Raw genomic sequence first — 144,179 nt, forward strand, 5'->3', positions numbered from 1 at the left:
AAAGAAAAAGGAGGCATTTGTCAGGGCTAAAAGGCTGGGATCAGACGAAACCTGAGTGGAATATAAGGAAAGTAGGAAGGAACTTAAGCAAGGAGTCAGGAGGGCTAGAAGGGGGTCACGAAAAGTCATTGGCAAATAGGGTTAAAGAAAATCCCAAGGCTTTTTACACGTACATAAAAAGCAAGAGGGTAGCCAGGGAAAGGGTTGGCCCACTGAAGGATAGGCAAGGGAATCTATGTGTGCAGCCAGAGGAAATGGGCGAGGTACTAAATGAATACTTTGCATCAGTATTCACCAAAGAGAAGAAATTGGTAGATGTTGAGTCTGGAGAAGGGTGTGTAGATAGCCTGGGTAACATTGTGATCCAAAAAGACGAGGTGTTGGGTGTCTTAAAAAATATTAAGGTAGATAAGTCCCCAGGGCCTGATGGGATCTACCCCAGAATACTGAAGTAGGCTGGAGAGGAAATTGCTGAGGCCTTGACAGAAATCTTTGGATCCTCACTGTCTTCAGGGGATGTCCCGGAGAACTGGAGAATAGCCAATGTTGTTCCTCTGTTTAAGAAGGGTAGCAAGGATAATCCAGGGAACTACAGGCCGATGAGCCTTATTTCAGTGGTAGCGAAATAACTGGAGATAATTCTTCGAGACAGGATCTACTCCCATTTGGAAGCAAATGGACGTATTAGTGAGAGGCAGCATGGTTTTGTGAAGGGAGGTCGTGTCTCACTAACTTGATAGAGTTTTTCGAGGAGGTCACTAAGATGATTGATGCAGGTAGGGCAGTGGATGTTGTCTATATGGACTACAGTAAGGCCTTTGACAAGGTCCCTCATGGTAGACTAGTACAAAAGGTGAAGTCACACGGGATCAGGGGTGAGCTGGAAAGGTGGATACAGAACTGGCTAGGCCATAGAAGGCAGAGAGTAGCAATGGAAGGATGCTTTTCTAATTGGAGGGCTGTGACCAGTGGTGTTCCACAGGGATCAGTGCTGGGACATTTGCTCTTTGTAGTATATATAAATGATTTGGAGGAATATGTAACTGGTCTGATTAGTAAGTTTGCAGACGACACAAAGGTTGGTGGAATTGCGGATAGCGATGAGGACTTTCAGAGGATACAGCAGGATTTAGATTGTTTGGAGAATTGGGCGGAGAGATGGTAAATGGAGTTTAATCCGGACAAATGTGAGGTAATGCATTTTGGAAGGTCTAATGCAGGTAGGGAATATACAGTGAATGGTAGAACCCTCAAGAGTATTGAAAGTCAAAGAGATCTAGGAGTACAGGTCCACAGGTCATTGAAAGGGGCAACACAGGTGGAGAAGGTAGTCAAGAAGGCATACGGCATGCTTGCCTTCATTGGCCGGGGCATTGAGTATAAGAATTGGCAAGTCATGTTGCAGCTGTATAGAACCTTAGTTAGGCCACACTTGGAATATAGTGTTCAATTCTGTTCGCCACACTACCAGAAGGATGTGGAGGCTTTATGAGGGTGCAGAAGAGATTTACCAGAATGTTGCCTGGTTATGGAGGGCATTCGCTATGAGGAGCGGTTGAATAAACTCGGTTTGTTCTCACTGGAACGAAGGAGGTTGAGGAGAGACCTGATAGAGGTCTACAAAATTATGAGGGGCATAGACAGAGTGGACAGTCAGAGGCTTTTCCCCAGGGTAGAGGGGTCAATTACTAGGGGGCATAGGTTTAAGGTGAGAGGGGCAAGGTTTAGAGTAGATGTACGAGGCAAGTTTTTTACGCAGAGGGTAGTGGGTACCTGGAAGTCGCTACCGGAGGAGGTGGTGGAAGCAGGGACGATAGTGACATTTAAGGGGCATCTTGAAAAATACAGGAATAGGATGGGAATAAAGGGATACGGACCCAGGAAGTATAGAAGATTGTAGTTTAGTCGGGCAGCATGTCGGCACTGGCTTGGAGGGCCGAAGGTCCTGTTCCTGTGCTGTACATTTCTTTGTTCTAGCCACTCCCTCATCCCTGTCCCATAGTGCCTTCAAGGCAGTCAATTCTCCTCTAAGAACGTGGAGGGTTAGACCTCCCCGTTTTAATTGTTTTTTTGTATATTCAGTTATGGCCTGTGACACTCTCTCGCTGAAAGGCATGTCGCCCAGTAGGGCCGTGTCCAACCTCTATGCGGGCATTGGGCCCTGCCCGTCTCCAACCTCAGATCCATGTAATGTGGAGTGTGGTTAGAGATTACAATCGTAGAGTATTCCGCCATGACCAGCCCTGGAAGCACCGATTTCCCCGCCACAAATAAGCTGACCCTCGAGTATACATTATGTACTGGGGAGAAGGAGGAGAACTCCTTTTCTCCTGGCTGGGTGAACATCCAAGGTTCCACCATCTGCTCCATAAAACAACCGAGTTCGAGGTCTTCCCTGTTTTGGGGTTCGACATGTCTGCCTGTGGGTCCTGTGCACAGTTAAAGTCCCTCCCCCCCCCCCACACTCCCCCTCCCCCCCCCCCTCCCCCCGCCACCCCCCCACCCACCCACCACCACCACCACCATGATCCATCAGTGCGTCGCTATGTCTCGGGATTTCTGCCGTGGTCTTTTCGATGAATTTCGTTTTGTTCCAGTTGGGCGGCGTACACGCTAACTAGTACTACCGCTGCCCCATCCAGGGCCCCGCTGACCGTGACGTACTGTCCTCCTGGGTTCGTGACCGTCTTCATCACCCAAACATCGTCCTCTTGCTGATCATTATTGCCGCACCCCCTGGCCCTCGTCCCATGGCCGGAATGGTAGGTCTGTCCAACCCAACCCTTCCTTACCCACAGTCGGTCCTTCTCTCTCAGGTGTGTCTCTTGGAGGAACACTATGCCAGTTTTCATGTTTCTTAGGTGGGTGAAGACTCTGGATCTTTTCACTGGGCCGTTAAGCCCCCGGCCATTACAGGTGAATCTTGCGCTCCACCACTTTGCGCGCTGATCAGTTGTCCGACTGTCCCCGTTCCTGGCCCATTCCACTCCTGCTGTCTGCTCGGCCCCTGGACTGGACTTTTCAGGGCATTTGTCACTCTTTTTCTTTCTTCCCGCGTCTTACTGTAGAGTTTTCTGGCGAGTTTTCACTAAAAAGTGCCTGTTTTGCAGGTCCACGGGAGAACAGCGACTGCTCAGCACATCGTCGTCACCAGAAGGCCCGGCCAATTGTTTTTGTTTTGGGCGTGTCCACAGAGTGTGCCATTGTACGCAGTTTTCTTTGTTATGACACAGCATTAATGGCGTTAGCTACCTTTCCCATTTTCGCGCTCTTTTTCTTTGCCACGAACTCGGCATATTCGCTTGATGCCTATTCGCTGACCTTACACAAATTAATAGCTTCTTCAATCGATAAATCCGGTCGTCTTAGCACTTTCCCGCGCAAACGTTCATCATTTATCCAGAAAACGACCTGATCACGCAGCATCGAATCAGAGGCTGAGGAAAAATTACAGGACTGCGCTCGCAACTTGCGAGCTGTGATGAAGCAATCTACTGACTCTCCTCTTAACTGCAGTCTTTTCGGAAGCGCAGTACCCTTCAAGCATATTCACCTGACACACTCGGTGAGTTTTCCATCTAGGTTCACCACTGGTAACAATATTAAAATGTTATCTCCACAGGCAAAACTACGAACTTTGGATTTCTTGTCCGCTACCCGTTTCATCACATTTTGTGCAACTTTTAAATGCTGTCCAGCCAATTCACCTGCTCTGTTTAATCGTTCCCTAAAATTTGACACGTAATCCAATAATGTAATTTCCGATTTCTCACTCGCCAATTTTTCCTTAATCAATTTCAGTGCTCCTCTTACCTCATGACCAAAAATTAGGTCAAAAGGACCGAATTTGGTTGACTCATGAGGTGCATCCCTCATTGCAAACAGTCCGAATAGAATTACTTTATCCCAATTCGCTGGATCATCTTGACAATTCACCCTCAACATTGTCTTTAATGCCTGGTGCCACCTTTCTAACGCTCCCTGCGATTATGGATGGTGCGCAGTTGATTTAACTTATTTGATTCCTAAGCTATCCATAACTTCTTTGAATAACCTTGAAGTAAAATTTGATCCTTGATCCGATTGTGTTTCTGTGGGTAGTCCATATCTAGTAAAGAATTTAAGTAACCCCTCCACAATCCTTTTAGCTGTAATATTACGTACTGGAATGGCCTCTGGAAACCTAGAAGACACACCCATGAGAGTCAAATGATATTGATTCCCACTTTTCGTTTTAGGAAGCGGTCCTACACAATCAATTAGGAGCCTTGTGAAATGTTCCTCAAATGCTGGAATGGGTATTAAGCGCGCTGGTTTTATACTGCTTAAGGTTTCCCTATCACTTGACATGTGTGACCTGATTGACAAAATGGAACTACATCTTTATGCAGTCCAGGCCAATAAAATATTTCTGGATTTTAGTTTGAGTTTTCCTTATTCCCAAATGACCTCCCATTGGTACTTCATGTGCAACTCGCAACACCTGCTTTCTATACCCCACTGGCAATACTGCTTGATGAACCTCTGCCCATTTTACATCCGCTTGCATACGTAGAGGCTAGTTTAGCACAGTGGGCTAAACAGCTAGCTTATTATTGCAAAACAAGGCCAGCAGCACGGGTTCAATTCCCGTACCAGTCTCCCCGAACAGGCGCCGAAATGTGGCGACTAGGGGCCATTTACTGAATTGCACTGTTTATGCAGTCTGGTTACGGTGCGGCACTGTTTACATGAATTCTGTTTAGTGCAAGGCACCGTTTACAAAGACTGCTTACAGTAGGGCACTGTTAATGTAGAGCTCTGTTTATGAAATTAAAAAATGAAAATCGCTTATTGTCAGAAGTAGGCTTCAAATGAAATTACTGCGAAAAGCCCCTAATCGCCTGTTCGAGAAGGCTGGTACAGGAATTGAATCGCGCTGCTGGCCTGCCTTGGTCTGCTTTCAAAGCCAGCGATTTAGCCCTGTGCTATAGACTGTTTACTATGTACCACAGTTTACATAGAGAGCTTACTGAAGGGCACTGTTTATCTAGAAGGCTTACTGTATGGCACGGTTTATACAGGCTATTTACTCTCTTTACATAGACTCTTTTGCGACACTCTTTCCATAGACTCTGTTTACTGAAAGGCACATTTTATCTCGACTGTTTACTGTCGGGCACTAATCTCACAGACTGTTTTCTGTCGGACACTGTTTACATACACTAATAACTTGAGGGCACTGTTATAGACGGTTTATTGTATGACACTGTTTATAAAGACTCTGTTTATTGCAAGGCACTGTTAACATAAACTGCTTATTGTCGGGCACTGTTTACATAGACAGTTTAATGTAGGACACTGTGTACATCGTCTGTTTACTGTAGGGCACTGTTTACGCAGACTGTTTGCAACAGGGCACTTTTTATATAGACTGTTTACGTAGGGTGCTGTTTATATAGACTTTGCTTCCTGTAAGGCACTGTTGCCATAGACTGTTTACTGTCGGGCACAGTTTCGATAGGCTGTTTGCAGTAGAGTACTGCTTACATGGACTCGGATTTCTGTATGTAGGGAACTCTTCACACAGACCCTGTTTACTGTCGGGCACTGTTTAAATAGACTGTTTACTCCAGGACACTGTTTATATAGACTGTTTACTGGAGTACAGTGGTTACAGAGACCGTTTACTGTAGGGCACTGCTGACAGAGACTGTTAACTGTAGGGCACTGTTTATATAGACTGTTTACTGTCGGGCACTGTTTATATAGACTGTTTACTGTATGGCACTGTTTACACAGACTCTGTTTACTGCAAGGCACAGTTTACATCGACTACTTACTGTAGGTCACTGTTTATATAGACTGTTTTGTGCAGGACACTGGTTCCATAGACTGTTTAACGTCGGATACTGTTTACATAGACTGTTTACTGTAGGGCACTCTTTATGTAGACTGTTTACTGTATGGCACTGTTTACATAGACTCTGTTTACTGCAAAGCATTGTTACAAAGACTACTTACTGTAGGACACTGTATATATAGACCGTTTACTGTCGGCCACTTTTTCCATAGACTGTTTAATGTAGGGCACTGTTTATATAGACAGTTTACTGAACGGCACTGTTTACAAAGACAGCTTACCGTAGGGCACTGTTACTGATGGCACTGTTTATATAGACTGTTTACTGTCGGGCACTGTCTATTTAGACTGTTTACTGTAGGACAGTGGTTACATAGACTGTTTACTGTAGGGTACTGTTTACATAGACTAGTCACTGTGGGGAAGTTTGCATTGACTTTTCAGCGTAGGGCACTGTTCATAGAGACTGTTTACTCTTGGTCACAATTTACAGAATCAGGTTTCTATAGTGCAATGTTTACATAGACTGTTTACTGCAGGGCACTGTTTCTAGACTGTTTACTGTCGGGCACTGTTTATATAGACTGTTTACTGTATGGCACTGTTTCTAGACTGTTTACTGTCGGGCACTGTTTATATAGACTGTTTACTGTATGGCACTGTTTCTAGACTGTTTACTGTCGGGCACTGTTTATATAGACTGTTTACTGTATGGCACTGTTTACATAGACTATGTTTACTGCAAGGCTCTGTTTCCATAGACTACTTACTGTAGGACAGTTTATATAGACTGTTTACTGTCGATTCGACAACTGTTTCCATAGACTGTTTACTGTATGGCACTGTTTATATAGACTGCTTACTGTAGACCACTGTTTACATAGACTGTTCACTGTAGGGCACTGTTTATATAGACTGTTTACTGTAGGGTACTGTTTACATAGACTGTTTACTGCCGGGCACTGCTTAGATCGTAAGAAGTCTTACAACACCAGGTTAAAGTCCAACAGGTTTGTTTCAAACACTAGCTTTCGGAGGTGTGGAAGGAGCAGTACTCCTCAAGCTAGTGTTTGAAACACACCTGTTGGACTTGAACCTGGTGTTGTAAGACTTCTTACTGTGCTCACCCCAGTCCAACGCCGGCATCTCCACATCACTGTTTAGATAGACTGTTGACTGTAGAGTACTGTTTACATAGACTGGGTTTACTGTATGTAGAGCACTCTTTATACAGACTCTGTTCACTGTAGGGCATTAATTACATAGACTGTTTACTGTAGGGCACTGTTTACATAACTGTTTGCACCAGGGCACTGTTTATATTGACTGTTTACTGTAGGGTGCTGTTTGGATAGACTTTGTTTACAGTCGTGCACTGTTAGCACATACTCTATTACTTTAGGGCACTGTTTACATAGACTGTTTACTGTGGGAAACTGTTTACATAGACTTTTCAGCGTAGGGCATTGTTTATGTAGAGTGTTTACTGTTGGGCACAGTTTACAGAGACTGTTTTCTGTAGTACAATGTATACATAGCCTGTTTACTGTAGGCCACTTTTTACATAGACTGTTTACTCTATGGCACTGTTCATATAGACTGTTTACTGCATGGCACTGTTTATAGAGGCTGTTTACTGTGCGGCACTGTTTACATAGACTCTGTTTACTGCACGGCACTGTTTACGAAGGCTGCTTACACTAGGGCACTGTTACTGTAGTGCACTGTGTATATAGACTGTTTAATGTAGGGCATTGTTTATATAGACTGTTTACTGTAGGACACTAATTACATCGACTGTTTTCTGTAGGACACTGTTTACATATACTAATAAATTTAGTGCACTGTTGATAGAGACTGTTTACTGTATGGCACTGTTTATATAGACTATGTTTACTGCAAGGCACTGTTTACATGGACTGCTTACTGTAGGGCACTGTTGACATATACTCTGCTTACTTAAGGGCACTGTTTACATAGACTGTTTACAGTAGGGCATGGTTTACATTGACTGTTTTCAGCAGGGCACTGTTTACATAGACTGTTTACTGGAGGGCACTGTTTATATAGTCTGTTTCCTGTAGGCCACTGTTTACATAGCCTGTTTACTGTAGCGCACTATTTATATAGACTGTTTACTGAATTACACAGTTTATGCAGTCTGGTTACGGTGCAGTACTGTTTAAATAAACTCTGTTTACTGCAAGGCACCGTTTACAAAGACTGCTTACAGTAGGGCACTGTTAATTTAAGGCTCTGTTTATGAAATTAAAAAACGAAAATCGCTTATTGTCAGACGTAGGCTTCAAATGAAGTTACTGCGATAAGACCCTAGTCGCCGCATTTCAGCGCCTGTTCGAGAAGGCTGGTAGAGAAATTGAACCGCGCTGCTGGCCTGCTTGGTCTGCTTTCAAAGCCAGCAATGTATCCCTGTGCTCTCGACTTTTTACTGCCTGCCACTGTTTACATAGACAGCTGACTGAAGGGCACTGTTTATCTGGAAGGCTTACTGCGTGGCACTGTTTATGCAGGCTATTTACTGTGCGACATTCTTTATATAGACTCTGTTTACTGAAAGGCACTGTTTATATCGACTGTTTACTGTCGGGCACTAATCTATAGACTGTTTTCTGTAGGACACTGTTTACATACACTAATAACTTGAGGGCACTGTTATACACTGTTTAGTGTATGACACTGTTTATAAAGACTCTGTTTGTTGTAAGGCACTGTTAACATAAACTGCTTACTGTCGGGAACTGTTTACATAGACAGTTTAATGTAGGGCACTGTGTACATCGTCTGTTTACTGTAGGGCACTGTTTACAAAGACTGTTTGCTGCAGGGCACTGTTTATATAGACTGTTTACTGTAGGGCACTAATTTCATAGACTGTTTTCTGTAGGACACTGTTTACATACATTAATAACTTGAGGGCACTGTTATAGACTGTTTACTGTATGGCACTGTTTATAAAGACTCTGTTTATTGCAAGGCACTGTTAACATAGACTGCTTACTGTCGGGCACTGTAAATAGACAGTTTAATGTAGGGCCCTGTGTACATCGTCTGTTTACTGTAGGGCACTGTTTACACAGGCTGTTTGCAGCAGGGCACTGTTTATATAGACTGTTTACTGGAGGGTGCTGTTTATATATACCTTGTTTACTGTAAGGCACTGTTGCCATAGACTGTTTACTTTCGGGCTCAGTTTTGATAGACTGTTTACTGTGGAGTACTGCTTACATAGACTCGGTTTACTGTATGTAGGGCACTCTTCACACAGACCATGTTTACTGCAGGATACTGTTTATATAGACTGTTTACTGTAGTACAGTGGTTACATAGACTGTTTACTGTTGGGCACTGTTTACAAAGACTGCTTTCTGTAGTACAATGTTTACATAGACTGTTTGCTGTAGGACACTTTTTATATAGACTGTTTACTGTCGGGCAGTGTTTATCTGGACTGTTTACTGTAGGCCACTGTTTACATAGAATGTTTACTGTCGGGCACTGTTTCTATGGACTGTTTACTGTAGACCGCTGTTTACATAGGCTGTTGACTGTAGCACACTGTTTATCTAAACTGTTCACAGCATGGAAATGTTTATACAGGCTGTTTACTGTGCGGCACTGTTTACATAGACTCTGTTTACTGCAAGGCACTATTTACAAAGACTGCTTACAGTCGGGCACTGTTACTGTAGGTCACTCTTTACGTAGACTGATTACTGCAGGGCACTGTTTAAAAAGACTGTTTTCTGTAGGACACTGTTTACGTGCACTATTAACTTTAGGGCACTGGTGATAGAGACTGTTTACTGAATGGTACAATTTATATAGATTATGTTTACTGCAAGGCACTGTTTACATAGACTGCTTACTGTATGGCACTGTTTATATACACTGTTTACTGTAGGGTACTGTTTACATAGACTGTTTACTGTAGGGCACTGTTTACGTAGACTGTTTACAGTAGGGTACTGTTACACTGACTGTTTACAGCATCCACCGTTTACATAGACGGTTTACTGTAGGGCACTGTTTATATAGACTGTTTTCTTTAGTGCACTCTTTACAGAGACTGTTACTGCACAGCACTGTTTACACAGACTGCTTGCAGCAGGGCACTGTTTATATAGAATGTTTACTGTAGAGTACTTTTGATGTAGATTCGGTTTACTGTATGTAGGGCACTCTTCACATAGGCTCAGTTTACCGTAGGGCACTGTTAACGTAGACTTTGTTTACTGCAGGGCACTGTTTACATAGACTGTTAACTGTCGGGCACTGTTTGGACAGACTGTTTACTGTAGAGTACGATTTACATAGACTCGGTTTACTGTAGGGCACTGTTAACGTAGACTTTGTTTACTGTAGGGCACTGTTTACAAAGACTGTTAACTGTCGGGCACCGTTTGGACAGGCAGTTTACTGTAGAGTGCGGTTTACATTGACGCGGTTTACTGTGTAGGGCACACTTCACAGAGACTCTGTTTACTGTAGAGCGCTGTTTTCATAGACTGTTTAGTGTAGGGCGCTGTGTACATAGACTGTTTGCTGTGGGAAAATGTTTACACAGACTGTTCAGCGTAGGGCACTGTTTATATAGACTGTTTACTGTAGAACACTGTTTACAGAGACTGTTTTCTGTAGTACAGTGTTTACGTAGACTGTTTCCTGTCGGGCACTGTTTATATCGACTTTTTCCTGTAGGGCACTGTTTATAAAGACTGTTTACTGTCAGGCACTGTTTATATAGACTGTTTACAGTCGGGCAATGTTTATACAGACTGTTTACTGTCGGCCACTGTTTGCACAGAGTGTTTACTGTAGGGCACTGTTTATATAGACTGTTTACTGCCAGGCACTGTTTATACAGGCTGTTTACTGTGCGGCACTGTTTACATAGACTCTGTTTACTGCCAGGCACTGTTTATACAGGCTGTTTACTGTGCGGCACTGTTTACATAGACTCTGTTCACTGCAAGGCTCTGGTTACATCGACTATTTACTGTAGGTCACTGTTTATATAGACTGTTTACTGCAAGGCACTGTTTACATAGACTATATTACTGCAAGGCACTGTGTAGACTGTTTACTGTGGGAAACTGTTTACAGTGACTGTTTGCTGTCGGCCACGGTTTCCATTGACTGTGTACTGTAGTGCATTGTTTATATAGACTGTATGCTGCAAGGCACTGTTTACAAAGACTGCTTAAAGTCAGGGTCTGTTACTGTAGGGCACTGTTTATATATACTGTTTACTGTAGGGTACTGTTTATATAGACTGCTTACTGCATGGCACTGTTTATGCTGGCTATTTACTGTGCGGCACTGTTTACATAGACTCTGTTTATTGAAAGCCACTGTTTATATAGACTGTTTATTGTAGGGCACTAATCTCACGGACTGTTTTCTGTAGGACACTGTTTACAGACATTAATAACTTTAGGGCACTGTTGATATATGCTGTTTACTGTATGGCACTGTTTATAAAGACTGTATATTGCTAGGCACTGTTAACATAGACTGCTTACTGTCGGCACTGTTTACATGGACAGTTTACTGTAGGGCACTGTGTACATCGTCTATTTACTGTAGGGCACTGTTTATACAGATTGTTTGCAGCAGGGCACTGTTTATGTAGATTGTTTACTGTAGGGTGCACTTTATATAGACTTTGTTTACTGTAGGGCACTGTTGCCATAGACTGTTTACTGTCGGGCACAGTTTAGATAAACTCTTTCCTGTAGCGTACTGCTTACGTCGACTCGGTTTACTGTTTGTAGGGCACTCTTCACACAGACCCTGTTTTCTGTCATGCAATATTTACATAGACTGTTTACTGCAGGACGCTGTTTTCATCGACCGTTTACTGTAGGGCACAGTTTATATTGACTGTTTACTGTCGGGCACTGTTTATATAGTCTGTTTACTGCAGGACAGTGGTCACATTGACTGTTTACTGTAGGGCACAGTTTACATAGACCATTTACTGTGCAGAACTGTTCACACAGACTGTTCAGCGTAGGGCACTGTTAATAGAGACTGTTGACTGTAGGGCACTGTTTACAGAGACTGTTTTGGGTAGGACACTGTTTCCTTCGACTGTTTTCTGTAGGGCATTGTTTACATAGACTGTTTAATGTCGGGCACTGTTTATATAGACTGTTTACTGTCGGGCACTGATAAAAAGACTGCTTAATGTAGGGCACTGTTTTTATAGACGCTGTTTACTGCAAGGCACTGTTACATAGACTGTTTGCAGCAGGGCACTGTTTATATAAACTGTTTACTGGAGAGTACTGTTTACATAGACTCGGTTTACTGTATGTAGTGCACTCTTCACATAGACTCACTTTACTGAAGGGCACTGTTAACATAGACTTTGTTTACTGTAGGGCACATGTTAGGTAGACTGTTTACTGCCGGGCAATGTTTAGATAGACTGTTTACTGTAGAGTACGGTTGACATAACTCGGTTTACTGTATGTCGGGCACACTTCACATAGACTCTGTTTACTGTAGAGCACTGTTTTCATAGACTGTTTACTGTAGGGCACTGTGTACATAGACTGTTTATTGTTCTATGACTAGCTGCATCCAACTAATTTATATCACCATATAATGAATTATAATTCCTTTCAACATTCATAATCCTTTGTAATGCTATCCAATATTTTGTTAACTTTCCCAGCAATTATAATGTTTTAGAACACTTTATACTTATTAATCCTTTATGATATCTGTGAAGATGATATGATTACAATGTTACCCATTCACAAAATTAGAATCACAAAATAATGCAGTGCAGAAGTGACCGTTCGACCCATCGCGCCTGCACCAACGCATGAAAAACACCTTGTGCACCATATAGTTTCCACTGGAGCCAAAGCTGTTGCTTGTTCGGGTGAATAGAACCACGAAGAATGATGTGAATGTAACCATGCCACCGGAGAACAAGGACCTCTGTAAATAAGCGCGTGTTCACATACATAAACTTGGAGAGAATTTTGCAGTTCAGATTCCAGCCTACATTTGCTCAGTCATGGGATGTTCACTCTTTCTTCTAATCGAGCGAATTCACCGTCCCATTGTGAAATTAGTTAACGTGCAGTTTAACCTTTATTTCATGTGTTGATGATGTTATAAAACGTTTTTTACTGTCCTGGTGTTTTTGGCAATATTTATATCGCTTCATTATTTCCTCAAATCTCTGCTCTGTTCTCTCGGCTCAAAGAGATTCACTTTATGTCTCCAACTCTGATGTTGGACTGGATTATTATTATTTGCGCTGAATATGTTGAACATATGTCTCTGGCTCAGCAAATATAATCGGAGATACAGGGGACTGATCAAGTTTCATGTTGATGACCAAAACAGTTCAGAAACATTCACTCACGATTGTGCTATCACCGATTGATGGTGAAGCGTTTCAATCATTCCCCAGTAACGAAGTTCAGTTGATCTGGCAGATCAATCTATTAATGGGTTATCTGTACAATAAAATCATGTTGTCTATGTGTAGCTGATAGAGCTCAATGTGACTGAAACAGGCGGATAACCAAATAATGAATACAGCATATGCAAAAGCTAATTCGGGCTGCAAATTGATGCCAGCTACCTGTATCATAATCCATTCAATCCCCTCACATCGCCTCATTCCCGAAACCCTGTAATGTACTTTCGATCATCAAGATCCCTTTTCTAAATATGAGTGCTTTCAACTTCCACAACACATTGTCACTGAGAGTAGTGGTTATTGCCACTCGCAGAATAAAGTAAAGATATTCCTCATATGTCCCTGCCACTCTTGGCGAAGTAAAAAGCTATATCATCTCACCTTTGTACCAGCAACGGTAGCAGCATGTTCTGTTGTTTACTTTATACAATGCTGCAATAATCGTGCCTCCCTCTCTGACGACTTCCCACAATCATTTCCCTTCAAGCGAAACAACCTAAATTTCTCCAAACAAACCTTGTAGCTGCAAATGTATCATTACTTTACCTATTCTTGCAGACCTCGTCTCCACCCTTTCAAAGGACCATATATTCGTCCTACTTTGCGCTCACCAGATCTGGATGCGACACAAGGTGTGGAGCAAGGTGAGTTTTTAGCAGCTTCCACATAACGTTCCCATTTTTAAAAATACAACAGAGTTCCAAATATTTTCTAGTTAATCACAGATTACATACGCGGTTCTCATTATTTGGACATGATACTCAATCGACATTCGTTCCATGGACTCCTTTTCGTCCTGTGCCTGCCTGTCGGCATCTTTTCTCGTCATCTGTGGTCATTTTTAAGCATTTCCTTTCCATTTGCTTGTCCAAGTCAGTTTGTAACTGAATGGTATCATTCAACAGGGAGCTGTGGAATTTGCCTTAATTTGTTGAAGCGGTTCCCTGGTCAGAAGGAGCTGACTCATTTTCTATTTTCCTCTATAATAACAAGAGGGACTTCCCTCATCGCCAAATCTTTTTTTGTTATGTACATTTAGATTACCTAAATATTTTTATTTCTAATTAAGGGACACTTCAGCGTGGCTCATCCACCTAACCTACACATCTTTGGGTTGTGGGGGTGAACCCCAAGCATATAGGGGGAGAATTTGCAAACTCCACGCGGACAATGACCGAGGGTGGGGATTCGAACCCAGGTTCTTTGCGCCGCAGTCCCAGTGCGATTCACTGCGCCACATGCTGCCATAAAATCGCCAAACTTAACTGTATCCAATACTTCGGTAAAGGCCTTTACTCATACTCTTCACAGCGATCGCCAGGGTGAGAGGCAGATGGACAAAATGAGAGACGGCATGAGAGGTTAATGGCAGGGAAAACAGAGAGAGATGAAGATATCAAGACGGAACTAAAAGGACAAAGAGAAGAATGCAAACCATGCACATTGAAGACGGCAGAGGAATGTAGAGATAAACACGTAGAGAGATAGCGTGAGTGCGGAATGCAGGCAAGTCACTCAGAGATTGATAGTAGAGCTGGAAAGAGTTACAAAGTTATGAGGTGGTGGTCAGACCGCAAAGGAAAATAGGAATGAGTAACGCGAGGGAGGAACGTGTCGTGTTAGACAAATAGGAGAAGAATAGAACGAAGACAGCTACAGAAATAAGACACACTGACTGAATTTAGCTCCAGTCAGAAGCTCAATTTGAATATTCTAAAGAAAAGCAGAGTATAGTTGTGTTAATTTATTTGACCGACATCAGACCACAGCCCAGATCAATGGTGGGCACGTTTGAATACGAAGCTCGAGACCATCCAAGACAAAAGTAGCGCACTTGTTTGGAATGCCTTCCACAAGCATTCATTCCCTCTGCCACCTATACACAGTGGCAGCTGTGTACCATCTATAAGATGCACTGCAGAGAATCACCGAAGCTCCTTCCGCAGCACCTTCCAAACTACTGACGTCTACTACCTACAAGGACAAGGGGAACAGACACCCGGGAACACCACCAACTGCACGTTCCCCTCGTTCCTCCATTCATGATGGCCTACTGAAGATCTCATTGGAATTACTCTCATCATCAAAGATAGTTCCCCTTCGACACATTTCCCATATACCTCGTTCGCCACACCTGCTGTCACGGCAGTGTTTATCTCAGGTCTCAAAGTTGCTGCTTGAGCTGAAGTCTGACCTGTAGTATTCTCCACTTCTGTTCCCATTTCAGAATACACTTTCTGATCTCCAACAAGTCCCATGGACTTTTCCAACAACTTCCAATATGCTGAACAGACGTGTCCCACCTTACAGCAATGGGAACACCTCAGCTTTCGAGTCTAATTTCCACCCTAATTACCTTTCAGCCTGGTCTGAGGATGCGATCTCAGAGCGTTGCCAGCTGTCCATTCCTTACCTTGGCGTCCTGCCTTGCTTTAATTGTCTCCCCTCCTTCCCTTTCAAAGGGGTGACGGAACAAAGATTTAAATTTATGGATCAGCTTATTGTCAGCCATCATTGCTGGCTGTCGGGTGGCCATAACCCTTTTGTCTTCAAGATGGATTCTGATCAGAGAAGGGCATGAATCATAGATTATTCCAAGTGAATGATTTCTGTCAGAGGCCCATAGGCAGTTTGATCCCCCAATTCTCCTTTCCACCTATTACAATTGCTCTGCTTAACACTTTCACAGGGAACATATGTCAGTCCCACTTATTTCCAGAAATTCAGAAACTTTTGGCGATTTGCGTCCGTGAGCAATCAGTGTGACCCGAGATCACCTGTTGTCCACTTTCAGTGGTGGCTATGAGCTGAGCGGTCTCACAGAAGGGGGCTCTCGTTTATAAACTTTCGTTAAGACTCTTTAACCGCAACAGCCGTGAACCAAAAGGACAGAAATTTAGCAACCCCGCCGCCTCTCCTCCCCCCCACCCCGCCACCGCATGAACCACAGGGCCAAACAACATGCCGAGGAACATGCAACCCGGCCGGAAAAGCAGGAAAACTGAGGAGAGCGATCCCTCAGCTTTGGAGAAGGGATGACCCCGTTGCGACACGGAGCAGAGACGGATGACCTCACGGAATTTCCAGTGCAGACACAGGCAGATGTAACATGCTGAGTTTCATTCCCTCCGAGTTCCAGAAGCACAGGGCGGCAATGCAGGTAGACGTCATGGCAGGCGTGGGGGCGGCAGTGGAGGCCGCGATGACCCCATGAAGGAGGCTTGAGGCACAAGAGGTAACCACACGAGGCCTCAAGAAAGTCGCCACACATCAGGGGGATCGGATTGCGGATCTGTAAACCGAGGTGGCGAGGCTGGCCAGGTCTTAGATAGGGCTGAGGGGAAATGGCGATGACGAGGAAAACAGCTCAAGTCGGCAAAAGCTGCAGATCGTGGGACTTCCAGAGGGATCGGAGGGAGGATCCCAGTCGAATAGGGAGCAGCGATGCTCCGGAAGCTGGTGAGCGTGGAACATTTCGCCAAAGCCGCGGAGGTAGACCTCGCTCACATGTAGCTCCGGCAATGGCCCAAGCGCCAGGATAAGGAGCGGATCCAGGGGATGGCGATAAGCAGGAAAGGATGCAAATGAGAAGGACAATCCATTTGCCTGTACGTGGACATTGGAGCAGACCTGGCCAAGCGCTGGGCAGAATTTAACAGCTCCGAACCCTGACTGTATAACAGCAAGGTGCAGTTTGGCATGCTCTTCCCCACGAGCTATGGGTCAGCTAGCAGGTAAAGGACCACTATTTCGCCAACGCGGAGGAGGCCACCAAGTTCTTGCAGAAAAGTGAACATAGAAACAGCAGTAGAAGGGATTGATTATAGCGTGGCATTTAGGGACTAACGAGGGATAGAGGTGAGCACATGAGGGAGTGAGGAGGGCGGGAACCGGGAGAGACGTTAACGGTGTTAAATGCCGATGTCACAAAATGCAGATTCGTAGACACCGGATGGAAAGATTTGCTCCTTGTCAAGAAATTGCCTGCTCGTGTTTCGAGGCTGTTACTGTGGGAGAAGATTGCATAGGCTGGCGCTCTGAACTCTAGAAAAGAACAGGCTGGTGAGCGAACTGACAGAGCTGTTGAAAATTCTGAGAGAGGCTTCAGCGGAAATAGAGTAAAACAACAATTCCACTTGAGGGGGAGAGAAATGACTGAGAGTCCATCAATATCATAGAGATTATCATACATCCAATCGGCGGAGCTCAGGTGCAAGGTTTTTGAACAGAGTATGGAGTGATTGTTGACCGAGCTCCCAAAGGAAAAGATCCTGGTGAATAACTGTTGCATTTCAGTGGGGAAGCTGGATGAGCACATGGTGGAATGTACAGAATGTATATGTTGATGGGTCGAGACAAAGAGGAGGTGGAAGGAGTTACCAGTAGAACTTGAAATTACCGTACTCCCCAGGACCAGAGATGCAAATCTGACTCGAAGAGACAGGCGGGGAGATGCAATCGAATTCTGGCGATTTTTAGTTTGGTATATTTTTGTTGAATTCCGAACAAGGTAATGTGTTGCGGGTGAATGAAACACAACCAACACTCTGAATTATGGGCATTTCTCTGGACCCAGGCATGTAACAGCAATGATGTCGTTGGATTTAGCACCATTGACGTTTAATGCAGTTTGTGGAGTCTGCTCCCTACACCACATTTTCAGCAGCGATAACCGCGAGTTGAGGATCTTGCCCTTTCAAGGCAGAGCAGTGTGGTAGTACCTTTACTAAGTACCTATCAGGTACCCAACAGGACGCCCTCATCCAAGATGTGCACCTCGTTCAATTTTCCAGTGCGCAACTTTTAAACACTGCACGTAACTTCCGCAACATGAGCAGTTTCACAATGCTTTGCGAGTACAGAGTTCCCCAGCGCCTAATCGGTGTCAATCCCAGAGTACCAATGAACTGGTTAATGTCCAGTACGCTGCAGCAGCTGTTTCCCGGATCAGACCTCTTCATTCCTCATTCAGAACTGTCCAATTGCAGGAGGTGGGTCATTGATATCGTCATTCGTGTAGGAAATCACTCCTATACCATGAGTATTTAATATTGGTATGAAATGTTAAATCGGAAAGCCTTGCCTGCCCTTCTGGGCTGTAAAGAAAGAACATGTTCTCTCTGAGCGGAAGAGTGGAGTGCGTCTGTCAGTGGTGTTAGCGTGGGGGAGGGAGGCATTCGCCCCCGTGTATCAGGATCAATGATTGGCCCTGAACATATAATAAAAAACATAACCTTGGCCATTGACACATGGTTGATTGTGAGCTCTTGCTCAGCAGCGTTCCCCACATAGCAACATCCACTATACTCCCATTAGTCCTGAAGTGTGTCACTTTCTCTTTTTGTCCTGGTATTCATTCATTTGTATCTTGTCACTAGATTACTCCCGGTGCAAGCAGGGACGGTGCACGTCCATGCAAGTAGAAGGGAAATGCTGCCAAACCAGCCTTGTGATTGTGCACATTTAGGTAGTTCAAAGTCAGAGATCCTGAAGAGCCGGAGCCTGGGACAAAACAACCTGAGACACAATAACTGTGAGAGACAAAATCATTCACCATTCTTTTGTTAGTCTCGGCATTTGATTCAAATTAGATTCATTAATGCGGGAATGGGCTATTTTATAGTTTACTCTTGCACCCCATCCTTCATTGGGAATACTGTCTCTTCCTGATACAACAGAACCACTGGTGAATGATTTTGTCTCTCACAGTTATTGTGTTTCAGGTAGTTTTGTTCCAGCATCCGGCAATTCACTCTCTGGCTGAACTACCTAAAAGGTGCACAATCACAAGGCTTGGTTGGCAGCATGTCCGATCTGCTTGAATGAACGGCAGCACCGGGAATAATTTAATGACAGAAGACACGGCTTGGTATGGATACATCGACTCTCTGCTCTCTGATCATTGCAGGTGTCCAGGACAGTGATTCTGTCATATATTTATGAAAGGAAGGAGCTCTGAGGGATGTCCTTGGTAGGTGGAAATGGCTCCAATTGGCTCTGCACGGCAAAAACTTGCGATTCCTTCTTTAATAATCAGGAGTCTAGGTACAACTGTGATCGAACCGAAACTCCCCATCCCAAGAAGCTTTCCAGTCACCTCCCTCATTATTACACCAAAGGCTGAATTGCCAGGATTGTTTCTGTGCTTGGTGAGGAGTTTGGAATCCAATTCCTTTGCTATCCGCTGGAATGTTTACAGGGCGGGATACGGAGGGTCACACCACTTTTATTGAATTACCTTTGTGTCATCGCTTTATAAGTACGAGTCCATGTGTCCACGTGTACTTATATGACCAAGATATCTCATACACCTTACTCTTTCTATCTTTATGTTTCTGAATTGTCAACCCTATCAGTATTTAGAATACACGTGACTGGCGGGAGATAGTGGGATAAGGATGGAATCTGAGTGTCCTCGGGCTGGCTTGGATAACGTGGCCAAATGGCCTCCTTCTGTACCGTGACTTTTCGATGATTTAAGACGTTATTTTGACTTTCCAATGATGAAAATGAAACCAATTTCCATTTGCCACGTTCTCCCTCGATTCTACTTTGAACGTGTGACCACTCTTCAGAAGTCGCGCCAATTGAATTCTCTTCAGGTTTGTATAAGCACTACTTTTGTATATGAATGACCTACATACGTGTGACGCTGTGTATCTTAATGATCAACCGGCAGAGTTTGAAGTGTGTTTCAAGAGTCCGGGAACATATGTAGACCAGAAGCTAAGCTTCACAGAGAACAGCGGCAGCATATTTAAAAATTGCTTTTAATTAGAAACTAAAAGTGTTTGAAATGAATCATAATGCTTCAGAGAAGGTATAAAAAGTTCGGGCAGATATTATTTGAACGGTTAACATGGCAGTCTGGTATGGTTACCTCAGTGTGAACAGCAACGGTAAGCTCGCGAGAATTGTCAACACTTCGGGTAAAACCGTTGGTCGACAGCAGACACAACTCAATAATTTGTTTCACAAAGTAGCTCAGAGGAATGTTCAGACCATCACCGGTAGACCCTCTCACTCTTTGAGACGATGCTTTATAATATTGCGTGGGACAATCGGCTCCAGAGGTATTTTGTTCCCAGTACCATGAACACTCAATAACATAATTATAATTTAACTTGCTGTTTTTCATATATATTTAGTGAATTGTGTTCTGCGTGTGTGGTATGGATGCATGACATATATTCGCAAAAGTATGAATGGTGGCATACAAGCAATATTTACTCTTTTGAACTGTTTTTACTGCTAAACTGGATGTGAAACCAAATACAATTGTACACTTTTGCATGGGAAATTAAACGCGATTATTATTATTCCTCCAAATCATTCGCAATATCGCAACGCCATTTCCAGCAAGCAACTGGCCATTTGTCCCCTCTAATCCTGCCGCACTATCTAAATTCACATTAACAATTAGAATGCTGTTACGTGTTAATTTCAATCACCAAGATATTGGTTGGGAAATTTCTGGGAGATTGATATTGAAAAGAGTTTCTTGTATTCGGGAGATGTCTAAGTTGTGACTCAGTGTAACAAAATATCTGTTCATCCGGAGTAATCAGAATGGAGATATCAATTGGAATATCCAGACAGAACACGACAAAAGTGCATCGAGATGGAATCCAGCCATCGCGGTAAGATGATGGACTGAATTCCTACCAATTAGCTCAGAACTCGTCCTGACATAACGAGGAAATCTACCACTTGTAGAGAGAATAGTTCCAAATGCGCCCCTTCTTTCTAAACATACTCTACATCTTCCATCTCTGACATGTTGGTTTCAATCAATACTTCCTGGGTCAAGGAAAGATGGAATCATGGGAAATTTCATACATCACTCTCCACATCTGTCTCTGACTGTTCAGGGCCTGTTTACACCATCTGGCTCAACAGTGTGTTCACGAAGTTAAACTTCCGTACCGGCTGAGGCTGTTCATGAAGGCCCCGCCTCCTGGCCCATTGCCGCTCGCATGAGGTGCTGCGATCCTCAGGTTACCTCGCCACCAGTCAGCTCTCCCACTCAAAGGGGAAAGCAGCCTGTGGTCATCTGGGGCTATTGTTACTTTGATCACTTTCCCCAATTCACATCTTAACCCGTCAAACGCATCTGAATCCTAAATTGATATTTTCAACAGAAATCGCAGATCTTTTTTTTTATTTTAGTGTTTAAGGCGGGAACAGGAAGTTCGACCCGCGGACTTCTGGGAAGTCCCTCACCAATATATTCTGGTGGAGAGGAAACCCGAGACACTACACGTGTAGTGTCTACCACCCGCCCTCCTCCTCTAACCTAATAATAAAACCCATTGGTGTGAGGTAAGTGCCATATTTTATTATTATTATTTTTTTTAGTAGAAAGTTAGAGAGATGGCAGGGAAGGGAGTGCAATGTTCCTCCTGCAGGATGTTTGAGGTGAGGGATGCCGTTAGTGTCCCTGCTGATTTTACCTGCAGGAAGTGCTGCCATCTCCAGCTCCTCCAAGACCGAGTTAGGGAACTGGAGCTGGAGTTGGAAGAACTTCGGATCATTCGGGAGGCAGAGGGGGTCATCGATAGCAGCTTTAGGGAATTAGTTACACCAAAGATTGGAGATAGATGGGTAACTGTAAGAGGGACTGGGAAGAAGCAATCAGTGCAGGGATCCCCTGCGGTCGTCCCCTGAGAAACAAGTATACCGCTTTGGATACTTGTGGGGGGGGGGGGACTTACCAGGGGTAAGCCATGAGGTACGGGCCTCTGGCACGGAGTCTGTCCCTGTTGCTCAGAAGGGAAGGGGGGAGAGGAGCAGAGCATTAGTAATTGGGGACACGATAGTCAGGGGCACAGATAGGAGATTTTGTGGGAGCGTGAGAGACTCACGTTTGGTATGTTGCCTCCCAGGTGCAAGAGTACGTGATGTGTCGGATCGTGTTTTCCAGGTACTTAAGGGGGAGGGGGAGCAGCCCCAAGTCGTGGTCCACATTGGCAACGACATAGGTAGGAAAGGGGACAAGGATGTCAGGCAGGCTTTCAGGGAGCTAGGATGGAAGCTCATAACTAGAACAAACAGAGTTGTTATCTCTGGGTTGTTGCCCGTGCCACGTGATAGTGAGATGCGGAATAGGGAGAGAGAGCAATTAAACACGTGGCTCCAGGGATGGTGCAGGCGGGAGGGATTCAGATTTCTGGATAACTGGGGCTCTTTCTGGGGAAGGTGGGACCTCTACAGACAGGATGGTCTACATCTGAACCTGAGGGGCACAAATATCCTGGGGGGGGGGAGATTTGTTAGTGCTCTTTGGGGGGGGGGGGGGGGTGTTTAAACTAATGCAGCAGGGGCATGGGAACCTGGATTGTAGTTTTAGGGTAAGGGAGAATGAGAGTATAGAGGTCAGGAGCACAGATTTGACGTCGCAGGAGGGGGCCAGTGTTCAAGTAGGTGGTTTGAAGTGTGTCTACTTCAATGCCAGGAGTATACGAAATAAGGTAGGGGAACTGGCAGCATGGGTTGGTACCTGGGACTTCGATGTTGTGGCCATTTCGGAGACATGGATAGAGCAGGGACAGGACTGGATGTTGCAGGTTCCGGGGTTTAGGTGTTTTAGTAAGCTCAGAGAAGGAGGCAAAAGAGGGGGAGGTGTGACGCTGCTAGTCAAGAGCAGTATTACGGTGGCGGAGAGGATGCTAGATGGGGACTCATGTTCCGAGGTAGTATGGGCTGAGGTTAGAAACAGGAAAGGAGAGGTCACCCTGTTGGGAGTTTTCTATAGGCCTCCAAATAGTTCCAGGGATGTAGAGGGAAGGATGGCGAGGATTATCCTGGATAACAGCGAAAGTAACAGGGTAGTTATTATGGGAGACTTTAACTTTCCAAATATTGACTGGAAAAGATATAGTTCGAGTACATTAGATGGGTCGTTTTTTGTACAGTGTGCGCAGGAGGGTTTCCTGACACTATATGTTGACAGGCCAACAAGAGGCGATTTGGTTTTGGGTAATGAACCAGGCCAGGTGTTGGATTTGGAGGTAGGAGAGCACTTTGGGGACAGTGACCACAATTCGGTGACGTTTACGTTAATGATGGAAAGGGATAAGTATACACCGCAGGGCAAGTGTTATAGCTGGAAGAAGGGCAATTATGATGCCATTAGACGTGACTTGCGGGGGTTGGGGTGGGATAAGGTGGAGAAGTAGGCTGCAAGTGTTGGGCACACTGGATAAGTGGAGCTTGTTCAAGGATCAGCTTCTGCGTGTTCTTGATAAGTATGTACCGGTCAGGCAGGGAGGAAGGCGTAGAGCGAGGGAACCGTGGTTTACAAAAGAAGTGGAATCTCTTGTTAAGAGGAAGAAGGAGGCCTATGTGAAGATGAGGTGTGAAGTTTCAGTTGGGGCGAGGGATAGTTACAAGGTGGCGAGGAAGGATCTTGAGAGAGCTAAGACGAGCACGGAGGGGACATGAGAAGTATTTGGAAGGTAGGATCAAGGAAAACCCAAAAGCTTTCTATAGGTATGTCAGGAATAAGCAAATGACTAGGGAAAGTGTAGGACCAGTCAAGGACAGGGATGGGAAGTTGTGTGTGGAGTCTGAAGAGATAGGCGAGATACTAAATGATTATTTTTCGTCCGTATTCACTCAGGAAAAAGAATATGTTGTTTAGGAGAATGCTGAGACCCAGGCTATTAGAATAGATGGCATTGAGGTACGTAGGGAAGAGGTGTTGGCAATTCTGGACAGGCTGAAAATAGATAAGTCCCCGGGGCCTGATGGGATTTATCCTAGGATTCTCTGGGAGGCCAGGGAAGAGATTGCTGGACCTTTGGCTTTGATTTTTATGGCATCATTGTCTACAGGAATAGTGCCAGAGGACTGGTGGATAGCAAATGTGGTCCCTTTGTTCAAAAAGGGGAGTAGAGACAACCCCGGCAACTATAGACCGGTGAGCCTCACGTCTGTTGTGGGTAAAGTCTTGGAGGGGATTATAAGAGACAAGATTTATAATCATCTAGATAGGAATAATTTGATCAGGGATAGTCAGCATGGCTTTGTGAAGGGTAGGTCATGCCTCACAAACCTACATTCAATTATTTGTCAATTATTGGTCTTATTGCAAATCGTTTAATGGTCGATCAATTTATTTATATTTACTTATCGACATTTGAAATGAAATGTCGCTGGAACTATCCAATCATCAGAGAGTTTTCACTGTGACTAGACTTTGCTCTACAATTCTGCCATACCTTAGCGACATGGTTACAGCGGATTATCACAAATGATTCTCAACACTGTATCCTCTACACTGAACAAAGGAGTCAGTGTTTGGCGCAATGCACGGGGAGAGTTTAGCTGCTTTATAGAAGTCTCCTTGGCTCTATGTTTATTTCCATTAAGTTTCGGGTTGTTCGGCATATCCTGTCTCCTCCCGGATTCATCAAGGAAAAGCCATCCAGGTTCTCATCTGCCACCTGCCTTCTTTTTTGATCTCTTCTCCAAAGCGGCCAAGTCCAGGGAGGCATAGAGAGGTCCGCACTGGGACTGGGAAATATATGAAGCATTGACATTCAAAAATAGTTAACATAGATGTCAAATTATACCGAAATGAAATCGACTTCAATGAAGTGACAAAACGAGGCAACTAAGAAGGATACCATTCGGCCCATTCAATCCGTACTGGCTCCATGAAAGGGCTAGTCAGTTAGCACAACCTCAGTTTAACATTCCCCATATCTTCAACAATTCTCCTCCCTTCAACCATTTCACAGCTTCCCTTTTGAAAACCACTGTTGAATCTTCTTCCAGTGCCCTCTATATCTATCTGCGAGGGTGCTGCTAAATGTGTATCTGCAATAATTGTCTGGACAAATGATCTGTGATAGAGTTGTGAAATTGGAAAGCAAATTAAAGCAGGCATGGTCAATGTATAACCAGACAACTGCGGCGATGAACCTGTTACTTTTATTCGATATATTTATTGTAAAAGAGCGAACCTGATGATCATGTTTCCCCGTGTGTTATCTATAGGGTCCGGCAGATAAATCCATATCCAGACAGAAACACAGACACAATAAAGAGACTTGCACCGAAGAATCGCAGAGAAGAGGGTGGGAGGAAACATCAAGAGTCCATTAAGACCATGCTGTCAGTGCCTAAATAAAATAACTTGAACGATAAAGCACGCTGGTCATTCTTATCACAATGCCCATCTCCCGATCCGTTGTTTTAAACATTCCAACACTTTAAGTGAAGATCCAGGTGCTTATTAAATGTTTCTGACTCAACCTCCAAATCAGGTAGCACGACCCACACTGATCTTATTTTGCGCATTTCACGGCTATGCAAGACCCTGCTCGTTTGACAGCAACTTTTCAAAATACTCGTCAAAGCTTTCAATGAAGGTATTCTGCAGCCCATTCGGAATCAATAGTGTTCCAAGAACATCCATTTAATAACGGCGCAGCTAATGTATTTTATTTGGATGTTTGTTGAGGGAATTGATGTCAACACTGGATACTGAGAGCTTCCTGCTCCCGAGTCCCAACACAACCCCCTCGCTCCTCCACTCCTGCCCCCACAGAGGAATATGTCCTGATTTTAGTTAAAGCGACGAGTGTGATTTGAAACAAATGAATGTGTTCTAGAATGTGCTCTGCCAACCACGTGAAACATCTAGCGTGGGATGGGTTGCACATTATTCCAAAAATCAGCAAATATCTGGGCAGCTTGACAGCATATTAATTGCACTTACCCGTAACGCACCGTCATGTAATCTTTGTGTCTGTGTTTGGCGGAGTTCGCCTAGGTATTAAAGAATACAATATGAATTTAAATATTATTTCTTCCGGCGAATAGATATTCAGCTGGAGATAGGCGAAGACAATGACGAATCAATGCGACAATGGCCCTAATTGTCAATGGGAATCAATCCAAAAGCTTCACACATAAGCCTGTGTTCCCCCAATGGATCAACAGCCCCTCAATGCATCACTTCTCAGATAAAACGGCAATGGAGTCCAATTTGCCAATGGCTGGACAATCCCTGTCTAGTGTCCACTGCCCATCTGGTATATTTGCGGCAGATTTAATAATCCACAATTGGCCGTTTTCTGGCACCAACAGGAATGAGATGATTGAAGAATATTCTGATGGCGGTCAGTCCACTTATCAATCGGTGAATTCCCGCCATTTGATATTTAATCTGTACCAGTGTTTCAATGGAACTTACCCATTTGTCGCTCTTTCCGCCCCTTTCTTTGTGTTGTCTCGCTCAAACTGAAACTGAACAAGGACAAGAAGTATTAATGAAGTGTTAGGTCATCCAAATCCTGGCCAGGTCCCAGAAATAGCTGAGAAAACAATTAATTGTACAGCAGTTTTAGATTCATCTTCAAATATCGAACAGAATGTGAACATGAAACATTGAAGTCAGAGTCGGGTTTGAACTGGACTTCACACAATACTAAACACAAAGAGAGTGTCCGTGATGCAGTTTGCAAATGTCTCAGTCACTTACTTTTCATTTTGTCTTTTGTTGTCCCATTTTCCTGAAAGAAGGAACTATAATTAGCAAAATAAAATCAGGAGAAGATAATAACATTGGATACGCAATCATGGCAATGTCCCTCATGAACCGGATTCCTCACCTGATCTGCCGCCTTTACAAATCCAAATGGAAAGTAGAATCAACAAGAGAACCAGAACCGCCAGGACAGCGATGAAAGCGGGAAGGGCCCAACGGCACCATCCTGCAGAGAGAACACAATTAAAATCTGCTTCTCTGTCTCATCCTTATCTCCTGGCATTCTCAGTTGGGAACGGAACTCAGTTAAAAAATCGGAACCTGAACCTTGGGAGCGAAGGGGGAAAGTAAACCCCGGGAAACTGATAGCAACACATGAAATGGAATCAAATAATTTACAGTGCAGAAGGAGGCCATTCGGCCCATCGAGTTTGCATCGGCCCTTGGAAAGAGCACCCTTCAGCCTATCCCTTTAACCCAGTTACCCCACCTAACCTTTTTGGACACGATGGACAATTTAGCATGGTCAATCCACCTAACCTGCACATCTTTGGACTGTTTGGAGGAAACCGGAGCACCCGGAGGAAACCCACGCAGGCAAGTCGAGAGCATGCAGACTCCGTACAGGCAGTGACCCACCAGGGAACCGAAACTGGGACCCTGGAGCTGTGAAGCAACAGTGTTAAACACTGTGCTACCGTGCCGCCCTTTGATTTCGCTCTGTTGAAGTGTTTTGAAAAAGTAACAATGTTAAAGGTGTTAGAAATATCTCCGAATAAGAAAATGGCTAGAGTATTCGAGTGCATAACGTTAGGCCATGGACATCAACTATCTGGCAGGCCTGTCAGTGTTGTTCCACACTCACAGTGCATCAGTTTGTATGATGCAAACAGCACCTGATGTCATAGTGGAAAAACTGAGCCATTGAATGATGCTGCCCTTTGTCCTCGTGTCAACTCTGAAAGTTCTCTCCAAATTGGGTCAATCTCCCTCAGCGTTCCCTCATAGACCTGTACATTGCTCCCCATTAAACATTTCTGCAGATCCCCTTTTGAAAGTAACTAGTAAATATGATTTTGCTGCGTGTTCCAGATTTCATGAACTTTCAGTGTAAATCACACTCTCCAAAGATCCGCAGATTTTGCTGATTATCTTCAATCTGTGTCCCCTTGATTTCTCACCTCCTGCCATTGTACGCTGTTCCTATTAGTTGCTCCATCGAAGCTTTCTGGTTTTGATCGCCGCCTCGATCATTTCTCTTCTTAACCTTCTCTTCCGTAAGGACAGGAGTCCAAGTTTCTCCAGTCTCTCCACATTAACTGAAGTGGCCAGTTCCCAACAAATCTCCGCGGCTCTCTCGGTAGACTTGTGACTTCCACCCCTAAAAAGCTGTGTGCAGCTGATCACAATACTGCGAACGTGACCAGCCAATGCTTTCTGGCGCATCAACACATCGCCCTTGCTTTTAAACTCGATTCCTCAATTTAAAAATTCAATGATTACGGATGTCTTCCAGCATTGATTTATCTTCCCATTTCCATCTCCAAACATTACTCAATCAGAGAATAATTGCAGCACAGAAGGAGGCCATTCAGCCCACCAACTCTCTGCTATCTCTCGTCAGCAACAACCCGCTTTATTCCGCTCGTCTGCAATTCCTCTTCCCCCTGCCCATTCTTCCATTTCTCACCATTCTCCAATTCCCTTTCGAACGCCACGATTGAACTGCTTCAACCAGACTCTCAGGCAGTGTGTTCCAATGATGAACATTCGGTGTACAGAAGGGTTCTCCAACATGTTGCAGTTCATTCCTTTCCCAATCACAGCACATTTGTAGCGCCTGGCCCTCCATCCTTCGGTCACGGGGTACTGATTTTCACTCTGTACTCAGCCCATATCCCTCCTGATCTGTAAACGCCACTATCAAATATCTGCTCAAACTTCTCTTCTCCGCTGAGAACAGCATCAATGTCTATCGGTAATGCACGGGAATTAATTTTCCCGCCCTTGATACCATTGCCTTGAATCTTTTCTGCACTGTCTCTAACACATTCTCCAGACAGTCTGGTGCCCAGATAGGACGTAATACTTCAGTTGATGCTGAACCAGAGTTTTGTTAATGTTCATCACAGCTCCCTTCTTGTTCTACTTTCTGCCCTATTGCTAATGTCAAGGGCTTTGCATGCATTAGTAATCGCACTGCCTATGTCAATGGTTTGTGACAATACAGCTCCGATTCCCTGCCCAAGTAAAACCTGTGCGATATACGTGGAATAATTTCTGAAAATGACATTTCTGTGAAGTGCTAGACCCAGAGATTAATGTTCTACAAGATTGTAGGTCTCAGGAAGCAGCATTCAACCAATAAAACAGATGTTCACGGATGATGGGTTCTGGAAAATGAGATTCAGAGAAAATAAATGAATGTCTCATAAAACAAGTCATTTTTAGACAACAATTTCCACTTTTGTCTGGTTTCTGTTTGTAAAGCCCATCCAGCATAGAACTGATCACAAGTCCATTCCAAAGTCTACTCCGTAAACAGGATGGTTGAAGCAGATTCAATAACTTCGAAAAGGGAAACCAGATTCTAGTTTAATGGGAAAATGTGACAGAGCTATCTGGATAAAGATGGGAGAGCCTTTGCTTTTATTTAACAGGCTTCAGGGTCTTATCCTCCAGCTAATCATTCTTATTGATTATAACTTGAATTCAAACCATCATTGTGAAGATCGCCAACTCACCTTTCCTTGTCTCTGCTGATTTGGGGAACGACACGCTCGTTGTCCATGTTTTGATTGGAGACCCCAGTTGAACAATACAAGTACAGACAGCGCCAGTAGTCCAGATTTCCATCGACACCATGATCTGACTGGTGATGCTGTAGGTCCCGTCCTCCGCCATTGTACCGGGATCGCTCGATCCTTCGGTTACCAGGCCGGAAATATTCCAGAAAATAGCAATCCGGTTAGAAGAAAGTCCACTGACCAAACACACCAAGGGGACGGTTTCACTCGAATTCTCCTCACCCTGTGGCACAAATATCAGCACCGCCGTCTTGTTGGTGGAACTGTCTGGACACAGATTGAGACATATTCAACGATTGATTCACACAAAATGATAATACTGTGCATGATCAGAATTCATTTCAATTGTTCTCTTACCTCCAACCAATAATGTAGCTGCTTTCTGGAGCGGTGTATAGCTATCCATATCAGCACAGTAGTAGGAACCCGAGTCATTCGCCTGAACATCGCGGATTTCCAGAATAAGTACTTTTTTGCTGCTGCCTTTTTTAGAAAAGAACTTACAATTCGCCCCGTCACAGGATGAAATGTCGATTTGTATCGGGGCTTCACCCACTCCTTGTTTATACCAGCCGTAGCTAGACACCAATTCCACTTCGTAAATGCAATGACAGGTTATTTCCACCATCTGCCCGACTTCAGCGGTCATTGGGAAGGGCTTCTGAGACAAAGAGGTCTCGGAGTCTGTAACCAGACAGATTATTGTCACGTTATCAGTGATTATTGAGAGATTGGAAACATCCGCTTTGAAACGCTTCAGCTATAATTAGAGAACAATCTCTTTGTAGTTTTACAGAGTTTTTGGTGTGATTTATTCTTCATTTTATTTCTGTTTCGGTTTATAGTAGGAAGCAGTAAACACAGTGACACTATCTGATGAAATCCCTTCACCTGATCACTGGATCACATTTTTATCTCAGGAAACAATCATTCTCGCATTTTACTGAACGAAGGTAATTCCGGTTAAATTTCCCACCGCCGTTTACTCACCGTAACTCCGCAGCACCAGGAAAATGAGTATCAGGGGGAAATGTTCCTTTGCCATCTTGAGCCGGAGCATGCTCCCCGTCTTCGCTCTCACTCGCTTGTTACTGTGGCCGGAGTGACCGCGGACTGACCGGAGCTCAGGGCCAGATCCGCTGGAAACGATGACGATCTGTGCTCGGGAAAGTATGACACCATTCTGTGAGCAGTGTCTTGGTGAATGTGACGTTCATTTGCGCTGCCGTCACCGCCTGGGTGTCACAGCTGACAAGGAACAGAAGAGCTCACAACAATCTGATTGGCTGTAGTTCAGAGGGCGGGGCGGAATAATAACTGCAGGGATCTATGCTGAATATAGCAGTTAGTAATTCACTCACGTTGATCCATCCCAGATTGTCATTTGGGATGATGTTCCTGATCCAACTTATAAGACATCTACCAGGTCGTCCCTCAGCCTTGTCTTCGCCAGTTCAACAATTTCGAGCCTGTTCCCTATTTCTAGTTATTAATGACATTTCGGACCAGCTCTCTTGAAAATCGTGTCTGCTCCATTGCCAATATCCTTTTTGTAATTTGCGGGGGGAGGGGGTGGGGGGCAGAAATTCGCAATTAGTACAAGTTTTCCAAACAAGGACCCATAGATAAAAACAATTCAACAGAATTAGAATCATTTTCCTCTGTAGCCTTCTATGTATTTTTCTCGTGAATATCACCAACAAGATCATGCAAATGGGCGTTGCTTTGGAATTATTCACAGATCAAATAAACCAATCTTTTGAGTAGCAACAGGGACAGACCAAAACTCTGGGCCTCTCTTCAACTGGGTTGGATTTCGATTCTGAGCCGCATTCACTCTCGAACATTCTGCTGTTGAGTGAGTGGCTTCTCTTTAAAATAAAATTTCGAGCAGAAACGACTTGCATTCCGTCTTCCCAAAGGGTTAAGTTAAAAGCATTTCCCCTCTGGGTAAAATTGTAGACAACATTATTAAACGGTGAACAGGGAAGATACTCGAGTAAATTTAGCCTGCATGCCATCTGTTCGTAAAGTCGCGAATAAAGGTTTGTGGTGATCGACATTCCCAATGCAGTGCCCCACATTTTCCGAAAGATATGCCTCAGGAATATTCGGAAAACATTATCAGTGGAAATTCAGTTCATGCCGGGCAGAGAACATGTCTTAGAAGCTGCAGTGCGGAAATAAATTAGTGGAGAGAAATTAAGAGTGAAAGTTGTACCATGTATTTCTTTCTAAATACAAAGATTTGCATTTATCTTCTGATGAAAGCAAGAGGTCACCAATTTATATCCGTTCGTTCATAGGATGCGATCCTCGCTGGTCAGGGCGGAATTAATTGTCCATCCCTAACTGTCTCTACATTATGAGAGGAATAGATAGGGTGGAAACTCAGAGTCCTTCTCCAAGGGTGGACTTGTCAATGACAAGGGGCCACAGGTTCAAGGTGAGAGGAGTTTTGTTTAATGGCGATGTGCGGAGTAGGTTTATCATGCAGAGAGCGGTGGGTGCCTGGAACTCGCGGCGAGAGGATGTGGTGAAATCAGGCACATTAACACAATTTAAGAGACATCTGGATGGATAGATGAAGAAGGGGAAATAGAGGGATACGAGTAAGGGCAGCAGTTTTTTTAGTTCGGGCATCATGGTCAGAACGGTGGAGGGCCGAAGGGCCTGTTTCGATTATGTATTTGTCATTGTTCTTTTATAAGGGGATGAGGGGCAGTTTGTTCGCCTCTGTAGTCCATGGCGTGTCGGCACACCAACCTTTGGCTTGTTTCTCCAGGCGCTTGACCAGGAACAGTAAAGGAATGGCGATAAAGTCCCAAGCCAGTGTGCGGTTAGGAAGACAATTGGTGTCTTGTTCCCATCTCCCTTCCTGTGTTGCCCTGTTCTCTGTGTCGATATTACACAGTGCGATCCCAGCGAGACGCTGATGAAGGCATTGTGCACTTGTGAATAAAGTTGGGAATCAGTTAATTTTATTGAAATCCCGGTAAGGGCAGAGAAATAGGAAATCGGTATAACATTAATAAACACACTGCTAATGAACATGATTGTACACCAGCCTGTTCTCTGTTTAGTTGAATCAACTCTGGGCGGTAACCCCGCATTCTGTCTGCAGTTTAACATTGAGTACCAGTGTGTGACCTCTGAAGGCAGTTCTGTGGGTGAAGCGCCTCAACTGTAAAAACAGGAAAACCACAGAGCGCTTTTGGCTCGAACATATTTTCCATCTCAAGCAGAGAGTGGTCACAATCTCGGGTACTGATATCTAGACTTCAACGCGCTTTGGGCAGCCCCACATGGGCTGTGGGCGAGGTATTTTTAACGCTCAAAGCAAACAGCTGCAGTCACCACCAATGCGCCTCGTTGCTGCCAGACCCGCTCTCTGCTGTAAGTTCTACTCCCCCGCTCCTTCGCCATGCAAGGTCAAGCATTTCTGCAGAAAAGGTCAAATCTGAGTACAGCTAATTTCGTAACTCATGCTGCCAGTGATTCCTGCCACCAGACAACAACAGGAATGTATTTCTCTCTTGTCTCCCACCTTCCATTCCTCACCATTCTGCTGAAGGTTCCGTGACCTGGGTTCCTGAGGAGTCTTGCAGAGAATTTTCAGCACGGATTTTCCGGCTTTGAGTTCAGAATTGGGTCATGTTTCCTCTGAGATATTCCCATGAAGAATCATTTGACCCAGCAGCAGTTACTAATTGTTTTCTCTCTGTCAGGATTGTACATTTTCATCCATTGCCGGAACTGCCTGGATGATCCGGCCTAGAATATTCATCCTCATTTGGATTTGGAATTCATATTGTGGCTGATCGGGTGAATATTGATGATTAACACCGAAATTTTACTGAACGTATGTTTAATGTTCATTGTTTAAAGTACTAATTGCGTTTATTATTTGAGAAACCCGAATTGACAGACCCCACAGTGACAAGCCTGTAAGTAAAGTGTTTTTAAAGCTCATCACTGACATCAGTATGTAAATAGTCCAACTCGGGAAGGGGCCATACTGGACCTGGTATTGGGGAATGATCCCGGCCAGGTGCTTGAAGTTTCAGTCGGTGATTATATTGGGAATAGCGATCACAATTCCGTAAGTTTTAGAATACTCCTGGACAAAGACGAGAGTGGTCCTAAAGGAAGAGTGCTAAATTGGGGAAAGGCCAAGTATAACCAAATTCGGCAGGAGCTCGGGAATGTAGACTGGGAGCAGCTGTTTAAGGGTAAATCCACACTTGAAATTTGGGATTCTTTTAAGGAAAGGTTGATCAGAGTGCAGGACAGAAGTGTCCCTGTGAAACTGAGGGATAGAAATGGCAAGATTAGGGAACCATGGATGACGGGTGGAATTGTGAGACTAGCTAAGATGAAAAAGGAAGCAGACATACGATCTAGTCAACTTAAAACTGATGAAGTTTTGGAGGATATCGGGAAAGTAGGATAAATCTCAAACGCCCAATAAAGAGGGCTAATAGGGGTCATGGAATATCTTTGGCTAACAGTGTTAAGGAAAATCCCAAAGCCTTTTATTCGTATATAAGGAGCAAGAGGGTAACTCGGGAAAGGATTGGCCGACTCAAAGACAAAAGAGGGAGTTTATGCGTGGAGTCAGAGGAAATGGGTGAGATTCTTAATGGAACGAGATTCTCACTGGAACGAAGGAGGTTGAGGGGAGACCTGATAGAGGTATACAAAATTATGAGGGGCATAGACAGAGTGGATAGTCAGGGGCTTTTCCCCAGGGTAGAGGGGTCAATTACTAGGGGGCATAGGTTTAAGGTGAGAGGGGCAAGGTTTAGAGTCGATGTACGAGGCAAGTTTTTTACGCAGAGGGTAGTGGGTGCCTGGAACTCGCTACCGGAGGAGGTGGTGGAAGCAGGGACGACAGTGACATTTAAGGGGCATCTTGACAAATACATGAATAGGATGGGAATAGAGGGATACGGACCCAGGAAGTGTAGAAGATTGTAGTTTAGTCGGGCAGCATGGTCGGCACGGGCTTGGAGGGCCGAAGGGCCTGTTTCTGTGCTGTACATTTCTTTGTTCTTTGTTCTTGTTCTTTGAGTACTTTGCATCGGTATTCATCAAGGAGAGGAACATGACGGATGTTGAGGTTAGGGATGGATGTCGGCATAAGGAAGGGGAAGTTTTGGGTATTCTAAAAGGCATTAAGGTGGACAAGTCCCCATATCCGGATGGGATCTATCCCAGGTTGCTGAGGAAATCGAGGGACGAAATAGCTGGCGCCTTACTAGATATCTTTGCAGCATCCTTGAGCACGGGTGAGGTCCCGGAGGACTGGAGAATTGCTAAAATTGTCCCTTTGTTTAAGAAGGGTAGCAGGGATAATCAAGGGAATTATAGACATGTGAGCTTGACGTCAGTGGTAGGCAAACTGTTGGAGAATATACTGAGGGATAGGATCTATTCACACTTGGAAGAAAATAGACGTACCAGTGATAGTCAGCATAGTTTTGTGCAGGGAAGGTCTTGTCTTTGAAACCTAATAGAATTATTTGAGGAAGTGACAAAGTTAATTGATGAGGGAAGGGCTGTCGTATACATGGACTTCAATAAGGCGTTTGATAAAGTTTCCCATGGCAGGTTGATGGAAAAAGTGAAGTCGCATGGGGTTCAGGGTGTACAAGCTAGATGGATAAAGAACTGGCTGGGCAACAGGAGACAGAGAGTAGTGGTGGAAGGGAGTTTCTCAAAATGGAGAAAGGTGATTAGTGTGTAAAATTAAAACACATTGGATTGGGGTTAGTGTATTCAGATGCAGAGAAAACTGGGTTGCAAACTGGACACAAGAGTAGGAATTAACGGGTCTTTTTCCAAATGGCAGGCGGTGACTAGTGGTGTACCACAGGGGTCAGTGCTAGGACCCAGCTATTCACAATATATAGTAATGATTTTAATGAGGATGCGGAGATTCTTCATTGTGATTTGGACACGTTGAGTAAGTGGGCAAATGAATGACACATGTAGTATAATTTGGAGACTTGCGAGATTATGCACCTTGGTAGCAAAAACAAGAAGGAAGACTATTATCCGAATGGTGACAAACTAGGAGAGGGGAACGAGTAACGAGACCTGGGTGTCCTCATGCACATGTCACTGAAGATAAGCATGCAGGTGCAGCAAGCGGTAAAGAAGGCAAATGGTAGGTTGGTCTTCATTGCGAGAGGATTTGAATACATGAGCAGGGGTGTCCTAGTGCAATTATACAGGGCCTTGGTGAGGCCACACCTGGAATATCAGTTTTGGTCTCCTTATCTGAGGAAGGTAGTTTAGCTATACAGGGAGCACAGCGAAGATCTACCAGACTGATTCCTGGCATGGTAAGTATGGCATAAGAGGAGAGATTGAATCGGTTAGGATTGTATTCTCTGGAGTTCAGAAGAAAGAGGAGGGGGATCTCATAGAACCTAATTAAATTCTAACTTTGCTGGCTTGCCCCGGCGTTAGGCAAATTTATACTCTTTTTATGAACACTTTTTCTTTTGCTCCAGAATAATCGAGCAGATGCAGGAGAAATCGACGTGCATTTTCAATGTTTTATAATATTCGTATTTAGTTTATATGAATATGTTTAAATTGTATATAAAGCTACAGCAAGATATATTTTGTAAACTTTAGTTTGGCATCACAGAAAGTGAAATATATTTTTTTAGCGTTTGTTTGCCATGACGATGTTCATTCCATTAAAGGAATTTTAATGAATAGAATTGGTATGGAGTGCATTTAATGTTGAGCGATCATTCGGAAGAAAGTATAATTCTCCACCTAAGATGTGCATGTCATTGGTAGTGGTTCTCTGAGGCCTTGCGTGGCTTCTGAGCCCGATCGTAGAGCCACATCTCCGACAGCATACCTAGCAGATGTTTTCAGAAGGTGCAATCGGTCTTTGGGTTCCAGATCGCGGCCATTGTTTTCTCAAGCTCTGTTTCGGAGCCTCCTGTTGCCGTCATGTTTCTTCAAAGAGTTGTGTCAGGATTCTGACATCCTACGCACATGGGTGACTAAGCGGAGTTTGTTCCGGATGATCATGCCTCGATACTGGTGCTCTTGACTCCTTTCAGTACAATCGTGTCAGCACACCTGTCCTCACAGCTGCTTCGGTGCAAAAGTACATTTGGATTTTGTAAGGTATATTTAGTTGAGCAGTTTAAGCGTCTCTGGGATGTATTGTTGATCATTATAAGCCTTAGTTATTAGTACAAAGCTTGAGCAGAGGTAAATTTGCAAATTAATAAATTAGTATGAACTATCTCTCTGACAGGAATTGCAGAATCCACTGCAGATTCCAAATCTGTAGTCCTGCTTCACGTACGCTACGACATCACACTTATAGCTTGGCTTCGTGCAGTCCTTACCATTCTGCTGAGGTTCAACAGAGGTGCCGATTCGTGAGAGCAGAGTCAGACTTCATCTCTGCCTGGCGAGGAAGCAAAACAATTACACACCCCTAAGAGTGTGCATGTAAGTTAGAAAATATATCTTATTGCAATAAATTATTGTAAGTTAAGGCAGATATTAAACTGCGTTGCTCAGCTGCTAAAGATAAACGTTATGTTAAATATTAACTCTTTTAAACTTTTTTTACTTTAAAATTATTTTTGTTCATAAATACCTTGTATTAAACTTTCCAAATGTCTGCAATTGTTTTATTCAAAAAATCAAAGCACAGAATTTAACAATCATGCAATTTAAGTCTGCTGACATAATTGAGGTAGAGAAAACAGAATAATTAATGATAAATAAAATGTTTTAAAAAATCAAATATCACAAGGACAGTAACAGCTAAAAGCAAAAAGCCATCGGGAGCGGATTTGAACCACTTTACCAGGTCAAAACCAATTTGCAATGACGTGTTATGACCCACTTTGCAGGTCTGTAAGGAGACGGGGTTATTTACACTTTGTCCTGCTTCAAAAATCCTCATTGTTCGTTATCCGAGAAGATCTGGCTTCTCTCCTTCCAAACTAAATTTTCTGTTGCCACTATCGAAATTAAAATATGCAAAAACCTTTAAGCTTTCAGCACATAAAGTTATGAAATAATACAGCGCAGATATAAATAGTTGCACAGATGTCAAACAAATTTCAAAACCCATGTTCACACATAAATATTATAATAATCAACTTTAATTACAGAAATACGAAAATTAATTTAAAGCAGCATTGCCTGTGTAATGGAAAGAGCAAAAAACTGTTCAGAAAACTTCAAGATATCTTTAAAACATTTGTGAAATATGGCCTGTTGTCTTCAAATCTGCAGTTTAAATGTCCAACCTCAATGGACATTCCCGTTGCTTCTGCGTCACAATGGGGGCGTGGTTTACCGCTGATACTCGGAAGTTCCGGGCCAACATCCCTGCATCCAGTCGGCCCAGTGCTGATAGAATTTTGTTTGTTTCAATGCGGTATTCAGAAGCAGGTCTATTCAACCCAATCTTGCACATGTGAAATTCTTGCCACTCCAGATATCAGTTTAATGATCTTTCGTTTAGAGCCATCTATGGAACCGACAGCCTCCCCGAACAGGCGCCGGAATGTAGCGAGTATGGGCTTTTCACAGCAACTTCATTTGAAGCCTACTTGTGACAATAAGCGATTTTCATTTCATTCATGTTCATTCATTTCACATTGCTTCTTTGGGAGGGATACAAGACGGAATACAGCACTTCAGCTGTTGACTTACAAAGGCCCTGGACAACAGAATTAATACATTATTTGTCCCTGTTGAAGTCAGATTTAGAATGAAGATTTTAGATAAAGGTACCCTGTCTGAGATGCCTGTATGAGAGCAATTTGTAGGAATTGATAGTTTATTAACAATGCTTGTGATTTTATAACCTAAGAATTACTAATATCAGAAAAGACAGACATACAATCAATAGAAGTTACACAAAATGGCTGTTAGCTAAGTTAGCAATACTAAAGACACAAAATGGCCTTTAGCTGAATTAGTCACATTTCTGAACAACCATTAGCTGGGTTTAGTTGCAAATTAGAACAAATAACATCATTTAATTACGGCAGCAGAGTTAGTCAGGGAGACATGAATGGTTGATATTGAGGCATCGAATGGGAAACACACATGGGAGATTATAATGAGTACTTCACCCGCGAGTGATAACAGCTCCACAGGACAGAGAGCCTTATGTATCCTCGCCAGCCCAAGATTTCCAGGTGCAGGCAGGAAACATAATTATAACATAAGTGTGAGTGACTTCTTCATGAAGTCAGGGGCTGGTAAGGTACCAACCCAATTTACGTAATGTCAAATTTATTTGGATATATCACTAATGTATGGAACTTATAACCAATATTATTGGACATGGTTTGCACTGAGTGCTGAATTTGGTGCATTTGAGTGCTATAGTGAGAGTTTGGTGACTGAGGGAGTATAAGGGTTCATTTTTGTCTAAAGTCTAGTATTTCTTCTATTTAGTTAATTAACATAGAAGTTGCTGTTTTGTTCAGAAGAAGGTGAATTACTTGTAGGCACTTGCAGCTGGAGCTTGTTAATTAGTTAATTGGATTAGGACAGTTTTCAGAGGCGAGTTCACAGTATAAAAGTGATCCACTGCAGTGCAGGCTTTGTTTTCATTGAGTGCTGAATTTGGTGCATTTGTGTTCTATAGTGAGAGTTTGGTGACTGAGGGAGTTAGGCGAGGAGGGCGTAAGGTGCTCCTTTTATTTTTTTTCATACATTTCCGCAAAGAACGAGAAGGGTGCCAGGAGTATACAGAGAGTGCAGCTGAGTGGGAGCAGAGTCGGAGGGCAGAGGTCCAGTTGGTCCACAAGGCAGTTATATTCTGTAAGGTAAGAGGGGATGGAGGCTAGGCCAGTTGCATGCTCCTCCTGAAGGATGTGGGTGGTGAGGGATACCACCGGTGTCCCCGCTGACTATACCTGCGGGAAGTGCACCCAACTCCATCTCCTCAGAGACGGTGTTAGGGAACTGGAGCTGGAGCTGGAGCTGGATAAACTTCGGATCATCCGGGACGCAGAGGGGGTGATAGAGAGGAGTTACAGGGAGGTAACCACACCCAAGTTACAGGACAAGAGTAGCTTGGTTACAGTCAAGGGAAAGAAAACAAACAGGCAAACAGTGCAGGGATCCTTCGTGGCGGTTCCCCTTCAAAACAAGTGTACCGTTTAGGATGCTGTTGGGGGGGGGGGGGGTGACCTACCGGGGAAGGCCCTAGTAGCCAGGTCTCTTGGCAGTGAATCTGGCTCTGGGGCTCATAAGGGAAGGGGGGAGAATAGAAAAGCAACAGTAGTAGGAGATTCAATGGTTAGGGGAATAGATAGGAGATTCTGTAGTCCCGAGCGAGACTCCTGGAAGGTATGTTCCCTCCCTGGTGCCAGGGCCAGGGATGTCTCGGATCGTGTCTTCAGGATCCTTAAGGGGGAGGGGGAGCAGCCAGAAGTCGTGGTGCACATTGGTACCAACGACGTAGGTCGGAAAAGGGGTGCGGAGGTAATAAATGCGTTTAGGGAGTGAGGCTGGAAGTTAAAAGCCAGGACAGACAGAGTTGTCATCTCTGGTTTGTTGCCGGTGCAACGTGATAGCGAGGCTAGGAATAGGGACAGAGTACAGTTAAACACGTAGCTGCAGGAATGGTGTAGGAGGGAGGGCTTCAGGTATTTGGACAATTAGAGCGCATTCTGGGGAAGGTGGGACCTGTACAAGCAGGACGGGTTGCATCTGACCCAGGGGACACCAATAACCTGAGAGGGAGATGTTCTAGTACTCATCGGGAGGGTTTAAACTAATTTGGCAGGGGAATGGGAACCGGATTTGTAGTCCAGCAACTAAGGTAGCCGATGTTCAGGACGCCAAAGCGTGTAGTGAGGCAGCGGGGAAGGGAATACTGACAAAGGAGAGTACTTGCAGGCACGGAAATGGGGTGAAGTGTGTATACTTCAACTCAAGACGCATCAGGAATAAGGTGGGTGAACTTAAGGCATGGATCGGTACTTGGGACTACGATGTGGTGGCCATCACGGACACTTGGATAGAAGAGGGGCAGAAATGGTTGCTGAAGGTCCCTGGTTATAGATGTTACAATAAGATTAGGGAGGGTGGTAAAAGAGGTGGGGGTGACATTGTTAATTAGAGATAGTATAACAGCTGCAGAAAGGCACTTCGAGGAGTATCTGCCGACTGAGGTAGCATGGTTTGAAGTCAGAAATAGGAAAGGAGCAGTCACCTTGTTAGGAGTTTTCCATCGGCCCCCCAATAGTAGCAGAGATGTGGAGGAACAGATTGGGAAACAGATTTCGGAAAGGTGCAGAAGTCACAGAGTAGTAGTCATGGGTGACTTCAACTTCCCAAATATTGAGTGGAAACTCTTTAGATCAAATAGTTTGGATGGGGTGGTGTTTGTGCAGTGTGTCCAGGAAGCTTTCCTAACACAGTATGTAGATTGTCCGACCAGAGGGGAGGCCATATTGGATTTAGTACTTGATAATGAACCAGGGCAAGTGATAGATTTGTTACTGGGGGTGCATTTTGGAGATAGTGACCACAATTCTGTGACTTTCACTTTAGTTATGGAGAGGGATAGGTGCGTGCAACAGGGCAAGGTTTACAATTGGGGGAAGGGTAAATACGATGTTTTCAGACAAGAATTGAAGTGCATAAGTTGGGGACATAGGCTGTCAGGGAAGGACACAAGTGAAATGTGGAACTTGTTCAAGGAACAGGTACAACGTGTCCTTGATATGTATGTCCCTGTCAGGCAGTGAAGAGTTGGTCGAGTGAGGGAACCATGGTTGACAAGAGAGGTTGAATGTCTTGTTAAGAGAAAGAAGGAGACTTATGTAAGGCTGAGAACACAAGGTTCAGACAGGGCGCTGGAGGGATACAAGATAGCCAGGCGGGAACTGAAGAAAGGGATTAGGAGAGTTAAGAGACGGCATGAACAATCTTTGGTGGGTAGGATCAAGGAAAACCCCAAGGCCTTTTACATGTATGTGAGAAATATGAGAATGACTAGAGCGAGGGCAGGTCCGATCAAGGACAGTAGCGGGAGATTGTGTATTGAGCCTGAAGAGATGGGAGATGTCTTGAACGAGTACTTGTCTTCTGTATTTACAAATGAGAGGGGCCATATTGTTGCAGAGGACATTGTAAAACAGACTGGTAAGCTCGAGGCAATACTTGTTCGGAAGGAAGATGTGTTGGGCATTTTGAAAAACTTGAGCATAGACAAGTCCCCCGGGCCTGACAGGATATATCCAAGGATTCTATGGGAAGCAAGAGATGAAATTGCAGAGCCGTTGGCAATGATCTTTTCGTTCTCACTGTCAACAAGGGTGCTACCAGGGGCTTGGAGAGTGGCGAATGCCGTGGCCCTGTTCAAAAAAGGGACTAGGGATAACCCTGGGAATTAGAGGCCAGTTAGTCTTACTTCGGTGGTAGGCAAAGTAATGGAAAGTGTACTGAAGGATAGGATTTCTGAGAATCTGGAAAGACACTGCTTGATTAGGGATAGTCAGCACGTATTTGTGAGGGGTAGGTCTTGCCATACAAGTCTTATTGAATTATTTGAGGAGTTGACCAAGCATGTGGATGAAGGTAAAGCAGTGGATGTATTGTGCATGGGTTTTAGTAAGGCATTTGATAAGGTTCCCCATGGTTGGCGTATGCAGAAAGTAAGGAGGAATGGCATAGTGGGAAATTTGGCCAGTTGGATAACGAACTGGCTAACCGATCGAAGTCAGAGTGTGGTGGTGGATGGCAAATATTCAGCCTGGAGTCCAGTTACCAGTGGAGTACTGTAGGGAACAGTTCTGGGTCCTCTGCTATTTGTGATCTCCATTAATGACTTGGATGAGGGAGTTGAAGGATGGGTCAGTAAATTTGCAGACGATACGAAGATTGGTGGAGTTGTGGATAGTGAGGAGGGCTGCTGTCGGCTGCAAAGAGACATAGATAGGATGCAGAGCTGGGCTGAGAAGTGGCAGATGGAGTTTAACCCTGAAAAGTGTGAGGTTGTCCATTTTGGAAGGACAAATATGAATGCGGAATACAGGGTTAACGGTAGAGTTCTTGGCAATGTGGAGGAGCAGAGAGATCTTGGGGTCTATGTTCATACATCTTTGAAAGTTGCCACTCAAGTGGATAGAGATGTGAAGAAGGCCTATGGTGTGCTAGCGTTCATTAACAGAGGGATTGAATTTAAGAGCCTTGATGTGGTGATGCAGCTGTACAAAACTTTGGTAAGGCCACATTTGGAGTACTGTGTCCAGTTCTGGTCGCCTCATTTTCGGAAGGATGTGGAAGCTTTGGAAACAGTGCAAAGCAGATTTAGCAGGATGTTGCCTGAAATGGAGAGTAGGTCTTACGAGGAAAGGTTGAGGGTGCTAGGCCTTTTCTCATTAGAACGGAGAAGGATGAGGGGCGACTTGATAGAGATTCATAGGATGATCAGGGGAATAGATAGAGTAGACAGTCGGAGACTTTTTCCCCGGGTGGAACAACCCATTACAAGGGGACATAAATTTAAGATGAATGCTGGAAGATATAGGGGGGGGATGTCAGAGGTACGTTCTTTACCCAGAGAGTAGTGGGGGCATGGAATGCACTGCCTGTGGAAGTAGTTGAGTCGGAAACATTAGGGACCTTCAAGCAGCTATTGGATATGTACATGGATTACGGTAGAATGATATAGTGTAGATTAAGTTGTTCTTAATGGCAGAACGGTAGCATTGTGGATAGCACAATTGTTTCACAGCTCCAGGGTCCCAGGTTCGATTCTGGCTTGGGTCACTGTCGATGTGGAGTCTGCACGTCCTCCCCGTGTGTGCGTGCGTTTCCACCGGGTGCTCCGGTTTCCTCCCACAGTCCAAAGATGTGCAGGTTAGGTGGATTGGCCGTGATAAATTGCCCTTAATGTCCAAAATTGTCCTTTGTGTTGGGTGGGGTTGCTGGGTTGTGGGGATAGGGTGGAGGTGCTGACCATGGGTAGGGTGCCCTTTCCAGGAGCCGGTGCAGACTCGATGGGCCGGTTGGCCTCCTTCTGCACTGTAAATTCTATGATAATCTCTGATTAATCTAGGACAAAGGTTCGGCACAACATCGTGGGCCGAAGGGTCTGTTCTGTGCTGTATTTTTTATGTTCTATGGTCCAGCCGAAATGGACTGTGTAGCTGTTTTGAAAAATGTATAAGAATGGATGTTTCTCCTTGTTCGGTGGAGAGGCTGTCTGGAACTTTAACTGACGTCATTTCCCTGCCGACAAAATAAACCATTTGATGCGAGGACCAGTCCCCCTGGGCATTGAGTGATTTACATAGAATTTACAGTGCACAAGGAGCCCATTCGGCCCATTCAGTCTGCACCAGCTCTTGGAAAGTGCACTCGATCCAAACCCACACCTCCACCTTGTACCCATAACCCAGTAACCCGATACAATGCTAAGGGCAATTTTGGGCACTAAGGGCATTTTATAATGGCCAATCCACCTAACCTGCACATCTTTCGACTGTGGCAAAAAACCGGAGCACCCGGAGGAAACCCATGCAGACACAGGGAGAAAATGCAGAGTCCACCCACAGGCAGTGACCCAAGCCGGGAATCGAATCTGGGACCCTGGAGCTGTGAAGCAATTGTGTTAACCACTATGCTACCGTGTTGTCCAATTTACACAAATTCTTTGATATCCTCCCGCGCCAACAGTTCCAATTGTCAATGTGTTTCTCTGGGTGGTTACACTGCACTCTGGCGTGCAGCTGCTCTGTAACTGTGACCATTCAGTGATTCAGTTCCAATTGTCAATGTGTTTCTCTGGGTGGTTCCACTGCTCTCTGGGATGTAGCTGCCTCTGAAACTGTGACCGTTCAGTGATTCAGTTCCAAATGTCATTGTATTTTTCTGGGATGTTCCACTGCTCTCTGGGATGTAGCTGCTTCTGTAACTGTGACCGTTCAGTTATTCCGTTCCAAATGTCAATGTGTTTCTCTGGGAGGTTCCACTGCACTCTGGGATGTAACTGCCTCTTTAATTGTGACGATTCAGTGATTCAGTTCCAATTGTCAGTGTGTTTCTTTGGGTGCAGCTCCTCAAACTAAGGAAACATTTTGATACATTGGAAACTCAGACTACTCAGAACTTGAAGCAGATACAAACACGTCACCCATAGGGCCAGAGAAAACATATTTAACTGTGAATAATTTGACACGGTCTCTAACTGATACTGGCCCTGCACTTAGAGAGAGGGGTTGAGATATGGAGGAAGAGAGAGCTAATATTTGAGAAGTGCTGAGGAAGATAGAGCGAGAGAGAAAGAAGGAGAGTGAGAAACAGCATGAGAGATAAAGGAGGGTGAGAGCGAAATAGTGTGAGAATGAAAGAGAGTGAGAGTGAATGAGAGTGAGAGAGAAAGAGGACGAGAGAATATAAGATGAGAAAGCAAGAGGTTGAGAGCGAATGAGCGTGAGAGCGAAAAGGGATGAGAGAGATAGAAGGCAAGGGAGAAAGACGGTGAAAGAGAAAGCAAGAGGTTGAGAGCGAATGAGCGTGAGAGAAAAAAGGAATGAGAGACAAAGAGGGCGAGGGAGAAAGACGGTGAAAGAGAAAGTGAGCAAGAGAGAAAGAGGCTGAGGGAGAAAGTGAATGAGAGAAAGAGGGTGAGAGAGAACGAGGGTGAGCGAGAATGTGGGTGATCGAGAAAGATATTGAGAGAGAAAGAAGATGAGACAGAATGAGAAAGCAAGAGGGTAATATTACCGTTAATAATAATTTGAGACAATTTTCTCCATCATCAGCCCCTCGAGGTGCGAGAGAAAGAAGCTAAGCGAGAATGAGAGAACGAGAACACAGATGTCATAGAATTTACAGTGCAGAAGGAGGCCATTCGGCCCATCGAGTCTGCTCCGAAAAAGCACCATACCCGAGACCACACCTCCACACTATCCCCATTACCCAGTAACCCACCCAACACGAAGGGCAATTTTGGACACTAAGGGCAATTTAACATGGCCAATCCACCTAACCTGCACACCTTTGAACTGTGGGAGGAAATCGGAGAACACCCACGCACACACGTGGAGAACGTGCAGACTCCGCACAGACAGTGACCCAAGCTGGATATCGAACCTAGAACACTGGAGCTGTGAAGCAATTGTGCTAACCACCACGCTACCGTGCTGCCCTGAACGAGGGCCAGAGTGAAAAAATATGATAGAGAAAGGGATTTAGCGAGAAATTGCGTGGGAGGGAAACAGGGTGAGAGAAAGACCGTGAGGGAGAAACAGAGTAAGGGAGAAGGAGTGTGAGAGAAAGAGGGTGAGAGAGAAAAAGAGATAGTGGGGAAGAAAGTGAGAGAGAAATGGAGTGAGAGTGAAAGAGCACGAGAGAGAAAAAAGGTGAGTGAGAAAGAAGGTGAGATAAAAAGTGGGTGAGAGAGAAAGACGATGAGAGAGAATGAGGGTGAGGGAAAATGATGGTGAGAAATAAAGAGGGCGGGAAAGAAACAGGATGAGAGAGAAAGAAGGTGAGGGAGAAGGAGCGTTGGAGTCACAAAAGCTGCCAGAAAAAGAGGGTGAGAGAAAGAAGTCGAGAGAGGAAGAGTGTGAGGGAGAAATAAAGTGAGAGAGAAAGAGAACGAGTGCGAGAGAGAAAGAGGGTGAGGGAAAATGAGAGTGAGAGAGAAAGAAGGTGAGGAAGAACGAGAGTGAGGGAGAAAGAGGTTGAGAGAGAAAGATGGTGAGAGGGAAAGAGGCAGGAGATAAAAAGTGTGGAAGAGAAAGAGAATGAGAGAGAAAGAGGATTTCAGAGAAAGCGGGTGAGAGAATCAGAGGGTGAGAGAGAAAAAAGGTGAGCGAGAAAGAGGGAGAGAGAATGAAAATGAGAGAGAAAGAGGGTGAGACAGAAAGAGGGTGAAAGAGAATGAGAAAGCAAGAGGCTATTAAAGTAAAAATGTGCGACCACATTCTCTCTCTTCACCCCCACAAGGCTTCGCATCATCCCGCATATACTTATGGGACTAACTCCCTCTAGTGGCTGTCTGTATACGTTTCATTGTACCTTGTGTTGTCTTCATGTCTGGGAATACCACAAGTGCGAGAGAGAGGGTGAAATAAAAAGAGGGTGAGAGAAAGTGGGTGAGGTGGAAAGAGTTTGAGAGAGAATGAGAGTGAGAGGGGAAGAGGGTAAACGAGAATGGGGGTCACCGAGAATGAGGGTCAGTGAGAAAGAGGGCGATAGAGAAAGATGGTGATAGAAAATGAAAGTGATACGGAAAGAAAGTGAGAGAGAAAGACGGTGAGAGAGGAAGTGGGTGAGATAGAAAGAGGGCGAGAGAGAATGAGGGTTAGGGGAATATATGGTGAGAAAGAAAAAGGCTGAGAAACAGTGAATGAGGCAAAGAGGCTGAGAGATTAAGTGGGTGAGATCGAAAGTGGGCGACAGAGAATGAGGGTGACGGAAAAAGATGGTGAAAAAGAAAGGGGATGAGAGAAAAAGAGGGTGAGGGAGAAAGAGAGTGAGAGACACAGATGGTGACAGACAATGAGGGTGAGAGAAAGAGGGTGAGAGTGGAATGGGGGTGAGAGAGAAAGAGGGTGAGTGAGAAAGAGTGTAAGAGAGAAATAAGGTGCGACAAGGAGGGTGGGAGAGAATGAGAGTGAGTGAGAAACAGAACAAGTATGAGGGAGAAAGAGGGTGATGCAAAATAAGAGTGAGAGAGAGTAAAAGGTGAGAAAGAACGAGTGTAGAAGAGAAAGAGGGCAAGAGAGAAAGAGAGTGAGTTAAAAAAACAGTGAGAGAGAAATAGAGTGAGGGAGAAAAAGGATGAGAGAGAAAAAGGATGTAAGAGAAAGACGGTGAGTTAGAAAGAGGGTGAGAGAGAAAGAAGGCGAGAGAGAAACAAGGTGAGGAAGAAAGAGGGTGAGAGAGAAAGGTGAGAGAGAAAGAAGGTGAGAGAGAAGAGAAGGTGAGGGAGAATGAGAGTGAGAGAGAAAGAGAACGAGGGTGAGAAAAAAAGTGAGAGAGAAAGAGAGTGTGAGGGAGAAAGAGAATGAGACAGAAAGGGGGGAGAGGGAGAGGGTGAGGGAGGATAAGAGTGAAAGAGAAAGAGGGCGAGAGAGATAGAGGGTGAGAGGAAAGTAGAGCAAGAGAGAAGGAGTGTGTGTGAAAGTGGGTGAGCGAGAAAGGGGTTGAGACAGAAAGTGGGTGAGAGAATGAGAATGCAAAGATGGTAAACAATGTAATTTGCCACCACGACCTTCTCACCATCTTGACAGAAACCTTTGGATCCTCACTGTCTTCAGGTGATGCCGCGGAGGACTGGAGAATAGCGAATGGTGGTCCTCTGTTTAAGAAGGGTAGCAAGGACAATCCAGGAAACTGCAGGCCGGTGAGCCTTATGTCAGTGGTAGAGAAATTACTGGAGAGAATTCTTCGAGACAGGATCTACTCCCATTTGGAAGCAAATGGATGTATTAGTGAGAGACAGCATGGTTTTGTTAAGGGTAGATCGCGTCTCACTAACTTGATAGAGTTTTTCGAAGAGGTCACAAAGTTGATTGATGCAGGTAGGGCAGTGGATGTTGTCTATATGGACTTCAGTAAGGCCTTTGACAAGGTCCCTCACGGTAGACTGGTACAAAAGGTGAAGTCACACGGGAGAGCTGGCAAGGTGGATACAGAACTGGCTAGGTCATAGAAGGCAGAGAGTAGCAAGGGAAGGGTGCTTTTCTAATTGGAGGGCTGTGACCAGTGGTGTTCCGCAGGGATCAGTTCTGGGACCTTTGCTGTTGAAATGAAATGAAAAGAAAATCGCTTATTGTCACAAGTAGGCTTCAAATGAAGTTACGGCGAAAAGCCCCTATTCGCCACATTCCGGCGCCTGGTCGGGGAGGCTGTTACGGGAATCGAACCGTTCTGCTGGCCTGCCTTGGTATGCTTCCAAAACGAGCGATTTAGCCTGTGCTAAACAGCCCCTTGTTCGTTGTATATATAAATGATTTGGTGGGAAATGTAACTCATCCGATTAGGAAGTTTGCTGACGACACAAAGTTTGGCGGAATTGCGGATAGCGATGAGGACTGTCAGAGGATACAGCAGGATTTAGGTCGTTTGGAGACTTTGGCTGAGAGATGGCAGATGGAGTTTAATCCGAACAAATGTGAGGGAATGCGTTTTGTAAGGTCTAATGCAGGGAGGGAATTTACAGGGAATGGTAGAACCCTCAAGAGTATTGAAAGTCAGAGGGACCTAGGTGTAAAGGTCCACAGGTCACTGAAAGGGGCAACACAGATGGAGAAGGTAGTCAAGAAGGCATCCGGCATGCTTGCCTTTATTTGCCGGGGCATTGAGTATAGCACGAGGGGACATAGTCATGTTGCAGCTGTATAGAACCTTAGTTAGGCCACACGGGGTAGAGTGTTCAATTCTGGTCGCCACACTACCAGAAGGATGTGGAGGCTTTAGAGAGTGTGCAGACGAGATTTATCAGGATGTTGCCTGGTATGGAGGGCATTAGCTATGAGGAGCGGTTGAATAAACTCGGTTCTTTCTCACTGGAACGAAGGAGGTTGAGGGGCGACCTGGTAGAGGTCTACAAAATTATGAGGGGCATTGACAGAGTGGATAGTCAGAGGTATTTCCCTAGGGTAGAGGGGTCAATTACTAGGGGGCACAGGTTTAAGGTGCGACGGGCAAGGTTTAGAGTAGATGTACGAGGTAAGTTTTTTACATAGAGTGTAGAGGGTGCCTGAAACTCGCTACCGGAGGAGTTGGTGGAAGCAGGGCCGATAGTGCCATTTAAGGGGCATCTTGACAAATTCATGAATAGGATGGGAAAAGAGTGCTATGGACCCAGGAAGTGAAGAAGATTGTACTTTAGTCGGGCAGCGTGGTCGGCAGGGTCTTAGAGGGCCGAAAGGCCTGTTCCTGTGCTGTACTTTTGTTTGTTCTTTGTTCACTGAACCCCTTAATTGACATTGAGAGGGTGAGATAAAAAAGGGTGAGATAAAGAAGGTGAGGAAGAAAGTGGTGAGTGATCAAGAGAGAGTGAGAGTGACAGAGAAAGTGGGAGATCAGAATGAGAGTGGCTGAGAGAGTGAACAAGATAGAGGGTGAGCGAGAAAGACATTTTGAGGGCAAGTGAGAGACAAAGGATTAAAGAGAAAGAGTGTGAGAGAGAAAGAATGTGAGTGAGAAAGAAGCTGACGGAGAATGAGAATGAGCGAGTGACGAGGGTGAAGGAGATAGTGGGTTAGAGAGAAAGATCTTGAGAGAGAAATGGGTGGGTGAAAAAGAGGTTAAGAGAGAATGAAGGTGAGGGAGAAAGAGGATGAGGCAGCAGGATGTGAGAGAGAAAGGGGGTGAAGAGAAAGAGGGCGAGAGAGGAAGAAGGTGAGTGAGAATGGTGAGAGAGGGTGAGAGAGAAAGTGATTAAGAGAGAAAGAAAGTGAAAGGGAAAGGTGAGAGAAAAAGGGTAAGAGAATGAGAGTGAGGGAAAAAGACGGTGAGAGAGAAAGAGAAATCAAGAGGGTAATGATAATAATAATCTTTATTAGTGTCACAAGGAGGCTTAGATTAACAATGCAATGAAGGAACTGTGGAAAGCCCCTAGTCTCAACATTCCGGCTCCTGTTGGGGTGCACAGAGGGAGAATTCAGAATGTCCGATTCACCTAAAAAGCACGTCTTTCGGAACTTGTGGGAGGAAACCGGAGCACCCGGAGGAAACCCACGCAGACACGGGAGAACGTGCAGACTCCACACAGACAGTGCCAGAGGGTGAGATAGAGAGAGGGTGAGAGAAAAAGAGAGTGGGCGACAAAGAGGGTGACAGAGAATGAGAGTTGTGTTGTTCTCTGCTTTACTTTACCCGGGTGGTTTTGCTGCATAGTGGTGATCAAAGTACAACAACCTTTGTTAACAAACAAATCGACTTTATTGAACGCTGCTAACTGGCTTCGGCACATCCCCCAGAAACATACAGTTGACAAAACAACACGTAAGATACTCTCTTATACATTTAAACTCACAATGAGTTTAAACTGCTATCTGCTCTCTCACTTCAGTCTGTTTTGAACTGACTCGTCATTCCTTCTGCTACCACCGTCACTATCATCTGTCCCCCACCCACCCAGGCTTAACATGATCCCTTGTGTACTTATGGTTCTAGCTCCCTCTAGTGGCTGTCTGTACACGTTTCATTAACCATAACTTCATGTATGATGATACCACGAGTGAGGGAGTAGGAAGGTGAGATAAAGAGCGTGAGGGAGAATGAGGCTGAGAGAGAAAGAGGGTGAGACAAAGAGGCTGAGAGAGAATGAGAGTGAGTGAGAAAGAGGGTGAGAGAGAATAAAGGTGAGATAAAATGAGAGTGAGTGAGAAACAGGCTGAGAGAGAATAGTGAGTGAGAAAGAGGGTGAGAGAGAAAATGCGTGAGAGAGAATGCGAAAGCAAGAGGATAATGATAATAATGATCTGCATTATTGTCACCAGTAGGCTTACATTAACACTGCAAGGAAGTTACTCTGAATAGCCCCTAGTCGCTACATTCCAGCACCTGTTCGGGTACGCAGATGAAGAATTCAGAATGTCCAATTCACCTAACAAGCACGTCTTTCGGGACTTGTGGGAGGAAACCGGAGCGCCCGGAAGAAACCCACGCAGACACGGGGAGAACGCGCAGACTACGAACAGACAGTGAACCACGCCCTGGATCAAAACCGGGTTCCTGGCGCTGCGAAGCAACAGTGGTAACCACTGTGCTACCGAGCCGTGGGAGAGAAGTACCCAGGAAAATTACAATCTGTGTGTGAGCGGCTCTCTTATTTTAAACTCTGGCGGTAAATGTTCAATGCTGATCTCGTGCTCACTGTTATACAGACACCTGATCAATGATGTAATTCACTTCAGTCAAATGTTTTTAAACATGTCTGTTTGTATGCATTCCTTTTACCGGCTGACAATAAACCTCTGTTTGGAACTCCAAGGATCTCTTACCAATGAAGTTATTATATTGAGTGGTATCTTGTATAATGGAAGATTGGGTATCAGTGAAGGCAATCTCTCTGAAGGAAGGTTCAGTTGGAGCAAGAATGCAATCACATCGAGTGTGGATCACTAATCAGACTGGAATAACTGACAGCGGTGAACAAGTATTACTGGAAATATCTGCCAGCATAGAATTCTACTGGTGGTTTTCTCATAGAACATAGAACGATACAGCGCAATACAGGCCCTTCGGCCCACAATGCTGCACCGACATGGGAAGTCAAAAAACAAAAGCCATCTAACCTACACTATGCCATTATCATCCATATGCTTATCCAATAAACTTTTAAATGCCCTCAATGTTGGCGAGTTCACTACTGTTGCAGGTAGGGCATTCCACGGCCTCACCACTCTTTGCGTAAAGAACCTACCTCTGACCTCTGTCCTATATCTATTACCCCTCAGTTTCAGGCTATGTCCCCTCGTGCTAGCCATTTTCATCCGCGGGAGAAGGCTCTCACTGTCCACCCTATCTAACCCCCTGATCATTTTGTATGCCTCTATTAAGTCTCCTCTTAACCTTCTGCTCTCTAACGAAAACAACCTCAAGTCCATCAGCCTTTCCTCATAAGAATTTCCCTCCATACCATACAACATCCTGGTAAATCTCCTCTGCACCCGCTCCAAAGCTTCCACGTCATTCCTATAATGTGGTGACCATAACTGTACGCAATACTCCAAATGCGGCCGTATCAGAGTTTTGTACAGCTGCAAAATGACCTCATGACTCCGGAACTCAATCCCTCTACCAATAAAGGCCAACACTCCAAAGGCCTTCTTCACAACCCTATCAACCTGGGTGGCAACTTTCAGGGATCTATGTACATGGACACCTAGATCCCTCTGCTCATCCACGCTTCCAAGAGCTTTACCATTAGCCAAATATTCCGCATTCCAGTTATTCCTTCCAAAGTGAATCACCTTACACTTCTCTACATTAATCTCCATTTGCCACCTCTCAGCCCAGCTCTGCAGCTTATCTATGTCCCTCTGTAACCTGCTACATCCTTCCGCACTGTCGACAACACCACCGACTTTAGTGTCGTCTGCAAATTTACTCACCCACACTTCTCCGCCCTCCTCTAGGTCATTGATAAAAATGACAAACAGCAACGGCCCCAGAACAGATCCTTGTGGTACGCCACTTGTAGCTGAACTCCATTCTGAACATTTCCCATCAACCACTACCCTCTGTCTTCTTTCAGCTAGCCAATTTCTGATCCACATCTCTAAATCTCCCTCAACCCCCAGCCTCCGTATTTTCTGCAATAGCCTACCGTGGGGAACCATATCAAACGCTTTACTGAAATCCATATACACCACATCAACTGCTCTACCCTCGTCTACCTGTTCAGTCACCTTCTCAAAGAACTCGATAAGGTTTGTGAGGCATGACCTACCCTTCACAAAGCCATGCTGACTATCCCTAATCATATTATTCCTATCTAGATGATTATAAATCTTGTCTCTTATAATCCCCTCCAAGACTTTACCCACAACAGACGTGAGGCTCACCGGTCTATAGTTGCCGGGGTTGTCTCTACTCCCCTTCTTGAACAAAGGAACCACATTTGCTATCCTCCAGTCCTCTGGCACTATTCCTGTAGCCAATGACGACATAAAAATCAAAGCCACAGGTCCAGCAATCTCTTCCCTGGCTTCCCAGAGAATCCTAGGATAAATCCCATCAGGCCCTGGGGACTTATCTATTTTCAGCCTGTCCAGAATTGCCAACACCTCTTCCCTACTTACCTCAATGCCATCTATTCTAATAGCCTGGGTCTCAGAATTCTCCTCCACAACATTATCTTTTTCCTGAGTGAATAATGACGAAAAATATTCATTTAGTATCTCGCCTATCTCTTCAGACTCCGCACACAACTTCCCATCCCTGTCCTTGACTGGCCCGACTCATACCCTAGTCATTCTTTTATTCCTGACATACCTATAGAAAGCTTTTGGGTTTTCCTTTGATCCTACCTGCCAAATACTTCTCATGTCCCCGCCTTGCTCGTCTTAGCTCTCTCTTTAGATCCTTTCTCGCTACCTTGTAACTATCAAGCGCCCCAACTGAAACTTCACTCCTCATCTTCACATAGGCCTCCTTCTTCCTCGTAACAAGAGATTCCACTTCTTTGGTAAACCACGGTACCCTCGCTCGACGCCTTCCTCCCTGACTGACCGGTACGTACCTATCAAGAACACGCAGTAGCTGTTCCTTAAACCAGCTCCACATATCCAGTGTGCCCAACACTTGCAGCCTACTTCTCCAACCTATCCCCCCCCCCCCCCAAGTCATGTCTAATGGCATCATAATTGCACTTCCCCCAGCTATAACTCTTGCCCTGCGTGGTATACGTATCCCTTTCCATCACTAACGTAAACGTCATCGAATTGAGGTCACTGTCCCCAAAGTGCTCTCCTACCTCCAAATCTAACACCTGGCATGGTTCATTACCCAAAACCAAATCCAATGTGGCCTCTCCTCTTGTTGGCCTGTCAACATATTGTGTCAGGAAACGATCCTGCACACATTGTACAAAAAACGACCCATCTAATGTACTCCAACTACATCTTTTCCATTCAATATTTGGAAAGTTAAAGTCTCCCATAATAACTACCCTCTTACTTTCGCTCCTATTCAGAATCATCTTCGCCATCCTTTCCTCTACATCCCTAGAACTATTTGGAGGCCTATAGAAAACTCCCAACAGGGTGACCTCTCCTTTCCTGTTTCTAACCTCAGCCCATACTACCTCGGAAGAAGAGTCCCCGTCTAGTATCCTCTCCGCCACCGTAATACTGTTTTTGACTAGCAGCGCCACACCTCCCCCTCTTTTGCCTCCTTCTCTGAGCTTACTAAAACACCTAAACACCGGAACCTGCAACAACCAGTCCAGTCCCTGCTCTATCCATGTCTCCTAAATGGCCACAACTTCGAAGTCCCAGGTACAAACCCATGCTGCCAGTTCCCCTACCTTATTTCGTATACTCCTGGCATTGAAGTAGACACACTTCTAACCAACGACCTGAACACTGGCCCCCTCCTGCGAAGTCAATTCTGTGCTCCTGACCTCTATACTCTCAATCTCTCGTACCCTAAAACTACAATCCAGGTTCCCATGCCCCTGCTGTATTAGTTTAACCTCCCCCCCCCCCCGCCCCCCCCCCCCCCCCCGCCAAAGAGCACTACCAAATCTCCACCCCAGGATATTTGTGCCCCTCAGGTTCAGATGTAGACCATCCTGTCTGTAGAGGTCCCACCTTCCCCAGAAAGAGCCCCAGTTATCCAGAAATCTGAATCCCTCCCGCCTGCACCATCCCTGTAGCCACGTGTTTAATTGCTCATTCTCCCTATTCCTCATCTCATTATCACGTGGCACGGGCAACAACCCAGAGATAACAACGCTCTTTGTTCTCGTTCTGAGCTTCCATCCTAGCTCCCTGACATCCTTGTCCCCTTTCCTACCTATGTCGTTTGTGCCAATGTGGACCAAGACTTTGGGCTGCTCCCCCTCGCCCTTAAGGACCCGGAAAACACGATCCGAGGCATCACGTGCCCTTGCACATGGGAGGCAACATACCAAACGTGAGGCTCTCTCGCTCCCACAAAATCTCCTATCTGTGCTCCTGACTATCGAGTCCCCAATTACTAATGCACTGCTCCTCTCTCCCCTTCCCTTCTGAGCAACAGGGACAGACTCCGTGCCAAAGTCCCGTACCCCATGGCTTACCCCTGGTTAGTCGTCCCCCCCACAAGTATCCAAAGCGGTATACTTGTTACTCAGGGGAACGACCGCAGGGGATCCCTGCACTGACTGCTTCTTCCCAGTCCCTCTTACAGTTACCCATCTATCTCCAATCTTTGGTGTAACTAATTCCCTGAAGCTGCTATCTATGACCCCCTCTGCCTCCCGAATGATCCGAAGTTCATCCAACTCCAGCTCCAGTTCCCTAACTCGGTCTTGGAGGAGCTGGAGATGGCTGCACTTCCTGCAGGTAAAATCAGCAGGGACACTAACGGCATCCCTCACCTCAAACATCCTGCAGGAGGAACATTGCACTACCTTCCATGCCATCCCTCTAACCTCTAACCAAGATCTTGTTAATAAATAAATTTTAAAAATATGTATATATATATATATTATAATAATATGGCACTTACCTCACACCAATGGGTCTGATTATTAGGTTCGGAGTGGAATATCTGATCCAAATATCCATCTATTTCTGGGACTGTCTGTCCGTGTAGACTAGTATTGTGTATGGGTGAGGGGCTGTCCCGAAATCACTTGTTTCTATTTTGAAATAAGGTATTTTATTGGCGAGTGGATGCTCCATTCTATGGAACGCTCTCTCTGTCTTTGACCTTTGGATTAGATTAAAAACAGGAAGAGTTTGTCTGTGTTTTGCAGATGTTGGATATTTATTGTGTGAAGGAAATATCTCGATATCTCAATTTTCTATTGAGCTGCTCCAACAGGAACAGCTATTACCTACAGCCTGGCATTAAAAAAAACCACAACAGTCCAGTTTACCAATAGGTTTTGTGATATCCTTCTCATTTCTATTCATCTGGGATTTAATCCAATGTTTGTTCAAATTTTATGGGTGCGTTGAAACTGTGTTCTTGCTTCGAATGAATCGGGAATATGTTCACCTGAAACCAGAAACCCCTCCATTCCATTCAGACCCTTTTTTTTCAAGGTCTGATTGGGAGACTTATTGTTCTGATCAAAATGCAGCAGCGGACACTGAGCTGTGGGCAAATTAATTTCCCACTGAAATACCCACTTTGCAAGTTTATAATTGATGGTGATTGTGTGACTGTGCTTAGTTGTATTTTTCTTATAAATTTGGATGTGTTTGTAATCTATGTAATTATCATTCTGCTTCCCGATTCCATATTGTTGATGTAAATGATGATGGGACGTGATCCCAGTTGTGTTCCTTGTGGAGCACCACTTCCCACCTTCCACCAATCAGACTAAATCCCTTTAACTCCTCTCCCTGTGTGTCTCCAGCTTGCTGTCTGCAGCTGTGTCCCCTAACGCCACTGGCTCTGTCATTACTCATGCGTCTGTTATGCCAGATCTTACCGACAGCCTTTAGAAAATCGGCTGGTTTCACATCTATCATACTAATGGAATCTTTAATTACCTCTCGTTATTGAAATGATTGAATCAATTCTGTCAGGACTGATTGATTTTGGAATATGTGCTGACTGTGTTACTAGATTTTTTACCTCACCATTTTAATTCCAGTTTTTCCTATTATCGATGTTGTGATTGGGAGATTGCTTTCTGGAATTGTTTTCATTTCTGTTTCAAGAATAACAGACACCGTCTGCGGCCTTCCAATTCTTTGGTAATATTCGGATGATGATTGGTGAATAGATAATAGTATCTCTGCTCTTTCCCACTGTCTATTTTATGAATATTTGCGGTTGTAATCCATCCACCTCCAGTAATCTCCCTCTAACTGGAACCCCATCCTTTGGCCTCCTATCTGCTCTTCTTCTTTACATTGAGCTCCGTCAGTGCGACATTGGTCATCTCAATTCCTCCTCTGCCACTTACCCACTCTATCCTGTCTCCCTCTGAACTTGCTCCATTCCTCTCTAAAATCCAGCTCTGACCTGGTGATCTGATCTGCTCACAAGGGTGGTGCCATTGTTTTTTTAAAAATATTTTTTTAAATTAAAGTTTTGCAAGTTTTTCATAATAAATAGTAATAATCCTAACATAGCAAAATTGAGTGAACATTAACATAGTGCAAAAAGAGAATATAAAATAGCAATTGACTAGACGTGACCCCACGCGTCTCAGTCTTCCCACACCCTCCCAACGGAGCAATCAGCCCCACTCCCCTGCTGCTGCTGACGTTTTAATTTTCCCTGAGAAGCCATAGGACGGTATTATCCCCCCCCCACCCCGCTCAACAGCAGCAGCTCTGTACACTTGGCAAAATTGTTTACACACATAAGTAGGCATCTGTTCGTGGTGTTGACGTCCCTTGATTCTCCCAGACGGAGTTCGCTGCCGTTGTCATCTCGTTCCGCTTCTGCGCCCTCCCGTCTTCCCTGTTTTCTCTGCTCCTGTGGACTTTAAGTTTGTTAATGTTTCCCTGACTCCCCACTCCCTCTCCCTGGCTCTCCTCTATTGTTCCATCTCTTCCCTCTACCCCCTCTGTTCCCGCTCCTACCCCCTTGTGGCTCGCCTTTCCTTCCTCTTACATTCAGCTGTCCCCCCCCCTCCCCAACCTCTCCGCCTCTCTCGGTCTATCTCTCCCTCTCATGCTTTGGCTACTCTCCCCTGTATCTTGGCTACCTGGCTATTCTTCTGCTTGTTTGTTGGCCACAAACAGGTCCCGGAACAATTGGGTGAATGGCTCCCACGTTCTGTGGAAGCCGTCGCCTGATCCTCGGATGGCGCATTTGATTTTCTCCATTTGGAGAGATTCCGAGAGATCGGACAGGCAGTCAGCAGCTTTGGGTGGTGCTGCTGACCGCCAGCGGACAGGATTCTACGGCGGGCGATCAGGGAGGCAAAGGCAAGGGCGTCCGCCCTCCTCTCCAGAAATAGATCTGGCTGGTTTGAAATCCCAAAGACCGCCACTTTCGGGCAAGGCTCCACCCTCACCACCTTGGACATTGCCTCGAAGAAAGCTGTCCAGTACTCCACAAGACTGGGGTAGGACCACAACATGTGGGCGTGGTTGGCTGGGCCTCCTTGGCACCGCTCACACCTGTCCTCCACCTCCGGGAAGAAACTACTCATATGGGTTCAAGGAATTTACAGTGCAGAAGGAGGCCATTCGGCCCATCGAGTCTGCACCGGCTCTTGGAAAGAGCACCCTACCGAGGCCCACACCTCCACCCTATCACCATAACCCCTTAACCCAGTAACCACACCCAACACTAAGGGCAATTTTGGACACTAAGTACAATTTAACATGGCCTATCCACCTACCCTGCACATCTGGAACAGCTGGTGAGTCAGTTTCAGCGGGAGCAGTGCGGAAGTGGTTGCTGGGAGGTAAGCCTGTCCTTTAAAAGCACTTGTCTTTGCAGGGGCAGGCCAGTCGATTTCGGCGGAAGAATCAGCTGGTGAGTCAGTTTCAGCGGGAGCAGTGCGGAAGTGGTTGCTGGGAGGTAAGTCTGTCCTTTAAAAGCACTTGTCTTTGCAGGGGCAGGCCAGTCGATTTTGGCGGGAGTGGAGCTGGCTGGTTAGTCAATTTCAGCAGGAGCTGAGAAATTTTTTTTTTTTTAATTAGTGTTTTAGGCGGGAACAGGAAGTCGACTCGCGGACGTCTGGGAAGACCCTCACCAATAAATTCTGGTGGAGAGGAAACCCGAGACACTACACGTGTAGTGTCTCCCACCCGCCCTCCTCCTCTAACCTAATAATAAAACCCTTTGGTGTGAGGTAAGTCCCATATTTTATTATATTATTATTTTTTTTTTACAAAAAAATTTAATTTAGTTGTTAGCCAGATCTTGGTAGAAAGTTAGAGGAATGGCAGGGAAGGGAGTGCAATGTTCCTCCTGCAGGATGTTTGAGGTGTGGGATGCAGTTAGTGTCCCTGCTGATTTTACCTGCAGGAAGTACTGCCATCTCCAGCTCCTCCAAGACCGAGTTAGGGAACTGGAGCTGGAGTTGGAAGAACTTCGGATCATTCGGAAGGCAGAAGGGGTCATAGATAGCAGCTTCAGGGAATTAGTTACACTAAAGATTGGAGATAGGTGGGTAACTGTAAGAGGGACAGGGAAAAAGCAGTCAGTGCAGGGATCCCCTGCGGTCGTTCCCCTGAGAAACAAGTATACCGCTTTGGATAATTGTGGGGGGGTGGGGGGGGGGGGACTTACCAGGGGTAAGCTATGTGGTACGGGCCTCTGGCACGGAGTCTGTCCCTGTTGCTCAGAAGGGAAGGGGGGAGAGGAGCAGAGCATTAGTAATTGGGGACTCTATAGTCAGGGGCACAGATAGGAGATTTTGTGGGAGCGTGAGAGACTCACGTTTGGTATGTTGCCTCCCAGGTGCAAGGGTACGTGATGTCTCGGATCGTGTTTTCCGGGTCCTTAGGGGGGAGGGGGAGCAGCCCCAAGTCGTGGTCCACATTGGCACTAACGACATAGGTAGGAAAGGGGACAAGGATGTCAGGCAGGCTTTCAGGGAGCTAGGATGGAAGCTCAGAACTAGAACAAACAGAGTAGTTACCTCTGGGTTGTTGCCCGTGCCACGTGATAATGAGATGAGGAATAGGGAGAGAGAGCATTTAAACACGTGGCTCCAGGGATGGTGCAGGCGGGAGGGATTCAGATTTCTGGATAACTAGGGCTCTTTCTGGGGAAGGTGGGACCTCTACAGACAGGATGGTCTACATCTGAACCTGAGGGGCACAAATATCCTGGGGGGGGGGGAGATTTGTTAGTGCTCTTTGGGGGGTTTAAACTAATGCAGCAGGGGCATGGGAACCTGGATTGTAGTTTTAGGGTAAGGGAGAATGAGAGTATAGAGGTCAGGAGCACAGATTTGACGTCGCAGGAGGGGGCCAGTGTTCGGGTATGTGGTTTGAAGTGTGTCTACTTCAATGCCAGGAGTATACGAAACAAGGTAGGGGAACTGGCAGCATGGGTTGGTACCTGGGACTTCGATGTTGTGGCCATTTCGGAGACATGGATAGAGCAGGGACAGGAATGAATGTTGCAGGTTCCGGGGTTTAGGTGTTTTAGTAAGCTCAGAGAAGGAGGCAAAAGAGGGGGAGGTGTGGCACTGCTAGTCAAGAGCAGTATTACGGTGGCGGAGAGGATGCTAGATGGGGACTCTTCTTCCGAGGTAGTATGGGCTGAAGTTAGAAACAGGAAAGGAGAGGTCACCCTGTTGGGAGTTTTTTATAGGCCTCCTATTAGTTCTAGGGATGTTGTGGAAACGATGGCGAAGATGATTCTGGATAAGAGCGAAAGTAACAGGGTTCTGGTCACCGCATTATAGGAAGGACGTGGAGGCTTTGGAGCGGGTGCAGAGGAGATTTACCAGGATGTTGCCTGGTATGGAGGGAAAATCTTATGAGGAAAGGCTGATGGACTTGAGGTTGTTTTCGTTGGAGAGAAGAAGGTTAAGAGGAGACTTAATAGAGGCATACAAAATGATCAGAGGTTTAGATAGGGTGGACAGTGAGAGCCTTCTCTCGCGGATGGAAATGGCTAGCACGAGGGGACATAGCCTTAAACTGAGGGGTAATAGATATAGGACAGAGGTCAGAGGTAGGTTCTTTACGCAAAGAGTAGTGAGGCCGTGGAATGCCCTACCTGCTACAGTAGTGAACTCGCCAACATTGAGGGCATTTAAAAGTTTATTGGATAAACATATGGATGATAATGCTATAGTGTAGGTTAGATGGCTTTTGTTTCGGTGCAACATCGTGGGCCGAAGGGCCTGTACTGCGCTGTATTGTTCTATGTTCTATGTAGTTATTATGGGAGACTTTAACTTTCCAAATATTGACTGGAAAAGATATAGTTCGAGTACAATAGATGGGTCGTTTTTTGTACAGTGTGTGCAGGAGGGTTTCCTGAAACAATATGTTGACAAGCCAACAAGAGGCGAGGCCACGTTGGATTTGGTTTTGGGTAATGAACCAGGCCAGGTGTTGGATTTGGAGGTAGGAGAGCACTTTGGGACAGTGACCACAATTCGGTGACGTTTACGTTAATGATGGAAAGGGATAAGTATACACCGCAGGGCAAGAGTTATAGCTGGGGGAAGGGAAATTATGATGCCATTAGACGTGACTTGGGGGGGATAAGGTGGAGAAGTAGGCTGCAAGTGTTGGGCACACTGGATAAGTGGGGCTTGTTCAAGGATCAGCTACTGCTTGTTCTTGATAAGTATGTACCGGTCAGACAGGGAGGAAGGCGTCGAGCGAGGGAACCGTGGTTTACCAAGGAAGTGGAATCTCTTGTTAAGAGGAAGAAGGAGGCCTATGTTAAGATGAGGTGTGAAGTTTCGGTTGGGGCGATGGATAGTTACAAGGTAGCGAGGAAGGATCTAAAGAGAGCTAAGACGAGCAAGGAGGGGACATGAGAAGTATTTGGCAGGAAGGATCAAGGAAAACCCAAAAGCTTTCTATAGGTATGTCAGGAATAAGCGAATGACTAGGGAAAGAGTAGGACCAGTCAAGGACAGGGATGGAAAATTGTGTGTGGAGTCTGAACATCGTGGGCCGAAGATAGGCGAGATACTAAATGAATATTTTTCGTCAGTATTCACTCAGGAAAAAGATAATGTTGTGGAGGAGAATGCTGAGCCCCAGGCTAATAGAATAGATGGCATTGAGGTACGTAGGGAAGAGGTGTTGGCAATTCTGGACAGGCTGAAAATAGATAAGTCCCCGGGACCTGATGGGATTTATCCTAGGATTCTCTGGGAGGCCAGGGAAGAGATTGCTCGACCTTTGGCTTTGATTTTTATGTCATCATTGGCTACAGGAATGGTACCAGAGGATTGGAGGACAGCAAATGTGGTCCCTTTGTTCAAAAAGGGGAGCAGAGACAACCCCGGCAACTATAGACCGGTGAGCCTCACGTCTGTAGTGGGTAAAGTCTTGGAGGGGATTATAAGAGACAAGATTTATAATCAACTAGATAGGAATAATATGATCAGGGATAGTCAGCATGGCTTTGTGAAGGGTAGGTCATGCCTCACAAACCTTATTGAGTTCTTTGAGAAGGTGACTGAACAGGTAGACGAGGGTAGAGCAGTTGATGTGGTGTATATGGATTTCAGCAAAGCGTTTGATAAGGTTCCCCACGGTAGGCTATTGCAAAAAATACGGAGGCTGTGGATTGAGGGTGATTTAGAGATGTGGATCAGAAATTGGCTAGCTGAAAGCAGACAGAGGGTGGTAGTTGATGGGAAATGTTCAGAATGGAGTACAGTCACAAGTGGAGTACCACAAGGATCTCTTCTGGGGCCGTTGCTGTTTGTCATTTTTATCAATGACCTAGAGGAAGGCGCAGAAGGGTGGGTGAGTAAATTTGCAGATGATACTAAAGTCGGTGGTGTTGTCGATAGTGTGGAAGGATGTAGCAGGTTACAGAGGGATATAGATAAGCTGCAGAGCTGGGCTGAGAGGTGGCAAATGGAGTTTAATGTAGAGAAGTGTGAGGTGATTCACTTTGGAAGGAATAACAGGAATGCGGAATATTTGGCTAATGGTAAAGTTCTTGAAAGTGTGGATGAGCAGAGGGATCTAGGTGTCCATGTACATAGATCCCTGAAAGTTGCCACCCAGGTTGATAGGGTTGTGAAGAAGGCCTATGGAGTGTTGGCCTTTATTGGTAGAGGGATTGAGTTCCGGAGTCGGGAGGTCATGTTGAAGCTGTACAGAACTCTGGTACGGCCGCATTTGGAGTATTGCGTACAGTTCTGGTCACCGCATTATAGGAAGGACGTGGAGGCTTTGGAGCGGGTGCAGAGGAGATTTACCAGGATGTTGCCTGCTATGGAGGGAAAATCTTATGAGGAAAGGCTGATGGACTTGAGGTTGTTTTCGTTGGAGAGAAGAAGGAGACTTAATAGAGGCATACAAAATGATCAGGGGGTTGGATAGGGTGGACAGTGAGAGCCTTCTCCCGCGGATGGATATGGCTGGCACGAGGGGACATAACTTTAAACTGAGGGGTAATAGATATAGGACAGAGGTCAGAGGTAGGTTCTTTACGCAAACAGTAGTGAGGCCGTGGAATGCCCTACCTGCTACAGTAGTGAACTCGCCAACATTGAGGGCATTTAAAAGTTTATTGGATAAACATATGGATGATAATGGCATAGTGTAGGTTAGATGGCTTTTGTTTCGGTGCAACATCGTGGGCCGAAGGACCTGTACTGCGCTGTATTGTTCTATGTTCTATGTTCTATGCTACCGTGCTGCCCACGCTGCCCGTGCTGTTAAGTGGGTTCTATGTACCACGTTTAGTTGCGTCAGGCTGAGCCTTGCGCAGGTGGAGGTGGAGTTGACCCTATGCAGTGCTTCACTCCAGAGTCCCCGCCCTATTTCGATACCTAGGTCCTCCTCACACTTCATTCTTGTTGCGTCCGATATGGTGTCGGCCCCTTCTACCAGTCGGTCATACATGTCACTACAGTTTTCTTTATCTAGTATGCTTGCGTCCAGTAACTCTTCCAGTAGTGTCTGTCCTGCTGGTTGTGGGTATGTCCCTGTCTCCTTTCGTGGGAAGTTTTTTAGTTGCAGGTACCTTAGCTCGTTCCCCCTGGCTAGCTTGAATTTCTCTGTCCGTTCGCCCAGTGTTGCGATCCTGCCGTCCGTGTATAGGTCCCTGACTGTCAGTGTCATTCTGTCTTGTCCCCACCTTTTGAAGGTGGCGTCAGTCAGTGCTGGCGTGAACCTATGGTTGTTGCAGATGGGAGCTTTACCCGACATTCTGGTCAGGCCAAATTGTTGCTGTAGTTGGTTCCAGGACTGGAGGGTGGCTATTACCACCGGGCTGCTGGAGTGTTTTTTGTTTGGGGATGGGGATGGGAGTGCCACCGTGGCGAGGGCCCGAAGGGAGGTCCACATGCAGGAGGCTTCGTCCGCGCGCACCCACTCGGGTTCTGGCTCCTTGATCCATCCCCTTATTCGCTCGGCCATCGCCGCCCAGTGGTAAAGTTGTAGATTTGGAAGGGCAAGGCCTCCCCCCCCCCCACTGGATTTTGGTTTTTGTGAGACGTTCTTTGTGATCGTAACATTCTCCCCCCCCCCCCCCCCCCCCCCACACACACACACACGAAAGCCATGATTAGTTTGTCTTGTGCTTTGAAAAAGGCCTTGGGGATGTAGATCGGGATGGATCTGAATAGGAAGAGGTACCTGGGCAGCACGTTCATTTTGATCGTCTGGACTCTCCCCGGGAGTGAGGGTGGGAGTGTGTTCCATCTTTGCAGGTCCTTTTTTACTTCCTCTGTCAGACTGGTGAGGTTCCATTTATTGATCCCTTTCCAGTCATGGGATATTTGGATCCCCAGGTAGCTAAATTTGTGTCGGCCTTGTTTAAGCGGCAGTCCGGTGCGAGGCCTGGATAGAGTGGACGTGGGGAGTATATTTTCACTTGGAGGAAAAACAAGAACCAGAGGACACCATCACAGACTAAAGGGACGATCCGTCAAAACGGAGATGAGGAGGAATTTCTTCAGCCAGCGGGTTGTGAAACTGTGGAACTCTTTGCCTCAGAAGGCCGAGGAGGCCAGATCACAGAGTGTGTTTAAGGCAGAGATAGATAGGTTCTTGATTAATAAGGGAATCAGGGGTTATGGGGAGACGGCAGGAGAATAGGGATGTGAAAATATCAGCCATGATTGAATGGCGGAGCAAACTCGATGGGCCGAGTGGCCTAATTCTACTCCTATGTCCTATGGGTGTGGTCCAATAATTTTGAGTGACGAGCGATAACAATCTCTGGTCTGTTTGTATCTGGTTTGTGAAACCTGGCCAGCCTGAGTTAATCCTGTAAATCAGACTAAATTAGAAGTGAGTCCTCCCAAAATTATTTGAATTATGAACATTTTCCTACTATCGCCATCAACATCAAACTGACAGGGCTGCAATGAACAGTATCCTCCTTCCCCCTCTTAATCACCTTGTTTAGATTTGTTACTTCCCTCTCTGTAATGCCAAACTCTGTGGCAACTCCTCTACCAACACTCACCCAGCCACTGCACATTTTATTGATGCTGAAATCCTGTCCTGATTCAGACACGGAGAATCACTAATTTAGAACATAAGAACATAAGAACTAGGCACAGGAGTAGGCCATCTGGCCACTCGAGCCTGCTCCGCCATTCAATGAGATCATGGCAGATCTTTGTGGACTCAGCTCCACTCTCTAGCCCGTACACCATATCCCCGAATCCCTTTCTTCTTTAGAAAGGTATCTATCTTCTTCTTAAAAACGTTTAAAGAAGGCGCCTCAACTGCTTCACTGGGCAAGGAATTCCAGAGATTCACAACCCTTTGGGTGAAGAAGTTCCTCCTAAACTCGGTCCTAAATCTACTGCCCCTTATTTTGAGGCTATGCCCCCTCGTTTTGCTTTCCCCGACCAGTGGAAACAACCTGCCCGCATCTATCCTATCTATTCCCTTCATAATTGTATATGTTTCAATAAGATCCCCCCCTCCCCCCCCCCCCCCGCATCCTTCTAAAAGCCAATGAGTACAGTCACAGTCTACTCAACCTCTCGTCATAATCTAATCCCCTCAACTCTGGAATAAACCGAATGAATCTCCTCTGCATTCCCTCCAGTGCCAATATGTCCTTTCTCAGGTAAGGAGACCAAAACTGAACACAATACTCCAGATGTGGCCTCACCAACACCCTATACGATTGCAGCATAACCTCCCGAGTCCTGAACTCCATCCCTCTAGCAATGAACGACAAAACTCGATTAGCATTCTTAATCACCTGTTGCACCTGCACACCAACTTTTTGCGACTCGTGCACCAGCACACCCAGGTCCCTCTGCACAGCAGCATGTTTTAACATCTTACCGTTTAAATAATAATCCATTCTGCTGTTGTTCCTCCCAAACTGGATAGCCTCACACTTGGTAAAATTGAATTCCATCTGCCAGACCCTAGCCCATTGACCTAGCCTATCCAAATCCTTCTGCAGACTTCCGGTATCCTCTGCACTTTTTGCTTTACCACTCATCTTAGTGTCGTCTGCAAACTTTGCCACATTGCACTTGGTCCCCAACTCCACATCATCGATGTAAATTGTGAACAACTGCGGGCCCAGCACTGATCCTTGAGGGACCCCACTATTTACAGGTTGCCAACCAGAGAAACACCCATTTATCCCCACTCTCTGCTTTCTGTTAGTTAACCAATCCTCTACCCATGCTACCACTTTACCCTCAATTCCATGCATCTTTAGTTTATGCAGCAACCTTTTGTATGGGACCTTGTCAAAAGCTTTCTGGAAATCCAGACATACCACATCCATTGGTTCCCCGTTATCCACTGCCTGGTAACGTCCTCAATAAATTCTACCAAATATGTCAGACACGACCTACCCTTTATGAAACCATGCTGCGTCTGCCCGATGGGACAATTTCCCTCCAGGTGCCCCGCTATTTCCTCCTTAATGATAGATTCCAGCATTTTGCCTACAACCGAAGTTAAGCTTACCGGCCTATAATTACCCGCTTTCTGCCGACCTCCTTTTTTAAACAGTGGTGTCACGTTTGCTACTTTCCAATCCTCTGGGACCACCCCAGAGTCTAGTGAATTTTGATAAATTATCACTAGTGCGTTTACAATTTCCCTAGCCACCTCTTTTAACACTCTGGGATACATCCCATCAGGGCCAGGAGACTTGTCTACCTTTAGCCCCATTAGCTTGCCCAATAATGCCTCCTTAGTGATTACAATCACCTCAAGGTCCTCACCTATCATATCTTTATTTCCAGTCTCTTCTCCCTTCTCTCCCTGACAGTTCATTTACTGGGAATTGCAATACTGAGCTGGGCAAAGTGTGGCCTCTCTATCTGCACCACTCGCTACCTGGTGGCCATGGCGATGGCGGATCAGCTGTTTATTATCATTAAATCAATACTACTCTGAACAGTGGTTATTATTTTACCTGGAGTTTCCTGAATATTACCCCTGTGTGTTGCATTAAAGCTGTCCTGGGGTCTACAGCCATGGACTGTTCTGTATGGTTCACCCTCACATTCTCCTTTGATCGATTTATGGCCATTCGCTGCCAGAAAGTGAAAATTAAATATTGCACCGGGAAAACTGCGGCTGTGGTTCTGTCAACAAACGGCCTCCTGCTCTGTGTCAAAAAGATCCCCTGGTACTTTGCATGTGAAACTAGACCGATAGTTGACAAAGTCCAATGGTTCCGTCAGACAAAGGGGAGCTTTTCGGCTGACGCCAGGTCGGTTGTTTTCAACTGGTTTGAGCGGGATTCAACCACATTGATCCCATTCTTTGCAATCCTCCTAATCAACGCTCTGACAGTCAGACACATTTTACTCAGCAGTCGCGTCCGGAAAACACTGAGAGTTCAGAGTCAGGGAGACAATCGCACAGACCAAAAGATGAAGAGCAGGAGGAAGTCAATGATCTTACTCTTCAGCATCTCCGGAACTTTCATTCTCCTCTGGACTGTGTCTGTTATTAAATGTTTCTTTATTGATTTGAGAGGGCTAATTTACATCACCCTTCTTGAATATAATTTCCAACAAGTCGGACATATTCTGGTGGCTTTAAGTTGCTGCTCAAACACAATTATTTATGTGATGACTCAGTCCAGGTTCTTGGAGCAGATCAAGATCGCGGTGAAATATCCGATTCCATCAATTATTAAATTAATCAATAAATAAAACTGTCTGGCAGCCCCCTGTCAATCAGGAGTTCCAGCCACTGTTTGGCAGCCCCTCGGCCAATCAGGAGCTCCAGCCGCTCACTGACAATCTCTCAGTCAATCAGGAGCTCCATCTGCAGACAGATAGTCACCCGGCCAATCGGAAGTCGCTTTAAGGCCTCTGAAGCCAATCAGGAGCACGAACTGCCGACTAAGAGCCCTCACTTCCCTTTCCTATCTCAATTCATCCTTCCATCAATTTATCTTCATCGGGGAGAAAGGTGGAGACACAGAGGAAAAGATGAGCGAATTCTACTTTCAAAAACTCAGTAAAGTGAAAGAAAATGTCTTCCGGTGTGGTGTTCTTTGTGTTGCTTATTTCAGGACGGTTGGCGTAGTGTTCACAAAGGCCATAAAACAGCTTTAACGTAAACACAGCTACGATTTTATTTACACTAATCACTTGGATTCGACACGTAACCCTAAAGAATACACAAGTGATTAATAACATCTAACAACACTCAACTACTGCTAATCGCGCGACTCGTTTAAACTATGATCTAACCTTGCTTGCACCATCTGCTCGTCTTACCTTCACTCGCAACCTCCGACATACTCTCCTCACCTAATTTCTCGCACCGCTGCCTTACATAGTTATAACTGTAGCTCCCTCTAGTGGCTACTCTCGACACTACATTAACATAAGTTCAGACAGAGGTTTGGTTTGTTTACTATAGACCTCTTGTTCCTTCTTTTTAGTTGCTGTGATTTATTCACGCATCTCTTTATTATCAATTAGACACGTTCACGTGATCTCTGGTCGAGTGGTTATTAGTCGACTACCCCATCAGGTGATAGACCAGTTGATAACGGTGTTGCTCGGTATGCTAACAACGTTAACAACACACCTTGACCATCTTCACTCGCTTTGCGGTACAAAGTCTTAATTATCTCTACTCCTTTCTCTGCTTTCCCATTAGACTGAGGATAACATAGGCTAGAAGTAACACGATTGAAGTTATATTGCTCTGCAAACTGTGTCCACTCCCAACAGGAGAAACACGGTCCATTGTCAGAGACAATAGGTATCCCATGGAGTGCAAACAATTATTTTGTTGCCTTTCCTACCGATCTGGCAGCCGAATCTTTCAGCGTCATCACCTCTGGAAAGTTGGAGGATTGGTCTATGGCTATCAAATAGTTATGACTCTTATACGAAATACATCCATGCCCACTTTGTTCTTTGGACTGGTAACGATTTCCATCTGTTGCATGGTTCCTTTGCTCTGTGCAGGATGATGCATCTGACAAATTGTGCATGCTTGAACATATTAGTCGACATCACTGTTTAATCCCGGCCAATGCACTGACTGTCTGGCTGTCCTATCACACTTTCCGCTGCCTCGATGACCCTCGTGCATCTGCGGCAGAATCCCTAAATGTCAGCTGGCAGGAATTACTATCCTATCTCCCTTGAGCAGGAAACCACCGACTGTAGACCACGCCCACATGTTCTGGTCCTTATATCTCAAAAGGCAGATTGACATCCAGCAGACCATCTTTCTTTTAGGTATTGTTTCACCTTCTGGAGCGTCACATCCTTTTCAGTTTCCGCTGTTATAGTCTGTAGTTTGTGGTAAGACACTGGCAGTATCTTGTTAAATAGACGAGCTTAAGATTCCACGATTTGGACTATTGCGGGTTCTGATGTTTCAGCATCAGTGGTTGCTTTGGTCGTTCACAACATCTAATTCTTCCCTGGACTCTTCATCTTGAAATTGAGTGAATCCTTTCAACTAGCTGCAATCTTTCACACGCATCCATTCCAATTAATGATGATTTCTCACCCCCTACCACCTCAAAGTCGATGGGTATCACGATGTTCCCATTCTTAACAACAAGGACAGTAGGAACCTCTTGTGACTATCGTGTTACCGTTGTAATCTTCAAGCCGACAAGTGGATTGTGTTAGAATCATAGAATCATAGAAGTTTACAGCATGGAAACAGGCCCTTCGGCCCAACCAGTTAATGCCGCCCAGTTTTTACCATTAAGCAATCCCAGTTGCCCGCACTTGGCCCATAACCCTCTATACCCATCTTACCCATGTAACCATCTAAATGCTTTTTGAAAGACACAATTGTACCCGCTTCTACTACTACCTCTGGCAGCCCATTCCAGACACTCACTACCCTCTGAGTGAAGAAATTGCCCCTCTGGGCCCTTCTGAATCTCTCCCCTCTCACCTTAAACCTATGCCCTCTAGTTTTAGACTCCCCTACCTTTGGGAAAAGATGTTGACTATCTACCTTATCTATGCCCCTCATTATTTTATAGACCTCTATAAGATCACCCCTAAGCCTCCTACGCTCCAGGGAAAAAAGTCCCAGTCTATCCAGCCACTCCTTATAACTCAAACCATCAAGTCCCGGCAACATCCTAGTAAATCTTTTCTGCACTCTTTCTAGTTTAATAATATCCTTTCTATAATACGGTGACCAGAACTGCACACAGTATTCCAAGTGTGGCCGTACCAATGTCTTGTACAACTACAACAAGACGTCCCAACTCCTATATTCAATGTTCTGACCAATGAAACCAAGCATGCCGAATGCCTTCTTCACCACCCTGTCCACCTGCGACTCCACCTTCAAGGAGCTATGAACCTGTACTCCTAGATCTATTTGTTCTATAACTCTCCCCAACGCCATACCATTAACTGAGTAGGTCCTGGCCTGATTCGATCTGCCAAAATGCATCACCTCACATTTATTAATGATTTGTCAATAGCTTGCTTTAAAGATCGGTAGGTGATAATATTTGTGTGTGCTCCTGTGTCAAACTTAAATGGTATCATTTCTCCATTTATAGAGACAGTCCACTCCTTAATTATCTTCCAAAGTGCTTTTAATTTCGAAGCAGTAAATCAATATTAGTGATAGCTTCTATCATAAAGGTATCCGAAAGTGAATATGGTGAGCAATCCTCCCTACCCACTGCGATGTTGGATTTTGTCTCTGCACTCCGTACACTTTGTTTCCGTCCGAAATAACTGTAGGACTTTTTAAAATGTGGTTACTGGAATAGTTGCTGATACACGACACTGTGCTGCTAAGTGCTGCAAAGTGGTTCAGTTTGCCACACTTGGAAAAAGGCAAATTAATGCGGATGCTGTCATCAAAAACCAAAGAGAAACTGCTGGAAAATCTCAGCAGGTCTGGCAGCCTCTGTGGGGAGAGAAAAGAGCGAACGTTACGAGTCCAGATGACCCCTTGTTAAATCCAAAAGACAGAGAAAGTGGGAAATATTTATATTGTGTAGAATGAAAGATGAGCCATAGCCACAGAAACCCATGGAAACGGGGGTGCTAATAGCCAGAGAAATCAGGGGGAAAGAGTGCGAATGGCAGTCCCCAGAGAGAACAAAAACTGTGAAAGGCCAAACAGCAGAGAAACTAACATCAGAGGGTAAACTGTGACAGGTGTAGAAGTGGGGGGGCTTTGATAAAGCGTAACCTGGACTCGAAACGTTAGCTCTTTTCTCTCCCTACAGATGCTGCCAGATTTGCGGAGATTTTCCAGCATTTTCTATTTCGTTTCAGATTCCAGCATCCGCAGTAATTTGCTCTTATGTAGAAGTGGGGGGTCGGGAAGGGGGAAGCAAAGGAGAGAGATAGTATGAAAATGTGTATAAGATAAGGGGGTAACTATATACAAAGAAAGATAAGAAAGAAAGAAATGGTAAAAGACAATTAAACTAAAATGGGATGAAAACAAATGGGTCGAGGTGGGGTAGAGCTAATCATCAGAGGGGCTGTTTAGCACAGGGCTAAATCGCTGGCTTTGAAAGCAGACCAAGGCAGGCCAGAAGCACGGTTCGATTCCCGTAACAGCCTCTCCGAACAGGCGCCGGAATGTGGCAACTAGGGGCTTTTCACAGTAACTTCATTTGAAGCCTATTTGTGACAATAAGCGATTTTCATTTCATTTCATCTGAAGTTGTTGATTTCGATGTTGAGACCGGAAGGCTGTAGCGTGCCTCACTGGAAGATGAGTTGTTGTTCATCCAGCTTGCGTTAGCTTCACATTGCAGTAGGCCAAGGACAGACATGTGGGCATGGGAGCTGAGTCTTGGGTTAAAATGGCAAGCAATGAGAAGGTCAGGGCCCTGAATGCGCACAGTCCAAAGGTGATAAGCAACACGCCTTCTGGTCTCAACATCGGATTCCGCACTTCAGATGATTAGCTCTACTCTAAATACACTGAACGACTGATAATCTCACTACTGGTTTAAACCATAATCTAACCTTACTTGCAGGTAAGGTGACTGCAAGTAAGCATCTTTCTTCTCTCCTTCACTATTTACCACATGCATACACTCCTTTACCCTGTCCTTGCCCTTCATAATCTACTATCCGCTTCTTTTTTGCCCCTACTGGTTTTCACTGCCCCTTCTCGCCGCGCTTCCCCCCCCCCCCCCCCAGCCACGGGACTTCCCTCACTCTCCTCTCCTCTATCAAGTCTTGGCTGCTTTTCCCTGGCTCCTGGCAACTTATTTCTTTATTTGTTTGTTAGCTGAAGTGGGCTCTATGAACCATTTTTAGCTGCGTTTGATTGTCTTGCGCATGTGGAGGTGGTGTTGACCCTGTGCAGTGCTTCGCTCCAGAAGCCCCATCCGCTTGGGAGCCCCATGTCTTCCTCCCATTTCCTCCCATTTCTTCCTCGTCGTTTCCAGTTAGGTGTCGGCCCTCTCCAGCAGTCGCCCGTCCATGTCACCACAGTTCCCTCTGCATAAGATGTCTGCGTCCAATAGCTCTTCTAATCGTGTCTGTCGTGGGTACATCCTTGTCTCCTTCCGGAGAAAGATTTTAAGCTGCAGGTATCTGAGTTTGCTTCCCGTAGCCAGGTGGAATCTCTCCGTCAGTTTGTCCAATGTTGTGACCCTACCGTCAGTGCATAGGTCGCTGACTGTCAGTGTCCCCCGCCCTGTCTCCGCCTTTTTAAGGTGACGTCGGTGAGTGCTGGCGTGAATCTGTGGTTATTGCAGATGGGGGCTTTGTCGGATATTTTGGTCAGTCCGAATTGCTGCCGTAGCTGGTTCCAGGTCTGGAGGGTGGCGACCACCATTGGTCTGCTGAGTGTTTCTTGCGTTGGGATCGGAGTTCCGTCGTGGCGAGGGCACAGAGAGAGGTGCCCATGCAGGAGACCTCCTCCACGCGCAACCACTCGGCTTCTGGCTCCTTTATCCATCCCATCACGGTTTCCGTGGCAACTGACCATAGAACATAGAAAATACAGCACAGAACAGGCCCTTCGGCCCACGATGTTGTGCCGAACCTTTGTCCTAGACTAATCATAGATTATCATTGAATTTACAGGGCAGAAGGAGGCCATTCGGCCCTTTGAGTCTGCACCGGCTCTTGGAAAGAGCACCCTACCCAAACTCAACACCTCCACCCAACACCAAGGGCAATTTGGACATTAAGTGCAATTTATCATTGGCCAATTCACCTAACCCGCATATCTTTGGACTGTGGGAGGAAACCGGAGCACCTGGAGGAAACCCACGCAGACACGGGGAGGACGTGCAGACTCCGCACAGATAATGACCCAAGCCGGAATCGAACCTGGGACCATGGAGCTATGAAGCAATTCTGCTATCCACAATGCTACCGTGCTGCCCTTAAGAACAAATAAATCTACACTATATCATTTTACCGTAATCCATGTACCTAGCAAATAGCTGCTTGAAGGTCCCTAATGTTTCCGACTCAACTACTTCCACAGGCAGTGCATTCCATGCCCCCACTACTCTCTGGGTAAAGAACCTACCTCTGATATCCCTCCTATATCTTCCACCTTTCACCTTAAATTTATGTCCCCTTGTAATGGTGTGTTCCACCCGGGGAAAAAGTCTCTGACTGTCTACTCTATCTATTCCCCTGATCATCTTAAAAACCTCTATCAAGTCGCCCCTCATCCTTCTCCGCTCTAATGAGAAAAGGCCTAGCACCCTCAACCTTTCCTCGTAAGACCTACTCTCCATTCCAGGCAACATGTGGTAGTATTGTAGGTTTGGGAGGTTTGGAAGGGCGAGTCCCCCCTGGATTTTGCTTTCTGTAGGACCTTCTTTATGGTGCTAGCATTCTGCAACCAACACCCCCCCCCCCGCCCCAAACGCTCCCCGCATACAAACGCCATGATTAGGTTGTCCAGTGAGTTGAAAAAGACCTTGGAGATATAGATGGGGATAAATCTAAGTAGCGAGATGTACCTGGGCAGCACGTTCACTTTGATCATCTGCAGCAGCCAAAGCAGTGGCACCACGGCTGGCTCTAATGTTCAGAAGGGAGGGTCAAAGCGCAGAAGAGTAATAGTGATAGGGGACTCTATAGTCAGGGGCACAGATAGGCGCTTCTGTGGACGTGAATGAGACTCCAGGATGGTATGTTGCCTCCCTGGTGCCAGGGTCCAGGATGTCTCCGAACAATAGAGGGCATCCTGAACGGGGAGGGCAAACAGGCAGAGGTCGTTGTACATATTGGTACTAACGACGTAGGCAGGAAGGGGCATGAGGTCCTGCAGCAGGAGTTCAGGGAGCTAGGCAGAAAGTTAAAAGACAGGACCTCGAGGGTTGTAATCTCGGGATTACTCCCTGTGCCACGTGCCAGTGAGACTAGAAATAGGAAGATAGAGCAGCTAAACACGTGGCTAAACAGCTGGTGTAGGAGGGAGGGTTTCCATTATCTGGACCACTGGGAGCTCTTCCGGGGCAGGTGTGACCTGTATAAGAAGGTCGGGTTGCATCTAAACCGGAGAGGCATAAATATCCTGGCCGCGAGGTTTGCTAGTGTCACACGGGAGGGTTTAAACTAGTATGGCCGGGGGGTGGGCACGGGAGCAATAGGTCAGAAGGTGAGAGCATTGAGGGAGAACTAGGGAACAGGGACAGTGTGGCTCTGAGGCAGAGCAGACGGGGAGAAGTTGCTGAACACAGCGGGTCTGGTGGCCTGAAGTGCATATGTTTTAATGCAAAAAGTATTACGGGTAAGGCAGATGAACTTAGAGCTTGGATTAGTACTTGGAACTATGATGTTGTTGCCCTTACAGAGACCTGGTTGAGGGAAGGGCAGGATTGGCAGCTAAACGTTCCAGGATTTAGATGTTTCAGGCGGGATAGAGGGGGATGTAAAAGGGGAGGCGGAGTTGCGCTACTGGTTCGGGAGAACATCACAACTGTACTGCGAGAGGACAGCTCAGAGGGCAGTGAGGCTATATGGGTAGAGATCAGGAATAAGAAGGGTGCAGTCACAATGTTGGGGGTTTACTACAGGCCTCCCAACAGCCAGCGGGAGATAGAGGAGCAGATAGGTAGACAGATTTTGGAAAAGAGTAAAAACAACAGGGTTGTGGTGATGGGAGACTTCAACTTCCCCAATATTGACTGGGAGTCACTGAGTGCCAGGGCTTAGACGGGGCGGAGTTTGTAAAGAGCATCCAGGAGGGCTTCTTAAAACAATATGTAGGCAGTCCAACTAGGGGAGGGGCGGTACTGGACCTGGTATTGGGGAATGAGCCCGGCCAGGTAGTAGATGTTTCAGTAGGGGAGCATTTCGGTAACAGTGACCACAATTCAGTGAGTTTTAAAGTACTGGTGGACAAGGATAAGAGTGGTCCTAGGATGAATGTGCTAAATTGGGGGAAGGCTAATTATAACAATATCAGGCGGGAACTGAAGAACATAGATTGGGGGCGGATGTTTGAGGGCAAATCAACATCTGACATGTGGGAGGCTTTCAAGTGGCAGTTGAAAGGAATTCAGGACCGGCATGTTCCTGTGAGGAAGAAGGATAAATACGGCAATTTTCGGGAACCGTGGTTGACGAGAGATATTGTAGGCCTCGTCAAAAAGAAAAAGGAGGCATTTGTCAGGGCTAAAAGGCTGGGAACAGACGACGCCTGCGTGGAAAATAAGGAAAGTAGGAAGGAACTTAAGCAAGGAGTCAGGAGGGCTAGAAGGGGTCACGAAAAGTCATTGGCAAATAGGTTTAAGGAAAATCCCAAGGATTTTTACACGTACATAAAAAGCAAGAGGGTAGCCAGGGAAAGGGTTGGCCCACTGAAGGATAGGCAAGGGAATCTATGTATGGAGCCAGAGGAAATGGGCGAGGTACGAAATGAATACTTTGCATCAGTATTCACCAAAGAGAAGAAATTGATCGATGTTGAGTCTGGAGAAGGGTGTGTAGATAGCCTGGGTCACATTGAGATCCAAAAAGAAGAGGTGTTGGGTGTCTTAAAAAAATATTAAGGTAGATAAGTCCCCAGGGCCTGATGAAATCGACCCCAGAATACTGAAGGAGGCTGGACAGGAAATTACTGAGGCCTTGACAGAAATCTTTGGATCGTCGCTGTCTTCAGGGGATGTCCCGGAGGACTGGAGAATAGCCAATGTTGTTCCTCTGTTTCAGAAGGGTAGCAAGGATAATCCCGGGAACTACAGGCAGGTGAGCCTTACTTCAGTGGTAGGGAAACTACTGGAGAGAATTCTTCGAGACAGGATCTACTCCCATTTGGAAGCAAATGGACGTATTAGTGAGAGGCAGCACGGTTTTGTGAAGGGGAGGTCGTGTCTCACTAACTTGATAGAGTTTTTCGAGGAGGTCACTAAGATTATTGATGCAGGTAGGGCAGTGGATGTTGTCTATATGGACTTCAGTAAGGCCTTTGACAAGGTCCCTCATGGTAGACGAGTACAAAAGGTGAAGTCACAAGGGATCAGGGGTAAGCTGGCAAGGTGGATACAGAACTGTCTAGGCCATTGAAGGCAGAGAGTAGCAATGGAAGGATGCTTTTCTCATTGGAGTGCTGTAACCAGTGGTGTTCCACAGGGATCAGTGCTGGGACCTTTGCTCTTTGTAGTATATATAAATGATTTGGAGGAAAATGTAACTGGTCTGATTAGTAAGTTTGCAGACGACACAAAGGTTGGTGGAATTGCGGATAGCGATGAGGACTGTCTGAGGATACAGCAGGATTTAGATTGTTTGGAGACTTGGGCGGAGAGATGGCAGATGGAGTTTAATCCGGACAAATGTGAGGTAATGCATTTTGGAAGGTCTAATGCAGGCAGGGAATATACAGTGAATGGTAGAACCCTCAAGAGTATTGAAAGTCAAAGAGATCTAGGACTACAGGTGCACATGTCATTGAAAGGGGCAACACAGGTGGAGAAGGTAGTCAAGAAGTCATACGGCATGCTTGCCTTCATTGGCCGGGGGATTGAGTATAAGAATTGGCAAGTCATGTTGCAGCTGTATAGAACCTTAGTTAGGCCACACTTGGAGTATAGTGTTCAATTCTGGTCGCCACACTACCAGAAGGATGTGGAGGCTTTAGAGAGGGTGCAGAAGAGATTTACCAGAATGTTGCCTGTTATGGAGGGCATTAGCTATGAGGAGCGGTTGAATAAACTCAGTTGTTCTCACTGGAACGAAGGAGGTTGAGGAGAGACCTGATAGAGGTATACAAAATTATGAGGGGCATAGTCAGAGTGTATAGTCAGAGGCTTTTCCCCAGGGTAGAGGGGTCAATTACTAGGGGGCATAGGTTTAAGGTGAGGGAGGCAAGGTTTAGAGTAGATGTACGAGGCAAGTTTTTTATGCAGAGGGTAGTGGGTGCCTGGAACTCGCTACCGGAGGAGGTGGTGGAAGCAGGAACGATAGTGACATTTAAGGGGCATCTTGACAAATACATGAATAGGATGGGAATAGAGGGATACGGACCCAGGAAGTGTAGAATATTGTAGTTTAGTCGGGCAGCATGGTCGGCACGGGCTTGGAGGGCCGAAGGGCCTGTTCTTGTGCTGTACATTTCATTGTTCTTTGTTCTTTGTTCTTTGTACTCTACGTGCCAGGGAGAGGTGAGAGTGTGTTCCACCTCTAGAGGTCCTTTTTACTTCCTCTGTCAAACTGGTCAGGTTCCATTTGTGGACCTCCGTCCAGTCATGAGCGATGTGAATCGTCAGGTAGTGGAATTTGTGACGGGCCTGTTTAAACGGCAGTCCGACCAGTGCTGCCCCTCTCCATTGTGGGTTGACTGGGAACATCTAATTTTGCTCATGTTGAGTTTGTAGCCCGAGAAGGCATCAAACTCTTTCAGAGCACAATGATTCCGCCCATGCTTGAATTTTGGCCAGTATTTCGTCGTCTCGGTTAGTAACGAGTTGGGTCTGCAGGACCCACATTCTATTGGGTCTTTTTCTTTTTTAGGTATTGTGTGTGGTCATGTTGAGGAGCAGGTCATCCTCGTCGAGTTAGACTCTATGCTCTCTGCCTCCTCTTTGGAACCCCCTCCGAATTTTTGCTGGTCTGAGAGCGATCGCTGGTGGTTCCATCGCTCGGGCAAACAGCAGCGGGGACAGTAGGCATCCCTGCATGTTGCCCCTGTGCAGCTGGAAGTACTGGGAGCTGATGTTATTCCTCTGTACGCTCGCCATGGGAGCGTTGTACAGGATTGTCATGCAGGCGGTGTACCCTGATCTGAGCCAGAACCGTTGCAGTACCTCGGTGAGGTAATGCCACCCGATCCTGTCGAATGCCATTTCTGCGTCCAGGGAGACGATCAACTCTAGTGATCTTTCCCCAGATGGGGTCATAATCACGTCCATCAGGCTCTAATGTTCGAGGTTAGTTGTCTACCTTTGATGAAACCCGTTTGATCCTCTGTGACCACCTCTGGACCGCAGTTCTCCAGCCTCTTTGCTTGAATTTTGGCCAGTATTTCGTCGTCTCGGTTAGTAACGAGTTGGGTCTGCAGGACCCACATTCTATTGGGTCTTTTTCTTTTTTAGGTATTCGCGAGATTGAGGTTTGTGCTAACATAGGTGGCAGTGTGCCCCTCGCCATCGAGTCTGTGAACATCTCCCGCAGGTGTTGTCATTAATCTTCTGCAGAAGTCAGCCGGGAAGCCATCTTCTGCCGGTGCCTTCCCCGCCTGCATGGAGCTAATACTCTCCATGATCTCTCCCAGTTCCAGGATCAATTTTCTCCTCTCCCCCCACAACTGGCATGTGCAGTTCATCGAGGAACTGTTACACCCCCGAGTGCCCTGCTGGGGGCTCATAGGTTTACAGTCCCCGCTGAAAGGCTTCGAAGGTTTTGTTGACCTTTTCTGGGTCTGCTTCCAATGTGCCTCTGTTGTCTCTAACTTGCGTGATGTATCCAGGTTGCCTTCTTTCTCAGCTGATATGCCAGCAGGGTGCTGGCTTTGCCTCCGTGTTCGTATAGGGTCCCCTGTGCATTGCGGAGTTGGTGAAATGTTTTCTTCATGGAGAGCAGGTTAAAGTCCATTTGTAGCACTTTCCTCTCCGCCAAGAGCTCTACAGTATGGGTCTCGGAGTGTTTACGGTCTACCTCCAGCATGGAGTCGACCAGCTGCTGACTAGCCACTCCCTCATCCCTGACTCATAGTGCCTTAAAGGCAGTCATTCCTCGTCTAAGAACGTGGAGGGTTAGACCTCCCCGTTTTAATTGTTTTTTTGTATATTCAGTTATGGCCTGTGACACTCTCTCGCTGAAAGCCATGTCGGCCAGTAGAACATAGAACATAGAACAATACAGCGCAGTACAGGCCCTTCGGCCACGATGTTGCACCGAAACAAAAGCCATCTAACCTACACTCTGCCATTATCATCCATATGCTTATCCAATAAACTTTTAAATGCGCTCAATGTTGGCGAGTTCACTACTGTTGCAGGTAGGGCATTCCACGGCCTCACCACTCTTTGCGTAAAGAACCTACCTCTGACCTCTGTCCTATATCTATTACCCCTCAGTTTAAAGCTATGTCCCCTCGTGCTTGCCATTACCATCAGCGGGACAAGGCTCTCACTGTCCACCCTATCTAACCCCCTGATCATTTTGTATGCCTCTATTAAGTCTCCTCTTAACCTTGTTTTCTCTAACGAAAACAACCTCAAGTCCATCAGCCTTTCCTCGTATGATTTTCCCTCCATACCAGGCAACATCATGATAAATCTCCTCTGCATCCGCTCCAAAGCTTGCACGTCCTTCCTATAATGCGGTGAACAGAACTGTACGCAATACTCCAAATGCGGCCATACCAGAGTTTTGTACAGCTGCAACATGACCTTATGACTCCAGAACTCAATCCCTCTGCCAATAAAGGCCAACACTCCACAGGCCTTCATCACAACCCTATCAACCTGGGTGGCAGCGTTCAGGGATCTATGTACATGGACACCTCGATCCCTCTGCTCATCCACACATCCAAAAACTTTACGATTAGCCAAATATTCCGCATTCCTGTTATTCCTTCCAAAGTGAATCACCTCACACTTCTCTACATTAAACTCGATTTGCCACCTCTCAGTCCAGCTCTGCAGCTTCTCTATTTCCCTCTGTAACCTGCTACATCCTTCCGCACGGTCGACAACACCACCGACTTTAGTGTCGTCTGCAAATTTACTCACCCACCCTTCTGCGCCCTCCTTTAGGTCATTGATAAAAATGACAAACAGCAACGACCCCAGAACAGATCCTTGTGGTACGCCACTTGTAACTGAACTCCATTCTGAACATTTCCCATCAACTACCACCCTCTGTCTGCTTTCAGCCAGCCAATTTCTGATCCATATCTCTAAATCACCCTCAATCCCCAGCCTCCGTATTTTCTGCAAAAGCCTACCGTGGGGAACCTTATCAAACGCTTTACTGAAATCCATATACACCACATCAACTGCTCTACCCTCGTCTACCTGTTTAGTCACCTTCTCAAAGAACTCGATAAGGTTTGTGAGGCATGACCTACCCTTCACAAAGCCATGCTGACTATCCCTGATCATATTATTCCTATCTAGATGATTATAAATCTTGTCTTTTATAATCCCCTCCAATACTTTACCCACAACAGACGTGAGGCTCACCGGCCTTTATTGCTGGGGTTGTCTCTACTCCCCTTCTTGAACAAAGGGACCACATTTGCTATCCTCCAGTCCTCTGGCACTATTCCTGTAGCCAACGATGACATAAAAATCAAGGCCAAAGGCCCAGCAATCTCTTCCCTGGCTTCCCAGAGAATCCTAGGATAAATCCCATCAGGCCCCGGGGACTTATCTATTTTCAGCCTGTCAAGAACTGCCAACACCTCTTCCCTACGTACCTCAATGCCATATATTCTACTAGCCTGGGTCTCAGCATTCTCCTCCACAACATTATCTTTTTCCTGAGTGAATACTGACGAAAAATATTCATTTAGTATCTCGCCTATCTCTTCAGACTCCACACACAACTTCCCATCCCTGTCCTTGACTGGTGCTACTCTTACCGCAGTCATTCTTATATTCCTGACATACCTATAGAAAGCTTTTGGGTTTCCCTGATCCTACCTGCCAAATACTTCTCATGTCCTCTCCTTGCTCGTCTTAGCTCACTCTTTAGATCCTTCCTCACTACCTTGTAACTATCAATTGCCCCAACTGAAACTTCACACCTCATCTTCACATAGGCCTCCTTCTTCCTCTTAACAAGAGATTCCACTTCTTTGGTAAACCACGGTTCCCTCGCTCGACTCCTTCCTCTCTGCCTGACCGGTACGTACTTATCAAGAACACGCAGTAGCTGTTCCTTGAACAAGCTCCACTTATCTAGTGTGCCCAACACTTGCAGCCTACTTCTCCAACCTATACCCCCCCCCCCCCACACCCCCAAGCCATGTCTAATGGCATCATAATTGCCCTTCCCCCAGCTATAACTCTTGCCCTGCGGTGTGTACTTATCCCTTTCCATCACTAACGTAAACGTCAACGAATTGTGGTCACTGTCCCCAAAGTGCTCTTCTACCTCCAAATCTAAACCTGGCCTGGTTCATTACCCAAAACCAAATCCAAAGAGGCCTCGTCTCTTGCTGGCCTGTCAACATATTGTGTCAGGAAACCATCCTGCACACATTGTACAAAAAACGACCCTTCTAATGTAGTCGAACTACATCTTTTCCAGTCAATATTTGGAAAGTTAATGTCTCCCATAATAACTACCCTGTTACTTTCGCTCTTATCCAGAATCATCTTCGCCATCCTTCCCTCTACATCCCTAGAACTATTTGGAGGCCTATAGAATACTCCCAACAGGGTGACCTCTCCTTTCCTGTTTCTAACCTCAGCCCATACTACCTCGGAAGAAGAGTCCCCATCTAGCATCCTCTCCGCCACCGTAATACTGTTCTTGACTAGCAGCACCACACCTCCCCCTCTTTTGCCTCCTTCTCTGTGCTTACTAAAACACCTAAACCCCGGAACCTGCAACATCCATTGCTGTCCCTACGCTATCCATGTCTCCGAAATGGCCACAACATCGAAGTCCCAGGTACCAACCCATGCTGCCAGTTCCCCTACCTTATTTTGTATACTCCTGGCATTGAAGTAGAAACACTTCAAACCACCTACCTGAACACTGGCCCCCTCCTGCGAAGTCAAATGTGTGCTCCTGACCTCTATACTCTCATTCTCCCGTACACTAAAACTACAATTCAGGTTCCCATGCCCCTGCTGCATTAGTTTAAACCCCCCCCCCCCCCAAAGAGCACTAACAAATCTCACCCCCCCCCCCCCCCCAGTATATTTGTGCCCCTCAGGTTCCGATGTAGACCATCCTGGCTGTAGAGGTCCCACCTTCCCCAGAAAGAGCCCCAGTTATCCGGAAATCTGAATCCCTCCCGCCTGCACCATCCCTGTAGCCACGTGTTTAATTGATCTCTCTCCCTATTCCTCATCTCATTATCTCGTGGCACGGGCAACAACACAGAGATAACAACTCTGTTTGTTCCCGGTCTCTCGCGCTACCACAAAATCTCCTATCTGTGTCCCTGACTATCGAGTCCCCAATTACTAATGCTCTGGTCCTCCCCTCCCCTTCCCTTCTGAGCAACAGGGACAGACTCCGTGCCAGAGGCCCGTACCCCATGGCTTACCCCTGGTAAGTGCCCCCCCCCACCCCACACACACACAAGTATCCAAAGAGGTATACTTGGTATTCAGGGGAACGACCACAGGGGATCCCTGCACTGACTGCTTCTTCCCAGTCCGTCTTACAGTTATCTCCAATCTTTGGTGTAACTAATTCCATGAAGCTGCTACCTATGACCCCCTCTGCCTCCCGAATGATCCGAAGTTCATCCAACTCCAGCTCCAGTTCCCTAACCCGGTGTTGGAGGAGCTGGAGATGGCTGCACTTCCTGCACATAAAATCAGCAGGGACACTAACGGCATTCCTCACCTCAAACATCCTGCGGGAGGAACATTGCACTCCCTTCACTCCTATCCCTTTAACTTCCAAACAAGATCTGGTGAATAACATAATTTTAAAAAATAATAATAATAATAATATAATATGGCATTTACCTCACACCAATGGGTTTTATTATTAGGTTAGAGGAGGAGGGCGGGTGGGAGACACTACACGTGTAGTGTCTCGTGTCTCCTCTCCACCAGAATTTATTGGGGGGGGGGGGTGGGGGGGACTTCCCAGAAGTCCGCGGGTCGAACTTCCGGTTCCCACCTTATAAAAATAAAATAAAAAATAAAACAGAAAAGGAGAACAGAAACGGGACCAGGTAAATGTTTTAAACTCAAATACTCACCTCCCAGAAGGCCCCTGCACGCCGCGCCCGCCGAAACTACAACTGCTGCTCCTGCAAGGTAAGTGATTTTAAACTCAAATACTCACCTCCCAGAAGGCCCCTGCACGCCGCTCCCGCCGAAATTCAAAGTGCTGGTCCTGCAAGGTAAGTGATTATAAAATCAAATAGTCACCTCCCAGACGGCCCCTGCACGCCGCTCCCGCCGAAATTCAAAGTGCTGCTCCTGCAAGGTAAGTGATGTTACACTCAAATACTCACCTCCCAGAAGGCCCCTGCACGCCCCTCCCGCTGAAATTCAAAGTGCTGCTCCTGCAAGGTAAGTGATTTTAAACTCCTTTTGTTTCTTTCCCGCTCGTTGCACCGTCAGCGACAACATGAACAGTAGGGCCGTGTCCAACCTCCATGCGGGCACTGGGCTCTGCCCGTCTCCAACCTCACATCCATGTAATGTGGAGTGTGGTTAGAGATTACAATCGCAGAGTATTCCGCCATGACCAGCCCTGGAAGCACCGATTTCCCCGCCACAAATAAGCTGACCCTCGAGTATATATTATGTACTGGGGAGAAGGAGGAAAACTCCTTTTCACCTGGTTGGGTGAACATCCAAGGTTCCACCGCCCCCATCTGCTCCATAAAACAACCGGGTTTGAGGTATTCCCTGTTTTGGGGTACGACCTGTCTGCTCGTGGGTCCTGTGCACAGTTAAAGTCCCCCACCCCCTCGCCCCCCAACCATGATCCATCGGTGCGTCGCTATGTCTCAGGATTTCTGCCGTGGTCTTTTTGATGAATTTCGTGTCGTCCCAGTTGGGTGTGGTACACGTTAACTAGTACTACCGCTGCCCCATCCAGGGCCCAGCTGACCGTGACGTACTGTCCTCCTGGGACCGTGACCATCTTCATCACCCAAACATCGTCCTCTTGCTGATCATTATTGCCGCACCCCCTGGCCCTCGTCCCATGGCCGGAATGGTTGGTCTGTCCAACCCAACCCTTCCTTACCCACAGTCTCTCTCAGGTGTGTCTCTTGGAGGAAGATTATGCCAGCTTTCATGTTTCTTAGGTGGGTGAAGACTCTGGATCTTTTCACTGTGCCGTTAAGCCCCCGGCCATTACAGGTGAATCTTGCGCTCCGCCACTTTGTGCGCTGATCGGTTGTCCGACTGTCCCCGTTCCTGGCCCATTCCACTCCTGCTGTCTGCTCGGCCCCTGGACTGGGCTTTTCAGAGCATTTGTCACTCTTTTTCTTTCTTCCCGCGTCTTACTGTAGAGTTTTCTGGCGAGTTTTCACTAAAAAGAGCCTGTTTTGCAGGTCCACGGGAGAACAGACACCTGATGTGCGACTGCTCAGCACATCGTCGTCACCTGAAGGCCCGGCCAATTGTTTTGGTTTTCGGCGTGTCCACAGAGTGTACCATTGTACGCAGTTTTCTTTGTTGTGACACAGCATTAATGGCGTTAGCCACCTTTCCCATTTTCGCGCTCTTTTCCTTTGCCACGAACTCGGCATATTCGCTTGATGCCTATTCGCTGACCTTACACAAATTAATAGCTTCTTCAATCGATAAATCCGGTCGTCTTAGCACTTTTTCGCGCAAACGTTCATAATTTATCCAGAAAAGGACCTGATCACGCAGCATCGAATCAGAGGCTGAGGAAAAATTACAGGACTGCGCTCGCAACTTGCGAGCTGTGATGAAGCAATCTACTGACTCTCCTCTTAACTGCAGTCTTTTCGGAAGCGCAGCACCCTTCAAGCATATTCACCTGACACACTCGGTGAGTATTCCATCTAGGTTCACCACTGGTAACAATATTAAAACGTTATCTCCACAGGCAAAAGTACGAACTTTGGATTTCTTGTCCACTACCCGTTTCATCACATTTTGTGCAACTTTTAAATGCTGTCCAGCCAATTCACCTGCTCTGTTTAATCGTTCCCTAAAATTTGACACGTAATCCAATAATGTAATTTCCGATTTCTCACTCACCAATTTTTCCTTAATCAATTTCAGTGCTCCTCTTACCTCATGACCAAAAATTAGGTCAAAAGGACTGAATTTGTTTGAGTCATGAGGTGCATCCCTCATTGCAAACAGTCCGAATAGAATTCCTTTATCCCAATCCTCTGGATCATCTTGGCAATAAACCCTCAACATTGTCTTTAATGCCTGGTGCCACCTTTCTAACGCTCCCTGCGATTCTGGATGGTGCGCAGTTGATTTAACTTATTTTATTCCTAAGCTATCCATAACTTCTTTGAATAACCTTGAAGTAAAATTTGATCCTTGATCCTATTGGATTTGTGTGGGTAGTCCATATCCAGTAAAGAATTTAAGTGACCCCCTCCACAATCCTTTTAGCTGTAATATACGTACTGGAATGGTCTCTGGAAACCTAGAAGACACATCCATTGGAGTCAAAAGATATTGATCCCCACTTTTCATTTGAGGAAGCGGTCCTACGCAATCAATTAGGAGCCTTGTGAAAGGTTCCTCAAATGCTGGAATGGGTATTTATACTGCTTAAGGTTTCCCTATCACTTGACATGCGTGACATGATTGACAAAATTTAACTACATCTTTATGCAGTCCAGGCCAATAAAATATTTCTGGATTTTAGTTTGAGTTTTCCTTATTCCCAAATGACCTCCCATTGGTACTTCATGTGCAACTCGCAACACCTCCTTTCTATACCCCGCTGGCAATACTGTTTGATGAACTTCTGCCCATTTTACATCTGCCTGCATATGGAGAGACTAGTTTAGCACAGTAGGCTAAACAGCTAGCTTATAATGCAAAACAAGGCCAGCATTACGGGTTCAATTCCCGTACCAATCTCCCCGAATAGGCGCCGGAATGTGGCGACTAGGGGCCATTACTGAATGGCACTCTTTATGCAGCCTGGTTACGTGGCGGCACTGTTTACATGAACTCTGTTTACTGCAAGGCACCGCTTACAAAGACTGCTTACAGTAGGGCGCTGTTAATGTAGGGCTCTGTTTATGAAATTAAAAAACTGAAAATCGCTTATTGTTAGAAGTAGGCTTCAAATGAAGTTACTGCGAAAAAAGCCCCTGGTCGCCACATTTCAGCGCCTGTTCGAGAAGGCTGGTACAGGAATTGAACCCGCTGCTGGCCTGCCTTGGTCTGCTCTCAAAGCCAGCGACATAGCCCTGTGCTATAGACTGTTTACTATGTGCCACTGTTTACATAGACAGCTTACTGAAGGGCACTGTTTATCTAGAAGGCTTACTGCATGGCACGGTTTATACAGGCTATTTACTCTCTTTACATAGACTCTTTTGCGACACTCTTTACATAGACTCTGTTCAATGAAAGGCACTACTGTTTACATAGACAGTTTAATGTAGGGCACTGTGTACATCGTCTGTTTACTGTAGGGCACTGTTTGCACAGACTGTTTACTGTAGGGCACTAATCTCATAGACTGCTTTCTGTAGGACACTGTTAATATACACTAATAACTTGAGGGCACTGTTACAGACTGTTTACTGTATGGCACTGTTTATAAAGACATTGTTTATCGCAAGGCACTGTTAACATAAACTGCTTACTGTAGGGCACTGTTTACACAGACTGTTTGCAGCAGGGCACTGTTTATATAGACTGTTTACGTAGGGTGCTGTTTATATAGACTTTGCTTACTGTAAGGCACTGTTGCCATAGACTGTTTACTGTCGGGCACAGTTTAGATTGACTGTTTACTGTAGAGTACTGCTTACATAGACTCGGTTTACTGTATGTAGGGCACTCTTCACACAGACCCTGTTTACTGTCGGGCACTGTTTAAATAGACTTTACTGCAGGACACTGTTTATATAGACTGTTTACTGTAGTACAGTGGTTACATAGACTGTTTACTGTAGGGCACTGTTTACATAGCCTATTTGCTGTGGGGAACTGTTTACATAGACTGTTCAGCGTTGGTCACTGCTAATAGAGACTGTTAACTGTATGGCACTGTTTACACAGACTCTGTTTACTGCAAGGCACAGTTGACAGAGACTACTTACTGTAGGTCACTGTTTATATAGACTGTTTTGTGTAGGACACTGTTTCCATAGACTGTTTACTGTCGGATACTGTTTATATAGACTGTTTACTGGAGGACAGTGGTTACATAGACTGTTTACTATAGGGCACTGTTTACATAGACTATTTACTGTGGGGAAGTTTTCATTGACTATTCAGCGTCGGGCACTGTTTATAGAGACTGTTTACTTTTGGTCACAGTTTACAGAGACAGCTTTCTATAGTGCAATGTTTACATAGACTGTTTACTGTAGGGCACTGTTTCTAGACTGTTTACTGTCGGGCACTGTTTATATAGACTGTTTACTGTATGGCACTGTTTACATAGACTCTGTTTACTGCAACGCTCTGTTTACATAGACTACTTACTGTTGGACAGTTTAGATAGACTGATTACTGTCGATTCGGCCACTTTTCCATAGACTGTTTACTGTAGAGCACTGTTTATATAGACTGCTTACTGTAGGCCACTGTTTACATAGACTGTTCACTGTAGGGCACTGTTTATATAGATTGTTTACTGTAGGGTACTGTTTATATAGACTGTTTTCTGTAGGACACTGTTAACACAGACTTTGCTTACTGTAGGGTACTGTTTACATAGACTGTTTACTGCCGAGCACTGTTTAGATCGTAAGAAGTCTTACAACACCAGGTTAAAGTCCAACAGGTTTGTTTCAAACACTAGCTTTCGGAGGTGTGGAAGGAGCAGTACTCCTCAAGCTAGTGTTTGAAACACACCTGTTGGACTTTAACCTGGTGTTGTAAGACTTCATACTGTGCTCACCCCAGTCCAACGCCGGCATCTCCACATCACTGTTTAGATACACTGTTGACTGTAGAGTACTGTTTACAGACTGGGTTTACTGTATGTAGGGCACTCTTTATAAAGACTCTGTTCACTGTTGGGCATTAATTACATAGACTGTTTACTGTAGGGCACTGTTTACATAACTGTTTCCACCAGGGCACTGTTTATATAGACTGTTTACTGTAGGGTGCTGTTTATATAGACTTTGTTTACTGTAGTGCACTGTTAGCACATACTCTATTACTGTAGGGCACTGTTTAGTAGACTATTTACTGTAGGGCATTGCTAACATAGACTCTGTTTACTGGAGGGCAATGTTTACATAGCATGTTTATTTTAGGGCACTGTTTACGTAGACTGTTTACTGTGGAAAACTGTTTACCTCGACTGTTCAGCGTAGGGCATTGTTTATGTAGAGTGTTTACTGTTGGGCACTGTTTACAGAGACAGTTTTCTGTAGTACAATGTATACATAGCCTGTTGACTGGAGGCCACTTTTTACATAGACGGTTTACTCTATGGCACTGTTCATATAGACTGTTTACTGCATGGCACTGTTGAGAGACTGTTTACTGTGCGGCACTGTTAACATAGATTCTGTTTACTGCACGGCAGTGTTTACGAAGGCTGCTTACACTAGGGCACTGTTACTGTAGTGCACTGTGCATATAGACTGTTTAATGTAGGGCACTAATTACATCGACTGTTTTCTGTAGGACACTCTTTACAGAAACTAATAAATTTGGATTTCGGCGGCAGCGGTGCGCAGGGGCCTTCTGGGAGGTGAGTAGTTAGTTTAAAAGCACTTACCTTTACAGGAGCAGCCCTTTGGATTTCGGCGGCAGCGGTGCGCAGGGGCCTTCTTGGAGGTGAGTAGTGAATTTAAAAGCACTTACCTTTACAGGAGCAGCCCTTTGGATTTCGGCGGCAGCGGTGCGCAGGGGCCTTCTGGGAGGTGAGTAGTTAGTTTAAAAGCACTTACCTTTACAGGAGCAGCCCTTTGGATTTCGGCGGCAGCGGTGCGCAGGGGCCTTCTTGGAGGTGAGTAGTTAGTTTAAAAGCACTTACCTTTACAGGAGCAGCCCTTTGGATTTCGGCGGCAGCGGTGCGCAGGGGCCTTCTTGGAGGTGAGTAGTGAATTTAAAAGCACTTACCTTTACAGGAGCAGCCCTTTGGATTTCGGCGGCAGCGGTGCGCAGGGGCCTTCTGGGAGGTGAGTAGTTAGTTTAAAAGCACTTACCTTTACAGGAGCAGCCCTTTGGATTTCGGCGGCAGCGGTGCGCAGGGGCCTTCTTGGAGGTGAGTAGTTAGTTTAAAAGCACTTACCTTTACAGGAGCAGCCCTTTGGATTTCGGCGGCAGCGGTGCGCAGGGGCCTTCTTGGAGGTGAGTAGTGAATTTAAAAGCACTTACCTTTACAGGAGCAGCCCTTTGGATTTCGGCGGCAGCGGTGCGCAGGGGCCTTCTTGGAGGTGAGTAGTGAATTTAAAAGCACTTACCTTTACAGGAGCAGCCCTTTGGATTTCGGCGGCAGCGGTGCGCAGGGGCCTTCTTGGAGGTGAGTAGTGAATTTAAAAGCACTTACCTTTACAGGAGCAGCCCTTTGGATTTCGGCGGCAGCGGTGCGCAGGGGCCTTCTGGGAGGTGAGTAGTTAGTTTAAAAGCACTTACCTTTACAGGAGCAGCCCTTTGGATTTCGGCGGCAGCGGTGCGCAGGGGCCTTCTTGGAGGTGAGCAGTTAGTTTAAAAGCACTTACCTTTACAGGAGCAGCCCTTTGGATTTCGGCGGCAGCGGTGCGCAAGGGCCTTCTTGGAGGTGAGTAGTGAATTTAAAAGCACTTACCTTTACAGGAGCAGCCCTTTGAATTTCGGCGGCAGCGGTGCGCAGGGGCCTTCTTGGAGGTGAGTAGTGAATTTAAAAGCACTTACCTTTACAGGAGCAGCCCTTTGGATTTCGGCGGCAGCGGTGCGCAGGGGCCTTCTGGGAGGTGAGTAGTTAGTTTAAAAGCACTTACCTTTACAGGAGCAGCCCTTTGGATTTCGGCGGCAGCGGTGCGCAGGGGCCTTCTTGGAGGTGAGTAGTTAGTTTAAAAGCACTTACCTTTACAGGAGCAGCCCTTTGGATTTCGGCGGCAGCGGTGCGCAGGGGCCTTCTTGGAGGTGAGTAGTGAATTTAAAAGCACTTACCTTTACAGGAGCAGCCCTTTGGATTTCGGCGGCAGCGGTGCGCAGGGGCCTTCTGGGAGGTGAGTAGTGAATTTAAAAGCACTTACCTTTACAGGAGCAGCCCTTTGGATTTCGGCGGCAGCGGTGCGCAGGGGCCTTCTGGGAGGTGAGTAGTTAGTTTAAAAGCACTTACCTTTACAGGAGCAGCCCTTTGGATTTCGGCGGCAGCGGTGCGCAGGGGCCTTCTGGGAGGTGAGTAGTTAGTTTAAAAGCACTTACCTTTACAGGAGCAGCCCTTTGGATTTCGGCGGCAGCGGTGCGCAGGGGCCTTCTGGGAGGTGAGTAGTTAGTTTAAAAGCACTTACCTTTACAGGAGCAGCCCTTTGGATTTCGGCGGCAGCGGTGCGCAGGGGCCTTCTGGGAGGTGAGTAGTTAGTTTAAAAGCACTTACCTTTACAGGAGCAGCCCTTTGGATTTCGGCGGCAGCGGTGCGCAGGGGCCTTCTTGGAGGTGAGTAGTGAATTTAAAAGCACTTACCTTTACAGGAGCAGCCCTTTGGATTTCGGCGGCAGCGGTGCGCAGGGGCCTTCTGGGAGGTGAGTAGTTAGTTTAAAAGCACTTACCTTTACAGGAGCAGCCCTTTGGATTTCGGCGGCAGCGGTGCGCAGGGGCCTTCTTGGAGGTGAGTAGTTAGTTTAAAAGCACTTACCTTTACAGGAGCAGCCCTTTGGATTTCGGCGGCAGCGGTGCGCAGGGGCCTTCTTGGAGGTGAGTAGTGAATTTAAAAGCACTTACCTTTACAGGAGCAGCCCTTTGGATTTCGGCGGCAGCGGTGCGCAGGGGCCTTCTTGGAGGTGAGTAGTGAATTTAAAAGCACTTACCTTTACAGGAGCAGCCCTTTGGATTTCGGCGGCAGCGGTGCGCAGGGGCCTTCTTGGAGGTGAGTAGTGAATTTAAAAGCACTTACCTTTACAGGAGCAGCCCTTTGGATTTCGGCGGCAGCGGTGCGCAGGGGCCTTCTTGGAGGTGAGTAGTGAATTTAAAAGCACTTACCTTTACAGGAGCAGCCCTTTGGATTTCGGCGGCAGCGGTGCGCAGGGGCCTTCTGGGAGGTGAGTAGTTAGTTTAAAAGCACTTACCTTTACAGGAGCAGCCCTTTGGATTTCGGCGGCAGCGGTGCGCAGGGGCCTTCTTGGAGGTGAGTAGTTAGTTTAAAAGCACTTACCTTTACAGGAGCAGCCCTTTGGATTTCGGCGGCAGCGGTGCGCAGGGGCCTTCTTGGAGGTGAGTAGTGAATTTAAAAGCACTTACCTTTACAGGAGCAGCCCTTTGGATTTCGGCGGCAGCGGTGCGCAGGGGCCTTCTTGGAGGTGAGTAGTGAATTTAAAAGCACTTACCTTTACAGGAGCAGCCCTTTGGATTTCGGCGGCAGCGGTGCGCAGGGGCCTTCTTGGAGGTGAGTAGTGAATTTAAAAGCACTTACCTTTACAGGAGCAGCCCTTTGGATTTCGGCGGCAGCGGTGCGCAGGGGCCTTCTTGGAGGTGAGTAGTGAATTTAAAAGCACTTACCTTTACAGGAGCAGCCCTTTGGATTTCGGCGGCAGCGGTGCGCAGGGGCCTTCTGGGAGGTGAGTAGTTAGTTTAAAAGCACTTACCTTTACAGGAGCAGCCCTTTGGATTTCGGCGGCAGCGGTGCGCAGGGGCCTTCTTAGAGGTGAGTAGTTAGTTTAAAAGCACTTACCTTTACAGGAGCAGCCCTTTGGATTTCGGCGGCAGCGGTGCGCAGGGGCCTTCTTGGAGGTGAGTAGTGAATTTAAAAGCACTTACCTTTACAGGAGCAGCCCTTTGGATTTCGGCGGCAGCGGTGCGCAGGGGCCTTCTTGGAGGTGAGTAGTTAGTTTAAAAGCACTTACCTTTACAGGAGCAGCCCTTTGGATTTCGGCGGCAGCGGTGCGCAGGGGCCTTCTTGGAGGTGAGTAGTGAATTTAAAAGCACTTACCTTTACAGGAGCAGCCCTTTGGATTTCGGCGGCAGCGGTGCGCAGGGGCCTTCTTGGAGGTGAGTAGTGAATTTAAAAGCACTTACCTTTACAGGAGCAGCCCTTTGGATTTCGGCGGCAGCGGTGCGCAGGGGCCTTCTTGGAGGTGAGTAGTGAATTTAAAAGCACTTACCTTTACAGGAGCAGCCCTTTGGATTTCGGCGGCAGCGGTGCGCAGGGGCCTTCTTGGAGGTGAGTAGTGAATTTAAAAGCACTTACCTTTACAGGAGCAGCCCTTTGGATTTCGGCGGCAGCGGTGCGCAGGGGCCTTCTTGGAGGTGAGTAGTGAATTTAAAAGCACTTACCTTTACAGGAGCAGCCCTTTGGATTTCGGCGGCAGCGGTGCGCAGGGGCCTTCTGGGAGGTGAGTAGTTAGTTTAAAAGCACTTACCTTTACAGGAGCAGCCCTTTGGATTTCGGCGGCAGCGGTGCGCAGGGGCCTTCTTGGAGGTGAGTAGTTAGTTTAAAAGCACTTACCTTTACAGGAGCAGCCCTTTGGATTTCGGCGGCAGCGGTGCGCAGGGGCCTTCTTGGAGGTGAGTAGTGAATTTAAAAGCACTTACCTTTACAGGAGCAGCCCTTTGGATTTCGGCGGCAGCGGTGCGCAGGGGCCTTCTTGGAGGTGAGTAGTGAATTTAAAAGCACTTACCTTTACAGGAGCAGCCCTTTGGATTTCGGCGGCAGCGGTGCGCAGGGGCCTTCTGGGAGGTGAGTAGTGAATTTAAAAGCACTTACCTTTACAGGAGCAGCCCTTTGGATTTCGGCGGCAGCGGTGCGCAGGGGCCTTCTGGGAGGTGAGTAGTTAGTTTAAAAGCACTTACCTTTACAGGAGCAGCCCTTTGGATTTCGGCGGCAGCGGTGCGCAGGGGCCTTCTGGGAGGTGAGTAGTTAGTTTAAAAGCACTTACCTTTACAGGAGCAGCCCTTTGGATTTCGGCGGCAGCGGTGCGCAGGGGCCTTCTGGGAGGTGAGTAGTTAGTTTAAAAGCACTTACCTTTACAGGAGCAGCCCTTTGGATTTCGGCGGCAGCGGTGCGCAGGGGCCTACTGGGAGGTGAGTAGTTAGTTTAAAAGCACTTACCTTTACAGGAGCAGCCCTTTGGATTTCGGCGGCAGCGGTGCGCAGGGGCCTTCTTGGAGGTGAGTAGTGAATTTAAAAGCACTTACCTTTACAGGAGCAGCCCTTTGGATTTCGGCGGCAGCGGTGCGCAGGGGCCTTCTGGGAGGTGAGTAGTTAGTTTAAAAGCACTTACCTTTACAGGAGCAGCCCTTTGGATTTCGGCGGCAGCGGTGCGCAGGGGCCTTCTTGGAGGTGAGTAGTTAGTTTAAAAGCACTTACCTTTACAGGAGCAGCCCTTTGGATTTCGGCGGCAGCGGTGCGCAGGGGCCTTCTGGGAGGTGAGTAGTTAGTTTAAAAGCACTTACCTTTACAGGAGCAGCCCTTTGGATTTCGGCGGCAGCGGTGCGCAGGGGCCTTCTTGGAGGTGAGTAGTGAATTTAAAAGCACTTACCTTTACAGGAGCAGCCCTTTGGATTTCGGCGGCAGCGGTGCGCAGGGGCCTTCTTGGAGGTGAGTAGTGAATTTAAAAGCACTTACCTTTACAGGAGCAGCCCTTTGGATTTCGGCGGCAGCGGTGCGCAGGGGCCTTCTGGGAGGTGAGTAGTTAGTTTAAAAGCACTTACCTTTACAGGAGCAGCCCTTTGGATTTCGGCGGCAGCGGTGCGCAGGGGCCTTCTTGGAGGTGAGTAGTTAGTTTAAAAGCACTTACCTTTACAGGAGCAGCCCTTTGGATTTCGGCGGCAGCGGTGCGCAGGGGCCTTCTTGGAGGTGAGTAGTGAATTTAAAAGCACTTACCTTTACAGGAGCAGCCCTTTGGATTTCGGCGGCAGCGGTGCGCAGGGGCCTTCTTGGAGGTGAGTAGTGAATTTAAAAGCACTTACCTTTACAGGAGCAGCCCTTTGGATTTCGGCGGCAGCGGTGCGCAGGGGCCTTCTTGGAGGTGAGTAGTGAATTTAAAAGCACTTACCTTTACAGGAGCAGCCCTTTGGATTTCGGCGGCAGCGGTGCGCAGGGGCCTTCTTGGAGGTGAGTAGTGAATTTAAAAGCACTTACCTTTACAGGAGCAGCCCTTTGGATTTCGGCGGCAGCGGTGCGCAGGGGCCTTCTTGGAGGTGAGTAGTGAATTTAAAAGCACTTACCTTTACAGGAGCAGCCCTTTGGATTTCGGCGGCAGCGGTGCGCAGGGGCCTTCTGGGAGGTGAGTAGTTAGTTTAAAAGCACTTACCTTTACAGGAGCAGCCCTTTGGATTTCGGCGGCAGCGGTGCGCAGGGGCCTTCTTGGAGGTGAGTAGTTAGTTTAAAAGCACTTACCTTTACAGGAGCAGCCCTTTGGATTTCGGCGGCAGCGGTGCGCAGGGGCCTTCTTGGAGGTGAGTAGTGAATTTAAAAGCACTTACCTTTACAGGAGCAGCCCTTTGGATTTCGGCGGCAGCGGTGCGCAGGGGCCTTCTTGGAGGTGAGTAGTGAATTTAAAAGCACTTACCTTTACAGGAGCAGCCCTTTGGATTTCGGCGGCAGCGGTGCGCAGGGGCCTTCTTGGAGGTGAGTAGTGAATTTAAAAGCACTTACCTTTACAGGAGCAGCCCTTTGGATTTCGGCGGCAGCGGTGCGCAGGGGCCTTCTTGGAGGTGAGTAGTGAATTTAAAAGCACTTACCTTTACAGGAGCAGCCCTTTGGATTTCGACGGCAGCGGTGCGCAGGGGCCTTCTTGGAGGTGAGTAGTGAATTTAAAAGCACTTACCTTTACAGGAGCAGCCCTTTGGATTTCGGCGGCAGCGGTGCGCAGGGGCCTTCTGGGAGGTGAGTAGTTAGTTTAAAAGCACTTACCTTTACAGGAGCAGCCCTTTGGATTTCGGCGGCAGCGGTGCGCAGGGGCCTTCTTGGAGGTGAGTAGTTAGTTTAAAAGCACTTACCTTTACAGGAGCAGCCCTTTGGATTTCGGCGGCAGCGGTGCGCAGGGGCCTTCTTGGAGGTGAGTAGTGAATTTAAAAGCACTTACCTTTACAGGAGCAGCCCTTTGGATTTCGGCGGCAGCGGTGCGCAGGGGCCTTCTGGGAGGTGAGTAGTGAATTTAAAAGCACTTACCTTTACAGGAGCAGCCCTTTGGATTTCGGCGGCAGCGGTGCGCAGGGGCCTTCTGGGAGGTGAGTAGTTAGTTTAAAAGCACTTACCTTTACAGGAGCAGCCCTTTGGATTTCGGCGGCAGCGGTGCGCAGGGGCCTTCTGGGAGGTGAGTAGTTAGTTTAAAAGCACTTACCTTTACAGGAGCAGCCCTTTGGATTTCGGCGGCAGCAGTGCGCAGGGGCCTTCTTGGAGGTGAGTAGTTAGTTTAAAAGCACTTACCTTTACAGGAGCAGCCCTTTGGATTTCGGCGGCAGCGGTGCGCAGGGGCCTTCTTGGAGGTGAGTAGTGAATTTAAAAGCACTTACCTTTACAGGAGCAGCCCTTTGGATTTCGGCGGCAGCGGTGCGCAGGGGCCTTCTTGGAGGTGAGTAGTGAATTTAAAAGCACTTACCTTTACAGGAGCAGCCCTTTGGATTTCGGCGGCAGCGGTGCGCAGGGGCCTTCTTGGAGGTGAGTAGTGAATTTAAAAGCACTTACCTTTACAGGAGCAGCCCTTTGGATTTCGGCGGCAGCGGTGCGCAGGGGCCTTCTTGGAGGTGAGTAGTGAATTTAAAAGCACTTACCTTTACAGGAGCAGCCCTTTGGATTTCGGCGGCAGCGGTGCGCAGGGGCCTTCTTGGAGGTGAGTAGTGAATTTAAAAGCACTTACCTTTACAGGAGCAGCCCTTTGGATTTCGGCGGCAGCGGTGCGCAGGGGCCTTCTTGGAGGTGAGTAGTGAATTTAAAAGCACTTACCTTTACAGGAGCAGCCCTTTGGATTTCGGCGGCAGCGGTGCGCAGGGGCCTTCTTGGAGGTGAGTAGTGAATTTAAAAGCACTTACCTTTACAGGAGCAGCCCTTTGGATTTCGGCGGCAGCGGTGCGCAGGGGCCTTCTTGGAGGTGAGTAGTGAATTTAAAAGCACTTACCTTTACAGGAGCAGCCCTTTGGATTTCGGCGGCAGCGGTGCGCAGGGGCCTTCTGGGAGGTGAGTAGTTAGTTTAAAAGCACTTACCTTTACAGGAGCAGCCCTTTGGATTTCGGCGGCAGCGGTGCGCAGGGGCCTTCTTGGAGGTGAGTAGTTAGTTTAAAAGCACTTACCTTTACAGGAGCAGCCCTTTGGATTTCGGCGGCAGCGGTGCGCAGGGGCCTTCTTGGAGGTGAGTAGTGAATTTAAAAGCACTTACCTTTACAGGAGCAGCCCTTTGGATTTCGGCGGCAGCGGTGCGCAGGGGCCTTCTGGGAGGTGAGTAGTTAGTTTAAAAGCACTTACCTTTACAGGAGCAGCCCTTTGGATTTCGGCGGCAGCGGTGCGCAGGGGCCTTCTTGGAGGTGAGTAGTTAGTTTAAAAGCACTTACCTTTACAGGAGCAGCCCTTTGGATTTCGGCGGCAGCGGTGCGCAGGGGCCTTCTTGGAGGTGAGTAGTGAATTTAAAAGCACTTACCTTTACAGGAGCAGCCCTTTGGATTTCGGCGGCAGCGGTGCGCAGGGGCCTTCTGGGAGGTGAGTAGTTAGTTTAAAAGCACTTACCTTTACAGGAGCAGCCCTTTGGATTTCGGCGGCAGCGGTGCGCAGGGGCCTTCTTGGAGGTGAGTAGTTAGTTTAAAAGCACTTACCTTTACAGGAGCAGCCCTTTGGATTTCGGCGGCAGCGGTGCGCAGGGGCCTTCTTGGAGGTGAGTAGTGAATTTAAAAGCACTTACCTTTACAGGAGCAGCCCTTTGGATTTCGGCGGCAGCGGTGCGCAGGGGCCTTCTGGGAGGTGAGTAGTTAGTTTAAAAGCACTTACCTTTACAGGAGCAGCCCTTTGGATTTCGGCGGCAGCGGTGCGCAGGGGCCTTCTTGGAGGTGAGTAGTTAGTTTAAAAGCACTTACCTTTACAGGAGCAGCCCTTTGGATTTCGGCGGCAGCGGTGCGCAGGGGCCTTCTTGGAGGTGAGTAGTGAATTTAAAAGCACTTACCTTTACAGGAGCAGCCCTTTGGATTTCGGCGGGAACCGGAAGTTCGACCTCTGGCAAGCCCCCTCCCCCCCCAAACAATAAATTCTGGTGGAGAGGAAACCCGAGACACTACACGTGTAGTGTCTCCCACCCACCCTCCTCCTCTAACCTAATAATAAGACCCATTGGTGTAAGGTAAGTGCCATATTATATTATTATATTATTAGCATTGTGCAGGTCAAGGATTGGAGGTGGAGGAGCAGTCTCTGTCAGCGAGAGAACCTGAGAACATCTCAGAAGGTAAGCAAGTGATTTTTACTTTTATACCTGTTTTTCAAATTGTGTGCGTCTGGGGGAAACTGAAGTGACATCACAGAAAAGCTGTGACCTGAGTGGCTGGTTGGGATTCTAACCTAAATTTTTTTGAGTATTTGGGAACTAATTAAACATAATAACTTAATTATAATTTAGAGGATATCTAAGCCAGAGATCGGAGAATATTATAGTTGGCTATCGCATTTGTATTAGAAATCTAGTGCTAGGAAACAGATAGTTGACAGTAACTTTGAAATTTAAAAAAAGTATTTATTAAAAAAAAAAGACAAATTTTAATTTTAATTAATTGACGCAATGTCAGTTAGAGGGGTGCTGTGCTCTGACTGTGAGATGTGGCAGGTCCGGGAGGCTTCCAGCGTCCCGGATGGCTTCATCTGCAGAAAGTGCACCCAACTGCAGCTCCTCACAGACCGCATGGTTCGGTTGGAGCAGCAATTGGATGCACTTAGGAGCATGCAGGTGGCGGAAAGCGTCATAGATCGCAGTTATGTAAGTGTGGTCACACCCAAGGTGCAGGCAGAGAAATGGGTGACCACCAGAAAGGGCAGGCAGTCAGTGCAGGAATCCCCTGTGGTTGTCCCCCTCTCGAACAGATATACCCCTTTGGATACTGTCGGGGGGGACAGCCTATCAGGGGAAAACAGCAGCAGCCAGAGCAGTGGCACCACGGCTGGCTCTGATGTTCAGAAGGGAGGGTCAAAGCGCAGAAGAGTAATAGTTATAGGGGACTCTATAGTCAGGGGCACAGATAGGCGCTTCTGTGGACGTGAAAGAGACTCCAGGATGTAATGTTGCCTCCCTGGTGCCAGGGTCCAGGATGTCTCCGAACGGGTAGAGGGAATCCTGAAGGGGGAGGGCAAACAGGCAGAGGTCGTTGTACATATTGGTACTAACGACATAGGCAGGAAGGGGCATGAGGTCCTGCAGCAGGAGTTCAGGGAGCTAGGCAGAAAGTTAAAAGACAGGACCTCGAGGGTTGTAATCTCGGGATTACTCCCTGTGCCACGTGCCAGTGAGGCTAGAAATAGGAAGATAGAGCAGACAAACACGTGGCTAAACAGCTGGTGTAGGAGGGAGGGTTTCTGTTATCTGGACCACTGGGAGCTCTTCCGGGGCAGGTGTGACCTGTATAAGATGGACGGGTTGCATCTAAACCGGAGAGGCATAAATATCCTGGCCGCGAGGTTTGCTAGTGTCACACGGGAGGGTTTAAACTAGTATGGCAGGGGGGTGGGCACGGGAGCAATAGGTCAGAAGGTGAGAGCATTGAGGGAGAACTAGGGAATAGGGACAGTGTGGCTCTGAGGCAGCGCAGACGGGGAGAAGTTGCTGAACACAGCGGGTCTGGTGGCCTGAAGTGCATATGTTTTAATGCAAGGAGCATTACGGGTAAGGCAGATGAACTTAGAGCTTGGATTACTACTTGGAACTATGATGTTGTTGCCATTACAGAGACCTGGTTGAGGGAAGGGCAGGATTGGCAGCTAAACGTTCCAGGATTTAGATGTTTCAGGCGGGATAGAGGGGGATGTAAAAGGGGAGGCGGAGTTGCGCTACTTGTTCAGGAGAGTATCACAGCTATACAGCGAGAGGACACCTCAGAGGGCAGTGAGGCTATATGGGTAGAGATCAGGAATAAGAAGGGTGCAGTCACAATGTTGGGGGTATACTACAGGCCTCCCAACAGCCAGCGGGAGATAGAGGAGCAGATAGGTAGACAGATTTTGGAAAAGAGTAAAAACAACAGGGTTGTGGTGATGGGAGACTTCAACTTCCCCAATATTGACTGGGACTCACTTAGTGCCAGGGGCTTAGACGGGGCAGAGTTTGTAAGGAGCATCCAGGAGGGCTTCTTAAAACAATATGTAAACAGTCCAACTAGGGAAGGGGCGGTACTGGACCTGGTATTGGGGAATGAGCCCGGCCAGGTGGTAGATGTTTCAGTAGGGGAGCATTTCGGTAACAGTGACCACAATTCAGTAAGTTTTAAAGTACTGGTGGACAAGGATAAGAGTGGTCCGAGGATGAATGTGCTAAACTGGGGGAAGGCTAATTATAACAATATTAGGCGGGAACTGAAGAACATAGATTGGGGGCGGATGTTTGAGGGCAAATCAACATCTGACATGTGGGAGGCTTTCAAGTGTCAGTTGAAAGGAATACAGGACAGGCATGTTCCTGTGAGGAAGAAAGATAAATACGGCAATTTTCGGGAACCTTGGTTGACGAGTGATATTGTAGGCCTCGTCAAAAAGAAAAAGGAGGCATTTGTCAGGGCTAAAAGGCTGGGAACAGACGAAGCCTGTGTGGCATATAAGGAAAGTAGGAAGGAACTTAAGCAAGGAGTCAGGAGGGCTAGAAGGGGTCATGAAAAGTCATTGGCAAATAGGGTTAAGGAAAATCCCAAGGCTTTTTACACTTACATAAAAAGCAAGAGGGTAGCCAGGGAAAGGGTTGGCCCACTGAAGGATAGGCAAGGGAATCTATGTGTGGAGCCAGAGGAAATGGGCGAGGTACTAAATGAATACTTTGCATCAGTATTCACCAAAGAGAAGGAATTGGTAGATGTTGAGTCTGGAGAAGGGGGTGTAGATAGCCTGGGTCACATTGTGATCCAAAAAGACGAGGTGTTGGGTGTCTTAAAAAATATTAAGGTAGATAAGTCCCCAGGGCCGGATGGGATCTACCCCAGAATACTGAAGGAGGCTGGAGAGGAAATTGCTGAGGCCTTGACAGAAATCTTTGGATCCTCGCTGTCTTCAGGGGATGTCCCGGAGGACTGGAGAATAGCCAATGTTGTTCCTCTGTTTAAGAAGGGTGGCAGGGATAATCCCGGGAACTATAGGCCGGTGAGCCTTACTTCAGTGGTAGGGAAATTACTGGAGAGAATTCTTCGAGACAGGATCTACTCCCATTTGGAAGCAAATGGACGTATTAGTGAGAGGCAGCACGGTTTTGTGAAGGGGAGGTCGTGTCTCACTAACTTGATAGAGTTTTTCGAGGAGGTCACTAAGATGATTGATGCAGGTAGGGCAGTAGATGTTGTCTATATGGACTTCAGTAAGGCCTTTGACAAGGTCCCTCATGGTAGACTAGTACAAAAGGTGAAGTCACACGGGATCAGGGGTGAACTGGCAAGGTGGATACAGAACTGGCTAGGCCATAGAAGGCAGAGGGTAGCAATGGAGGGATGCTTTTCTAATTGGAGGGCTGTGACCAGTGGTGTTCCACAGGGATCAGTGCTGGGACCTTTGCTCTTTGTAGTATATATAAATGATTTGGAGGAAAATGTAACTGGTCTGATTAGTAAGTTTGCAGACGACACAAAGGTTGGTGGAATTGCGGATAGCGATGAGGACTGTCTGAGGATACAGCAGGATTTAGATTGTCTGGAGACTTGGGCGGAGAGATGGCAGATGGAGTTTAACCTGGACAAATGTGAGGTAATGCATTTTGGAAGGGCTAATGCAGGTAGGGAATATACAGTGAATGGTAGAACCCTCAAGAGTATTGAAAGTCAAAGAGATCTAGGAGTACAGGTCCACAGATCACTGAAAGGGGCTACACAGGTGGAGAAGGTAGTCAAGAAGGCATACGGCATGCTTGCCTTCATTGGCCGGGGCATTGAGTATAAGAATTGGCAAGTCATGTTGCAGCTGTATAGAACCTTAGTTAGGCCACACTTGGAGTATAGTGTTCAATTCTGGTCGCCACACTACCAGAAGGATGTGGAGGCTTTAGAGAGGGTGCAGAAGAGATTTACCAGAATGTTGCCTGGTATGGAGGGCATAAGCTATGAGGAGCGATTGAATAAACTCGGTTTGTTCTCACTGGAACGAAGGAGGTTGAGGGGCGACCTGATAGAGGTATACAAAATTATGAGGGGCATAGACAGAGTGGATAGTCAGAGGCTTTTCCCCAGGGTAGAGGGGTCAATTACTAGGGGGCATAGGTTTAAGGTGAGAGGGGCAAAGTTTAGAGTAGATGTACGAGGCAAGTTTTTTACGCAGAGGGTAGTGGGTGGCTGGAACTCACTTCCGGAGGAGGTAGTGGAGGCAGGGACGATAGGGACATTTAAGGGGCATCTTGACAAATATATGAATAGGATGGGAATAGAAGGATACGGACCCAGGAAGTGTAGAAGATTGTAGTTTAGTCGGGCAGTATGGTCGGCATGGGCTTGGAGGGCCGAAGGGCCTGTTCCTGTGCTGTACATTTCTTTGTTCTTTGTTCTTTGTTAGTGCACTGTTGATAGAGACTGTTTACTGTATGGCACTGTTTATATAGACTATGTTTACAAAAAGGCACTGTTTACATGGACTGCTTACTGTAGGGCACTGTTTACATAGACTCTGCTTACTTTAGGGCACTGTTTACATAGACTGTTTACAGTAGGGCATGGTTTACATTGACTGTTTTCAGCAGGGCACTGTTTACATAGACTGTTTACTGGAGGGCACTGTTTATATAGTCTGTTTCCTGTAGGCCACTGTTTACATAGCCTGTTTACTGTAGGCACTATTTATATAGACAGTTTACTGAATGGCACTGTTTATGCAGTCTGGTTACGGTGCAGCACTGTTTACATAAACTCTGTTTACTGCAAGGCACCGTTTACAAAGTCTGCTGAAAGTAGGGCATTGTTAATTTAGGGCTCTCTTTATGAAATTAAAAAATGAAAATCGCTTATTGTCAGACGTAGGCTTCAAATGAAGTTACTGCGATAAGACCCTAGTCGCCGCATTTCAGCGCCTGTTCGAGAAGGCTGATAGAGGAATTGAACCGCGCTGCTGGTCTGCCTTGGTCTGCTTTCAAAGCCAGCGATTTAGCCCTGTCGGACACTAATCTATAAACGTCTGTAGGACACTGTTTACATACACTAATAACTTGAGGGCACTGGTATAGACTGTTTATTGTATGACACTGTTTATAAAGACTCTGTTTATTGCAAGGCACTGTTAACATAAACTGCTTACTGTAGGGCACTGTTTACACAGACTGTTTGCAGCAGGGCACTGTTTATATAGACTGTTTACTGTAGGGTGCTGTTTATATATACCTTGTTTACTGTAAGGCACTGTTGCCATAGGATGTTTCCTTTCGGGCACAGTTTAGATAGACTGTTTACTGTGGAGTACTGTTTACATAGACTCGGTTTACTGTATGTAGGGCACTCTTCACACAGACCCTGTTTACTGTCGGGCACTGTTTACATAGATTGCTTACTGCAGGACACTGTTTATATAGATCGTTTACTGTAGCACAGTGGTTACATAGATTGTTTACTGTTGGGCACTGTTTACAGAGACTGTTTTCTGTAGTACAATGTTTACATAGACTGTTTACTGTTGGACACTTTTTATATAGACTGTTACTATCGGGCAGTGTTTATCTGGTCTGATTACTGTAGGCCACTGTTTACATAGCATGTTTACTGTCGGGCACTGTTGATAGACTGTTTACAGTAGGGTACTGTTACATTGACTGTTTACAGCACTCCACCGTTTACATAGACTGTTTACTGTAGGACAGTGTTTATATAGACTGTTTTCTTTAGTGTACTGTTTACAGAGACTGTTACTGCACAGCACTGTTTACACAGACTGCTTGCAGCAGGGCACTGTTTATATAGACTGTTTACTGTAGAGTGCTGTTTATATAGATTCGGTTTACTGTATGTAGGGCACTCTTCACATCGACTCAGTTTACTGTAGGGCACTGTTAACGTAGACTGTTTACTGCAGGGCACTGTTTACATAGACTGTTAACTGTCGGGCACTGTTTGGACAGACTGTTTATTGTAGAGTACGGTTTACATAGACGCCGTTTACTGTGTAGGGCACACTTCACAGAGACTCTGTTTACTGTTTAGTGTAGGGCGCTGTGTACATAGACTGTTTGCCGTGGGAAACTGTTTACACAGACTGTTCAGCGTAGGGCACTGTTTATATAGACTGTTTACTGTAGAACACTGTTTACAGAGACTGTTTTCTGTAGTACAATGTTTACATAGACTGTTTCCTGTCGGGCACTGTTTATATCGACTTTTTCCTGTAGAGCACTGTTTATAAAGACTGTTTACTGTCGGGCACTGTTTATATAGACTGTTTACAGTCGGGCAATGTTTATACAGACTGTTTACTGTCGGCCACTGTTTGCACAAAGTGTTTACTGTAGGGCACTGTTTATATAGACTGGTTACTGCCAGGCACTGTTTATACAGGCTGTTTACTGTGCGGCACTGTTTACATAGACTCTGTTCACTGCAAGGCTCTGGTTACATCGACTATTTACCGGAGGAAACTGTTCGGAAAGACTGTTTACTGACGGCCACTGTTCTATAGACTGTTTACTGTAGGCCACTGTTTATATAGGCTGTTTACTGCAAGGCACTGTGTACATAGACTGTTTACTATGGGAAACTGTTTACATAGACTGTTCAGCGTAGGGCACTCTTGATATAGACTATTTACTGTTCGGCACTGTTTGCACAGACTGTTTACTGTACGGAAATGTTTACATAGACTGTTTGCCGTCGGGCTGTGTTTTTAGACTGCTTACAGTAGGGCACTGTTTACATACACTGTTTACTGTAGGGCACTAATCTCATAGACTGTTTACTCTTGGGCACTATTTACTTGGACTGTTTACTGCAGGGCACTATTTAATCAGACTGTTTGCAGCAGGGCACTGTTTATATAGACTGTTTAATGTATGGCGCTGTTTACACAGGCTCAGTTTACTGCAAGGCACTGTTTACATACACTACTTACTGTAGGACACTGTTTATATAGATTGTTTGCTGTCGGCCACTGTTTCCATAGACTGTGTATTGTAGTGCACTGTTTATATAGACTGTATACTGCAAGGCACTGTTTACAAAGACTGCTTAAAGTAGGGGTCTGTTACTGTAGGGCACTGTTTATATATAGTGTTTACTGTAGGGTACTGATTATATAGACTGCTTACTGCATGGCACTGTTTATACTGGCTATTTACTGTGCGGCACTGTTTACATAGATTCTGTTTACTGAAAGCCACTGTTTATATAGACTGTTTATTGTAGGGCACTAATCTCATCGACTGTTTTCTGTGGGACACTGTTTACAGACATTAATAACTTTCGGGCACTGTTGATATATACTGTTTACTGTATGGCACTGTTTATAAAGACTGTATATTGCTAGGCCCTGTTAACATAGACTGCTTACTGTCGGCACTGTTTACATAGACAGTTTACTGTAGGGCACTGTGTATACCGTCTGTTTACTGTAGGGCACTGTTTATACAGATTGTTTGCAGCAGGGCACTTTTTATGTACACTGTTAACTGTAGGGTGCTCTTTATATCGACTTTGTTTACTGTAGGGCACTGTTGCCATAGACTGTTCACTGTCGGGCACAGTTTAGATAGACTCTTTCCTGTAGCGTACTGCTTACATAGACTCGGTTTACTGTATGTAGGGCACTCTTCACGCAGACCCTGTTTTCTGTAGTGCAATATTTACATAGACTGTTTACTGCAGGACGCTGTTTTCGTAGACTGTTTACTGTAGGGCACAGTTTATATTGACTGTTTACTGTCGGGCACTGTTTATATAGTCTGTTTACTGCAGGACAGTGGTTACATTGACTGTTTACTGTAGGGTACAGTTTACATAGACTATTTACTGTGCGGAACTGTTCACATAGACTGTTCAGCGTAGGGCACTGTTTATAGAGACTGTTGACTGTAGGCCACTGTTTACAGAGACTGTTTTGGGTAGGACACTGTTTCCTTCGACTGTTTTCTGTAGGGTATTGTTTACATAGACTGTTTAATGTCGGGCACTGTTTATATAGACTGGTTACTGTACGGCACTGCTAAAAAGACTGCTTAATGTAGGGCACTGTTTATATAGACGTTGTTTATTGCAAGGCACTGTTACATAGACTGTTTGCAGCAGGGCACTGTTGAAAAAACTGTTTACTGGAGAGTACTGTTTACATATACTCGGTTTACTGTATGTAGTGCACTCTTCACATAGACTCACTTTACTGAAGGGCACTGTTAACATAGACTTTGTTGACTGTAGGGCACAGGTTAGGTAGACTGTTTACTGCCGGGCACTGTTTAGATAGACTGTTTACTGTAGAGTACGGTTGAAATAACTCTGATTACTGTATGTCGGGCACACTTCACATAGACTCTGTTTACTGTAGAGCACTGTTTTCATAGACTGTTTACTGTAGGGCACTGTGTACATAGAGTGTTTACTGTTCTATGAATAGCTGCATCCAACTAATTTATATCACCATATAATGAATTATAATTCCTTTCAACATTCATAATCCTTTGTAATCCTATCCAATATTTTGTTAACTTTCCCAGCAATAATAAAGTTTTAGAACACTTTATACTTATTAATCCTTTATGATATTTGTGAAAATGATATGATTACAATGTTACCCATTCACAAAATTAGAATCACAAAATAATGCAGTGCAGAAGAAACCGTTCGACCCATCGCGCCTGCACCAACGCATGAAAAACACCTGATCTGCCTCCCGAATCCCATTAGCCAGGACTTGGCCCACAGCCTTGAATATTATGATGTGCCAAGTGCTGTTTTGACGATTTGAGTCAAGCTGCCTCCACCAGCCAACCAGGCAGTGCATTGCGAACCGTCGCCACCTTCTGGGTAAAATAGCTTTCTCCTCAATCAGTACTGTGATGTTTCTATTTTTTCTCTGTATATATTCGTGGGATGTAGATGTCGCAGCCAGATTTTAACAACAACCACTGAGAATTTTCTATTCATCATTACTGAGACTCGATTTTGTTCAATATTTTAAGAACTGAATTTAAATTCCATTAACTGTGGTGCTGTGCATTGAATCTATATCGCCAGTGCAGGCAGACTGGACCTCTCAATTTGTAGTTCAGTATCATTACGAGTACATCATCGTCTTTCCCTTGTGAACCATATAGTTTCCACCGGAGCCAAAGCTGTTGCTTCTTCGGGTGAATAGAACCACGAAGAGTGATGTGAATGTAACCATGCCACCGGAGAACAAGGACCTCTGCAAATAAGCGCGTGTTCACATACATAAACTTGGAGAGAATTTTGCAGTTCAGATTCCAGCCTACATTTGCTCAGTCATGGGATGTTCACTCTTTCTTCTAATCGAACGTATTCACCGTCCCATTGTGAAATTAGTTAACGTGCAGTTTAACCTTTATTTCATGTGTTGATGATGTTATAAAACGTTTTTTACTGTCCTGGTGTTTTTGGCAATGTTTATATCGCTTCACTATTTCCTCAAAACTCTGCTCTGTTCTCTCGGCTCAAAGAGATTCACTTTATGTCTCCAACTCTGATGTTGGACTGGATTATTATTATTTGCGCTGAATATGTTGAACATATGTCTCTGGCTCAGCAAATATAATCGGAGATACAGGGGACTGATCCAGTTTCATGTTGATGAACAAAACAGTTCAGAAACATTCACTCACGATTGTGCTATCACCGATTGATGGTGAAGCGTTTCAATCATTCCCCAGTGACGAAGTTCAGTTGATCTGGCTGATCAATCGATTAATGGGTTATCTGTACAATAAAATCATGTTGGCTATGTGTAGCTGATATAGCTCAATGTGACTGAAACAGGCGGATAACCAAATAATGAATACAGCATATGCAAAAGCTAATTCGGGCTGCAAATTGATGCCATCAACCTGTATCATAATCCATTCAATCCCCTCACATCGCCTCATTCCCTTAACCCTGTAATGTAGTTTCGATCATCAAGTTCCCTTTTCTAAATATGAGTGCTTTCAACTTCCACAACACATTGTCACTGAGAGTAGCGGTTATTGCCACTCGCAGAATAAAGTAAATATATTCCTCATATGTCCCTGCCACTCTTGGCGAAGTAAAAAGCTATATCATCTCGCCTTTGTACCAGCAATAGTAGCAGCATGTTCTGTTGTTTACTTTATACAATGCTGTAATAATCGTGTCTCCTCTTTCACGATTTCCCACAATCATTTCCCTTCAAACGAAACAACCTAAATTTCTCCAAACAAATCTTGTAGCTGCAAACGTATCATTACTTTACGTATTCTTGCAGACTTCGTCTCCACCCTTTCAAAGGACCATATATTCGTCCTATTTTGCGCTCACCAGATCTGGATGCGACACAAGATGTGGAGCAAGGTGAGTTTTTAGCAGCTTCCACATAACGTTCCCATTTTTAAAAATACAACAGAGATCCACATATTTTCTAGTTAATCACAGATTACATACGCGGTTCTCATTATTTGGACATGATACTCAATCGAAATTCGCCCCATGGACTCTTTTTCGTCCTGTGCCTGCCTGTATCTTTTCTCGTCTTCTGTGTTCATTTTTAAGCATTTCCTTTCCATTTGCTTGTCCAAGTCAGTTTGTAACTGAATGGTATCATTCCACAAGGAGCTGTGGAATTTGCCTTAATTTGTTGAAGCGGTTCCCTGGTCAGAAGGAGCTGACTCATTTTCTATTTCCCCTCTATAATAACAGACATCTTCCCTCATCGCCAAATCTTTTTTTGTTATGTACATTTAGATTACCTAAATATTTTTATTTCCAATTAAGGGACACTCCAGCGTGGCTCAGCCACCTAACCTGCACATCTTTGGGTTGTGGGGGTGAACCCCAAGCAGATATGGTGAGAATTTGCAAACTCCACATGGATAGTGACCCAGGGTGGGGATTCGAATCCCGGTTCTCAGCGCCGCAGTCCCAGTGCGGTCCACTGCGCCACATGCTGCCATAGAATCGCCAAACTTAACTGTATCCAATACTTTGGTAAAGGCCTTTACTCAGACGGGTCGCTGCTTGAGGGAATGCGGCACACTGAGGACAGAGGAGGTCTTCTGTGACTTAACAAATCAACACTCTTCACAGCGATCGCCAGGGTGAGAGGCAGATGGACAAAATGAGAGACGGCATGAGCGGTTAATGGCAGGGAAAACAGAGAGAGATGAAGATATCAAGACGGAATTAAAGAACAAAGAGAACAATGCAAACCATGCACATTGAAGACGGCAGAGGAATGTAGAGATAAACACGTAGAGAGATAGCGTGAGTGCGGAATGCAGACAAGTCACTCAGAGATTGATAGTAGAGCTGGAAAGAGTTACAAAGTTATGAGGTGGTGGTCGGACCGCAAAGGAAAATAGGAATGAGTAACGCGAGGGAGTAACGTGTCGCGTTAGACAAATAGGGGAAGAATAGAACGAAGACAGCTACAGAAATAAGACACACTGTGGTTTAGAGAGGGCAACAGGGACTGTGCGTGTGTGATAGATCGAAGCAGGAACAGGGGTTGCGCGCCAATTCTGGCTGAATTTAGCTCCAGTCAGAAGCTCAATTTGAATATTCTAAAGAAAAGCAGAGCACAGTTGTGTTAATTTATTTGACCGACATCAGACCACAGTCCAGATCAATGGTGGGCACGTTTGAATACGAAGCTCGAGACCATCCAAGTCAAAAGTAGCGCACTTGATTGGAATGCCTTCCACAAGCATTCATTCCCTCTGCCACCTATACACAGTGGCAGCTGTGTACCATCTATAAGATGCACTGCAGCGAATCATCGAGGCTCCTTCCGCAGCACCTTCCAAACCAGTGACATCTACCACCTACAAGGACAAGGGGAACAGGCACTCGGGAACACCACGTTTCCCTCGTTCCTCCATTCATGATGGCCTACTGAACATCTCATTGGAATTACTCTCATCCTCAAGGATAGTTCCCCTTCGACACATTTCCCATATACCTCGTTCGCCACACCTGCTGTTACGGCAGTGTTTATCTCAGGTCTCAAAGTTGCTGCTTGAGCTGAAGTCTGACCTGTAGTATTCTCCACTTCTGTTCCCATTCAGAATACACTTTCTGATCTCCAACAAGTCCCATGGGCTTTTCCTACAACTTCCAATATGCTGGACAGACGTGTCCCACCTTATAGCAATGGGAACACCTCAGCTTTCGAGTCTAATCTCCACCCTAATTACCTTTCAGCGTGGTCTGAGGATGCGATCTCAGAGCGTTGCCAGCTGCTCATTCCTTACCTTGGCGTCCTGCCTTGCTTTAATTGTCTCGCCTCCTTCCCTTTCAAAGGGGTGATGGAACAAAGATTTAAATTTATGGATCAGCTTATTGTCAGCCTTCATTGCTGGCTGTCGGGCGGCCAGAACCCTTTTGTCTTCAAGATGGATTCTGATCAGAGAAGGGCATGAATCATAGATTATTCCAAGAGAATGATTTCTGTCAGAGGCCCATAGGCAGTTTGATCCCCCATTCTCCTTTCCACCTATTACAATTGCTCTGCTTAACCCTTTCACAGGGAACATAAGTCAGTCCCACTTATTTCCTGAAATTCAGAAACTTTTGGCGATTTGCGTCCGTAAGCAATCAGTGTGATCCGAGATCACCTTTTGTCCACTTTCAGTGGTGGCTATGAGCTGAGCGGTCTCACAGAAGGGGGCTCTCGTTTATAAACTTTCGTTAAGACTCTTTAACCGCAACAGCCGGGAACCAAAAGGACAGAAATTTAGCAACCAGCCCCCCTTCCCCGCCCCCCCGCCCGCCCCCCCACCGCATGAACCACAGGGCCAAGTAACATGCCGAGGAACATGCAACCCGGCCGGAAAAGCAGCAAAACTGAGGAGAGCGATCCCTCAGCTTTGGAGAAGGGATGACCCCGTGGCGACACGGAGCAGCGACGGATGACCTCACGGAATTTCCAGTGCAGACACAGGCAGACGTAACATGCTGAGTTTCATTCCCTCCGAATTCCAAAAGCACAGGGCGGCAATGCAGGTAGACGTCATGGCAGGCGTGGGGGCGGCAGTGGAGGCCGCGATGACCCCACGAAGGAGGCTTGAGGCCCAAGAGGTAACCACACGAGGCTTCGACAAAGTCGCCACACATAAGGGGGATCGGATTGCTGATCTGGAAGCCGAGGTGGCGAGGCTGGCCAGGTCTTAGGTAGAGCTGAGGGGAAATGGCGATGACGAGGAAAACAGCTCAAGTCGGCAAAAGCTGCAGATCGTGGGACTTCCAGAGGGATCGGAGGGAGGATCCCAGTCGAATAGGGAGCAGCAATGCTCGGGAAGCTGGTGAGCGAGGAACATTTCGCCAAAGCCGCGGAGGTAGACCTCGCTCACATATAGCTCCGGCAATGGCCCAAGGCGCCAGGATAAGGAGCGGATCCTGAGGATGACGATAAGCAGGAAAGGATGCAAATGAGAAGGACAATCCATTCGCCTGTCCGTGGACATTGGAGCAGACCTGGCCAAGCGCTGGGTAGAATTTAACAGCTCCGAATCCTGACTGTATAACAGCAAGGTGCAGTTTGGCATGCTCTACCCCACGAGCTATAGGTCAGCTAGCAGGTAAAGGACCACTATTTCGCCAACGCGGAGGAGGCCACCAAGTTCTTGCAGAAAAGTGAACATAGAAACAGCAGTAGAAGGGATTGATTGTAGCGTGGCATTTAGGGACTAAAGAGGGACAATGGTGAGCACATGAGGGAGTGAGGAGGGCGGGAACCGGGAGAGACGTTAACGGTGTTAAATGCCGATGTCACAAAATGCAGATTCGGAGACACCGGATGGAAAGATTTGCTCCTTGTCAAGAAATTGCCTGCTCGTGTTTCGAGGCTGTTACTGTGGGGAAAGATTGCATAGGCTGGCGCTCTGAACTCTAGGAAAGAACAGGCTGGTGGGCGAACTGATAGAGCTGTTGAAAATTCTGAGAGAGGCTTCAGCGGAGATAGAGAAAAACAACAATTCCACTTGTGGGGAAGAGAAATGACTGAGAGTCCATCAATATCATAGAGATTAGCATACATCCAATCGGCGGAGCTAACGTGCAAGGTCTTTGAACAGAGTATGGGGTGAATGTTGACCGAGCTCCCAAAGAAAAGATCCTGGTGAAAAACAGTGTTGCATTTCAGTGGGGAAGCTGGATCAGCACATGGCGGAATGGATAGAATGTATATGTTGATGGGTCGAGACAAAGAGGAGGTGGAAGGAGTTACCAGTAGAACATAAGATTACCGTACTCCCCAGGACCAGAGATGCAAATCTGACTCAAAGAGACAGGCGGGGAGACGCAATTGGCTGATACTTTACTAAAATATAGACATCGAATTCTGGCGATTTTTAGTTTGGTATATTTTTGTTGAATTCCGAACAAGTTAATGTGTTGCGGGTGAATGTAACACAACCAACGCTCTAAATTATGGGCATGTCTCTGGACCCAGGCATGTAACAGCAATGATGTCGTTGGATTTAGCACCATTGACGTTTCATGCAGTTTGTGGAGTCTGGTCCCTCCACCACATTTTCAGCAGCGATAACCGCGAGTTGAAGATCTTGACCTTTCAAGGCAGAGCAGTGCGGTGGTACCTTTACTAAGTATCTGTCAGGCACCCAACAGGACGCCCTCATCCAAGTTCAATTTTCCAGTGCGCAACTTTTAAACACTGCACGTAACTTCCGCAACATGAGCATTTTCACAATGCTTTGCGAGTACTGAGTTCCCCAGGGCCTAATCGGTGTCAATCCCAGAGTACCAGTGAAGTGGTTAATGTCCAGTACGCTGCAGCAGCTGTTTCCCGGATCTTCATTCCTCATTCAGAACTGTCCAATTGCAGGAGGTGGGTCATTGATATCGTCATTCGTGTAGGAAATCACTCCTATACCATGAGTATTTAATACTGGTATGAAATGTTAAATCGGAAAGCCTTGCCTGCCCTTCTGGGCTGTAAAGAAATAACATGTTCTCTGTGAGCGGAAGAGTGGAGTGCGTCTGTTAGTGGTGTTAGCGTGGGGGAGGGAGGTATTCGCCCCCGTGTATCAGGATCAATGATTGGCCCTGAAGATATATAATAAAAAATCATAACCTTGGCCATTGACACATGGTTGATTGTGAGCTGTTGCTCTGCATCGTACCAAACATAGCAACATCCACTATACTTCCATTAGTCCTGAAGTGCGTCACTTTCTCTTTTTGTCCTGGTATTCATTCATTTGTATCTTGTAACTAGATTACTCCCGGTGGTGCCGTCCATACAAGCAGAAGGGAAATGCTGCCAAACAAGCTTTGTGACTGTGCACATTTAGGCAGTTCAAAGTCAGAGATCCTGAAAGCCGGAGTCTGGGACAAAACAACCTGAGACACAATAACTGTGAGAGACAAAATCATTCACCATTCAATTGTTAGTCTCGGCATTTGATTCAAATTAGATTCATTAATGAGGGAATGGGCTATTTTATAGTTTACTCTTGCACCCCATCCTTCATTGGGAATATTGTCTCTTCCTGACACAACAGAACCACTGGTGAATGATTTTGTCTCTCACAGTTATTGTGTTTCAGGTAGTTTTGTCCCAGCCTCCGGCAATTCACTCTCTGGCTGAACTACCTAAAAGGAGCACAATCACAAGGCTTGGTTGGCAGCATGTCCGATCTGCTTGAATGAACGGCAGCACCGGGAATAATTTAATTAATAGACAGAATACACAGCTTGGTATGGACACATCGACTCTCTGCTCTCTGATCATTGCGGGTGTCCAGGACAGTGATTCTGTCATTTATTTATGAAAGGAAGGAGCTCTCAGGGATGTCCTTGGTAGGTGGAAATGGCTCCAATTGGCTCTGCACGGCAAAAACTTGCGATTCCTTCTTTAATAATCAGGAGTCTAGGTACAACTGTGATCGAACCGAAACTCCCCATCCCAAGAAGCTTTCCAGTCACCTCCCTCATTATTACACCAAAGGCTGAAATTGCCAGGATTGTTCCTGTGCTTGGTGAGGAGTTTGGAATCCAATTCCTTTGCTATCCACTGGACTGTTTACAGGGCGGGATACGGAGGGTTACACCACTTTTATTGAATTACTTTTGTGTCATTGCTTTATAAGTACGAGTCCATGTGTCCACGTGTACTTATATGACAAGATATCTCAGACACCTTACTCTTTCTATCTTTATGTTTCTCAATTGTCAACCCTATCAGTATTTAGAATACACGTGAGTGGCGGGAGATAGTGGGATAAGGATGGAATCTGAGTGTCCTCGGGCTGGCATGGATAACGTGGCCAAATCACCTCCTTCTGTACCGTGACATTTCGATGATTTAAGACGTTATTTTGACTTTCCAATGATGAAATTGAAACCAATTTCCATTTGCCACGTACTCCCTCGATTCTACTTTGAACGTGTGACCACTCTTCAGAAATCGCGCCAATTGAATTCTCTTCAGATTTGTATAAGCACTACTTTTGTATATGAATGACCTACATACGTGTGACGCTGTGTATCTTAATGATCAACCGGCAGAGTTTGAAGTGTGTTTCAAGAGTCCGGGAACATATGTAGACCAGAAGCTAAGCTTCACAGAGAACAGCGGCAGCATATTTAAAAATTGCTTTTAATTAGAAGCTAAAAATGTTTGAAATGAATCATAATGCTTCAGAGAAGGTATAAAAAGTTCTGGCAGATATTATTTGAATGGTTAACATGCCAGTCTGGTATGGTTGCCTCAGTGTGAACAGCAACGGTAAGCTCGCGAGAATTGACAACACTTCAGGTAAAACCGTTGGTCGACAGCAGACGCAACTCAATAATTTGTTTCACAAAGTAGCTCAGGGGAATGTTCAGACCATCACCGGTAGACCCTCTCACTCTTTGAGCCGATGCTTTATAATGTTGCGAGGGACAATCGGCTCCAGAGGTATTTTGTTCCCAGTACCATGAACACTCAATAACATAATTATAATTTAACTTGCTGTTTTTCATATATATTTAGTGAATTGTGTTCTGCGTGTTTGGTATGGATGCATGACATATATTCACAAAAGTATGAATGGTGGCATACAAGCAATATTTACTCTTTTGAACTGTTTTTACTGCTATACTGGATGTGAAACCAAATACAATTGTACACTTTTGCATGGGAAATTAAATGCTATTATTATTATTCCTCCAAATCATTCGCAATATCGCAACACCATTTCCAGCAAGCAACTGGCCATTTGTCCCCTCTAATCCTGCCGCACTATCTAAATTCACATTAACAATTCGAATGCTGTTACGTGTTAATTTCAATCACCAAGATATTGGTTGGGAAATTTCTGGGAGATTGATATTGAAAAGAGTTTCTTTATATCGGGAGATGTCTTTGTTGTGACTCAGTGTAAAAACGTATCTGTTCATCCGGAGTAATCAGAATGGAGATATAAATTGGAATATCCAGACAGAACAAGACAAAAGTCCATCGAGATGGAATCCGGCCATCGCTAAGTTGATGGACTGAATTCCTACCAATTCGCTCCGAACTCGTCCTGACATAACGAGGAAATCTACCACATGTAGAGAGGATAGTTCCAAATGCGACCCTCCTTTCTAAACATACTCTACATCTTCCATCTCTGACATGTTGGTTTCAATCAATACTTCCTGGGTCAAGGAAAGATGGAGTCATGGGAAATTTCATACATCACTCTCCACATCTGTCTCTGACTGTTCAGGGCCTATTTACACCATCTGGCTCAACAGTGTGTTCACGAAGTTAAACTTCCGTACCGACTGAGGCTGTTCATGAAGGCCCCGCCTCCTGGCCATTGCCGCTCGCATGAGGTGCTGCGATCCTCAGGTTACCTCACCACCAGTCAGCTCTCCCACTCAAAGGGGAAAGCAGCCTGTGGTCATCTGGGTCTATTGTTACTTTGATCACTTTCCCCAATTCACATCTCAACCCGTGAAACGCATCTGAATCCTGAACTGATATTTTCGACAGAAATCGCAGATGACATTCAATTATTTGTCAATTATTGGTCGTATTGCAACATCGTTTAATGGTCGATCAATTTATTTATATTTACATATCGACATTTGAAATGAAATGTCGCCGGAACTATCCAATCATCAGAGAGTTCTCACTGTGACTAGACTTTGCTCTACAATTCTGCCATACCTTAGCGACATGGTTACAGCGGATTATCACAAATGATTCTCAACACTTTATCCTCTACACTGAATAAAGGAGTCAGTGTTTGGCGCAATGCACGGGGAGAGTTTAGCTGCTTTATAGAAGTCTCCTTGGCTCTATGTTTATTTCCATTAAGTTTCGGGTTGTTCGGCATATCCTGTCTCCTCCAGGATTCATCAAGGAAAAGCCATCCAGGTTCTCATCTGCCACCTGCCTTCTTTTTTGATCTCTTCTCCAAAGCGGCCAAGTCCAGGGAGGCATAGAGAGGTCCGCCCTGAGACTGGGAAATATATGAAGCATTGACATTCAAAAATAGTTAACATAGATGTCAAATTATACCGAAATGAAATCGACTTCAATGAAGTGACAAAACGAGACAACTAAGAAGGATACCATTCGGTCCATTCAATCCGTACTGGCTCCATGAAAGTGCTAGTCAGTTAGCGCAACCTCAGTTTAACATTCCCCATATCTTCAACAATTCTCCTCCCTTCAACCATTTCACAGATTCCCTTTTGAAAACCACTGTTGAATCTTCTTCCAGTGCCCTCTATATCTATCTGCGAGGGTGCTGCTTAATGTGTATCTGCAATAATTGTCTGGACAAATGATCTGTGATAGAGTCGTGAAATTGGAAAGCAAATTAAAGCAGACATCGTCAATGTATAACCAGGCAACTGCGGAGATGTAACTGTTACTTTTATTCGATATATTTATGGTTAAAGAGCGAACCTGATGATCATGTTTCCCCGTGTGTTATCTATAGGGTCCGGCAGATAAATCCGTATCCAGACAGAAACACAGACACAATAAAGAGACTTACACCGAAGAATCGCAGAGAAGGGGGGGGGGGGGGTGGGGTGCACATCAAGAGTCCATTTAGACCATGCTGTCAGTGCCTAAATAAAATAACTTGAAAGATAAAGCACGCTGGTCATTCTTATCACACTGCCCATCTCCCGATCCGTTGTTTTAAACATTCCAACACTTTAAGTGAAGATACAGGTGCCTTATTAAATGTTTCTGCCTCAACCTCCAAATCAGGTAGCAGAACCCACACTGCTCTTATTTTTCGCATTTCACGGCTATGCAAGACTCTGGTCGTTTGACAGCAACTTTTCAAAATACTCGTCAAAGCTTTCAATGAAGGTATTCTGCAGCCCATTCGGAATCAATAGTGTTCCAAGAACATCCATTTAATAACGGCGCAGCTAATGTATTTTATTTGGATGTTTGTTGAGGGAATTGATGTCAACAATGGATACTGAGAGCTTCCTGCTCCCGAGTCCCAACACAACCCCCTCGCTCCTCCACTCCTGCCCCCGCAGAGGAATATGTTCTGATTTTAGTTAAAGCGAGGAGTGTGATTTGAAACAAATAAATGTGTTCTAGAATGTGCTCTGCCAACCACGTGAAACATCTAGCGTGGGATGGGGTGCACATTATTCCAACAATCAGCAATTATCTGGGCAGCTTGACAGCATATTAATTGCACTTACCCGTAACGCACCGTCATGTAATCTCTGTGTCTGTGTTTGGCGGAGTTCGCCTAGGTATTAAAGAATACAATATGAATTTAAATATTATTTCTACCGGCGAATAGATATTCAGCTGGAGATAGGCAAAGACAATGACGAATCAATGCGCCAATGGCCCTAATTGTCAATGGGAGTCAAACCAAAAGCTTCACACATAAGCCTGTGTTCCCCCAATAGATCAACGGCCCCTCAATGCATCACTTCTCAGATAAAACGGCAATGGAGTCCAATTTGCCAATGGCTGGACAATCCCTGTCTAGTGTCCACTGCCCATCTGGTATATTAGCGGCAGATTTATAATCCACAATGGGCCGTTTTCTGGCACCAACAGGAATGAGATGATTGAAGAATATTCTGATGGCGGTCAGTCCACTTATCAATCGGTGAATTCCCGCCATTTGATATTTAATCGGTACCTATGTTTCAATGGAACTTACCCGTTTGTCGCTCTTTCTCCCCCTGCCTTTATGTTGTCTCGCTCAAACTGAAACTGAACAAGGACAAGAAGTATTAATGAAGTGTTAGGTCATCCTGGCCCAGGTCCCAGAAATAGCTGAGAAAACAATTAATTGTACAGCAGTTTTAGATTCATTTTCAAATATCGAACAGAATGTCAACATGAAACATTGAAGTCAGAGTTGGGTTTGAACTGGACTTCACACAATACTAAACACAAAGAGAGTGTCCGTAATGTAGTTTGCAAATGTCTCAGTCACTTACTTTTCATTTTGGCTTTTGTTGTCCCATTTTCCTGAAAGAAGGAACTATAATTAGCAAAATAAAATCAGGAGAAGATAATAACATTGGATACGCAATCATGGCAATGTCCCTCGTGAACCGGATTCCTCACTTGATCTGCCGCCTTTACAAATCCAAATGGGAAGTAGAATCAACAAGAGAACCAGAACCTCCAGGACAGCGGTGAAAGCGGGAAGGGCCCGACTGCACCATCCTGCAGAGACAACGCAATTAGAATCTGCTTATCTGTCTCGTCCTTATCTCCTGGCATTCTCAGTTGGGAAACGGAACTCAGTTAAAAAATCGGAACCTGAACCTTGGGAGGGAAAGGGGGAAAGTAAACCCCGGGAAACTGATAGCAACACCTGAAATGGAATCAAAGAATTTACAGTGCAGAAGGAGGCCATTCGGCCCATCGAGTTTGCATCGGCCTTTTGAAAGAGCACCCTTCAGCCTATCCCTTTAACCCAGTTACCCCACCTAACCGTTTTGGACACGATGGACAATTTAGCATGGCCAATCCACCTAACCTGCACATCTTTGGACTGTGGGAGGAAACCGGAGCACCCGGAGGAAACCCACGCAGACACGGGGAAAACGTGCAGACTCCGCACAGACAGTGACCCAAGCCGGGAATCGAAACTGGAACCCTGGAGCTGTGAAGTAACAGTGCTAACCACTGTGCTACCGTGCCGCCCTTTGATTTCGTTCTGTTGAAGTGTTTTGAAAAAGTAACAATGTTAAAGGTGTTAGAAATATCTCAGAATAAGAAAATGGCTAGAGTATTCGAGTGCACAACGTTAGACCATGGATATGAACTATCTGGCAGGCCTGCCAGTGTTGTTCCACACTCACAGTGCATCAGTTTGTATGATGCAAACAGCACCTGATATCATAGTGGAAAAACGGAGCCAGTGAATGATGCTGCCCTTTGTCCTCGTGTCAACTCTGAAAGTTCTATCCAAATTGGGTCAATCTCCCTCAGCTTTCCATCATAGACCTGTACATTGCTCCCCGTTAAATAATTCTGCAGATCCCCTTCTGAAAGTAACTAGTAAATATGATTTTGCTGCGTGTTCCAGATTTCATGAACTTTCAGTGTAAATCACACTCTCCAAAGATCCGCAGTTTTTGCTGATTATCTTCAATCTGTGTCCCCTTGATTGCTCACCTCCTGCCATTGTACACTGTTCCTATTAGTTGCTCCATCGAAACTTTCTGGTTTTGATCGCCGCCTCGATCATTTATCTTCTTAACCTTCTCTTCTGTAAGGACAGGAGTCCAAGCTTCTCCAGTCTCTCCACATTAACTGAAGTGGCCAGTTCCCAACAAATCTCCCCGGCTCTCTCGGTAGACTTGTGACTTCCACCCCTAAAAAGCTGTGTGCAGCTGATCACAATACTGTGGACGTGACCAGCCAATGCTTTCTGGCGCATCAACACATCGCCCTTGATTTTAGACTCGATTCCTCAATTTAAAAATTCAATGATTCCGGATGTCTTCCAGCATTAATTTATCTTCCCATTTCCATCTCCAAACATTACTCAATCAGAGAATAATTGCAGCACAGAAGGAGGCCATTCAGCCCACCAACTCTCTGCTACCTCTCGACAGCAACGGCAGGCTTTATTCCACTCGCCTGCAATTCCTCTTCCCCCTGCCCATTCTTTCATTTCTCACCATTCTCCAATTCCCTTTCGAACGCCACGATTGAACTGCTTCAACCATACTCTCAGGCAGTGTGTTCCAATGATGAACATTCGGTGTACAGAAGGGTTCTCCAACATGTTGCAGTTCATAACTTTCCCAACCATAGCACATTTGTACAGCCCTGCCCTCCATCCTTCGGTCACGGGGTACTGATTTTCACTCTGTACTCAGCCCAGATCCCTCCTGATCTGTAAACACCACTATCAAATATCTGCACAAACTTCTCTTCTCCGAGGAGAACAGCATCAGTGTATATCGGTAATGCACGGGAATTAATTTTCCTGCCCTTGATACCATTGCCTTGAATCTTTTCTGCACTGTCTCTAATACATTCTCCAGACAGTCTGGTGCCCAGATAGAACTAATACTCCAGTTGATGCTGAATCAGAGTTTTGTTAATGTTCATCACAGCTCCCCTCTTGTTCTACTTTCTGCCCTATTGCTAATGTCAAGGCCTTTGCATGCATTAGTAACCGCCCTGCCCATGTCAATGGTTTGTGACAATAAAGCTCCGATTCCCTGCCCAAGTAAAACCTGTGCGATATACGTGGAATAATTTCTGAAAATGACATTTCTGTGAAGTGCTAGACCCAGAGATTAATGTTCGAAAAGATTGTAGGTCTCAGGAAGCAGCATTCAACCAATAAAACAGATGGGTTCTGGAAAATGAGATTCAGAGAAAATAAATGAATGTCTCATAAAACAAGTCATTTTTAGACAACAATTTCCACTTTTGTCTGGTTTCTGTTTGTAAAGCCCATCCAGCATAGAACTGATCACAAGTCCATTCCAAAGTCTACTCCGTAAACAGGATGGTTGAAGCAGATTCAATAACTTCGAAAAGGGAAACCAGATTCTAGTTTAATGGGAAAATGTGACAGAGCTATCGGGATAAAGATTGGAGAGCATTTGTTTTTATTTAACAGGCTTCAGAGTCTTATCTTCCAGCTAATCATTCTTATTGATTGTAACTTGAATTCAAACCATCATTGTGAAGATCGCCAACTCACCTGTCCTTGTCTCTGCTGATTTGGTAGTCCATTTTTTGATTCGAGACCCCAGTTGCACAATACAAGTACAGACAGCGCCACTAGTCCAGATTTCCATCGACATCATGATCTGACTGGTGATGCTGTAGGTCCCGTCCTCCGCCATTGTACCGGGACCTCTCGATCCCTCGGTTAACAGGCCGGAAATATTCCAGAAAATAGCAATCCGGTTAGAAGAAAGTTCACTGACCAAACACACCAAGGGGACGGTTTCACTCGAATTCTCCTCACCCTGTGGCACAAATATCAAGCACCGCCGTCTTGTTGGTGGAACTGTCTGGACACAGATTGAGACATATTCAACGATTGATTCACACAAAATGATAATACTGTGCATGATCAGCATTCATTTCAATTGTTCTCTTACCTCCAACCAATAATGTAGCTGCTTTCTGGAGCGGTGCATAGCTAGCTCTACGAGCACAGTAGTAGGAACCCGAGTCATTCGCCTGAACATTGCGGGTTTCCAGAATCAGTACTTTTTTGCTGTTGCCTTTTTAGAAATGAACTTACAATTCTCCCCGTTACAGGATGAATTATCGATTGGTATCGGGGCTTCACCCGCTCCTTGTTTATACCAGCCATAGCGAAACACCAATTCCACTTCGTAAATGCAATGACAGATTAATTCCACCATCTGCCCGACTTCAGCGGTCATTGGGAAGGGGATGTGAGACAGAGTGGACTCGGAGTCTGTAACCAGAGAGATTATTGTCACGTTATCAATGATTATTGACAGATTGGACACATCCGCTTTGAAACGCTTCAGCTATAATTAAAGAACAATCTCTTTATAGTTTTACAGAGTTTTTGGTGAGATTTATTCTTCAATTTATTTCTGTTTCGGTGTATAGGAGGAATCAGTAAACACATTGACACTATCTGGTGTAATCCCTTCACCTGATCACTGGATCACATTTTTATCCCAGGAAACAATCATTCTCGCATTTTACTGAACGAAGGTAATTCCGGTTAAATTTCCCACCGCCGTTTACTCACTGTAACTCCGCAGCACCAGGAAAATGAGTATCAGGGGGAAATGTTCCTTTGCCATCTTGAGCCGGAACCTGCTGCCCGTTCTCGCTCTCACTCGCTTGTTACTGTGGCCGGAGTGACCGCGGACTGACCCGAGCTCAGGGCCAGATCCGCTGGAAACGATGACGATATGTGCTCGGGAAAGTATGACACCTTTCTGTGAGCAGTATCTTGGTGAATGTGACGTTCATTTGTGCTGCCGTCACCGCCTGGGTGTCACAGCTGACAAGGAACAGTAGAGCTCACAACAATCTGATTGGCTGTAGTTCAGAGGGCAGGGCGGAAAAATAACTGCAGGGATCTATGCTTAATATAGCAGTTAGTAATTCACTCAATTTGATCCATCCCAAATTGTCATTGGGATGATGTTGCTGATCCAACTTATAAGGCATCTACCAATCCGCCCCTCTGCCTTGTCTTCGCCAGTTAATCAATCCCCAGCCTGTTCCCTATTTCTAGTTATTTATGACATTTCGGCCCAGCTCTTGTTCTTGTAAATCGTGTTTGCTCCATTGCCAATATCCTTTTTGTAATTTGCGGGGGGAGCGGGGGGGCAGAAATTTGCAATTAGTACAAGTTTTCCAAACAAGGACCCATATATAAAAACAATTCAACAGAATTAGAATCATTTTCCTCTGTCGCCTTCTATGTGTTTTTCTCGTGAATATCACCCACAAGATCATGGAAATGGGCGTTGCTTTGGAATTATTCACAGATCGAATTAACCAATCTTTTGAGTAGCAACAGGGACAGACCAAAACCCTGGGCCTCTCTTCAACTGGGTTGTATTTCGATTCTGAGCCGCATTCACTCTCGCACATTCTGCTGTTCAGTGAGTGGCTATTCTTTAAAATAAAATTTCGAGCAGAAATGACTTGCATTCCGTCTTCCCAAAGGGTTAAGTTAAAAGCATTTCCCCTCTGGGTAAAATAGTAGACAACATTATTAAACGGTGAACAGGGAAGATACTCGAGTAAATTTAGCCTGCATGCCATCTGTTCGTAAAGCCGCGAATAAAGGTTTGTGGTGATCGACATTCCCAATGCAATGCCCCACATTTTCCGAAAGATAGGCCTCAGGAAATATTTGGAAATCATTATCAGTGGAAATTCAGTACATGCCGGGCAGAGAACATGTCTCAGAAGCTGCAATATGGAAATACATTAATGGAGAGAAATTAAGAGTGAAAGTTGTACCATGTATTTATCTTGTGATGAAAGCAAGCGGTCACCAATTTATATTCGTTCGTTCATAGGATGTGATCATCGCTGGTCAGGGCGGCATTAATTGTCCATCCCTAACTGTCTGTACATTATGAGAGGAATAGATAGGGTGGAAACTCAGAGTCTTTCTCCAAGGGTGGACTTGTCAAAGACAAGGGGCCACAGTTTCAAGGTGAGAGGAGTTTTGTTTAATGGTGATGTGCGGAGTAGGTTTATCATGCAGAGAGCGGTGGGTGCCTGGAACTCGCGGTGAGAGGATGTGGTGAAATCAGGCACATTACCACTATTTAAGAGACATCTGGATGGATAGATGAAGAAGGGGAAATAGAGGGATACGACTAAGGACAGCAGTTTTTTTAGTTTGGGCATCATGGTCAGAACGGTGGAGGGCCGAAGGGCCTGACCGATTATGTATTTTTCATTGTTCTTTTATAAGGGGATGAGGGGCAGGTTTGTTCACCTCTGTAGTCCATGGCGTGTCGGCACACCAACCTTTGGCTTGTTTCTCCAGGCGCTTGGTCCAGGAACAGTAAAGGAATGGCGATAAAGTCCCAAGCCAGTGTGCGGTTAGGAAGACAATTGGTGTCTTGTTCCCATCTCCCTTCCTGTGTTGCCCTGTTCTCTGTGTCGATATTACACAGTGCGATCCCAGTAAGATGAAGGCATTGTGCACTTGTGAATAAAGTTGGGGATCAGTTAATTTTATTCAAATCCCAGTAAGGGCAGACAAATAGGAAATCGGTATAACATTAATAAACACACTGCTAATGAACATGATTGTGCACCAGCCTGTTCTCTGTTTAGTTGAATCCATTCTGGGCTGTAACCCCGCATTCTGTCTGCAGTTTCACATTGAATGCCAGTATGTGACCTCTGAAGGCAGTTCTGTGGATGAAGCGCCTCAACTGTAAAAACATGAAAACCACAGAGAGCTTTTGGCTCGAACATATTTTCCATCTCAAGCAGAGAGTGGTCACAATCTCGGGTACTGACATCTAGACTTCAACGCGCTTTGGGCAGCCCCACATGGGCTGTGGGCGAGGTATTTTTAACGCTCAAAGCAAACAGCTGCGGTCACCACCAATGCGCCTAGTTGCTGCCAGACCCGCTCCCTGCTGCATTATATTCCCCCGCTCCTTCGACATGGAAGGTCAAGCATTTCTGCAGAAAAGGTCAAACTCTGAGTACAGCTAATTTCGTAACTCATGCTGCCAGTGATTCCTGCCACCAGACAACAACAGGAATGTATTTCGCTCTTGTCTCCCACCTTCCATTCCTCACCATTCTGCTGAAGATTCCGTGACCTGGGTTCCTGAGGGGTCTTGCAGAGAATTTTCAGCACGGATTTTCCTGCTTTGAGTTCAGAATTGGGTCATGTTTCCTCTGAGATATTCCCATGAAGAATCATTTGACCCAGCAGCAGTTACTAATTGTTTTCTCTCTGTCAGGATTGTACATTTTCATCCATTGCCGGAACTGCCTGGATGATCCGGCCTAGAATATTCATCCTCATTTGGATTTGGATTTCATATTGTGGCTGATCGGGTGAATATTGATGATTAACACCGATATTTTACTGAACGTATGTTTAATGTCCATTGTTTAAAGTACTAATTGCGTTTATTATTTGAGAAGCCCGAATTGACAGACCCCACAGTGACAAGCCAGTAAGTGAAGTGTTTTTAAAGCTCATCACTGACATCAGTCTGTAAATAGTCCAACTCGGGAAGGGGCCATACTGGACCTGGTATTGGGGAATGATCCCGGCCAGGTGCTTGAAGTTTCAGTCAGTGCTTACTTTGGGAATAGCGATCACAATTTCGTAAGTTTTAGAATACTCCTGGACAAAGACGAGAGAGTTCCTAAAGGAAGAGTGCTAAATTGGGGAAAGGCCAAGTATAACCAAATTCGGCAGGAGCTCGGGAATGTAGACTGGGAGCAGCTGTTTAAGGGTAAATCCACACTTGAAATTTGGGATTCTTTTAAGGAAAGGTTGATCAGAGTGAAGGACAGAAATGTTGTGAAAATGAGGGATAGAAATGGCAAGATTAGGGAACCATGGATGACGGGTGGCATTGTGAGACAAGCTAAGATGAAAAAGGAAGCGGACATACGATCTAGTCAACTTAAAACTGATCAAGTTTTGGAGGAATATCGGGAAAGTAGGATAAATCTCAAACGCGCAATAAAGAGGGCTAATAGGGGAATATCTTTGGCTAACAGTGTTAAGGAAAATCCCAAAGCCTTTTATTCGTATATAAGGAGCAAGAGGGTAACTAGGGAAAAATTGGCCGACTCAAAGACAAAAGAGGGAATTTATGCGTTGGAGTCAGAGGAAATGGGTGAGATTCTTAATGAGTACTTTGCATCGGTATTCATCAAGGAGAGGAACATGACGGATGTTGAGGTTAGGGATGGATGTCGGCATAAGGAAGGGGGATGTTTTGGGTATTCTAAAAGGCATTAAGGTGGACAAGTCCCCATGTCCGGATGGGATCTATCCCAGGTTGCTGAGGAAATCGAGGGACGAAATGGTTGGCGCCTTAATAGATATCTTTGCAGCATCGTTGAGCACGGGTGAGGTCCCGGAGGACTGGAGAATTGCTAAAGTTGTCCCTTTGTTTAAGAAGGGTAGCAGGGATAATCCAGGGAATTATAGACCTGTGAGCTTGACGTCAGTGGTAGGCAAACTGTTGGAGAATATACTGAGGGATAGGATCTATTCACACTTGGAAGAAATTAGACTTATCAGTGATAGGCAGCATAGTTTTGTACAGGGAAGGTCTTGTCTTTGAAACCTAATAGAATTATTTGAGGAAGTGACTAAGTTAATTGATGAGGGAAGGGCTGTCGTATACATGGACTTTAATAAGGCGTTTGATAAAGTTTCCCATGGCAGATTGATGGAAAAAGTGAAGTCGTATGGGGTTCAGGGAGGACAAGCTCGATGGATAAAGAACTGGCTGGGGAACAGGAGACAGAGAGTTGAGGTGGAAGGGAGTTTCTCAAAATGGAGAAAGGTGACTAGTGGTGTTCCACAGGGATCCGTGCTCGGACCACTGTTGTTTGTGATATACATAAATGTACTGGACGAAGGTACAGGTGGTCTGATTAGCAGGTTTTCAGATGATACTAAGATTGGTGCAGTTGCAGATAGCGAGGGGGACTGTCAATTGATACAGCAAAATATAGATAGTTTGGAGAGTTGGGCAGAGAAATGGCAGATTGAGTTCAATCCAGGCAAATGTGAAGTGATGCATTTTGGAAGAACCAATTCGAGAGCGGACTATACGGTCAATGGAAGAGTCCTGGGGAAAATTGGTGTACAGAGGGAACTGGGAGTCCAGGTTAATTGTACCCTGAAGGTAGCAACGCAGGTCGATAGAGTGTTCAAGAAGGCAGACAGCATGCTTGCCTTCATCGGACGGGGTATTGAGTACAAGAGTCGGCAGGTCATGTTACAGTTGTCGAAGACTTTCGTTAGACCACATTTGGAATACTGCGTGCATTTCTGGTCGCCACATTATGAGAATGATGTGGATGCTTTAGAGAGGATGCAGAGGAGTTTCAGCATTATGTTGCCTGGCATGGAGGGTGCTAGCTATGAAGACAGGTTAGTATTGTTTTCGTTGGAAAGGCGGAGGTTCAGGGGGGACCTGATTGAGGTCTACAAAATTATGAGAGGTATGGACAGGGCGGATAGCAAGAAGCTTTTTCCAAGAGTGGTGGTGTCAATTACAAAGGGCCACGATTTCAAGGTGAGAGGGGGAAACGTTAAGGGAGATGTGCGTAGAAAGTGTACGTAGAGGGTGGTGGGAGCAGCGGAGGGGGTATAGGCGGGCACGATAGCGTCATTTAAGATGTATCTAGATAGATATATGAATGGGAGGGGAACAAAGGGAAGTAGATCCTTGGAAAATAGGCGACAGTTTTAGATAGAGGATCTGGATCGGCGCAGGCTGGGAGGGCCGAAGGGCCTGTTCCTGTGCTGTAATTTTCTTTGTTGTTTTGTACTTTGTGTTCTCACTGTATTTATAACTGTTTCAGAAATCGGTTCATTCCCAAAGCCATAACCATGGTATTGATGCTTTAAATTTCCCACGTTCCTTCATGTTTTATTCTGAGATGAATTAATAATTCCGAGTGTCTTTACTTAACTGAGCAGAGACTAAATGGCCATAGCAAATTGCAACACGAAGAGGTCATTCGGCCCTTCGAGCCTGCTCTGCTATACAACAAGATCATAGCTGACCTGATTGTTGATTTTATCTCCATCCTCCTGTCTGCCTCCCTACAACCCTGTCCTCCATTGTTAATTCAAACCGCTCTAATTCAGCCTTGACTATATTCAATGACCCCCGCCACACACCTCTGTGTGAATGGGAATTTCAAACACCAGTGAGCCACTGAGAGAGGACATTGATCCTCGTCCCCCTCTTACTGCGGAAACTGTGTTCCCTACTTCACTATTCCCTCACCAGAGGACGCATCTTTCCAACAGTTACTGTGGTCATCGTTTCGGAATTCTATCTGTTTTAAGGACGAAAATACGAAGAAGGATCAGGAATGCGCTATTCCTCCTCGCGACTCTGCTTCACAGTTTAACCAGACCATGTCTGATCTGAGAGTAACCTCAGTTCAGCATACGGCCTGCTCCCGATCACCTCTCAACTCCCTGCTTACCAAGAACATACCAATCTGTGCCTTAAAAAGATTCAAAGATACTCCTTCAACCGCCATTGAAAGGATGGAAGTGATCAAGATTCACGACCCTCTCAGATGAAACAAATTATCCTACTTTTCCTTTTAAACGGACGACCCATTATTTTTAAACAGTGACCCCCCAATTCTACATTTTCCGACAAGAGAAAACATCTTCTCCACATCCACCTTTTCAATACCCTTCTGGATCTGATATATTTCAATAAAGTCGCCTCTTGCTCTTTAAACTCTAGCGGATATGATACATATAACCATTCCAACTTTCCCTCATGGGACAAATTCCGGGCATTATTCTGATGCATTTCTGTGAATGACTTCCAACCCATTTACATCCTTCCTTAGCTAAAGTGACCAATGTTGTCCAGAGTATACCAAATGTGGTATCGCTCGTACAACTGAAGTGTAAACTCCCTACTTTTTCATTGAATATTCCTCTCACTAAATGAAAACGTTCTGTTAGATTTCTCAATTACTTGCTCTGCCTGCACACTGTGATTCATTCGCCAGGACACCCAGATGTATCGCACCTCAGAGATTTGCAATCTCTCATCATCTTGGTAATGTGGTCTTTTTTTCTTCCTCCTCCCAAACTGGATCAATTCACATTTTCCCCACATTATTCTCCAGCTAACAGATCTTTGCCCAACCCCTTAACTTCTCTCTATTTGTCGTTGCCTCCATTTGTCAACTTCACATCTTTCCTACCGACATATCTTTGAGTTGTCAATAATTTTGGCAACCACCCTTCCAAACATTTCATCCGAGTCATTTGTATCAATTGCAAACAGTCGAGGTCCCAGAACAGTTCCTTTTGACAACCAAACCTTCCATCTTGCCAACGTGTTCTGCCGAGCCCCTGCTTCCTTTTATCCAACCAATTGTCTACACTTGCCAACATGTTACCCAAATGCATCAGTTTTGTTATTTATTTAATTTCGGTAATGCCGTGTGGTGTCACTTTACCAAATCTCTTCTCAAAGTATCTCACCAACCTTTTTATTCACAGCTCATGATACGTGTCCAAAAAAAATCTATAACTCGGTTAAACTTGATTTCTCTTGCATAAAACATGTTGACTTTGAATGATTTCATTGAATTGATCTGTCATTCTTCACCGTTATTAAGAATAACTTCGAATGATTTCCCCATATAAGATGTTAAGGCCTATATTTCGTACTTTCTGTCTCACATCCTTGTTGAACATCCCATCGGAATCGGGGCACTTGTCATCACGCATCTCAAAAAATTTCACCCGTGTCTCTTTGGTGATTGTAATTTTCCGAGGTACTTCTCTCCCAGGGCTCGGTAGCACAGTGGTTATCACTGTTGCTTCGCAGCGCCAGGAACCCGATTTTGATCCAGGGCATGGGTGACTGTCTGTGCGGAGTCTGCGCGTTCCCCCCGTGTCTGCATGGGTTTCCTCCGGGTGCTCAGGTTTCCCCCCACAAATCCCGATAGACGTGCTTGTTAGGTGAATTGGACATTCTGAATTCTCCCTCAGTGTACCCGAAAAGGCGCCGGAGTTTGGACACTCGGGGATTTTCACAGTAACTTCATTGCAGTATTAATGTAAAACTACGTGTGACACCAATAAAGATTAATATTATTATTTCCTGGCTTGTTGCTGCTTCTTGGATTTAACTTGTGTATTCGACAGTGAAGGTCAATGCAAAATACCTGTTCGATTCAAGTGCCACTTTCCTGTTTTCCATTTCCATTCTGCAGACTCACTTTCTATCCGTCAAACACTCACTTTCTTCATTCCTCTTCTTAAGATATTGATAAAAATACTTACCATCTGTTTTGTTTTCTCAGAGGCAGAATCTACAGGCACTTACAGAGGCAAGGACTGATGAAGAACAGTCCGCATGGATTTGTGAGTGGAAAATTACGCCTCACCAATTTAATATAAATTCATGAATGGTAACCAACAAGGGCGATGAGGGCACTGAAGTCGACGTTGTCTACATGGACCTTTTCAAGGCCTTTGACAAGGTACCGCATGGTAGGATGTTGCATAAGGTTAAATCTCTTGGGATCCATGGTGAAGTAGCCGATTGGACACAAAATTGGCTTGACGACAGAGGACAAAGGGTGGTTGCAGAGGTTTCTTTTTCAAACTGTCGGACTCAAACCAGCAGTGTACCTCAGGGATCAGTGCTGGGTCCACGATTTTTTGTTATTTCCATCAATTATTTGGATGAGTGTCCATCGAAGACATAATTCTCTGAATATTCTTCTCACCTTAGATGCATATTCTTCTCACCTTAGATGCTACATTGGCTACAGGAATAGTGCCAGAGGACTGGAGGACAGCAAATGTGGTCCCTTTGTTCAAAAAGGGGAGCAGAGACAATCCCGGCAATTATAGACCGGTGAGCCTCACGTCTGTAGTGGGTAAAGTCTTGGAGGGGATTATAAGAGAGAAGATTTATAATCATCTAGATAGGAAGAATATGATCAGGGATAGTCAGCATGGCTTTGTGAAGGGTAGGTCATGCCTCACAAACCTTATCGAGTTCTTTGAGAAGGTGACTGAACAGATAGACGAGGGTAGAGCAGTTGATGTGGTGTATATGGATTTCAGCAAAGCGTTTGATAAGGTTCCCCACGGTAGGCTATTGCAAAAAATACGGAGGCTGGGGATCGAGGGTGATTTAGAGATGTAGATCAGAAATTGGCTAGCTGAAAGAAGACAGAGGGTGGTGGTTGATGGGAAATGTTCATAATGGAGTACAGTCACAAGTGGAGTACCACAAGGATCTGTTCTGGGGCCGTTGCTGTTTGTCATTTTTATCAATGACCTAGAGGAAGGCGCAGAAGGGTGGGTGAGTAAATTTGCAGACGATACTAAATTCGGTGGTGTTGTCGATAGTATGGAAGGATGTAGCAGGTTACAGAGGGATATAGATAAGCTGCAGAGCTGGGCTGAGAGGTGGTAAATGGAGTTTAATGTAGATAAGTGTGAGGTGACTCACTTTGGAAGGAATGACAGGAATGCGGAATATTTGGCTCTTGGTAAAGTTCTTGAAAGTGTGGATGAGCAGAGGGATCTAGGTGTCCATGTACATAGATCCCTGAAAGTTGCCACCCAGGTTGATAGGGTTGTGAAGAAGGCCTATGGAGTGTTGGCCTTTATTGGTAGAGGGATTGAGTTCCGGAGTCGGGAGGTCATGTTGCAGCTGTACAGAACTCTGGTACGGCCGCATTTGGAGTATTGCGTACAGTTCTGGTCACCGCATTATAGGAAGGACGTGGAGGCTTTGGAGCGGGTGCAGAGAAGATTTACCAGGATGTTGCCTGGTATGGAGGGAAAATCTTATGAGGAAAGGCTGATGGACTTGAGGTTGTTTTCGTTGGAGAGAGGAAGGTTAAGAGGAGACTTAATAGAGGCATACAAAATGATCAGGGAGTTGGATAGGGTGGACAGTGAGAGCCTTCTCCCGCGGATGGATATGGCTGGCACGAGGGGACATAACTTTAAACTGAGGGGTAATAGATATAGGACAGAGGTCAGAGGTAGGTTCTTTACGCAAAGAGTAGTGAGGCCGTGGAATGCCCTACCTGCTACAGTAGTGAACTCGCCAACATTGAGGGCATTTAAAAGTTTATTGGATAAACATATGGATGATAATGGCATAGTGTAGGTTATATGACTTTTGTTTCGGTGCAACATCGTGGGCCGAAGGGCCTGTACTGCGCTGTATTGTTCTATGTTCTATGTTCTATGCCAGTGCAGTTGCCAGTTTTAGTGATGATGGGGATTGGATGCAAATGGAGATTATGTTGACAGGCTCCTCATGCCCTCTGCTAATGACGTGAAAGATTCCGTTCAAACTGAAAGTGCGGGCAGGTAAATAATCCAAAAGAAATTCCTAATTGTAACTCCAATCTTGTTGAAACATTAAAGATTCCCAGCAAGCTTCAAAGGGTAGATGCAGAGAGAATGATCCCCCTCATGGGGGAATCCAGGAAAGGAGCCATAGTTTCATAATAGGCTGTTTAAGATGGGGATTAGGAGAAAGATCTCCTCTCGGCAGGGTTCAGTGTTTGACTTCTCTTCCCCAGTGAACAGTGGAGGTCGGTTCATGGAATATACTCAGGGCTGAGTTAGTCAGATTTAATATCGACAAGGTAGTCAAGGGCAATGGGGCCACGGGCTTGAAAATGATATGGAGCACACAGTCAGGTCAGTCATGTTTGTATTGAAGGGCGGAGCAGACTCGAGGTCCCCAGTGTGCAAGTCCTCTCTTATTTCTTTTGGTCGTTTAATATTTGGTATTTTCAAATAATTATTGAGAGGATAACTGTTGATTGGGGCAGCACGGTAGCCTTTTGGATAGCACAATTGCTTCACAGCCCCAGGGTCCCAGGTTCGAATCCGGCTTGGGTCACTGTCTGTGCGGAGTCTGCATGTTCTCCCCGTGTGTACGTGGGTTTCCTCCGGGTGCTCCGGTTTCCTCCCACAGTCCAAAGATGTGCAGGTTAGGTGGATTGGCCATGATAAATTGCCCTTAGCGTCCAAAAGTGCCCTTAGTGTTGGGTGGGGTTACTGGGTTACGGGAATAGGGTGGAGGTGTTGACCTTGGGTAGGGTGCTCTTTCCAAGAGCCGGTGCAGACTCGATGGGCCGAATGGCGTCCTTCTGCACTGTAAATTCTATGATAATCTATGATTGACTCCAAAGATATTGCTCGTAATTGGAAAATATTGAAATATCTATTCCACAGGCATGGCATTAGGGGACACCTTTTGACACAGAGTTAGATACAGTTAGTAGGTTCAGTTACTCGCGTTTCAATGTAGGAACTATTCCTGGAGTTATATCATAGATCAGAGAATTTACAGTGCAGAAGGTGGCCATTTAAAAAAATAGATTTAGAGTACCCAATTCTTTTTTTGTACCAAGTATGGATCAATTTAGCCTGGCCAATCCACCCAGTGCACATGATTGGGTGAGGGACGAGACCCACAAAGACGGAAGAATGTGCAAACTCCACATGGACAGTAACCCAGGGCCGGGATTGAACTCTGGTCCTGGAGCTGTGATAGATCAGTGCTATCCGCTGTGCACCCTACTTAAGGCCACACATCCAGGCTACCCACGTAACCCTACCTAACCTTTTGAATACTAAGAGTAAAATTGGCATGGCCAATGCACCAAACCTGCACAGCTTTGGACGGTGTGACAAAACTGCAGCACCCAGAGGAAACCACACTGACACTGGAGAAAGTGCAAACTCCACACAGAGAATCACCTGATGCCGGAAATGAACCCAGGTCCCTGGGGTTGTGGGGGATAAGTGCTAACCACTGTGCCAGCGTGCCGTGTGAAACAACATACTGTATTTTGTACTTAAAATTAATGCACAATGGACTGAAGTTTGTTGCATGAAAATGCTCCTGTTTAGCTGAATACTCACCGATCAGCGGCATACTTGAGTCCACATCATGACGAGAATGAAGAGGTGAGGCAGGATTATCCTGACAGTTAAGTTAAAGACTCAAAATGCACAATGCTGACATGCGACTAATCATTTAGAAACGGCTTAGGGAGTCAAATCATTTTTACGCCATTTCGTCATGGGCAGCATGGCCCAGTTAAATATGGAAAGCAGGGAAACCCATACAACCCAGTGTTAGGGGCCATGGCTTAGAAACTCCAAAATGTATTCTGATGTTCACCTGACCTCCAGCCGTTATGTTGAATTGGGCTAGGATGAGCCTTCACTGCAGGTGTGATTCATCAGTCTTCCTGGACACTTCAGTCAAAACAAGGTTTAGTCTAAGATTGTAGCGAACATTTACATATATTAAAACACAACAATATTATTTGTATCAATTACAACCGTAAAGACACCACACACGACAGTAATCTATGTATAGCACTTAATGATTTCCCCATTAGCTGTTCCAATTCAATACCAAAATCCAATTAATCCAAAACCCCTTTACAAGGACGTGGGCCAGCGCACAACATTCTCACTCGACAGGACTGTTCTGATCCAGTTTAGCGAGCAGTACAAACTCCTTCTGGAAAACAACTACGTCTTTCAAATTACCAATGCAGTTTGCCACACGCAATGTGGTTTTCACTGGAACAGCTTTTTAAACTGAAAACAGAGAAAACACGTGTTCTTCCTTCTGTAGCCCAAAGCAGTAAAACTGAAACGGAAACTCCTTCTCACCTCACAGCCACAGCCCAATGTGCTGCGAGTCACATGATAAGAAACCTTTCTTAAATGGACACTCACATGACACTAGTCTCTGCAAGATTCCACCGGAACCATGGCACAGAACCCCTTCCAGAAATTTATTAGGCATCATGTGAGGCCTACAGGGCAGAAGGAGGACATTTTTCATTTGTCTCAACGGGTCTGCACGGACCCTTCGAAAAATCACATACTCAATTCCCCGCCCTCCAAGGCCTCTTTTCCGTGACCTAATCTGCACATCCCTGGACACTAACAGGCAATCTCGCATGGCCAATCCACTTCATCCACACGTCTTTTGAGCACCCGGAGAATACCCACGCAGACACGGGGAGAACGTACAAAACAGCGCACAGACGGTCATCCCAGGCCGGAATTGAACCTGGGTCCCTGGCACCGTGATGCAGCAGTGTTAATTGGAGGGTGGCTAAAGTAACTCCTCTATTTAAAAATGGAGTTATAGAGAAAGTAGACAGTTAAAAAGAAATTATAAACAATAAGCCTGACGTCATTCGTGAGGAAAATGCTAGAATCCATTATGAAAAATGAAACATGAAATGAAAATCGCTTATTGTCACCAGTAGGCTTCAAATGAAGTTACTGTGAAAAGCCACTGGTCGCCACATTGCGGCGCCTGTTCGGAGAGGCCGGTACGGGAATTGAACCGTGCTGCTGGCCTGCCTTGGTCTGCTTTCAAAGCCAGCTCTTTAGCCCTGTGCTAAACCAAATCAAAGATTTAATTGCAGAGCACTTCGAAAACAGTGACCGGATCGTTGATAGTCAACATGGATTCATGAAGGCGTAATCGAGCTTGACAAATCTATTGGAATTCTTCAAGGATGCAACTAATAGAATTGATGAAGGGGGTCAATTGGATGTGGTTTTTCCAAATGGCAGGCAGTGACTAGTGGTTACCACAGGGGTCAGTGCTAGGCCCCAGCTATTCACAATATATAGTAATGATTTTGATGATGGAACAAAACGTCATGCCATCAACTTTGCAGATGACAACAAGTTGATTGGAAGTATGAGCTGGGAGGAGGATGCGGAGATTCTTCATTGTGATTTCGACAAGTTGAGTGAGTGGGCAAATGAATGACACATACAGTATAATTTGGAGACTTGCGAGATTATGCACCTTGGTAGCAAAAGCAAGAAGGCGGACTATTATCCGAATGGTGAAAAACTAGGAGAGGGGAACGAGTAATGAGACCTGGGTGTCCTCATGACCGAGTCACTGAAGATAAGCATGCAGGTGCAGCAAGCGGTAAAGAAGGCAAATGGTATGTTGGTCTTCATTGCGAGCGGATTCGAATACACGAGCAGGGATGTCCTAGTGAAATTATACAGGGCCTTGGTTAGGCCACACCTGGAATATCAGTTTTGGTCTCCTTATCTGAGGAAGGTAGTTATAGCTATACAGGGAGCACAGCGAAGATCTACCAGACTGATTCCTGGCATGGTAAGTATGGCATAAGAGGAGAGATTGAATCGGTTAGGATTGTATTCTCTGGAGTTTAGAAGAAAGAGGAGGGGGGGATCTCATAGAAACTAATGAAATTCTAACTTTTCTGGCTTGCCCCGGCGTTAGGTAAATTTTTACTCTTTTTATGAACACTTTTTCTTTTGCTCCAGAATAATTGAGCAGATGCAGGAGAAATCGACGCGCATTTTCAATGTTTTATAATATTAGTATTTAGATTATATGAATATGTTTAAACTGTATATAAAGCTAAAGCAAGATATATTTTGTAAACTTTAGTTTGGCATCACAGAAAGTGAAATACATTTTTTTAGCATTTGTTTGTCATGACGATGTTCATTCCATTAAATTGGTTTTAATGAATAGAATGGGTATGGAGTGCATTTAATGTTGAGCGATCATTCGGTAGAAAGTATAATTCTCCGCCTAAGTTGTCCATGTCATTGGTAGTGGTTCTCTGAGGCCTTGCGTGGCTTCTGAGCCCGATCGTAGAGCCACATCTCCGACAGCACACCTAGCAGATGTTTTCAGAAGGTGCAATCGGTCTTTGGGTTCCAGATCGCGGCCATTCCTTTCTCAAGCTCTGTTTCGGAGCCTCCTCTTGCCGTCACGTTTCTTCGAAGAGTTGTGTCAGGATTCTGACATCCTACGCACATGGGTGACCAAGCGGAGTTCGTTCCGGATGATCATGCCTCGATACTGGTGCTCTCGACTCCTTTCAGTACAATAGTGTCACCACACCTGTCCTCACAGCTGCTGCGGTGCAAAAGTACATTTGGATTTTGCAATGTATTTTTAGTTGAGCAGTTTAAGCGTCTCCGGGATGTATTGTTGATCATAATAAGCCTTAGTGATTACTACAAAGCTTGAGCAGAGGTAAATTTGCAAATTAATAAATTAACATGAACTATCTCTCTGACAGGAATTGCAGAATCCACTGCAGATTCCAAATCTGTAGTCCTGCTTCACGTATGCTGCGGCATCACATTTATAGCTTGGCTTCGTACAGTCCTTACCGTTCTGCTGAGGTTCAACATAGGTGCCGATTCGCGAGAGCAGAGTCAGACTTCATCTCTGCCTGGCGAGGAAGCAAAACTATCACACAACCCTAAGAGTGTGCATGCAAAGGATATGTAACGAAATTAAATCGGAGGAGATGTTGGCCTGTGCTTCAGCAAGGAAGCATTGAGACACCTTTAAGTGTTATGGTGTTCGGGCCGGAAAGTGGAGGTGAGTCCACAAAAGATCAGCCATGATCTCATTGAATGGTGGAGCAGGCTCGAGGGGCCAGATGGCCTACTCCTGCTCCTAGTTCTTATGTTCTTATGTTCTTTGTGAAATGTTGACGAGAGACCTGAAGCTGAATTCCAACTGGTGTACCGTCTTCACAGTGAAAATGAAACACTCGCCACTGCTGATTTCTTTTCCTGGGTAATTTCAACATGTTACATGTAACATTTCACAGAGTGCTGCGATGATGTGCTCGCCTGGTGATGAATGTAATTTAGCACAAAACCTCGGAGCATATTAGTCTTGACACATCCCCAGTGAAGATTATGGAGAGGTCTACGAATTCTACAGTATTTCTGGAAGATGTTTTGTCACCAGAAATTGAGTGTTTGAAGGAAGGGCATATGGAGCCTGAAACTGGCTTACTTCGCGGTGCACGTGTGCAAGCTGAGGCTCCAGGTGACACAAGTGCCTTTTGAGATCAGCTGGCAGCGGCTGCTTTCGGTCTTTGATCCAACAAAATTAGCATTCGATATGCCAAAAAGCCCTCCATCCTCATATCACTCCGTCGCTCCCCTCCTATTCGTCCTCCTTCCTCCTCCCACCCCTCCCGCTGACAAATGGAGAGATCCGTTGTATTGATGTGGAAAAATATATATTTTTGGCTGTTGCATTTAAGTTAGAAAATATATCTTATTGCAATAAATTATTGTAAGTTAAGGCAGATATTAGACTGCGTTGCTCAGGTGCTAAAGATAAACGTTATGTTAAATAGTAACTATTTTCAACATTTTTTACTTTTAAATTATTTTTTTCATAAATACCTTGTATTAAACTTTACAATTTTCTGCAAATGTTTTATTCAAAGAATCAAAGCACAGAATTTAAGAATCATGCAATTTAAGTCTACTAACATAATTGAGGTAGAGAAAACAGAATAATTAATGATGAATAAAATGTTTTTAAAAATCAAATATCACAAGGACAGTAAAAGCTAAAAGCAAAAAGCCATCGGGAGCGGATTTGCACCACTTTACCAGGTCAAAACCAATTTGCAATGACGTGATATGACGCGCTTTGCAGGCCTGTAAGGAGACGGGGTTATTTACACTTTGTCCTGCTTCAAAAATCCGCATTGTTCGTTATCCGAGAAGATCTGCCTTCTCTCCTTCCAAACTAAATTTTCTGTTGCCACTATCTAAATTAAAATATGCAAATACCTTTAAGCTTGCAGCACATAAAGTTATGAAATAATACAGCGCAGATTTAAATAGTTGCACAGATGTAAAACAAATTAAAAAACCCATGTTCACACATAAATATTATAATAATCAAATTTAATTACAGAAATACGAAAATTAATTTAACGCAGCATTGCCTGTGTAATGGAAAGAGCAAAAAACTGTTCAGAAAACTTCAAGATATCTTTAAAACATTTGTGAAATGTGGCCTGTTGTCTTCAAATCTGCAGTTTAAATGTCCAACCTCAATGGACATTCCCGTTGCTTCTGCGTCACAATGGGGGCGTGGATTCCCGCTGACACTCGGAAGTTCCGGGCCAACATCCCTGCATCCAGTCGGCCCAGCGCTGATAGAATTTTGTGCGTTTCAATGCGGTATTCAGAAGCAGGTCTATTCAACCCAATCTTGCACATGTGAAATTCTTGCCATCACAGATATCAGTTGAATGAACTTTCGTTTAGAGCCATCTATGGAACCGACAGCCTCCCCGAACAGGCGCCGGAATGTGGCGACTATGGGCTTTTCACAGCAACTTCATTTGAAGCCTACTTGTGACAATAAGCGATTTTCATTTCATTCATTTTCATTCATTTCACATTGCTTCTTTGGGAAGGATACAGACGGGACACAACACTTCAGCTGTTGACTTACAAAGGACCTGGACAACAGAATTAATACATTATTTGTCCCTGTTGAAGTCAGATTTAGAATGAAGATTTTAGATAAAGGAACCCTGTCTGAGATGCCTGTATGAGAGCAATTTGTAGGAATTGATAGTTTATTAACAATGTTGTGATTTTATAACCTGAGAATTACTTATATCAGAAAAGACAGACATACAATCAATAGAAGTGACACAAAATGGCTGTTAGCTAACTTAACAATACAAAAGACACAAAATGGCCTTTAGCTGAATTAGTCACATTCCTGAACAACCATTAGCTGGGTTAAGTTGCAAATTGGAACAAATAACATCATTTAATTACGGCAGCAGAGTTAGTCAGGGCGACATGAATGATTGATATTGAGGCATTGAATGGGAAACACACATGGGAGATCCTAATGAGTACTTCACCCGCGAGTGATAACAGCTCCACAGGACAGAGAGCCTTATGTATCCTCGCCAGCCCAAGGTTTCCAGGTGCAGGCAGGAAACATAATTATAACATAAGTGTGAGTGACTTCTTCATGAAGTCAGGGGCTGGTAAGGTACCAACCCAATTTACGTAATGTCAAATTTATTTGGATATATAACTAATGTATGGAACTTATAACCAATATTATTGGACATGGTTTGCACTGAGTGCTGAATTTGAGTGCTATAGTGAGAGTTTCGTGACTGAGGGAGTATAAGGGTTCATTTTTTATCTAAAGTCTAGTCTTTCTTCTATTTAGTTAATTAACTTAGAAGTTGCTGTTTTGTTTAGAAGAAGGTGAATTGTCAATCAGCTTCAAGCAAAGGTTATACTTGTCGGTACTTGCAGCTGGAGCTTGTTAATTAGTTAATTGGATTAGGCCAGTTTACAGAGGCTAGATTCACAGTATAAACATGATCCACTACAGTGCAGACTTTGTTTTCACTGAGTGCTGAATTTGGTGCATTTGAGTGCTATAGTGAGAGTTTGGTGATTGAGGGAGTTAGGCGAGGAGGGAGTAAGGTGCTCCTTTCATTTTGTTTCCTACATTTCCGCAAAGAACGAGAAGGGAGACAGGAGTTTACAGAGAGAGTGCAGCTGAGTGGGAGCAGAGTCGGAGGGCGGAGGTCCAGTTGGTCCACAGGGCAGTTATATTCTGTAAAGTAAGAGGGGATGGAGGCTAGGCCAGTTGCATGCTCCTCCTGTAGGATGTGGGTGGTGAGGGATACCACCGGTGTCCCCGCTGACTAGACGTGCGGGAAGTGCACCCAACTCCAGCTCCTCAGAGACCGTGTTTGGGAACTGGAGCTGGAGCTGGATGAACTTCGGATCATCCGGGAGGCAGAGGGGATGATAGAGAGGAGTTACAGGGAGGTAACCACACCCAAGTTACAGGACAAGAGTAGCTGGGTTACAGTCAGGGGAAAGAAAACAAACAGGCAAACAGTGCAGTGATCCCTCATGGCGGTTCCCCTTCAATACAAGTATACCGTTTAGGATGCTGTTGGGGGGATGACCTACCGGGGGAAGGCCCTAGCGGTCAGGTCTCTTGGCATTGAGTCTGGCTCTGGGGCTCAGAAGGGAAGGGGGGAGAACAGAAAACAATAGTAGTAGGAGATTCAATGGGTAGGGGAATAGATAGGAGATTCTGCGGTCCCGAGCGAGACTCACGGAAGGTATGTTCCCTCCCGGGTGCCAGGGCCAGGGATGTCTCCGATCGTGTCTTCAGGATCCTGAAGGGGGAGGGGGAGCAGCCAGAAGTCGTGGTGCACATTGGTACCAACGACGTAGGTAGGAAAGGGGGTGTGGAGGTAACATACGCATTTAGGGAGTTAGGCTGGAAGTTAAAAGGCAGGACAGACAGAGTTGTCATCTCTGGTTTGTTGCCGCTGCAACGTGATAGCGAGGCTAAGAATAGGGAGAGAGTACAGCTGAACACGTTGCTGCAGGAGTGGTGGAGGAGGGAGGGCTTCAGGTATGTGGATAATTGGAGCGCATTCTGGGGAAGGTGGGACCTGTACAAGCAGGACGGGTTGCATCTGAACCAGAGGGGCACTAATAACCTGAGAGGGAGGTTTTCTGGTACTCTTCGGGAGGGTTTAAACTAATTTGGCAGGGGAATGGGAACCGGATTTGTAGTCCAGGAACTAAGGTAGCCGATATTCAGGACGCCAAAGCGTGTAGTGAGGCAGTGGGGAAGGGAACACTGACAAAGGAGAGTACTTGCAGGCACGGAGATGGGTTGAAGTGTGTATACGTCAACGCAAAACGCATCAGGAATAAGGTGGGAATTTAAGGCATGGATCGGTACTTGGGACTACGATGTGGTGGCCATCACGGAAACTTGGATAGAAGAGGGGCACAAATGGTTGTTGGAGGTCCCTGGTTATAGATGTTACAATAAGATTAGGGAGGGTGGTAAAATAGGTGGGGGGTGACATTGTTAATTAGAGATAGTATAACAGCTGCAGAAAGGTTTTCCATCGGCCCCCCAATAGTAGCAGAGATGTGGAGGAACAGATTGGGAAACAGATTTGGGAAAGGTGCAGAAGTCACAGAGTAGTAGTCATGGGTGACGTCAACTTCCCAAACATTGAGCGGAAACTCTTTAGATCAAATAGTTTGGCTGGGGTGGTGTTTGTGCAGTGTGTCCAGGAAGCTTTCCTAACACAGTATGTAGATTGTCAGGCCAGAGGAGGGGCAATATTGGATTTAGTACTTGGTAATGAAACAGGGCAAGTGATAGATTTGTTACTGGGGGAGCATTTTGGAGATAGTGACCACAATTCTGTGACTTTCTCTTTAGTAATGGAGAGTGATAGGTGCGTGCAACAGGGCAAGGTTTACACTTGGGGGAAGGGTATATACGATGTTGTCAGACAAGAATTGAAGTGCATAAGTTGGGAACATAGGCTGTCAGGGAAGGACACAAGGACTACTTGTTAGGAAGGAAGATGTGTTGGGCATTTTGAAAAACTTGAGGATAGACAAGTCCCCCGGGCCTGACGGGATATATCCAAGGATTCTATGCGAAGCAAGAGATGAAATTGCAGAGCCGTTGGCAATTATCTTTTCGTCCTCACTGTCAACAGGGGTGGTACCAGGGGATTGGAGAGTGGCGAATGTCGTGCCCCTGTTCAAAAAAGGAACTAGGGATAACCCTGGGAATTACAGGCCAGTTAGTCTTACTTCGGTGGTAGGCAAAGTAATGGAAAGGGTACTGAAGGATAGGATTTCTGAGCATCTGGAAAGACACTGCTTGATTAGGGATAGTCAGCACGGATTTGTGAGGGGTAGGTCTTGCCTTACAAATCTTATTGAATTCTTTGAGGAGGTGACCAAGCATGTGGATGAAGGTAAAGCAGTGGATGTAGTGTACATGGATTTTAGTAAGGCATTTGATAAAGTTCCCCATGGTAGGCTTCTGCACAAAGTAAGGAGGCATGGGATAGTGGGAAATTTGGCCAGTTGGATAACGAACTGGCTCACCGACAGAAGTCAGAGAGTGGTGGTGGATGGCAAATATTCAGCCTGGATCCCAGTTACCAGTGGTGTACCGCAGGGATCAGTTCTGGGTCCTCTGCTGTTTGTGATTTTCATTAATGACTTGGATGAGGGAGTTGAAGGGTGGGTCAGTAAATTTGCAGACGATACGAAGATTGGTGGAGTTGTGGATAGTAAGGAGGGCTGTTGTCCGCTGCAAAGAGCCATAGCTAGGATGCAGAGCTGGGCTGAGAAGTGGCAGATGGAGTTTGACCCTGAAAAGTGTGAGGTTGTCCATTTTGGAAGGACAAATATGAATGCGGAATACAGGTAGAGTTCTTGGCATTGTGGAGGAGCAGAGAGACCTTGGGGTCTATGTTCATACATCTTTGAAAGTTGCCACTCAAGTGGATAGAGCTGTGAAGAAGGCCTATGGTGTGCTCGCGTTCATTAACAGAGGGATTGAATTTAAGAGCCGTGAGGTGATGATGCAGCTGTACAAAACTTTGGTGAGGCCACATTTGGAGTACTGTGCACAGTTCTGGTCGCCTCATTTTAGGAAGGATGTGGAAGCTCTGGAAAAGGTGCAAAGAAGATTTACCAGGATGTTGCCTGGAATGGAGAGTAGGTCTTACGAGGAAAGGTTGAGGGTGCTAGGCCTTTTCTCATTAGAGCGGAGAAGGATGAGGGGCGACGTGATAGAGGTTTATAAGATGATCAGGGGAATAGATAGAGTAGACAGTCAGAGACTTTTTCCCCAGGTGGAACACACCATTACAAGGGGACATAAATTTAAGGTGAAAGGTGGAAGATATAGGAGGGATATCAGAGGTAGGTTCTTTACCCAGAGAGTAGTGGGGGCATGGAATGCACTGCCTGTGGAAGTAGTTGAGTCGGAAACATTAGTGACCTTCAAGCAGCTGTTGGATAGATACATGGATTACGGGAAAATGATCTGGTGTAGATTTATTTGTTCCTAAGCGCAGCACGGTAGCATTGTGGATAGCACAATTGCTTCACAGGTCCATGGTCCCAGGTTCGATTCCGGCTTGGGTCATTGTCTGTGCGGAGTCTGCACGTCCTCCCCGTGTCTGCGTGGGTTTCCTCCGGGTGCTCCGGTTTCCTCCCACAGTCCAAAGATGTGCGGGTTAGGTGAATTGGCCAATGATAAATTGCCCTTAATGTCCAAATTGCCCTTGGTGTTGGGTGGAGGTGTTGAGTTTGGGTAGGGTGCTCTTTCCAAGAGCTGGTGCAGACTCAGGGGGCCGAATGGCCTCCTTCTGCACTGTAGATTCAATGATAATCTATGATTAATCTAGGACAAAGGTTCGGCACAACATCGTGGGCCGAAGGGCCTGTTCTGTGCTGTATTTTCTATGTTCTATGTTCTATGTTGAAATGTGGAACTTGTTCAAGGAACAGGTACTACGTGTCCTTGATATGTATGTCCCTGTCAAGCAGGAATGAGATGGTCGAGTGAGGGAACCATGGTTGACAAGAGAGGTTGAATGTCTTGTTAAGAGGAAGAAGGAGACTTATGTAAGGCTGAGGAAACAAGGTTCAGACAGGGCATTGGAGGGATACAAGATAGCCAGGAGGGAACTAAATAAAGGGATTAGGAGAGCTAAGAGAGGGCATGAACAATCTTTGGCGGGTAGGATCAA

At 45.7% G+C, this 144,179-nt stretch overlaps 1 protein-coding gene across 1 annotated transcript; it reads right to left on the reverse strand.

Moving 5' to 3' along the window:
* Positions 1-21,056: 21,056 nt before the first annotated feature.
* LOC140402834 (uncharacterized) lies at positions 21,057-121,357 on the reverse strand. The gene is made up of 10 exons (XM_072490456.1): positions 121,213-121,357; positions 117,716-117,765; positions 30,606-30,798; positions 29,973-30,299; positions 29,553-29,882; positions 26,933-27,034; positions 26,803-26,833; positions 26,515-26,567; positions 26,038-26,087; positions 21,057-21,110 (listed from the first exon to the last, which is right to left on the reverse strand). The coding sequence occupies exons 1-10, from the start codon at positions 121,355-121,357 to the stop codon at positions 21,057-21,059; spliced, it is 1,335 nt and encodes a 444-aa protein (XP_072346557.1).
* Between the last annotated feature and the right edge of the window lie 22,822 nt (positions 121,358-144,179).

The sequence above is a fragment of the Scyliorhinus torazame genome, chromosome 26 (genome assembly GCF_047496885.1).
Source record: "Scyliorhinus torazame isolate Kashiwa2021f chromosome 26, sScyTor2.1, whole genome shotgun sequence".
Classification (NCBI taxonomy): domain Eukaryota; kingdom Metazoa; phylum Chordata; class Chondrichthyes; order Carcharhiniformes; family Scyliorhinidae; genus Scyliorhinus; species Scyliorhinus torazame.

Bases quoted from the DNA above. Each gene is read 5' to 3' on its own strand.
- LOC140402834 (XM_072490456.1), bottom strand. From the start codon at position 121,357: ATGGCGGAGGACGGGACCTACAGCATCACCAGTCAGATCATGATGTCG. The intron at 29,883-29,972 runs GTAAGAGAACAA...ATCTGTGTCCAG, and splicing joins AGCTACATTATTGGTTGGAG to ACAGTTCCACCAACAAGACG. The intron at 27,035-29,552 runs GTGAGTTGGCGA...TTCTCTCTGCAG, and splicing joins ATCAGCAGAGACAAGGAAAG to GATGGTGCCGTTGGGCCCTT.